The sequence below is a fragment of the Pseudopodoces humilis genome, chromosome 2, assembly GCF_049639895.1.
Source record: "Pseudopodoces humilis isolate 2021_Gansu_Grassland_sample_001 chromosome 2, ASM4963989v1, whole genome shotgun sequence".
Lineage (NCBI taxonomy): Eukaryota > Metazoa > Chordata > Aves > Passeriformes > Paridae > Pseudopodoces > Pseudopodoces humilis.
The window spans coordinates 77425289-77569008 of NC_142201.1; the positions used below are offsets into that span (position 1 = coordinate 77425289).

The 143720-nt window shown below is 41.8% G+C and overlaps 3 protein-coding genes and 1 long non-coding RNA gene across 18 annotated transcripts; 3 read left to right on the top strand and 1 right to left on the bottom strand.

Moving 5' to 3' along the window:
* Positions 1 to 13995: 13995 nt before the first annotated feature.
* Positions 13996 to 77661, top strand: MTMR2 (myotubularin related protein 2). Of its 12 annotated transcripts, none has more exons than XR_015772014.1 (16): positions 13996 to 14105; positions 35624 to 35729; positions 51363 to 51438; positions 54682 to 54776; positions 54954 to 55064; positions 57061 to 57162; positions 57855 to 57938; positions 64734 to 64883; positions 65675 to 65863; positions 67521 to 67706; positions 68564 to 68770; positions 70349 to 70441; positions 71754 to 71867; positions 73274 to 73450; positions 74388 to 75397; positions 77279 to 77661. XR_015772014.1 is itself a non-coding variant. In XM_088052092.1 (16 exons), exons 2-16 carry the CDS (start codon positions 18367 to 18369, stop codon positions 74547 to 74549), a joined length of 1857 nt encoding a protein of 618 aa, XP_087908218.1. In that variant the 5' UTR covers positions 17347 to 17550; positions 18301 to 18366; the 3' UTR covers positions 74550 to 76465. The 12 variants fall into 12 exon arrangements, 11 of the variants coding, with proteins under 11 accessions (XP_014105624.2, XP_087908218.1, XP_087908219.1 ...); XM_088052092.1 differs by lacking the exons at positions 13996 to 14105; positions 77279 to 77661 and adding exons at positions 17347 to 17550; positions 18301 to 18371 and having other exon boundaries at positions 74388 to 76465; XM_088052093.1 differs by lacking the exons at positions 13996 to 14105; positions 77279 to 77661 and adding exons at positions 17347 to 17550; positions 23217 to 23327 and having other exon boundaries at positions 74388 to 76465.
* LOC148184887 (uncharacterized) lies at positions 14183 to 16088 on the top strand. Its single transcript, XR_015772015.1, has 2 exons — positions 14183 to 14265; positions 15666 to 16088. It is a non-coding gene; the product is annotated as an uncharacterized LOC148184887 (long non-coding RNA).
* A 131-nt stretch (positions 77662 to 77792) lies between the features above and the next one.
* On the bottom strand, positions 77793 to 100536 carry CEP57 (centrosomal protein 57). Of its 4 annotated transcripts, none has more exons than XM_014250155.2 (12): positions 100293 to 100534; positions 95762 to 95978; positions 95173 to 95329; positions 92063 to 92242; positions 91591 to 91712; positions 90577 to 90693; positions 86082 to 86159; positions 84822 to 84926; positions 84583 to 84663; positions 83988 to 84232; positions 80429 to 80573; positions 77793 to 79028 (listed from the first exon to the last, which is right to left on the bottom strand). In XM_014250155.2, the coding sequence occupies exons 2-12, from the start codon at positions 95849 to 95851 to the stop codon at positions 78792 to 78794; spliced, it is 1557 nt and encodes a 518-aa protein (XP_014105630.1). In that variant the 5' UTR covers positions 95852 to 95978; positions 100293 to 100534; the 3' UTR covers positions 77793 to 78791. The 4 variants fall into 4 exon arrangements, with proteins under 4 accessions (XP_014105630.1, XP_087908228.1, XP_087908230.1 ...); XM_088052102.1 differs by having other exon boundaries at positions 95762 to 96017; XM_088052104.1 differs by lacking the exon at positions 90577 to 90693 and having other exon boundaries at positions 95762 to 96017; positions 100293 to 100536.
* A 515-nt stretch (positions 100537 to 101051) lies between these two features.
* Positions 101052 to 113615, top strand: FAM76B (family with sequence similarity 76 member B). The gene is made up of 10 exons (XM_005516744.3): positions 101052 to 101156; positions 101260 to 101324; positions 101799 to 101853; positions 103349 to 103504; positions 104421 to 104617; positions 106508 to 106555; positions 106755 to 106835; positions 107507 to 107642; positions 110289 to 110390; positions 111034 to 113615. Exons 1-10 carry the CDS (start codon positions 101052 to 101054, stop codon positions 111121 to 111123), a joined length of 1035 nt encoding a protein of 344 aa, XP_005516801.1. The 3' UTR covers positions 111124 to 113615.
* Positions 113616 to 143720: the final 30105 nt, after the last annotated feature.

Sequence of the window (143720 nt, forward strand, 5' to 3'; positions counted from 1 at the left end):
AGTGCTGCTCCCTCCCACGGCAGCATGGAGGTCTGGCAGCTGCAGGGACTGGGATGACATGGACAGGATTCCTCCTGCCACAATAAAAGTTTCAACCATGGTAAAAGCTTACTTCATCATGATTTTTAAATTAGGCATTCTGGGTCCAGAAAATGTCAGGCAAGCTGAAAAAAGCAGGTTGATTAGGACTTAGAAATTTCATCTTTAAAAAACTAAAAACAAAGCCAAACAAAACCGAACCAAAAAAAATCAAACAAACAATAACAACAAAAAACAAAACCTGCAAAAACAAAACTAAACAAACAAAGCAAAACAAATCCAAGCCAAAACCTAAACAAATAAAGGAAACTCAACCTGACTGCAACATTTGGCGAATTGGCATTTTTATTGCAAGGAGCTCCTTTAGAAGAGCTGAAGCTTAAATGATTGTTTTTCCTGTAATGACCCAGCCTCCTGTGTGAGCACCCAGCAAGCGATGGCCTTTGTGGGTGGACACCTGTGGATCTTCATGTTGCTGGTGTGCTGTGTGCCTGGGTACCAAGGCTGGATGAGCTGCTCCAGCACCCCCAGGACAAGCAGTGGCAGAGGGAGCCTGCTCCTCCCAGAGCAGCAGGGATAAAGCCTCACCTGGCTGCACTGCCGTGTGCCTGGTGAGCTACTCACTCTCCCCAGACTTGTCGTGCATTCCTGTACACGGCTTCAGACAACAAAGATGCTCTATCTACATTTTTTTGGAGGACTGCCTGACACGTTTTCACTCTGGCTGACTGGTCTGCCTTGTTTGACAGGACACAGTTGCTCTGTTTTATCCTTCTTGCCCAGGAACATCGGGAAAAACCCTGTGGTGCTGTTAAGTGTTTGGATGAAATGCTGAGTATAGGTACATCCATGCACTCCTCTTGAAGTCAAGAGATCTGATGGCAAAACCTATCCCTCAATATCAATTTGAGATGAAAGGCAAAGCTCCTGGTTGTTGTGAAAGTCAATGAATATCATGTAAGGGCAGGATTTGTCCTTGATACCATTATGTTGGAGTGTCATGGTGAAAATAAAACCAGGGAATGTGTTCAAATGGCCTTTTGTGCTTACCTGACCTCTAAGTACAACAGGGAAGTTCAAATCTAGAGGCCTAAAATTTTTTAAAAAAACATTAAATTAGTTCCTGAAGCAGTCCTAGAGTACCAGCTACTGAGAAATACTTATTAGAAATTATTGTAGTATTGTTTAAGGATCTGATATGGAAAGCTTCTTCTTGTAGATATGACCTATAGGGTTAATTCCATAATCTGATTTCATGAACAAGTGGGCTCACATAACATACAGGTTAATATATGAGTATAATTTGTATATCAATGGAATTTCCACCACTGAAAGACATCTAACTTTTTCAAGAAAAAACACAGGTGGGGACTCAGTAATTTGGCTGCATCTCTTCAAATTTATTTGAGAAGGAGGCTGATGAGTTTTCCCAAAGTGCAGTTTTTAAAAAAAAGAGATTTCAGGGTGTGCATGCTATATTATTTGATTCCTCAAATTTAGCAATGTCTTTAAGGTAAATACTGAAGGATAACTAAGAATACATGCATTGGACAATATAACCCTTTGAGAATCTACACAACAGCTTTGTCAATGAATGTTTATTCCTTTTTTGAGTTCCTTCTTCTCTTAAGGATTGTGCTTTTGTTCCATGTTACTTCAGCAAGACTTCTAGACAGCATAATGTTATTCATAGTATCTTTATGAATAACCTAACTCTACAGCAAATTAAAATTCGTGTAAGAAACCCCATTGTCCTCTCATTGATTGCCTCAGTGTGAACATGTTAGCCTTGGTCTGTTGGATAACCAGGCTCACAGGATGTCTACAGCAGACGTAGGAACCCCATGTGTGTTTCCAAAAGGCTGATCAAAGCTGCAGGGCTGTGTGCCATCCCTATTCACATGTGAGCTGCAAGTTAACTGCATTAGTACAGCTAAAATCAGGATTTCATGCAAAACACTCCCTGAAAGCCAACTTTTCCCTTCATTTAAGTAACAAATCCACTAACTAAAGAGTTTGCCCATAGTTACATGACATCTTTATGTTATTATAGCCGCATTGGTCTTGATTAATTGTGTGGATCTTACTAGAGTAAAGCCATCACAAGATAATCTTATTCATTAACTTTCCCTCCAATGCCAAAGACTTAATCTAGTGGGTTTCACCATATAAACTACTAGCTTCTGACATACAAATACCAATAGACCATCTGTTTATACTGGGGAGTTTAAAACCTTCTCACAGAAAATATCTAGAGTGCTTTAGAAGGTTACAAAGAGAAGCTTTCAACAGATAAAAAGATAGTGCTATTTAAAGAAGTAAATCATTAAAAAAAGGAATTTAAAAAACTCTTCGTGAAGAACATTTCATTAGTTTCTCAACATTGAATATAGTCTTTTTATAAGTGACTCAAGTGCACAAAACAGCACAAAACCTCAGAAATATTCTTTTGTTACATCTGTCTTTTTAACCCTCAGTAGTGGCCTATTTTGGCTTCCCCTTTTGGTTTTCTTTTTAAAAAAAAATAATTTAGAATTGAGTCTTTTTTATACACTTTACTGTGTCTCCAAAGCCTCCTGCTATTAGATCAGTTTTAGCTTTCAGCAAGTGAGAGCATGCAATAAAGAAAAATCTCCCAATGGCCACCAACACGGCGGCACAGTGTAACTCTGCACTTGGATGACAGATTAGCTCCAGAAATGCTACTTTTTATTAAATTATCTAAGCTTTCATTAGAGAATGCTTTCACCAGGCTTTTACAGCCTTTGATAAAAGGCAAGATTTCTGATAAGGAGCCCAAAGCCCAGCTCGCACGCCTACGTTGATCTAAAGGATGATGTCTGGCCCTCAGATTTTAGCTCGTAGAATAGTGCCACCCTGGTAATATGATGTAGACCAGGCAGAAATAAGCAATTCAAATGAACAGAAGACTAGAAAATATATAGACAAGAATGAAGGTTCTTTAGCCTGAAGAGGAGGAGATTTGAGTGGGAATAGGAAAGAGAGTCTTTGAATGGATAGATCACAGCTGCTGGGGAGAAAAGACTGGGTATTTTCCATAATGATCTCTTCAGGCCAAGAAATCATGGCTTCAGGTTAGATGCCAGGTGGAATTTTTTTAACAGGAAGGATAATATGGGGATGGACTGTCTGAGGAGGTTATGGGGTCCTCAGGACCTACTTAGGCAGCTGTCAGAAATGATACTGGTGTGCTTATCTGTCTTCAGCCAGTGGAACAGACTAAATGTCTTCGTGGGTCCACACAGAAAGGCAGCAAAAATATTGAAAACAAGTGAAAAGTTTTCATGTTGCAGAAGAAAAGGGGAAAAAAATTAAATTGTTTTGTGGGGCTTAAGTCAATGAATGCTTACCAATGCATATGAAGAGCAATGCATCCCAGCCCACTTCCCATCCTGCAAGGCAACTATTCAAATCCCACTCTGCTCCTACACCATAAAAAAACAGCAGGAGGCTTGAGAGAGATAGGTTTGTCCCAACTGTCGTGTCTGCTCCTTCAGATGTTTTCCTGGAGAGTGAAGTTAAAGAAATCTTCTATTTCAGCTCCCTTTCCTGAAGAAAAAGATTTTGATCCTGTGCTTGCACTTTTATGTTAAAGTTACCAGATCAGGCTGGCTAATCACAGGAATGATCAGAAGCTCTAAGAGATACCCGAATCCAGCCCGGAGCATGTCTAAGTTGATGTCTTTGTTCGCTTCACAAAACTAAACAGGAGTACCTTGTGAGAGGATTAGGTATCTGCAATTCAATCCAGATGATTGCTTTATTATGGAAAACCATCCCTCTCCATACCACCCAGAAGGACAGCCACCACAGGAGGACGGGCTCCTGTTCCACCCCAGTTGAAGCTGCAGGCTTTAGAAGCAGAGTTAAAAGAAGACGTACAGCTGCTACAGGAGAGGGACTTAACAGCGTGTGAACGCCATGTGCCTGTAAAGGTATTTAAAGGATTAGAGGAGAATTAAATGTTTGTCTGTCTTTGTTGTTCAGCACAGCTTCAAAGCTGGAAGACAGATATTAAAGAAGATATTTCCCGTCTTTAAATACCGGAAGGAGACTCCTAAAACAATAGCAGGGAAACGCAGGCATGACCTAACAGATTTATACACAAAGATGCTGGATGATTCTTATTGGATGGGTGAAGAGCGTGCTATTCTGCAGTATAAAACAGTGATATAAAGTTCACAGTTTCAAATACTGGTGAACAATCCCTATCATGGACAAAAGAGGTGGCTCTGGATTCCTCTCTGGGAAACAGAAGGCAAGCACCCTGGCTGGTGGTTTCAATTCACCCCTCCACACTGGGCTGTGGGCTTACTGGCCGATAGCAGAGAGGTGCTTCCCATGGCCTCTCCTCAAAGCAGTTCTCTTGGGCATCCAGGGGTGTTCACCAGTTTACCTGCTGTTGTTAAATCTGCCTTGCACCAAGAATCAGAGCTCTTAAGTTCCCCGATCAGAAAACTTTCTCTAAAATCTTTTAGGAGTAAGCAAGTTTGAGACAGAAACACTTGGAGGGATTCTCAGGCCAGCAGGTGCTTTCTGGGGGAAAGCTTCAATTAAGGATTCAAGTAAATTCAGTGCCTTAGCTGGCAAGGGGAGGAATGGAGAGTCTTTCTCAGAGAGGTTATGACATTAAATCAGATTTTTACTGAACTGAGAAAATTGCAGCTCCACAAATAGGGCTAAAGGGATCTTAAGATACCTTGGCATGCTCCTGATGCTGAACTATTCCGCATAGCTTAGGCATCTTCGGGGACATTGGCTAGGCTGTGGCTCACAGTCTGCAGCAGTGGCCCTCAGGCACCAGAGCTCTGCCCAGGGCAGCCACTCTGCTCTGCACTGTGGCTGCACTCTGGCTCCAGGCCCTTCTGTCTCCAGCATCATCCTCTCAAAATACCAAGTCCAATGCTTCTGAAATCATCTTTAGAAGGCAGACCGATGGCTGTTTTCTGCATGAGGGAACATTTTTTCCAACTGCATTTCAGAGTTTTATGGATTATTCTTCCTCACTACTCGTTCTTATTTAATTCATTATAGAAAGGGCAGAGCAAAGGCGAAAACCTCACTCATTATATATTTCTCCTCTCCCGTTCCAGCCTATTTCTCTGAAAGATGTCATCACTGAAACAGTTAATTGGGACTAGTAGCAATTTATATCATACTCAGAGAATAAAGGAAAATTCTTTGTAACAGCAAACCTCATTCTGAGCAAACACAGCCCTGACTTCCTAGGCTGCCCATCACCTTAAACAGCTGCATTATTTGTGACTTCACAGGCCCCACAGTGAAGAAAATAACTTTATTCATCTTCACTGTCATCATAGTATAAATCTGAAGTGTATTTGGGTTTGTGTTAGGTTTAATGAGAGTGGGAATGTGCTCCCTAGAACATTATACAAGTATTTTTACAATGTGCACTGAGCTAACAGTTATTCAGGTTATTGAGCAACATGTTCATGCAGCCAAAGGCTTTATATCTTGTCCATGAAGAATGCTGGAACAGAAAGGGACATTTCTCTCCTTCTTTTCCTTTTTAAAAGTGAATTAATATCTCTTACTGGGGACACTGGTCCATCCTACATTAGGATTACTTAACCCTTGCAATGGACTTTTGTGATCCTTTTCTGTGAAGGGATCAGGCCTCCATTTTTAGGAAGCACGTATTCATACTCTGCACAGGGAATGTCCTTGGGGTAAAAAAGTATCTTTGACTTGGAAATTCCTCTCTGCTTTGGTTGAGATATTGAATGTTAAACCTCTGTTATTTCACTTCTCAGTTTCTCTAAGTTGGAAAGCATGTTGGAAACACTCCAGAATGACTGAAGCATTGAGGGAGCTACTGATGACTTGAGAGGCTACCTAGAACAGAGGCTACATGGCGTTAAAAGAATAAAGTAGGTATTTATTAAAAAGGCCTTCAGAGGACGCACCTTGGGCAGTACAAGAGCTCAGCCAAGGTTACACCCAAGATGGACGACAGATCACACTTTTCACACTTTTATAAGTTTTGGTCCATTTACATTTTGGGGTTAGTTGTCCAGTTTCAGCTTCAGGTTGTGAAGTCTCATCCTTCCAGATTACTCTCTTCAAGTTGCCATTGTCTATGCTTTTTGGGCCTGAAGCTGCAACACTGTTCTTGGTTCTCAGGCTGGAAAAGGATTGTTTTGTCTAACTAAACTATGAAGAGAACTTACTAACACTTTATATGAAGTTCAGAGTTATATACTAATGCAGTACAGAATCTGGAAAACATGAAACCTAAAACTTAAGGCATCACTATGAGGCACATGCTGATGGTTCAAGTCAGGGCTCATTCTGAATTCTTGCTGACTTCAGGCACTGCCAACACCACAAAGCACCTCTGCTCTCTGCAGTTGCTTTTGTAGCAGAGTTTGCCAAAGCAAACATGTCCCAGCCAAAGCATCAGCTTCCAAACTGTCTCTGCTCCCCAGTCACCTGAGCTTGTCTGTCAGCATGCTGAGGATGGGCTGAGCCTGTTGGCAGAGCAGCAGCACATAGTGCACAGAGACACAGCTGAGCTGCCAGAGCAGTTGCAGCTGGGAGATGGTGGAGGACTGTGCTTCATGTCATCTTATCACACCACCCTGGGGCCCCCATGACGGACTGAGGGATGCCATCCCTGAGCAGGGGAAAGAAAAGAACAGTTGCCTTAGGTTTTTTTATTCTCCCTCCACAGCAGTGCCAACATATCCAGCACTAAAACTCACTTCTCATCCTTCTCCTTCCTTGTCAGGGCCAAAAATTCCCCAGCTAAGAAATGAGGACTAGCATCTTCCTTCATACATTCGCCACCAGCAGTTTAAGTCCTTCTCAATCTCCCAAACTGCAGGGACCTGAGGCCCTTGTCCTTAAAGGGCAGGAAAGAGGATACTGGATTGTGCTCCTTCTTACCTTTTGAGCCAAACACATGAGACAGCAATCCTTTTCAAACATCCCAGACCCCAACCATACAGATGTGCACGACAGAATGAGGGTATCAAGACCACCAAAGTCTCTCAGTTACTGTACTGAGGGTTCAGAGGTGACTCTCTGTAGGTAATAGTAGGGTAACTTAGTACACTCACATAAGATAACTAATGCTAATTTTGGCCTTCACAAACTTCAGAATTATATTATTATATATAATATATATTATATTATTATATTTCAGCACTGCATCAGAGCCTTGCTATGCAGGGTAAAAGCAGTTGACATCCAAATGCTGAACTATGACCAGAAGTGGCATATTTGGTGTTGTCTGTGAAGCCTGCACTTATGTGCAGGCATAAAACTGGCTCCTAATTGCACAGTTCCTTTATGCTTACTGCCCCAAACCTTCCCTGCATCCAGACAGAGATGGGATGTCCGAGTGAGATCCCTTTAGGTTATACCGGGAAATTTGAGAACCAGGCATTTCCTAACTTTTGGTACATATGGCATTGCATTCTAAATATTTCTTTCATGCACTACTTTGATGAACACAACACAGATTTATGTATTCATCAATCAAACAGGTGGCAGAATAGATAAAAGCTGACTGCTCTCTTCGCTAAAGCCAGCTTCAAGAGGAGAGCAGTGCTGTTCATGCCTAGGAGAACAGTAACATCAACTAGCATTCTCAGCTTATGTCAAAATTAGAGTCTGAGACCACTTGTAGGACTTTGCAGGCTCCTGCAGTTGTGCACTTCCCTGACTAGCCACTCACTACCACCTTCCTGGGAGAAGCACACACTTGCTCCCCTTTCCAGCAGTCTGGTGCTCCTAGAAGTATTGCACAGCATCCTTATACTGGGTGTGCAATGGTCCTGAAGTCAGAGAAACAACTCCCTAGGTAGGTCCACATTGCTAAAATAAAAAGTGGTCAGGGGGATGCCAGCCATGGAGCCAGGTGGAGAAAATTGGCTGCTGCTCACAACAGAACCAGTTCCTTCTGGAACAGTCTTGTCTCATCTCTGCAATATTTAGCCTGGTTCTCAGCTGGATCCATTAAGGCCCTATGATCTGCCTTTTCCAAATTTTAGTTCCATTGGAAATGGCAAAAAGCTTCTTCTCTCATTGTATCCATGGGCTTAATGAGTCTTCAGTAGCTTCCTGAACATTTTCTACAGCTCACACACTGCAGACAGGTAACTTACACAGAGCAGACAATGAAACAGTCTCAAATACTTAATTTTAAATGCACTTACTGTTAAACTCCTCAGCTCTTTCATCACTAGAGCATAACACCTTGTTGCTTTTAAAAGAAACTATGAGCCTTCCACATAAAAGTTTGATCCATCAAGGTAAATAAAAGAGAAACCAAAAGGAATTAATTTCTACTGTGTTTTATATTCTAGAAGCATCCTTCTCATTTTTCATATCATCTGTAGAACTTACCATCAACATTTTATTGTGTTTCATTAAAACACTACCACAAATGTGCATCTTCCTTAACAGAAAAGGAAGTATAAATGCGATAAAATCAAGTATTCTTAACCATTTCCCTAATCGTAGCTATTAAACATAGCAGCTGCAGATTAAAATCTCACTTGGAGAAGTCTCTGTGCACATAGGCAATATAGACAGCACTATTCCAGACAATGTAGACATAAAATTACTTAATTTAAAATGAATGTTTGCTTGAAAATTGGTGTATAAATCAGGACTGAAAAACACAGATTTGAGATCCAAGAGGTACAGAGACTTTTCTCCTCCATGTGAACCCTTTTCCCCATCTCAAAGTCTGCAAGCGCTGGGACTTCAGACACCCTCCTAATGTCTGACAGTACCAAACCAATTCTTGCCCACTCATCCTTCCTTCCTGCCTCATCACCCTACAGCTTCTGGAAATACATTTATTTCCATCAGTAGGGGTTTAACAAGCACCAGAAAATTCAAATTTAACTCCTGTGAGTAATTCTTTCTTACTTCATGTTGTCAAATTGGAGACCATTACACAGATGCCAAGGAGCTGCTGGAGTGCAACAGCCCAAACCTGTAGACAGCCAGACAGCTGCTGTGATTTATTTAGTCCTTCAGGAGAAAAGATGCTTTATTTGAATTGACACAAAACATTGGTCTGTGTGTTCTGCAGCATGTAGTGGAAGTCCTGCCCCTAGAGCCCAAGGCCTGCAGCTCTCCAGGTGCTGACAACCCTCAGGCTCCCTGTCTGCTCAGCACTACAGCCTTGGACTGCACTGGTACCATCGAACATTGGTAGCTGTAAGCAAACACAGGCTATGGAGCACTGCAATAATGCACAGGCCATCGAGAATTAAAAGCATCAGGCAATTAAAAGCCAGGTGAATTGCCTGACTCCAGCGGACTGTGCACACTGAGCACACACTGGGATGGAACCTGATGGAACTCATTAGCCTGTGGCATATTTAATGCCTGACTGTTCTGTGGGCAGCCATGAGCTGGTGGTGGGAGTGAGGACAAGAAAGCAGTACACAGACAGAGCAGAAGGAAGAACAAAATAGTATGCCCATCAAGAGTGCTTCATAAACAGGTAACAAACTATAGTGTACAGGATTAGGTCCAGGCTGAGTCCAGAGCCCCATGTCTGTATCACCTTGCATCAATATGTGCATGACTGAACAAAAAAAAAACAAGCGGCCAAAAAAAGTGTTAAAGAGTCATTGATCATTAGCTTCTGCTTCTGTCAAATGTGGAAGGGGTGCAAGGCACTGTTGGGCTGCCAACATAGCCAGTAAAGAACCACACTGTGGGTGAGCTGAGGTGACCACTCTGATCAGGTTAACCAGAAGTATAGTAACCTTGGAGACACAGTGACAACTTAAGCGTAGCTGAAAGTCCTAAGTCCGTCTCTTTGCTTTGACTAGTTTCCAACTTCAACAGCAAAGGCATTATGCATCAGCAGGACCAAATCTGTGCATTTACCCTAGGACCATTTTGTAACAGATGTTCATGCAACCACAAGCAGCTCTAGCTCCAAATCACAGCCACAGAGAGTTGTTCTTCATCAACCTCTCTGCCTGTGCCAAAGCTCTTGCTGTTTCTGACCTCATACTTTATCAACTGATGGGGCTTGACAAAAGGAACACATGCCACCTCTAGTGTGATTTGATGATCATAGATCACAGTGGGATCTCACCAGTGACAAACCGCCCTTCCCAAGGTACTGAGAATCTTTTATTGGCTGCCCACTGCCCTTAAGCTGTAGATCAAGAAGACAAGAAAATGTAATAAATCTCAGAACCATTTTAGTGAATCAAAGGAGACACAAAGGTGTCTCTGGCTGTGTGGTTTTCAGAACAATTATGGGACTGAGTCATGCTGCGAATTTTTTGGACTCATTGATGGGGACTAGACTAGAGAAGGCACAATGTGTGAAGCTGCCTTTGCCATGAGCTGCCTAAGAGGGCACAGGAATATATGAGTATAGTGGCAAAAACATGGGAAATCCATAGAGCTGCAGCAAAGAGAGCTAGTTTTAGGATGGATAAGATTTTAGTGTTGGGGTTGGAGCAAAAGGGACAGGATGTTCATTTTCATAAGGGATTAGGACTCTGACTCCCTTATTATTAATAGGCCTTTCAACCATGGGATGAGTTGTGTGATGGGAAGAGAGGGAGGGAGGGGAATGTCTGATGAGCTGTACCATGTAAGCACAGGTTATGATAAAGACTGCAGCAGGGGAGCAAGCTTTCTCAGAGTGGATCGTTTGAGTACACGATCCTGCTTCATGGTCTACCCTTTGATCACTGTAGAAGCATGATTCCTTCTCTGCTCCAGGGACATTTAGTCAAGCAGTCACAGACCACAGCCAAACATCCCCATGAGACCCCTGCAAAAGGTTGTGCCAGGATGTCCAGGATGTGTGACTGTCCCTAGCTTTGGTGAGCCCCACGCTTGCAGTGTGAGACACAACAGATCTGTGCTGGGCTGTGCAGCAGCAAAGCTGAGGAGCTAATCCAGGAACGAGAACATCTGGATTCATAACATCTGGCACATTGATATAGCAGATGTATGGACCACACGTACATGCATAGCTAGAAAGTCCTTAATTCAACAGACACACAGTTTAAATACAATGGATACAAACAGCATCTCACTTTCACCCAGAAGGACTGAAGCAAAAGTCCTACTTCCCCACACTTAATCATGTTTTACATGGTACATAAAATTATCCTCTTTTGTGATGTGCTCACAACAGCTTTGACAGACTCTAAACACCTAAGAAAGCCTGGGGCTATGTATTTTTCACTTTGTATATGCTACAACCACATACAGTTTCAGGAAGTATAGGAGGATGTCTGCTTGTATTTTAATTGGAATTAATTGTTTATACATTTGATTCAAGGAAGTTCCTTGTCATTTGCTCTTTCAGATATCACTCAGCTGTGTCAGCCACATGGCACTAAAGATGAACAGAGATAATTTTACTATTTATCCATGATGTTAATTTTACCATTTCCTGTGTTGAAATCACAAAATGACAGAACATTCCCTCATTAAAAAAAAAAACAAAAAAAACCCCAACGTACCCAAATGATGATACTTGTAAGATAATGGTAGGGGATGTGGCAAGCAAAAGTAGGTTAACAGACTGAACTGCACTTATTTTGCATCAGTTATACAACAGTCTTGTGAATTGTCCTTAATTGGTTTTGGTTATGCCAGGCCTTTATTTAATTCTCCATCACTTTTAAGAGCCCTGAGGTAACACATTTCACAGAGAGAATATTCTGACTGACTTTGAAACTGTGGTATTGTTGAGCAGAAAGACTCACTGAGCAGACTGCTAGTTTCTTTCAGCAGCAGGAGAGATGCAGGAGGTGATTAGCTTTGTTCTCATTTACAAAGCACCAGTGGGAATTTCTAAAGGGTTTCACAGGCCCTGGGGGTAAGGCCAAGAACAAAACAGGGCAGTGAAAAGCAAATAGAGTACTTCATCAATAAACTACTTAGAGATGCCACATCAATAGCAAATTAGGAAGAAAGGAAGGAAGTCTAATACTTTCACACAGCAATGGAGGTTTATATATTGTTTTTATTCCTACTTGACTTTTTTTAAACAACTGCACCTCTATCAAACTAAGCTTAGCAGAGGGAATAGAGGTAATACCAACTCACCACAAGGCTATTTGATAAGATTTGAAAGGGAGACATACACTGCTTTGTGCTAGTTCTACAGCGCTGACCTCTCCCAAGGGTTACTACCACCAGGAACTCCATCCCCGAAAAAGCTGGGAAGAGAGCACACCAGTGGGAAAAGGCTACCAGGAACTGCCTGACTGCTTAGCAAAGATGCTGAAGTGCTGCTGCCCCAGCACCCCCTGCCCACATGTTCCCACAGAGGACACCATCTGCTAGCCAGACACAGGTGTGGATGGAAAGCTAAACAGAAGAGGCAAAGAGACAGTATGACACGAGTACCTTGGTTTTTATTAATAAATTGTGCTTCTGAAATGTTCATTGTCCCTAAGCAGAGGGGAGGAAAAAAGATGAACATTTAAAATAATTTTATAGCTGGAACAGAATCAGCACAGGTCTATGGATCTTTCAATTGCAATGATGTCAAGGCATTTTGTTTGTATTTTAACGCTGCAATAAACCACTAGAAATTAGCTTATTTTTTAAACAAGGATCTCACTTTTAACCATAAACCAGTTTTAATTTTAGGGAAGCCTCCATGAATTTGATTTTCTAGGCTGAAACTCTCTCTTCCCCAAAACTCATCTGCCAATTTGCTCAGAAGATAAAATGAAAAATACAAAAATAAACCCTGCTTCAACAAAGCTGCATTTTCAAGTTTAGCTTCAAACCAGCTTCAAAACCAACCCACATCAACCTTGCTCAACAGCAGCTGATAGAGACTAAAGGAAAGAGTAACAGAGGCAGTTTCACAGCTGGATCATGCAGTATCAGGTGGGGATGCTGCGAACCTGCTTCAGCATCCTGCATGACTTCTGATGACAGGACAAAATGGGAAACAACAAAGAGAAAAACATCAACTAATTTATTCCTTGGAGCATGAAGAGGGATGATGTTTCAGTAACCACTCCACGACCACAGAGTATACAACTGCTTAGAAGATACAGGGTTTATCCAGTTTAAAGGTAGTATTTAAAACAGGAAGGTCCATCTGAATGGATGCTCTTAACATCAGATGCTCTTTACCAACAACCAGGCCTTTCTCAAAGGCCAGCAGCCTCCTAACATATCCCCAGTGGTTCTTTGTTTTCGCCTCCTGAGATTCTTGTCAAAACAGCTAAACGTTTGAGAGACATCTGCATCCTTGATATAGGAAGGTTAAGATGCAGTCCCTCAGTCCTTGTAAGCAATGCCAAGAGCACGTCCCCCCTCCTCGATTGCTTCAAGGACCTGGACGTATCACGGCTCTTCCTGCAGAACACCTGATACCGAACTGCGCCTGCAAATCCTTCCGGACACAGACGGCCATAGATGCATTCGAGCTTTCCGTCGGGTACCCTCACAGAGGATCCCTGCGGCCTTGACTCGTGCGATTGTGACCGGCCACCTTCCAGAGCCCCTGTTCCACCCAGCTCAGCGATGGACTCAGTGAGGATTCTCGAGCAGATAGGGGCAAGTTACAAATGTGAGGGGCACGACTGTTTTAGCTGTGGGTACACAACCTAGTTGGAAAGCCTAACGCAGGTGAGCCGACTTCAACAGGGATGCTTGAGAGAGACCATTTCTTTGCTCTTAGGAACGCCCGCCGTGCTCCGGGGATGGAACCCGGGAGCTGCCACCTTCCCTTGCTTCTCAAGAGGAAAGTAAGGGAGATGGCGGCCCACTCCGCACGCCCACGATCCGAGCCCCGCGCCCACCTGAGGGCTGGCCCTGAGGGCGGCAGCGGCGGCTCGCCCCCCTCGGCGCCCCGCCTCTGCCCGCCCCCCGCGCGGCACGCCGGGCCAGCATGGCCGCTTCCCGCCCCGCCGGGCGCCGGCCGCGGGGCTGAGGGACGTGGGGCCAGCGCCCGCCGCGGGGCCGCCCGGCATGGAGGGCAGCTCCAGCTGCGAGAGCCTCGGCGCCGGGCGGGCGGCGGCGGCGCGGCCGCCCAGCGGCGATTCCCTGTCCAGGTACCGCCCGCCGCAGAGCCATCGCCCCCGCCCGCGGGGCTCGGCTGCCGGGGACCACCGCGGGGCGTGGGGGCAGAGGGAGGGAGCGGGGAGGGGCCGCCAGGGAAAAGGAAACGGAAGGGATGGAGCTGGTGCTGTTTGCTCCCTCCGTGGACAGCAGGTTCCTGCGTTTCCCTGGGGTCGGCTCTCTCCTGCTGGGGTGTCCCTGCGCTGGGGGTGGCTGTGGGGTGACGGAGCAGGAAGGCAGGCGTGGGCTCCGCTCGGCTGCGGCCCTCTCTTTCAGGCCTTTAAGCAGAGCAGGCGATGTTATCTCCGCCAGGCTCCCGGTAAATCCCTGCACAGGCAGGTGCCCTTGGTAGCTGCGTGGAGGGATTTGGGAGATGGGCAGCACAGGGAAGCGTTGCTGGAAGGGCAGGCGCGGCACCCACTTGGCAGCTGCCTTTCAGCACGCTGCCGTGCCCACGCCAGGCCTTGTGCTCCTCGTTTCCTGTGGCGTGTTGAGCGTTTGTGGTTTTGCCACCATGTTTTTTTTCTGAGAGCTTGACTTTGTGGTCTGAATGATTTGTAATGCCACGTGGGTACATTCAAGGTCCATGGAAGCGAAAGGAGACTTTTGTGTTCTTCCCACCCTCCATGAGCTGCCAGTGATATATGAATGTTGTGACTAAAAGCACATCCTGCTTTGGGCCTTGTGTTTGGTGGAGAAGGTTGCAAGTAGGGTAGCCAGGGCAGGTACTGGGAGGGCTTGTGGTATGGGAAGCCCTGGTGTTGTGGTAGAGCCCGGGAGCAGGATATCCTGATGGCTGCTGAAGGTTGTCCTGTCTCGGTCTGGCTGCTCCTGCCATGCCCAGTTTGTAGGATCACAGGATAACTCAGGCTGAGGAGATCTCAGCATCCCTAAGTCCAGCGTCCCGCTCGTACCAGAGACAGCTTTAAGATCAGATCAGGCTGCTTCTGGCTTTTACCCAGTTTGGTCTTGAAAACCTACAGAGGTGAAGTGCACACAGACTCTCTGAACAGCCCTTTTGCATCTCCTGTGTATCTTCCATTGGCACTGGGAGCACAGGGGCTGCTTCTTTGGTCCCCCAAAGCAGTCTCTCCCCAGTCTGTCCACAAAGGCAGGGTGCTCCAGCCCTGCTATCCCAGTGGTGCTCCTCTAGCTCCATAGTGACTTTCCTGTGCTGTGGGGCTAATACCTGGATGCAGTATTCCAGAAATGCTCTACTGAAAGCCGAGTAGAGGGGGATCCTTCCCTGGATCTCCTGGCTCTGCCTCTTCTTAGAGCCCAAGATGCTGGTGGCCACTTTGTTGCCAGCATCTCAGAACTCCCATGCTTGGCTATTACCCAGCTGCTCCTCAGACAGGCAGTGCCCAGGTTTCTTCATTCTTGAGTCCTTCATGACTCCTGACCCACATTTCACCCTTCATCAAATTCTTCTGTTCCCTGCTCTCTGTACTGGTTTCCTTGTGCAGTTCTACCAGTGCCCGCCAGATGCCTGCAGGCTTTTTTCCCCCTTACCTAACTGACCCAATATATTCTTCTTTTTATCTCTGCATCAGCTCAGGCAACTTGGACCCATCTGGAGGTCATTCACTCTAAGAGGCCTATGGACACTAAAGAGAGCTTAACTCAGAAGAGCCAGTGGCTACAAGGAAGCTCCTGCTGAGCCTCTCGGCAGCATGCCCTGCACGAATGGAACCGTGGGGAAATTGAGATGATAAATCTGTTCCTGTTGAGCGTGCACAAGGCTGTGTCCTCCAAGCCCTGCAAAGGCCCAGACTCTTAACAGATTTCTTGGGATGTAAAAAAAAGCTTGTTCAAAAGCTTTCAGAATCTCAAGTCTCTGCTTGAAGATCTAGAACCCATAGAAGAAAGCTATCCAGTTGGGGGAGGGATTTAATGTACTCCAAATAAAATATAGGTGTTTTAAATAGATTAATGTTTTTCATCTGTAATTATTAATAAAAACACCCTCATCTTGAGTTGGTATATGCTGTGAAACTTTTTAACTAAAATGGTTCAAGGTCAGGGCAAAATAATAAAAAAATAAAACTAGGGTCTTGCAATGAGAGATGCCTGGTGACCTTCAGAATGTTTATTATCAGCTTCCCTTACCAATCTAGTGATGCGTATGCACAAATAAATAATTGTCTATGAATTAGACAGTAGATTGATTATCATTGGGTTGTTTTTTTTCATTAAAGCTGTATTGCAATTTGATTTTATACATCAGAATAATTCTCTGAAGCTAACTGGACTATTCGTATGCATTGAAATATACTTATTTTAATTTCTGTGATTGTGATCTAACAGCTAGACCAGCTTCAAGTTGTAACCTATGACACATTTTCACCAAACTATTTTGTTTAAAAAGAAGAAGGTAGCTTTGGGGGTGATGTGAGGAACACAATGAATCATGAGGATACTGTCATCAGTTTTGATAATCCATTTTATTTAAAAGGAGCAAAAACCAAAAAATGACTCAAAGGTCACTCATCCCAGAATCACCATTACCTAGCCATGTGAAGCCTTACTGAGTTGTAGTTACTGAATTGTTTTGTGCAAGATCTAGAAGACTTGGAAAGCTGCTAATACAAAATACATAAAGCAGTCCATTCTTTGGATTCTCTCAGCTCCTGGTTAGAAGTGTTATTATTTCTAGAGGTAGTTAAGATCTAGCTCCTCAAGTAGACGTGCTTGATAGAGTTTACTTATACATAAGGCTACACCTTTGAATAAGTGTCCTGAAGAACATTATAGGTTTGTCTTTTAATAAAGCACATGAGATATGGCAGTCAGGGCATTTGACAGTGAAAGTTGCTTTGATATTTTAGTAGATCCTAGTAATGTGCAATACCTCTGGTTCTTGAGGAAGATGTAGGAATAATTAAACAAATGTTACCTACTTTCTGTCCCAACTAGAAAAACATTTGAAAAACTCTGAGACTTGCAGTGTAATTGTTTGTACAGGGTAAAAAATTGCCAGCTCTCTGTGAAAGTGCCGAGTTAGTTTCAGATGAGCAGGTCACAGCTAATTAACTCAGCTGCCTTCATAGTTGTGCTGAAACAGCTGTTCTGCTTTTCAAGTCTCAGCTGTCTCACCCAGTGCTGGCTTTGTGTGGCACAGGACGGGGTTCTGCAGCTCTCTGTGGTTTCTAAAGGTCAGTACTTAGGCTGGACATTCCCCTTCTGTCCTGTTCTCATGGAAGACACATGACCATGAGCCAGCTACTCATAAAGAGCTGTGGTGGTATTTGACTAGCAGCTTGAAAGAAGTGCATCTGCAGTGTCTGTCCACAAACAACCCGTGAGACAGAAGGCGGCGTGAGGTAAAACACTGATTCAAACACTTGATGAGCTACAGTATGGTTTTGTCCAGAAGAGCAAGCTTTTCTCAATGTTATGGACTGCTTTTATATCTCTAGAATGGCCTGAGAATCCTAGGTGAGTGAGTGATAAACACAGTTCAGCTGTGCTGGTTATTCAGACTTCTTCTAAGACCATTCCTAAAATGAATTTGTGGGTGGGTTTGTTGTATTGTTGTTTTTGCAGATTTGAGGTTGCATACGGACCCTCTGACCTCTGGAATTCAAAGGAACAGCCAACAAAATTCTACCATAATCTTTTCCTTTTGTGAAAGGAAAGCCAGATTGAGTTGTGTGTGACTTTAGCAGAACACATGACTTTAGGGAAAAAAGTGGTGGCAAACTTCATATATTTACTTTACATGAGAAGTGATTAGGCATTTTGTTCATGCACTCTGTGTGGTTATGTTCTGTAGTTTCTGAATGAGCATACATCTCTCTGCATTCCTCAGAAAAAGCTTATCACAGTTCAGTCTGAACAATGCTCCAGTAGGATATCTAAGAGGCTTTCTCTTAGGTCTGCTGAAGATAAATTTGTATTGCCTATGCAAAAGCGTGGAGGTGACTGTACTGTAAAAAATCTGCTCTAGGAGATGTCAGTGATATTTCAACATCAGTATAAAATGAGAGAAAGATAAGGCAGTGGGTAGATGTTTCCCACCAGCTTGACTGTAGCAGTTCTCGATGTTACCGCTTTCTTGGTTCCTTGTTATCACCTTTGTTCTGATGTTTATCATCCACAGAGGTCTGCAGACACGGTGGATCCTATGCAGTGCACTTTTACTGAAGCATATGAGAGCAATCATGCTCCTTGTCTTTATGTTTGCAGGGATAAGTCTGAAAACAGAAACTCGGTGTAAATCAGTGCAGCAAGGTTTGTTGAACCAGTAACTCCATGAGGTATGAACACCCCCCTTGTCTCAAATAAGGCCCTGTCAATACCTGGTCTGATTTAAGGCTATGTTGAAGGAATTCTTTCCCCGTGGGTGAGAGTGATGCTGGAAGGAGTTGGGTCTGTGAGCTGTTGGCTGAGGAGGGCTTTAGCTGTAGCACCACATTGCTACCAGATGTATAAGCTTTGCTGATTGAGTTGTTTTGTGATGAGTCATTGAAGTTAGAGTTTGAAAGGGAATATTTTTGCCAGTTCTGGTGTTCAGTGAAATGCGAGTAGCTGTCATTTTCCTCATGGGTTTTGAGAGCGTTTCTTGCATTTAATTTCATGTAAGTGCAAAGCAAGATTTCTCAAGAGTTGTTACCAGTAAAGACAAGTACTTTGCTGGTTGAGTGTTGATAGTGAACTGGTTTTGCATCTCAGGAAGTTGACACTATGTCTACAACCAATTAGCGACTCCAGATGGGCTCATTGTAATTGATTTTAATAAATTAGTGATAATTTCTAACACTTACTTGCAACTGAAGTCCATTCTGAGATGGGGGTGTTTTTTCTGGAGTACTGTGTATTGTGAAGATAAATAGCAGTTCTTTCTGCCTATAGATGTGCAAAATGAGGAGAATCTTTTTAATAGGGTTTGGGACAGGGAATAATGAAAATAACATTTAGTGTAAAAGACTTTAGTCTTTTACAGCAGTGAAGAGAAACCTTTCACTCTAAAGAATTCACAAATTATTTTTACTAGCAATCTTTGCCATGCACACTTCTGCTCCTGCATTAAGCAGAAACCATTTCTACTTGTCTCAGAGTGCAAGATCTTCAGCTTAAAAGTTTTCCTCTGCCAGGTGCATGCACATCTCTTGGTCCCAGTTCTGACCGTTCAGTGAAATGCTTTTTATTGATGAAAAAAATATTTGGGTTTAAGCATATTTTCCATTTGAGAATGTAAAATACAATTGACACTCACCTGTTCATTGTATTGTAATTAAGACTACACTGGTGTTTAAAAGCCTCACAGGAATTTGCAGTATAGTAGTTCTAACTGCTGTACAGATGGTGATGCTTTCTGTGTTGGAGACAGGGGGACCAGCTATTTAATTGTGCCTAAGCCAGGACTACTCTATTTTTTATAATGCCTGGTGAATAATTTTACTAAGCTCTTGGAAGCGCAGTTGAGTACTGAGACTCCTTGCTGAGAGATTGGGCACAGAGTGAGAAAGTCTGAGGATGAGATGAGAAGCTGGAGACATGAGGCCAGATCTGACGACTGGTGAGGAGTGAGGGTAGGCTCAGAACACGACTCTCTTGAGTCCCATCAAGAGCTGCCTTCTCTGAAGAGAGATGGTAATGCTATGTTGACTAGCAGTCTGTTTGCTAGACAGTGCTGAGTTGTACATGTAGTTCCTTAACTGCAAGCTATTTACAGCATGGGTGCAATTACAGAACCTGAATTTTAGGACTGTGGATGACCGGACAATGTCAAATTATGCAATTCCTATCTGTTGCATGATTGTACTCCTCATAGGTTAACACCTGTCTGGAACATATTTTGCTACCTATTTCTGATCTTTTATCATCTCCCTTCCTTTTCTAATTCTCTTACACCTCGTGTGTGCAGGCAAGAACTGCATTTGGAAAGGTCATAATACCTCTTTAATGGCTCAGCAAATCGATTGTCCACATCTTCTTTTTCATTAATCTTTTCCTGATGACCTGCTTTACTGTCACTGGTTTTTCAGTGTTAAGGGCATCAGCAGTGTAAAAAGAGACCTGATCCATACACCAAAGGGCTTTTGTTGAGTCAGGAGTAGGATTCAGTGATCCTTGTGGGTTCCTTTCAGTTCAGGATATTCGATGTTACCAAAAAGCTTAGTCAAGAAAAACAGACAGGCCTTCATTAGGAATGAAGGAAGAGGTCACCTTGATATATGGGTGTTATGTACAAGTGTAGTCGTAATATAGCACATGAAAAAGTTTCTTTATTTGTCCATAGGAAGCCCATTCCAACATGAGGGAAGTGTGACAGGGAGGGAATGAAGTGCTTTGTAGAGATGACTGGGATAACCCAGGGAAGTGAGAATACAGGAGAGACACTGTCACAGTAATTACCCCATCTTCACTTTTAACTGAAATGACATCTGGCTTTTTTATTGCTCCAGTAACTGGGAGCTAATTGAAGAAAAAAATCAGTGAAAGACTGCAACAAATCAGTGGAACTTTTCAAGTATTTGCTTTTCCCTTTCCTACCATCTGCAGTTACTTTTGCCAGAGAATGTTCTCACTGAGTAACTTTCCAGTGATTTCAAGGTAGCTCTTTTTTTTGTTTCTCTCTTGCTTCTCTGCTACGTGAATTCTTTGCCATTGCTTTTTAAACACTGATATATTTGATGAAGAGAAAGTGTTAGCAGTTTTTGAGTCCACAACCTCTTCAAGATGATTTTGTAGTAATTTTGTTTGCTCTGTACAAATACTCCCACTTTACAGATCTGCCTTCTGTAGTCTTCTGGCCACGGCTCCAGAATCATTAATGCTGGGTCACCCAATGATTCAAATTTGATCTGGGTCAGGTGTGGGTGTGTGATCATATTTCTGCTGAACTATTTGGAAAAAAACAGGAGTTTATAAGGTTTTTTCTTTCTTTGTTCTGGGAAGACTGGCAACACCTGTTTAGAATAAAACAATATTTTTATCTGGATTTATTTACTGTGATGTGGAGACTGCATGTCCAGACAAAGTGTTACATTCAAAACCTTGTTCATGGCCAAAAAGGCAGCACGTTTCTTTAGAGCAAAGAATTTATTCTTAGCATAGTCTAATCATAATTAGTCCAGATGCAATTATTACAGAAAAATAAAGAATAATAATGCAGTTAAAACTGTCATACTTTTAGTTCTTGGTTTCTATCCCTTTTCCTGGTGTTACGTTCACCCTTCTGCTCCACTGGGTTCCAAGGTTGCTGATTTTATTCTGGTAGTAGTAGTGTGTTAGAGCAAATTGTCAACATCTGGAGTCCTTTCCTGGGAGAAGTATGAGGTTCATCATGTTGATATTTTCCTTTTCCTTTTCCTCTTCCTCTTCCTTTTCCTTTCCTCCCTCTTTTCTGTAGGATCCACCTGGGGTCACTTTAGTGTGTTTGCTAAAACAACTTTACACTCCTCTCTTTTTTTCTTTGGTCTGCAGTTCCACATTGTGTCTCAGGTTTTGCTATATGTAGTTGCTTTAATGGGTATTAGATACTATTTCTTTGTTCTCTGAAGTCGGTTTTGTCCAGCTCCAGGTCTGCATTTCTTTGGTTGACCATTGGTGATTTGTTTATGACCATGGTCTCAGGTGCCAAGCCTGTGCCCTGTTTTTTATCCTGCGCTTCTACTCTTCCATGCCACATCCTGTGTCTCCACTTCTCCAGTCCTCTGCTGTGGTACCAGGCTGTTGTATTTCTCTCTACAAAGTTACTACATTAGTGGTAAATATTCTTTGTAGAACAGCTGCTTTTTACAGCTGTCTGTGCAAAGCTGTGGTTGTACCATATACAAACAAAAATAAAACAGAGGGGGATATAGCTACCTGACCAGTTACAGGAATTGTGGTCACACCTAAACCACTTAAACCAAAGCTACAAGCAGGCCAAGAAAAGTAAAGGCAAAGCAAAAGTGACACACCCCTTGAAAATTCACTACAAAGCTTACGGCCTATGAAGAACAATGACAGTACTGAATGACAGGGCTAAAGGTTAACCCAGCTATTTTTATCTGTACAAAATATAACTGCTGGAGTGAATATACCTCTGATCGTTGCTTGGTGTTTTGTGATCAAAGTGTTCGTCGCGTTTTTACCCCGGTACAAAATGAACTGATATATGAATTACTGAGCTGAACCACAGCCTCATTTGTACCTTCTGCCTTTAGTGAAAATAAAGCATTTGTGCTGTTTTTATTGCTGTTTAAATAAATCCTATTGTTGACTTCAGTTGATATCACTGCTCAGTGGTCTTCTCGAAGAGAAAGATTGCACACTTTGGTAGCAGGATTACCTTCATGAATAGATTCAGCTAAATCTGCCCAGGAAAGGGCTAGAGGCTGGGAATGAGTTCAGTGCAGTTGTGAGGTTGAAGGACCTGTCTGCCTGCTGTGGAGAGCAGATGCTGAAGGTAAGGGCAGGTCACTGGGACCTGTAGTACCAGAGATGAACTGCTGTAGTATGACTGTCAAAATCAGTTGATTTAACCAGCAGATGGATACCTTTAACAAATCAAAACTGATCAGCATCTCACTTCTAAGTAGAACTTCTTTGAACAGAATGAAAAATGTGGGATCATCTGCTGATATTTTACCCAAGTTGACTTTTGGAGTAGACTGTTCTTGAACATTAAGCTGTATCTTCCAGTCTTAGAATTGATATCTCTCCCACACTGAAAATGAACCCCCACACCTTATGAGGGAGTACTTCCCCAAGTCTTATTCCTCAAAGGTGAAGCAACATGCTAACAGAGTAGTCATTAAGCACTGGGGTGTGAGGAGGAGGATGTGGGGGGACTATTGGTGGGTGTGTTCAGGATTTGTGCCAGCAGGGCAATCTTGGGCCTTCAGTATTCCCACCTGTTTGGGTACAGCTTCTGCTGATCACTGCTGTCTCCAGCACCACAGAAAGACAGAGTTCACCTTTTTTTGTTAAAACATACTCTGATTCTAGACTCTACATTCTGATTCCATTTTCTACTTCCACCTTTCATACAGAAAAATACAGGCATCCTGCATGAGATTTTTCTCATCTGATTGTATTGATACAGAGTTCTGGTAGTCTCTGGGTTGGTGTTTTTCTTTTTTTTTATTATTTTTTTATTTTTATTTTTGTAGACAATGAGGAAGAATGAGTCATCTTGGTTTCTCCACAGTGACTCTAAGTAGAGCCTACAGTGAGTAATTCAGATGTGACTACCTACACAGAACTCCCTCCCCTTCATTGTGGTAAGGGCAAAGCGAGCATTGAATTTGGGTTGTTCTCAACTCCAAAAAAGGAAGGAGCTATTTCTTAACTCAAAGCATTCCTCTTTTTTACATGTTAACTAAATATATTTGTAACTGAGAAGAGAGCAGAGATTTGTAGTCTGGTTTCCTAAGCCATATTTCTCCATGTATGTGTATATATCTGTGTAGTTTGTCACTAATAATTTTTTTAACATTTAGCCATGCTTGACAGAGGAGTAGAAATAGTAACTTGTGAACAAGTTTTGCATTTAAGCAAAAATGGAGATAGGAAGGAAGGGCACAGCATTTCTTCCTTTACAGAAAAAATTTCATTTATTTTCAACACAAGGGAATGTCTAGATAAGAAGGATGTCATTGAATATGTGCATACTGTTTTGGGCAAGGCTTCTCTCAAGTTGGAAAAACACATTCTATTCTCTCATTTTTGTATTTCCCCTTGCTTTCTCTGGTATCTACAAAAGGTCGTGTTCAGTTAAACACACAGCAAATACAAACTACTCTGCCAGAAGACACAGATCTTCAGGCAACCAGGGTAGGATCTAGTTCAGATTGTTGTACCTCCATGAGAAGTAGGTATCTAAAACCTCTCTACCCTCAGCAGAGTCAATATACTCCACAAGTAATTGATTAGAGGAAAGATAAGGGTCCACTCCAGGAGGGCTAAATAGTTGTCTAAACTCCACTGCCTGGGTTTCCCTTGGCTAAGTAGAAGCAAAGATACCTGTGTTATCCACCAGCCAGAGACAAACTATTCTGACCTCATTGATCCTACTCCTTTTGGAGTGACTTGGTTTTTCTCATACACTGATTTCTGCTTGAGGAAGCAGAAGTGGCAGGAGGAACTGGCTGTGTGTGATCTTAGATGAACCCTCATTTAAGATGAATGAGAACTGATGAAGAGAAAATCCTCAGACGAGCCTGCATAGTTTGTATTCCTCATTTCACTGCAAGGCAGAAGAATCTGAAAGACCTTTGTTTTCGACATGTACCCTAGAAGTTCTTCATGTTGAGATGGAACTTCTTGTGTTTTAGTTTTTGGCCATTGCTCCTCATCCTGTCTCTTGGCACTACCAAAATGAGTCTGGCACTGTCCTCTTGGCACCCACCTTGGAGACACTGATGAGATCCTTTCTCAGTCTTCACTTCTCACACAAGTGCTCTGTCTTTCTGGAAACATCTTGTGTTGTCTAAGGTAGAATTTCTAGAAATAAAGCCCCAAATTATTGAATACTTGTCTGACTTGAGCCTTGAGATTTTGCTAGGGACCAGTTTCATGCAGGAGCTGAATTGCTAACAGAATAAAGGTGTTCCCAGTCTTTTCTTTCTGAGCTGAATGTGGCAGAGCACATGGCTGCGTAGTGTCTGTGTAAGCTTACTTAGCAAGGTGTTACAGTTTTCCTAGGTGATAGAAGACTCTCCACATTGGCTATATTTATTCAGTCTTTCCTCCTTCTTTTGATTTTTCCCATGATGGAACAAGTAATGTCATTGATTAGTAAATCGCTGGTATTTTTAATTCCTGTGGGTGTTAGCTTTATTGGGGCGAGGGGGTTGTGTTTTAAAGAAAATCAGAAAGTTTAACAATATGTGTTAAATTCTAACTAAGGTGTTTCTTAAATAGGAACTTAGGAAGGAAGCTAAAGAAAAACTGAGACAGCACATGAACTGTAACAAGTACAGGTATATTTGGTTAATCTAAACACAACCGGTTCTTAGTATATAACTAGAAATTGAGGCACTGCCAGAGTACAGATCGTTCTTATTTCTGTTCTAAGGTAAGCACTTATATTAATATAATTCTTGTTTCCCTTTCTTTCCTTGACCAAGTTAATAGATTTTTCCTAAAAAATAAAAATTAACATGCAAACAAAAGATTTGATGTTCTGTGTTTCCATGTTTTTAGTTTTTCTTTAATTTCTCTTTGCTCTCCAGTTCTGGGCTAATTTCTGTAATTTGACATAGGAATATCTGAATTTGCATCAAAATCCTGATTGTTTTTTACTTGTATGTCTTTCTCTGGCTTCATAAGTTTTTAAAGGAAGGGTGTCAATGTTTATAAGGTAGATAAAAATACTGATTAACTGCAAGAGTGATTTTGAATTGTATGTAGCATTTCCATAAGATTTCAATAGGCTTTTGTCTTTATTCAAAGTTCTTGTGGAGACAGTTAGATGTTGCCAGCTCTCTTTCTCCTGTGGGATGCAGTGGGAAATCCAGGTTTGGTGTGATGTAGGAGATAGCAGCACCACCCTAGTATCTTAGTTCTCTGCTGCAGGACAGTCCTAATGCCTGGAATCAGCATTTTCCATAGGCAGGGCTAGGAGACAGTGGGTGTTCTTGTAGTACCAGGAGACGCTTCAATTTGTGAATTCCTGTTTCACCAGAGCAGTCATGCAGCATGGAGATTCTCTTGGCTGAGGCAGCTGCCTGGGCTGTCTGGGAGAGGAAGCTGCAGGTCAGGACATGTGCTGGTTCATCACAGCCCAGGAGATCTCTTGCCAGACGTCTTGTCAATCAGCAGTCTCCCTGATGGCTTTCTGTCTGTCCCTTTGCAGCACTGCTTCAGCCATCTGAAGCCTGAGGTGCTGGAATGTCTCCACCTCAGCCATATTTTTTTGACCTAGAAATAGTTTTCTCAGGGCAGGCAAGATCTTCTTCGCTTCCAGTTTAGTCCTGCCCTCTGTAGCATCTAATATTTGAAAAGAAAGGCTCTAGCTTTTTCTGAACAACACCAGAGATGCCAAAAAGCATAGCAAAAACCTACTGTGTAGGAAGGCACAGACAAGAGCAGGTGGGAGCACTGTTCTAGCAGACAATCTTGTTTATGTTGGCAGTAAATAGGATTGTGTTTTGAACCTTTCTTCATCTTATAGTCTTGATTTATGTTCAGTGCTAGAGGCCTATGCTGGTGACAGGAAAATCCTAAGCTTTGGAGCACAGATCCAGATATGTGCACCATCTCTAGGAGGTCTGTCAAGCCTTTCTCCCAAGGCCTAAGGCAGAGCCAGATGGACAGGGCTGCCTTTCCATTGTGTGTCACCTAGGGAAGGTAGGATGTCTGCCTTGCCTGCCGCTCCCTGCCCAAACTCCTAATGCTGCAACTAAAAGTGCTTGTGCTGGGGTGTATTTTGCAATTCAAACATTTCCATTAGGAACTGGAATCAGACCAAAATACTGGATTATCAACCTATTTTCAGAAGGTAGGAACTAACTGCACTCCCTGGATATGGGCTGAAATTAAATTGATGGAGCAGAGTCAAAATGTCAGTTCCCTGCAGAAGTCTAACAACTTGAATTTTTTTTTTCTTCTTTTCTCTTGTAACTGAGCATCATCCCATACCAGCTGGGAGCTTGTTAGAAACTGAACTTCTCTTTTGTTTCTCTCATGAATACAGATCATTTTGTAGTTATTTGTCTTGTGCTGATCAGAGAATATTGGTTCAGGGGGTCTCATAGCTCCTGTCCTTCCTGGTTTTTACCTTTCTGGATTGTTGACTCACAAGAGCATGATACTGTAGGCTCCTTGCTGTTATTAATTACATGACCAATATGCATATTGGTTTGACTTTGGGCGTTGGTCTTTATTCTTGGAATCTTGCAAATATTTTAAACAATCAGCCTATTGTTTAGCAAGTGCTGTACACACACTGTAGGCCTTTTGTGAATTTCAGTTTAAAAAAATAATAAAAGAATGACTAATGGAGCACGAACGGTGCTTGTGACACTGTAGTCCATTGTGTAACTACTGAGACCAAAATTTGCATTCCTAGAAAAGCTTGTTCACAGTCAAAATATAGGACATTCTCTTTATGGCTCATGGGAAAAGATGTACTGTATGTTCAGCTAAGGATGCTACTTGGAAGGATCAACTTTTAAAAAATGTCATTTTCCTCCCTTGGAACACTGAAGTCAGACTGAGACCCAGCTTTGCTTGGCAACAGAAGTGACGTTTTCATTCAGGCAAGTGGTATTGGGGGGGGGGGCTGTTTTAGGTCTATCACATACATGCACCATGATTTGTTTGCTAAAATGGCTTCTCTTTTAGATGATGGTAAATTTTGACATTGACAGCCCTTTTGAATAGCGAGAGTACATTATTATATAATATAAATGTCTGCCTTCTCTGAATGCCAAAGGCAGCCTGGCAGTCTTCCTTCAAAAGCATATTTATTTATGGCTTTTTGTTTTTCCCCTCTGAGGTTGTCACAGGTCAAGCAAAAGTTAAACTGAGATCTTAAAATGTTTAGGAAAATTGTGAGTTCCAGTCAACTCACCTGAAACTAATAGCTCTCTGTCCTGCATGTGCCTAAAAAGATGTTCCTGGGTGCTCAGAGGGCTAAGGCTTCATCTGGTATATGCTATAGGTAGTTTCTAGTGGCATTTGTTGTCTAGGTAGAATTAGTCTGTTTCAAGTTTCTGTTTCGCTGTGAAGAATTAAGATCCAAGCCCTGCTCACTGGAGATACCACTCCTTTGTCTGTCAGTAAAATCTCTTTGGGAAAGGCTTGCCTATCATAATGGGCACACGTGGTGCCAATCACTGTGGGATTCCTGTCCTGGGAGGGGTGGTGTTAAAATGCTGAAACTTAATTTACAGCAGCAGAGCCTGTTCTGGCGCCTCGGCAGAGTGGAGGCCAGCACAGAGTGCCCAGCTCCTGCTGTAAGGCCCTGGTTCTAGCAAGATGCCAAGTGAGCTCTCAAGTGCTGGCTTGTAGAGGGGTGTACAAGGGACTTCTGAGGACCCTTAGGAGTATGTATGTATACACAGATAAGGACTGTGGGGACCACTTAGCCTCAGCACAGATCTGCAGAGAACTGCTGCAAATGGGAGAGTCTGATGTGGGCAACAGCTGCGTGTCCCAGGCCAGTTCAGCCAGTACTGGCTAGGACAGAGTCATATTCATGGGGAACAAGCACCAGTTTGTCGCTCTCTGCTCTGATGTGACCCAGGAGGTTTTTCAGTATTGCCTTTTTCTTCTCTTGAGGAAACAGGAGTGTTGGAAGTATTGAGGAGGGAGTGTTGTCACTCTGAGTTTGGGAAGTGAGCGGGGAGCACTTGATACCTCTGCAGCATTATACTTGTAAGAGAACTGCAAAAGTGCTACAAGTGCTTCCATTCATGGCCCTTCTATAAATTCAAATCAATTTGACCCAGCTCTCTTGGCATCCAAAGCTTCCAAATTAAATTGTATTTGCCACTCGTCATTAATTTGCAGTTTTAGCCTTGATTAATTTTCAGGAATGTACATAATGAGAAACTTTTAAAAAAACAGGAAGAGAGGAAATGGAAATTTGCCCTCTACAGTGTTTTTCTCATTTATGACCTCTGTGTCTGAAACTGTATTGCTCAGTGGTGCATTTTGTCACCTGCTTTTCAAGTCAGTTCAGTGACTATTGAAACAGAATATTCTGTTTGATACAGAAGAAATGGTGTGAGCAGCTCATGCCAATTAGTGTCTGAGTAATTGGCACATCTTTGTGAGCAATGAAGCAGCTGCTTGTTGTACTGACAGGGAAAGAATATTCATAAAGAAGGTTCTGGAAAGGTGGCTTTATCATCACTGACTACTGATTTTGGTTGTGTTATTTATAGGAGTGAGCCAGGTTAATATTTTAAGACATTGGTACAAAAAATAGGTGTCCTCAAGCCCTATGCATGTTCTGCAAATCGAAGCGGGCATACTTTCCAGAGGTGTGTTTCCCTTCTGTTCCATGAATTTTTTTGTGAAGTTCTGGGTGTTAAATTCATCTGCATATTCTTGCTCCTGGATTTAGGAGGGGAACTTTAGGGATAAGAACTTAATAGTATTCTTTTTATGGTCTTTTTTTTGTGTGTGTGTGGTTTGGTTTGGTTTGGTTTTTTGTTTGTTTCTTTTTTAGACAGTATCTTATTTTGAAGCAAGACAAAAGTCTCTTTTTTAACTTTTCAGTCTGAACAAGTGTCATAGAACCTCAGAATGGTTTGGTTTGAAAGGGACCTTAAAGATCATATAGTTATAACCCCCTTGCTATGGGCAGAGACATCTTCCGCTAGAGCAGGTTGCTCAGAGTCTCATCCAACCTGGCCTTGCACACTTCCAGGAATGGGGCATCCACAACTCCTGTGGGCAACCTGTGCCAGTGTCTTGCTACCCTCATGGTACCCAGTCTCTTTCTGTGTAGGATTTACTTGTCCTTGGGAAGGTGTATATAATTTACATTCTTGCTGATCAGGAATATAGTAGAATGACTATATGTATGCTTTATGTTTTTGCTGAACAGAATGAGGCACACTTCTAAGAGCTTGCTCACGAATGACCATTCTCAGTAATTACAGGTTGAGATGGTTTAGCCAGATCACACCTCATATTCATTCTGTGACTTCTAAGATTTTGCCGGAAGTTGTTGCTTGGTTTTAAGTGATACATGAAATTGGTTGTTGTGACTTTTTTCTTGAGTCACACGACTTAAGAGGTTGTATGGAGTGGTCATCCTTTGGCCTGATGTTCACAGAAAGCTTTTCATAGAGATCTAGCAGGACTTTTTCTTTCCCCTGGACTGCGAATACACCAAAGTAAATTGTCCTGGGTTTGGAGTATGAAGAATGTTGTATTCAGTTCCCAACAGCAGGGGTAAAGGTACAGGTAAGAGAGCTCAGACCTGCAGAAATGGTGCATTTATCTGAATCAGGTTAAAGCTTCAGGGCTTCATGGTTTGATTTTAGCAGTTTCTTTGCATCTTTGTGCTTATCTTCTACCAGACTTGGGTTCACTGTCATGCTCAGATCCTCACAAGGTTAAATCACCCTCTTCAGAAGTTTGTACTTATGCTTTCTACTTCCAGGGAAAACTATTGCTTCTCTATGCTAGGAAAGAAAGAACTTCATAGTCAAACTCTTAGTGTAACAATTGCCAAAATAAATGGCAACTGCGAGTTTTCTTTCTCTTCCTCACTTTTCTTATATACCACATGTTTTGCGTTGCAGGGAGATTGTCTTGTGTCATTAATGGCAAATGCCATTTAATAATACTTTTTGAATAGCTTAAGGCTTTATCATCTGTTTCACCTGCAATATTTCCCCTGCATGTTCATAGTTTAACAGGTCAAATTCCTGCATCACAGACACTTCTGTTTGCAGCTTCTTTCTATCTTTGTTGACAGTTCAAGCTCAGCATGCTGGCATACCTTCAATTCTGCTACGGGTGTAGTAATACCTTTCAATTGCCTGAACAGGAACCACCGGAGGGCATCAGTCTGAGTCTGAATTACATTTGAAAACCATCTGGCATATTGTGGGATAGTCCTAATAATAACAATGAACACTTTATCAGGAGTTGAGTCACTGTGTTCAGTTTCCAGTGTAATACTCTTATTAGTTGTATGTATGCATTCCATATAGCCAAAGGGTTACTACTGCGTGGAGACATTGTATAAGACCATTGTACCAACAGCTTGCATTTGGACTCATTTATCTTTCAAAATCTGGCTATAAAGAAAAACATTTGAATAATAAAAATAATTACCAAGATGAAAGACACAGATTGAGTGTTAGTTGCATCCTAGACCTGTTTCCTGCTTTGCCGTGGGGGAGAAATGAGGAGTAAATAGGGATGGAAGTCATGGGAGTAAGGTGCTTTCACTGAAGGTGCTTTTGACCTATTGAAGGGGGTCTCTTTTTGTACTTAACATAGACATCCATCAACAAGGACAATGAGGAACTGCCTGGGCCTAAAGCATGGGGAAGAGAAGAGCTCCAGAAGGTCCTTGGTCTTCCCTGGTTCCTCACAGAAGCTCATGTATTTTCCTTTAGGCAGAGCTCAGAGTATTTTGTGAATCTGAGTATATGTTGTTCCCCAGAACCTTAATGAGATTTGGAGATAATACTGTAATTTTGCACATTTAAATAGTGTTGAACCAGACCTTCAGCTAGCAGTGACTGCCACAGCTCTATTGATTTTTAACCCTGGCTGAGATCTGTCCAAACCTATCTGTGTTCTCAGATGTTTGTCAGGTGTCCCCCAACCCAGCACTTATATGTGCCCATCGTTCCCTGGCCAGCCCTCAGGTCTGCTCTGTGTTGCCTTACTGTTGAAATGCAGCTCTTGGGGGTTTGTCCCTGTGAGAACAGAATGTCCTCCATGGGGTCCTCGGCACATTAAACTGATGCCAGACGTACTCGTCAGGCTGCCAAAAGTACTGCACGAGACAGCTTTAACTTTACGTTGGCAAAAGCCGGGATAATGTGCAGAAGCCGTGACAGAAGCACGAGTAAATGATTTGCCTGAGATGATGCAGAAGGGCTGGTGGCAAAGCATGGAGGGAGCTCTGGTGTCCTCACCCCGAGTTTGCGTGCCGGTCCCAGGATGCTCTCCTGCTCTCCTCCACCCAAAGGCATATGAAACTGTGGTTTGAGGATCTTTGCTGTTGTATTGGCAGCAAAGGGGAGCTAAGATTGACTAAACCACTGAAACTAATAAACTTCTCATGTGCATGCAGGGACATCAGTTTAATCAGTTTGCTAAGCAGTGGAGCTGGAGCTGTGCAGCTGCCTGACAATGATAAGAGGAGGGAGCTGCAAACCAGCGGCCTTTCTGCTGTCTGCTCCTTCTTTCCATGTCAGCTCCCTGGAAATGGCAGATGAGGAGAACAGAGGTAGCAAGCCAAACATATGCAACCTCTGCATACTGTGCTGAGCTGCATAATCCTGGGCTATTGTTCACTGTGTCTGCAGGCATTGCTTCCCAAAAGCTCCCACTGCTGTCACTGGAGGGAAGCTTCACTGCTGGTTTTCAGGAGCACAGGGACATTGGTGTGGGGAGCCTTTGAAAATCCACTTCTAAAATGCAAATGCTTTCCTTCTTTAACAGCCACTTGAAGCCAAGCGTGATCAACAAACACAAAACACTTTCACAGCTCAGACATGCTGTGGATTATGGTTCTCCCCCTTTTCCCTTTTTCTTTTTCCCCTGCATAATGCTGTTTGCCCCTTAGTTTGGCAAAGTGAAATTAATTAACAATTTCATAAAAGTCTTTGGTCTACAATGATTAGATAATCGCTGCTTGTGTATTAAGCAGTCAGTGGGAATGTACCCAGGCAGAGAAGTTATGTCAGGAGAAAAACTGGTGAAATTTTGATCCTTTTGTTAGCATTCTCCCTCCCTGTGAGCTGTTCAGAGCAGGTTGGACAGACAGCTCTTGGGAGCTGTTTGGGTCTAGCGTGTCCTAGCTGTGGGGCAGAGAGACTTGCACACTCCACTAAACCTGTCCAGTCTTTCCAGCTCCATTTTCTGTCTCTAAAGGACGTTAAATTTTTGATGCAAATGCTTCTACCAATAGATTATTGTGATTTTGCAGTTGTTGCTTGGTTGAGTAAGCTGTCCTGTGTGGGGTACAGGGCCAGTTCAGCTGCTGCTGTGCCCTGGCTTAGGTACTTACACCTGTGCTAAAGGATTTGTAAACTCAGCAGAGTTGCTGACCTTTAAAATGCATTTAAATACACAAAAGTGTGGGCCCTGAAAGGGGAGGGAGCTAGAAGGCATGGCTTCTGGAGGCTTGCCCTGAACCTCTGGCTCCCCCGGCTGGAGCCCGTGTGGGAGAAGGCACAGTAGGGACCCAGGGACAGGAGTCAGGCTTGTCACACAATAATCAAGGCATCTACAGTATCTGCTTGCTCTTCATTGGTAACTTTAAGTACCTTTGCGTACCTTAAAGTACACTAAGTACCGTCTCTGTGCTGCTCTGTGGAATGATTGTTTCTTTTTTTTTAACATGATTTTAAAAATCAAGATAATTAAACGGGTGCAAACATGAGGGTGAACACTTGGAAAATGAAGACTGACCATGCAGAAACGAGGCTGAAAGAAGTTTCAAGGGAGCACATAAGAGGTCTGAGCTCGTTTAAGTAATGTAAAAATGTGGTTTAGTGCTAAGCCTAATTTAGCATGCCTGCAGGCTGCTGTGCGCAAAGTGTTCTCAGCCTTCCTCATCATATCCAGATACAGATTCCTTCCCTCTGTGTGCTGCATCTGATGATTTATATAGCCATGTAATGAATCCAATCAGCCTTGTTACCCAACAGAAGACTCTCTTCATGTTTATTAATAGTTTACTGCCCCATCAGATCAGCAGATTGAGCCGTGCATCCCATGATGCCCATCCAGCACAATGGAGATGGCAGCAGTGTGTAGTCTGGGTTAAGAGGAGAGGGGAATGTGAGCAGCCTGACAGCAGCAGCAGACACTTTATATCAATTTTGTTGTAATGTGAAAGTATACACAAATTCAGTGCTTATATGTGGCCTTTTCATTTACAGCAATGGGAGGTTTTCCAGATTCAGTTCTTACTGTTTTAGTGTAAGATAATTTTCTGCCTCAACAGAGCCTGTAGGGTGGCTGTGGCATGAGTTGTATGCACAAGTGCCACTGGCCATCTGGAATTATATGAGTTTACCTGGCAACACCGGAGTAGTTGAGCACATTGGAAGGCTGAGTGATTAGCTGTTGAACCTTTTACAAGTGCATTCAGTGGATCGATTGTGCTAATCGATTGGCACACCAGTGTCATTTATGTTAAATAACTTTTTACTGTTCCTAAAGGCTCCGTTTTGAAGTTTCTACCTCATAGGATGAAAGAGACAGTGCTCTTTAATTCTTGAGCAGACAGGACTAACTCCTAGCAAGAGCCCAATTTTTCTGTAGTCCTTTTTGTTTTTAACACTCCCTGTGCAACACTTTGCCAAACTCCAAAGAATAGAAATAAAAACGGAACATTTTGGCCTTTTGGTGGCTGTTTATCAGCATCAAAATGATTTTCAGACAATTACCAAATCTTCAGGCCCTTTGGAAGCTCAGATGCAGCTATTTCTAGGTTGTCACATGTCTAATTAATATAAGTAGTTATGGTAATACTCCTGCTGGTATTCTGCTTTGGCCAAGGCTAGGCTTCCAAGTCTGATAGCTGATCCTTAGGAGTGTCTTTGCAGCCAGCTAAAGCCTTTCTGGGGTTGGTAAGCTTGTGGGGATTAACTGGCACAGGTTACAGCATTTATCACTGTACAGTGACTTCAGGGAGTAACGTTGTACCACATAGGATCTTTCATTACAGTCATCTGGGGTTTTAAAAGACTTAGTAACAAATGCTAATTTTAAGTAACTAGGGTTCTAGGAGAGGTTGCAGCATAAAAATGCTGTAAAATACAAACTTATTTTAATTGTTTAAAGCTATATTAGGAAAACTGAACAGAAAAGGAAAATTTTTGTTTTCCTTTGTTATTTTGCAAATCGCATTTTATATTACCAGAGACGTATGCTGGGAGAGTCTTTTTAATTCTCCTCAGCTTTGTACGTATCCTTGAAGAAGAAAAGTTGTGTGTGATGAAAAGATTTTTAATTCTGAATTTCTTCCACCACTATACAGCTGCGGTTGGAGCTGTGCTGGCGTGAGTTCAGGAGTCTGTCTGTTTTCATCCCCTTGCAGCACACTAATATCTCCCATCTGAAGGGCTGAAATGGAGGCCCTTAGTTCTGTAGTTTCTGTAATTTAGGATTTGATCCAGTGCTAAGGAAACTTGCCCATCCAACCATCCAGGAGCCAGTCTGACAGTCTCTCTCACCACCTGAGCTGGGACCAAAGCCCCTTTGCAGCTACACGCCCCACACTCACAGGCAGACCAGGTTTCTGTGCCGTCTTGACCCCAGATTTCCCTTAGCAGTCTTAGACACCCTAGTCCTTCAAGTAATTTAATCATGGTACAGTAACTAATTAGCAAAATAGCAGCTTGAGCTGGTGCCTCTGAGGAGGGACCCCAAACAAAGGAAACCCAGGGCTTTTATACCCTGAGAGTCTAAATGCAGGAAGGTCTGGGGTTCACTGGCTCCCGCTGTGTCTCTGAGTGTCACCTGGCCAGGCTGCAGGTCCCCAGGCCCTTCACTGTGCAAAGGGTTGGCAGTTCTGGCCTCTTGGCTCGGGCTCTTGCCACACACAGCTCAACCTGCAGCTCCACTGCAGCTGCTCACCCAGTTTGGGGCACTGAGCGTGTTCCTCAGCACAAACTGGTGGTTGTGTTAATGTTGGCTCAGTCTGAGCTGAGTTTTAGTAATGAGTTGTGTGCACTATGGTAATTCCTGGTAATGGCAAGTAGAACAGGTTCTCTTAAAGCACTGCTGAGGGCTGAGTAACTGAGAGTGGAAAGGGTAGGAATAGTGGAGAATGCCTGATATGACTGTAAGCGTCTCAACTTGTCAGCTTCTGAACTTGCTTGAGCATAGTTTTGATACACTCTGGTGTTTCTCTTTATAGTGCTTCCACATCGCAGTCGGACCATTCCACTCACACCAAATCTGCTTCTGCTTTGTCATCTGACTCCATCTCCACCTCAGCAGACAACTTCTCTCCAGATTTAAGGGTATGTATGTTTTGTCTTAAAAAATAAAAAAATACAAAAATGTGACCTCCTTCAGAGAACATCTTGCTTCAGTGAGTTGGCTATGGTAAAATAATGTCAGCTTTCAGTAATGCCAAAATATATTTAGCCAAATTACTGAAAGCATCCAAAGTCAAACAGGTGAAATTGAAGTTTATTCTCTACCGTATGATGTCCTTCTTTATAAGGTTGTTTCTTGAAATAGCTGACTCTGCAATCCTCACTTGGAGATGAATTTTCAAAGCCACTCCATTTTCTTTTAGGTGCTTTAAGTAAGTGAAATCCTCAACCTGTCAGTTCTATATACTTTTTCTTCCTGTTATGTGTATATATATGTATATGAGGTGTTCTGTCTTGAGAGTTTCTGCTTGTTTTTAAACACTGCGTCCTTGGAAGTACCTTCTTTTAGAGAAAGATTGCAATCTCCAAGCTGATAAAAATAATCTTCTGTCACAATGAATTTCTCTGACATAAAAAGGATCTAAACAGGGCTCTTTTAAGTCTATTAGATTAGTTAATTATAAATTCAGAGTTCTAGTTCGGTGTCACAGGAGTTCTGAAAGCTGTCTGTATGTTCCTCTTATGAAACCAAGGGGTTTGTTGATATATCTTATATTTAAAAAAATAAAGTCCCTGACTATAAAACTTTTGGTACTGGCACATTCTAGTAATAGCTTAAGCAATTCTCAGCTGTGGTTGAGAATCTTTGTAAAACGTAAACATGGTAAAATTGCATAAAAATCTCTGAATACGAAGCTAATTCCTTTGACAACCATGATGATTTTTCATCCTGTGAGTGTTGTCTCAGTCATCCATAATTAATAACAGGGTCCACCTGTTCGTAAGTGACAAGACTATGAATGTTTCTTTCTAAAGGCAGCTTATTAGCCAATTTTAAGCTAAGATTTAGAAATTAATCAGTAGTCTATGTGCATTCTATGATAGTTTGCACCTTTTGCCTGTGGATACAAAAAATTACCTTCTGAACACGCCTGGGTATGGAAATTTGTAATATGTCTCTAGTTTTTCCCCTGTGAAGTCAGGGTGTTCAGTCACTCTAACATACAGAAAATGTCATTTCTAGGCTGAGGCTAAGTGGTTTATTGGTATGATTAAATAAGATTGCAAATTCTGCTAAAGCTCTAGCTGTATAATATTATATATATAATATTATAAAAAAATAAACTCACTTTCTCATATTTTTTTTCTGAAGTTTGCATATGTGGAGTTCCTTTTTCAGTTTTGATGCACAACTCGTCTTCTCGCTACAGTTTTTGTGACACTTGAGGACTACCTTTAGAAGTGGAGGACAAGCCAATATTTCCTTTTTAGAATTGAAGTCGTCTTTCCCTTCTAGTGGTTAAGACGCCTCAACATGTTTTCCTTGCAATCCTGATTGTGTCTTGTGATTATTTCCTCCCTTTTGTCACCTTATCTGTGTGAGCTGTAAGCTGTCTGGGTAAGGATTCCAGCTCTCATCAGTTTGTCTGGTTTCCCATTCAACAGGGCCTCTGTACTCACTAGCAATCAAAAGCAGTGGAATGTTCCACAGAGGAATGTTCAGCTGCATGAGAGATTTTTTTTTCAAGCAGAAGATGCCTATGTGTTCCTGGAGGTCATTAGGAGACCATAATTTCATGCTGTGTTCCAGTAATATGCAGGAGTGATTTCTTCACAGCCTGCCCACTTTTTTTGTTTCTAAGCAATCTAAAGTTCTGCTTTGGTTCGAAAAAATGCTGCTCCTCTTTCATGTTACAGTAGTGTTTCAGGAGAGATGGCAAAGCAGGGGATTACTTATTTGTAATAAAGTCACTGTGGGCTAAGTGTGAGCCCCTGCTTCTGCTGGAAAAAGGCTTTTTGCTCTCCACCTGCATCAACTCTGTGTGAACACGAATTGGGCACATGCCTTCTGTGCTTCACCTAAAGCTTACTCCTGCAGAGGTGCTGTGAGTGGCTGCAGTGCAGCTGTGTGTAGGTGTAAAGCTGGGTCATTCCTTTACACTTGAGTGGATGCTTGTCAGTGGTAGGCAGACCTGGAGCAAATGCATTCCCATGCTCCTACTTGTATTAGAGGATAGGGAGAAAGGGACACTTTCCACTGCTACAGGTTGATTTAATTCTCCTAGAGGAGCTCATGCATTCATCATTTCAGTCCTCATTCCTGAGAGTGTCTTGTGCTGGGGAGCAGTTCTTGGGGGTCAGATGATCTCCTCTCTACCTGTGTATAGCCTCTCATGTTGGTGTTGCCAGTGCAACTGCAGACCCACCATTTGTCCTCTAATCATCACTGTCCGTGCAGGTATGTTACTGTTTGATCCCTGGGCTTCCTCTTGCAGCCTGGTGCCAGCTCCCAAAGGGAACAGTAATTTTGAGTGCTGGTCAGCTAATGCTGATTTCTTTCAGGTCTTAAGTCAAGGACAATGGATGTTCTTTTCCAGGGCTTGTCATTCTTTGTCTGGTTTTTCTCAAATTGACATCTCTGTCTTGTGACAGTTCCATAAGTTTTGAAAGTCAGTTCTGTGAGAGATTTTTTTTAAATTCTTGATTGTTTTTGTTATTTTGTTTGAATTTTCTGAGATGTGGCCTTGCCTTGGATACTGCAGATGAGGCAGTGCCATTGACTGATACAGTGGCACGAGCGTGTTCTCTGCTCTAATGCTTTCCTTACACACGTGAGCACCTTGTGCACCTTTCATTGGCACAAGACAACATGAACTCCCAAGTGTTACCAGGTACTGAGATTTGAGCTAAGCATCTCATTACTGTAGGACAAAAAGAGGTCCCACATTGTTGCTGAAAGAATGTAAGAGAACAAGCCCTGAAGAGGAAACTGATGCATTTTGTGGTAACTCTGTGGTATGGGTGGCAAGTGCCTGGGCTATGCAGTATTCTCACAGGAAGGCGTTGCATCAGTTAGCTTTAAGAGGCTGAAAATAAGCTTTTCAAGATTTTTACATGGATATGCCCGTTATGGGGTTGTGATCTTGTTGTGTGTTTGAACTTTTCCTGCTAGAGTGAATTGCTGCGTGGATTCAGCATCACTCCTACCTCTATTTGGTCTCTGCCTCTGCGTGTGCATTGGCTCAAATTTAGGAATTAAATTTCTGTGACGATGGAAAAACACTTTGTGATAGCTACAATTAGCACTCTCTTTTTCTGTGGGGAATTTTTAGAAGAATAGTAGGCGTCCATTGGGAGGAGGGAACCAGGGGAAGGACCCACCTAATTTCTTGCAGTCTGTGCCTGCAGTTTTCTTTTGGAGTGCAATTAACACTCTGTGTGTGTGCGTGCATGTGGGTAATGAGGTAAATGAGACAACCACTGAGGATTTCTACTGAATGCATGTGCAGTATTTTTCCTAAATCTTTCTCCAAAGTATTTAATAATAACCTTTATGAAGATTAGGGTTTGGGGTTTTTTTTAAATATATATTGAGCATGTCAGTATCTGGAACTGAGATTAAATTACCTTTCCAGTAGAAAGTTTACAGAATTTTCACTTCATAAACTAACTGTAAATAACTTTTGGCTGCTTCAGTTTGTTTCATAGGAAAAAAAAAGAGAGAACAAAAAAAAAGAAAAAAAGTAAAAAAAACAACAAACTCAAACCCCAACAGAAAAACAACAAAGTGCTCTTAGATTCTCTTTCCACCCCCTTCCTGATCTCAAATCCAAAGCTGTTTAGAATTGATTTAGAGTATATACTCTTGAAGGTATTTTTTAGCAAATACACTGCCATATGTTTTAACATAAGTTACAGATCAGGCAAGAACAGTATTGAAGTAGTTGGAAGTGAAAACGGTGCTGGAAATCCATAGATACTTTGTAATTTGGGTTGAGATGTTAAAACCACCTTAAATCCAACTTTGCCAGAGGGATTGGAGTGTATAAATAGCTGTTACAGACCTGGGAAGTTGGTGGTTAATAAAATACAGTGAGTTTCTTGCTTTAATGTTGTGTCGGCAGTATTTTCTCTTGTGCATATGAGATCTGTCTGTGTGTTTTATAGTACTTAAGTCTTCTTGCTGATGCTTTATCTTTTATCAGTAAGGATTTTCATTTTTAGGTAGCTGTTGCTTTATAGGATAATGCCTGAAGTTTTCCATGTTCAAACCTTTGGAGTAGCTCTTATAAAAGGGTTGGATCCTGTTCATTTTCTGTTGAGTAGCAATGGATATGGCCAGCAGAGCCTGCTGACACTTCCTTTAAGAACAGTACCTTTGCCTGAAAATTTGGTTCTGTTTGGTTTTGGATTGGGTTAAACCAAAGGATGAAATCTCATATGTTGTTTTCGTTATATTGTTTCTTGCACCTAGAAAGGAGGAAACCACAGCAGGGCTGTGTGTCACCTGCTTAGCTATGCACCCTTCAGAAAAAGTTGTTTAAATCTTTGTTGTTAGTACTTCTGTGACCACTAAACCATTCTCCCCTTTGAGGGCAACAGTAAGATCCACAATTCTTGATACTCCTCTGAAGTCCAGCAAAAATACTGTACAAGCATATGACCTTCATGACTGTTCCCTGCATAGTGATTTTCCTCTTTAATATATGAGGAATTGGTGAATTTACAGTAGGTTTATGCATGAGATGCAAGAATATTATTGTAGCATTCCCAGTTATTGAAGGTTAGAAATGGGAAGAAACAGAGTGGCTTGTGTAACCTTAATTTGTTATCTATTACATGTATGGTCAGGGACTATAGAAAAGCCCATGTGGTTTATTTTGTAAGATACATAACTGGTGCATGACAAAAGGTGTATGAAGGAGTATTTCCTTCCAAGACAGTAAATGGATACTATTGCTGTCTCCTTAGGTTTCCTGGATTAAATCTGTTTGGGCAAGCCTGCATTCAAGCTAGCCAGCCACAATTCCTTTGCGCTCAATAGAAGGACATAGATCATTTATGCTCTGATCTATCTCAGCTTTAAGGATATGCCCATGTTATGTGAGAATGTCATGGAGTTGAGCTAGAGAAGTACTTGGTGCAGATGTTGGGAACATACTTTGAGGGGCAGCAAGTGATTTCTATGGATCCCAGCTTTAACTGGGTTTGAGTAAAGGTGCAGTTTTATCTGGTTTGACAACCTAATGTGTTTCTCTTCTGACTGTGGAGAGAGTGCAGAGTAATATCTCCAGATGTAAACTTCTAAATTTGAGGTAAATCCTCTCCCTCAGGTGATACTGGGTAGGATTAATTGGAATGCCAGTCACTGACTTTGCCACCTTTGTCTTGCTTTATTCTAGCTTTAGTGCAAAGTAGCTTAGATTAGTTTTGTGTAAAACACGTATATTGTTAGTAGAAAAACATATTGAAAAAAGATGTGATTTCCCCCCCTCCACCCTTTGCTGTAAATCACCAAAACTAGCCTCAGTGAGCTTTTCCATTACTATCTCCCTGCCAATGCAGGAAATGTGTCAGGCTTTGGTTATGTGTAACACATGTTCAACAAGAGCTGGGTTTAGAGAGTGACATAACGTTTTAAACTCTAAGCACTCATTTAAGCAATGTTTTTCAGTTTTGATTTTAAGGGACTTTTCTGTCAGTGGGTAATGCTAGCTTGGAAGCACTAAATCATGACAAAACCTCTGCCTAAGCTTCTCCATGGTAGTTGAAGACTTTCTGCCCTGCCAGTCGGCTCTGTGATAATATATGGAGATAAATATTCCTGTTTTAGACTGACCCTTGACTCTTTGCATAGGACTGCCTGTAAGCAGCCTAGTTCATAGCAAATGCAAAGATGTCTTCCGTGTTGGGGGCTTTCCTTCCTGGTGCACTGGACTGTGACTGGTGTTAAGTTGCAGACTGTATTGCACAAGCCACCACATGGTGAAGGTAATTGACCTGTGGTCACAAAACACTTGGCTAGATGTGAGCTGGTGATGCAGCAGTGAAATTGAATAAACTGTTCTTCTTTTTACTGTCACTGTGTGAAGACTTGACCGTATATCTCTCTGCATCATTGCTCAGTTCCGTTCTCACATGGAGGTGTGCTTCACGTTTTCGTGTGTCTGTACAGGAGTAGAAGCTATGCAGGCAGAAGTGGCCTTTACCTGACCTGCCCATAGTATTTCCAAAGGTCCCTTTGTACACAGGGATGAAGTCCAAGGGCCAAATCCAAGAACAGGCAGTGCTCTTTGTTATCAAAGGTGTCAAACAGAGGGACTTAAAGAGCAGCAGAAGAGAAGTAAGGAAGTCTTACAGGAAAGCATATTTTGACTGTCTTGAAATTCTGATTTTGACCATACAAACTGTGTGTGTGTGCCTGGGGGAAATGGGCTTCCTTTCTTTGGAGCATTAAACTGTTGATGAACAAAGGCACAAAGGACTGGTTCTGGAGAATGAATGATGCTCTTGTCCATAAGCACGGTCATACCAGGACAGCCCTGTCAGTGAGTGGAATTTAGCCCCCTGCCATTGCCACATTTTTTGAGGACTACAGTTTATAGTAAATGCTGCCTATTTCATAAGAATTATAGTATTTTTATGTAAACTACAATATATAGCATATATATGTATTAAAATATCCCAAGAGGTGGCAAATCTTGGTCCCCTCCTTACACCTCTCCCCAGTAAGTCCTTTTCTGCACCTCCCACTTTCAAGGAAACAAACCCACAGAGTAGCCAGCCTCTGGGTTGAAAAATATTGATTTCATGCAAATTAGATAGGGAAAAAAGCCAGATACAGTCAGTTTTGTCTCCTTTACATGGAAATAATACTCCCTAAGTGCTCATCTAGATAGAAAAGAGCAAAGACAGCAAACATCACTAATTTTTCTTATATAGAGGTACCTAAATGCTTGAATATGAAGTAAGGCGCAGTGAAAGAAATCTCTGGAAGTATTTGTGATTGCCATCTATTAGGAATGGAAAGCTAAAGAGAATAAGCAAATGGCCTTCATATGTTCTCAAAAGTATTTTCATCTCTTCCTAATCGACTGCCATATTTCTCCTAGCTACAAAGTGCAAGAATTTTCTTTTTGTTGAGTAAAACCAGGTAAGAGGTAGCTTCCCCCCCTGCCCCCGTTAGATACAGTTTTGTAAACTGAAGGATAGATCAGGCAGGAATGAACAAGCATGGTATTTAAAGGGAGTACATGGATTTGTGATTACATGAAGTGCCTGCCAAGATTTGATTTTCTGTAGATGTTTTTTGCACGGAATGAAACATCTTTGTTCTCCTCTGTATGATTATTTTCTCATTATAAATATATAATTATCTGTATCAAACTCAAAAGTGAAATTCTTAGTAATGAAGGCAGTATTCTGTGACTTATTTTAGTTGGTAGAATTTATAACTAACTCTCTTTTTGGTCAGAGTGTTTTTCTGTCACATAAGACTGTTGATATGAAATTCACTGAACTGGATGAACGGTTTCCTTGAAACTTTTAATCTTCTTTTCACATTTAAGTTGTTGGCTAAACAAAATTCAGAAAAATACAGTCAAGCTAATGTGCTGTCCTAAGTTTTTGAGCAGCTCATGGAGAACAGAGGCGTTGTGGTTTGAGACGTATGTGGAACCCTTGGCAGTGAAGAAGGTTCTGTATTAAAAAATGTTGGACTTGTCTGAATAGATAATATCTGCAACCTTCTGTGCCAGGGAGCGTTGCTGAGTTGAGTCAATGACGACTTTCTGTCAGAGCCTAATGAGAGAATTGTCTTGAGGCACCAAGCCATACAAACTTGAAGAGACAAGCCAGCCATGGTTGAATGAGTGGCCCTCAACAATGTGTTCCTTTGAGCTTCTAAGCTTTGCCTTGTAGTTGTGCAGCGAAGGCCCAGGAGATTCACCAGCCCAGAGAGCCCAGAGAGGCTGTTCTTCGTCACTGGACATTCGGGTCTGAGTGGAGAAGAACATTGTGATAAAAGCAAAGCAGAAAACCCCAGGGAAACTGCATGGTGACTGCTTCCTCCTCAGAGGAGTCCCTCTATATTACCTTGGAGACTGTATTTCTTTTTTTTTAAAATACGATAATCCTCTGCTTCTTTTTAAGGATTTTCAAGACAGTGGTAAGTAAGCAAGTGATTTCTCAAGCACTTTTATGCTTTCTCAAAACCTATAGGGTAGGTAGAGATCAGAGTTTGTGATTAGTTTTTTTAGTTGTGTCAGGAAGGTGTAGTTAAAAGGCAGTTGCAGTGTACTTTGTATGTGATTACTGTCTTTAGAGTAGTGTAATATGTGATCTGTTGTCAGAACATTTTTTGGTAACTGAAGTACTTCTTGTGTTTTTTTTTTATTTCAACCAAGCTAGGAGGCTGCCTTTGGCCAAGTGCTCTCTTAGGAGCTGAATGGGCTTGATGTGGTCTTTGGATAGTATATTTGATTCTTTGTGTACTCTTCTGAAATGATCCATGTGTCCGTGGTGTTTTGTCTTTTCCCCTTTGACCTTTTAATATCCCAAAGGAATAAGACATACAGCATTTCCCTGCAATTAATATCTTGCAGCTCTGAATACCTCTAACATAGTTTTTCAAACCATCTGGTCATAATCCTCAGAAAAGTCCCTGTGCCTCAGTCAGGCAGAGATATTTCTGTTCTTTCCCATAGTCTTTCTGCTGTGGTATTCTTAATGATTCAAAAATAATCAACAAAGTCTATTTCCTTGCTCAGTTTATGTTCCATTGCATTTCCAGCAGGATTCTTAGCACACAAATCTTCTCCAAGTACACTTGAAATAGCTGCAAATGGCAGCTGAAATTCTCCTCAAAGTAATGCAGTGTTTGCAGTCAACTAAGAACGGCTTCTGTTCCATGGTCCTCATGGTTGAGCACTGAAAGGACAGAAGCACCTTAGCAGTAAAATGCTGGGGAAAATGTGCCCTTTTTCCTGTGGTAAGAAATGTTTCATTTAGAGAAGAAACCTATGCACCTGTGAGAAACTGTCCTACGCATAGTCATCTTGTTTCTGCACAGATTTGTGTCAGTTCTGCAGCTTCTGTCAATGTCAGCTGGACAGAATTAGACTTCTGTGTGGATTTTTTTTCTGTCATGAATGGAAAGAGCTTTACTATCTGTTTTGTTTCAGGTATTTTTATACTGTCGTTGGAGTAATGATAAATCTTGATGCACTTGCCGCAGTGGCACTGTCCTTCATTGACTGACTGATGGAAACAGCCATGAAAGAGGGAATAAATGGAGTGGCAGGGAAATTCAGGGGAAGGAATAGGTAAATGTGGTTTGAGACCCCCAAAAAGGCATTTAAAAAAAAAGGCATTTAAAGCAGAGAAGCATTAGTTATGTAAGTGTATATTTTTTGCTATTAATTTACAAAGTTTATAAATTAATCAAGTATGTAAAAGTAGTTGTATGGCTAAGTCATTGCACGAAGGCTGACTTGCCTTATGTATTTTTTTGTGACAGCAGATAAGAGCCAGCTCTGACACAAAAGCTGTTTTTTATACCTCAGCTAAGACAACCTGTCCTACAAGCTTTGGAGTCATGCCTTTTTAAATTAAATCCATGCAGTATTTGTATCCGACTTGAGTCATTCCCTGCTGTCTCTCTGTATGTATATACACAGTGCATTTCTACTTCTCTTAAAAGCATAGGATATGACTGCTCAGTTGTTTGTAGGTGTCCAGGAGACTGCGTTTTGCTATGCTGGCCACAAGGAAGGACCAGAATTGGGCTTTTCCCTTCCAGATCTGCACTGACATTCCTTTACCCTAGTTCTTAGCTTTCAGTTGGAAGAAGGGTACTTATCCTAAAGGTGCATCTCCTAGGTATCCTGCTTTCCACCAACTGGTACAGAGTGCCTAGGGGGACCAGCATAAATGCAGATCTCCAGTTTCAGGTGAAATGGGTATTCCTTCAGCTTACTCACTACCTACCTGCAAAGTGGCAAAAATGGTGGTTGAGGAAGGCATTTAATAATTTTCCATTTCTTGAGACAAAGACATTAAAAAAAAAGGGAGTAAAGGAAAGTTTAGATATGTTGAGTACAACCAGAATATTCCTAGGTAGTCCTTTAAATGAGTAACATCAGAGAGGTATTTTCCTACAGGAGATTAAACCTCTCACTTGGCTGTTGAGTTGCAATTCCATATTTCACACTTGATTTAAAAAGATACATTTTTTTGAACTCTACTCGTTCTCTCTCAGACGTGTTTTTGTAAATGTACAACATGTGCTTTCTTGTCCCTGCAGCATATCTTTCACCTGTAGCTGCTGACCAGTGCATGCTCATGAAGCAGACAAAGACATGCCAAATCCGAGTGCAGGGGCTGCAGAAGGGAGGGCGCTTCTTGCATGTGCAGTGTTTGTCTGTACAGGCAGGTTAGATGTGTTTATGTCAAGGGACCAATTAAGCGACCGCCTTCCTGCTGTAGGAAACATGAAACCAGGACTGCATATCTGGAACAAAAGCAGTTCCCAGCTTGGTGGGCTTGTCTTTTCAGTAGATGGAGCAGACGTGCTTCTGGGGAAAGGAGTAATACAGGAGCAAGGTGTTCATGCTGTCGGGTTGAACATGTCGTACCAGTGCTGTGGCTTTATGCACAAAAGCTCTGTTCAAAATGTGCAAAGTGACTTGGAGTGTGTAGGAGGTTACCAAGGAGAGATTAACTCAGAGGAAAGAAAAAAAAAATACAGAAAGGGTACATTTTAATATTGTCTAAGCCAAAAAAGATTCCTTTTGCTCATTTTTATTGTGATTCTGGGTAGAAGAATCTCTGCAGACTTGGGAAAAATATTACACAACAATTTGGTAACACAAACCTGTCTCCCCTTAAGTTGTGTGAAGCCAAACAATCTGACCTTTGTGGATTTCAGGACTCAAATATTCAGGAGAAAGTAAAAAAAGAATAACTGGCAAATGGCTAGGAGGGACCTCAGGTGCTCTCCTCGTGCATCTTCATTATCAGGAGGCTTGTGCAGTATCCGGGGATAAAATTACTCTCTCCCTGGATGGTTCAAGCTGCTCCCTCTCTCTTGCCCAGGATTTGCTTGCCTTCACTCCTGCAGTCACACCCTAAGCCAGTCCTGGCAAAATGATCCAGGTTATGAAAAACTTCCATTATAAGAGCCATAAAGTGGACTCGGGCATCTTGACTGAACTAGGCAAGGAAGCAATGGCAGCAGTGGCAGGGTGGGTGGGAGGAGGAAGTCCTGGCTTGGCCTCAGTGCAGGATGGGGGTTGTCAGCCAGGCTGTGCAGCATCACTGGTAGGCAAGCACCTCACCAGGCACTACAACAGGAAAACACGGCAGCTGTTTGGTTCACAGTTAAAAAGCAGACCCTGAATTTAGAGTGTCATGTACCCTCTCAGGTTTCTCTGGAACAGTGTTCAGTGGTGCACATACTTTCAAGACCCTGTGCAGAGAGTGTGCTTGCAATTCAACTCTGTAACACCCTGGGTTGGATGCAGCTGCTCAGGATGAGCTGCATGCACAAATTGTGCGGGAACATCATCCAGGAGAGGGATTTTTGTAGCAGCATGCTGGCTGCTGTGTTAGGAGACAGTGTGAGTATATGGTTGGAGACACTTGCCAGAACTGCAATACTCTGAATCACAGCAGTCTTACCTTTTTAGCAGGACTTAAATCTCTTTTCCTGACTCCATACATGCAAGGAAAGGAGATGATTATTTTTTTGCTCATATCTGGAGGTTGCCTCAAAAAACAGCAGCTTCCCTGTCTTGAGGGAAGTAGCTGGGAGGGCATGAGAGAGCGCTGCACCTTCAGCTGGGGCAACTGTGCTGGAGCTTACACAAGGTGGGATCCTGGAGTAGAGAAGTGGTTGTTGAATGTAGCAGTGTGGGTTTGTTCTGCCAAGTCGCTGCTTGAGCAGAGGACAAAGGTAGGTGGTGGCACAAAGTCCTCACACCCTCCAAGCTGAGCCAGGACTTGTGTTTAGATTCTAAGGTACTCCCATTCTCAGAATCTTAGAGAGCTGTTTCATCTAGAGGGAGAGCTGCTGACAGGTGGGATGGATAGATGATGTTACTTAGTAAAAGAATACAGAAATAAAAGCTGTTCTGGTGTGTAACAGGCCTTCATTCCTTCAGAGATTCAGTTTCCAAGCATAACAATTTTGTAGGAAAAAAATAACGAAGACCTTGTTTGACATAGAGTCAAGGCAAAGTATTCTACTAGTTTTTGGTCCTTGTATTGGTTTCTTACAGAAACGGTCTTAGTGATGATTGTGACAGAAAGAGCCGTGTGTGACTCTGTGTCAGTGTGGTCCTATTCCCAAGTAATAATGATTTGCCCAGCTGTAGATATGTTCTTCATTGCAGATTTCTAAGAATTCTTTTTATTGCACTTCCAGTAGGAAATGAATTTAAAGGAAATTAAATTTTTAAAAGAATTTAAAAGGCTAAGGTACATGCAGGTAGCACATTTCAGCTGCAGGCATATGTGGTACCTGCCTCAATAGCATTTATGTATCAGCAGCTGCCGACCCCCCCCTGCAGCCTGGCTGCCGCAGTCGTGTCCCTGGCTCCCTTCCCTGCTTCCTCGCCTTACTGGTGCTCTTAATTTAATTTTGTAAGGTTTGCAGAGGGCTAAATTTGGGCCCAAGAGTGTTATTTTTAGAGTCTTGAAAATAGGCTAATGTACAAAAAAAGATTTTTCTCACAGTTTAATGAACCATTTTTGGATTTTGAGGGGGAGAGAAGGATTGGCAGTAAGATGGAAGGGCTTTTCATGTCATCTCCTTAGTCATATAAAGAGCAAAGGGCCCATTTATGACACTGACGTCATCTCAGAGCTTCATGTGCATTGTCCCATACCATTATTTCTCCTTGATCTGTTTCCAAAACTCCTCTTATCCACCCACTTTTCTTACCTGCTGCTGGCCCCTGTCCTTCAGTGGTGCTGCAGATGTCTTCTGCCTGCTGCCTACCTTTTCAGCCCCACAGATTGCATTTCCCTGAATCAATTTTATGGAGCCATTGATGGAGGTGGGTTTCAGGAAAATGCCTACTGTTCATTTTTTGGTTTCTACCAGGATGAGTTTCAAGTGCCCATGTTCCAACTAGAGGCTCACTGAAAATCTAGTGCTGAGCAGACAGTGCATAGACTGGCACAACAGAGAAGTGTTTGTTCTGGGCTTTCTGACCAGGTCTGTCTCAGCCTTATGGGAAGGATGACTGTTGTCCACGGGATTATGTTCTTGCACCGACTTTGAAATCATCATGGAGTCAGTGCTTTGTTACCTGAGATAGGTACTGTGCTGAAGTCACTTGAAGGGTGGTGAAAATGAGTTTAGTCCTCAAGCCTGTAGCAAAAAAAAAACAAAAACAGAATAATAAGAGGGGAGGCAAGGAGGCTGACCTTGAAGTGCTGTGCTTCCAGGAAGCCAGGTGCCTGCTGCCCTGTGTTGAAGTAAGCATAGGTTTGGATTGCTTACCCTTTCCTCTGATCCTGGAGACATCTCAGAGAACTGTGAGTGAGCAGATGGATTTTATTAGACTTACAAGAGACACTTTTTAAACTGAATAGACTTTCAACCTTGTCTTCAGAGAATAGTGTTGACATGCAGGTCCTTGTCTTTCATACTGCTTGCCTATTCCCTCCTTCTCTCCCCCACTTGCAGGACAGTGTTTAAAGGCCACCTGAGCACTGCCCACCTCTGCCACCTCAGCAGATGTTTGTCATACCGAGTTCTTTCTATGTGTCTTACCTCATATTTGTTTTGGCTTAAGATACAGCCCAGTCCTGCAAATGTTTACAGCTGGACGTGCTCCCGCTGACATCTGCAGGAGAGCGGCGAGTCCAGCTGTTGACCGAAGTGATCCTGGCAGCAGCTGCTGCCCGTGTGGGGTACGGACCTTCTCAAAGAAGCTGTGATCGTGTTCTGAACACAGAGTGTATTTTCACTAATGTCCTTCCAAGATGAAAGGCCAAAAAGATGACCACCACTTATGGGCGAATTAGCCAGAAGCCTCCATCTCATTTATCATAATCCAGATGTTATCCTGCTAATTTCAGAGCTGTTACTCAAGCGCAAAATTGGACACACAGGAGTTGAGAGTGGGTCTACATCACAGGCTTTTGTAAGGGAGGTCCTCAGTCAGGGCTTTGATGGGGTGTATGATCTTTGGCCAGCACAGCTGTGCTGACAAGAAGTCCTCAACATCAATTTCTGCTTGTTATACCAGCAAAACCTTATTTTTACTGATACTGCTGATGTGGGGGAAGAGAACTTTCCCAGCAAGTTGCTGCCACTATGAGTTCTGTCAATGGTGACTTCTTGCTCACCCTGTGGACCCCAGCCCAGCTTCTCTGGCAGCCTCTGTGGTAAGACATGATCTAAGTGGGTGCAGTTGTGAGGTTTCTGTTAGGAAGCTGGGACTGTACTTGCTTTTATTATTAATTTTTTTTTCCCTAAGAGTCTTTTGAATGCATTTTTAAAAATGTACATCTTGTTCTCAAGGCTTTGATCTTGTTAATCTTTTCATCTATGCATCAATCTGTTGTGTGAAAATGCTGGAATGTGCTCTTATTGTGGCAAGGGCTTTCTTTGGGTTTGTTTCCAATTTTTTTTGCATAGTTTAGGGAATTTTTCTTCCCTGAGGCTCTCCCTCTGGCTTGATCCTACATGAAAGTTGACCACAGACATGTCAGGTTCTAGAATGCCACATTAGGCTGTGTCTTTGAATTTTCTTTGCAGGGATTTCCTGATACCAAATTGAAACAATTACTTTTCTCTTTCCTTGCTTTATAATAAAGAAAAATATTTTAGGTGAGCCTGCACATTCAGCTGTGAGCAGCAGTGAGCTCCCTCTGCCTGTCTTCATCAGGTAGGCACATGCCAACCTTGAACTCAAGTTCATGCTACAGCATGAGGCAGAGTCTGGACTAACTTAACTGCTCTGTCTGTCTGTTTTAAGAGGTTGAGCAAACTGTACTGCTGAGGTTGTGGTCATTTGTCCAGTTTGAGGCATGGACATGATTAAATCTATCTGCGTTTGGTCACATAGACATAACTTCAATCTTGATCACTTCTCTCCTAGGTCTTACAGGTTTAGACCTCAGGTTATGCTTTCCTAGTTACAGCCATGCTTTCCTAGAATGTCCATCTGCCCCTGATAGCAGCTGTTCCTGTGAAAACCCTTGTGTAAATGCAATCACAGGTCTGAGAAGTCATGGCCTGTGATATAACATGAACCCAAAGAAAAGTGAAGAATGGGTCATTTGGCAGCCAAAAAGATAAAATCAAAACTGTATCTCCTATATATGCCTGTCAAAATGGTACCTTTGTATCTGAGTCAGGTCAGGACTTTTGCAGTTGTGGGACCCTCACTGGGCACAGTGGAGTGACCTGGGTGTCCTCTTCAACTTTCCTCAGTGTTAAGTAGAAATTGCTCTGCTGAATAGTTGGTGTCATTGTGGTAATTGCTGAGCACTTCAACTGGGAAAGGAACTGATTCCTTTGGCTCTGTCCATACTTGTGAGAGAATTTGACTTGTGAAGGTGGCCTGGGCAAGAGAAGGTTGGAGCGTGAAAGTGTGCTGCCGAAGCACAGAGCCTGGTGTTGACCTCTGAAGAGACCCTAGGCAGTACTTGAAGGTCTTTGAATATTTGTTGTTCTTGGCACTGATGACCTCTAAGTGTAAACTTCTTGTTTTATGAGAACATAATGAATTTCTGTTTGTACTTGTATCTTTTGCGTAGGTCCTGAGGGAGGCTAATAAATTGGCTGAAATGGAAGAGCCACCTTTGCTGCCTGGGGAAACCATTAAAGACATGGGTATGTGAAGAGGAAATTCCTTGTTGTTTGCTGACAAACAGTAGAGTATCCTTAGAGCAAAATATCTTGGTGGTTACTGATCAACAATGGCAAATTGCAGATGTTTTGGGAACCATGATCAGGTTGTTTCATTAGTTGAGCTACTGCACATCACATGGGCCAAGGTAACTGTGTCTTCTTTCAGCACACAGCAAGTACAAAGCAATTTAAGGCTCTTACCATGAATGATGGGGTGAATTGTACCACTCTTCATTTGCTGCCTCATGAGAGGATGTGGATCAACTGTTTCAGTTTGTCCTTGCCACAGGGTAACTTCCTAGGCTGACACAGCACAATTATGTGTCAAATCTCTTGTCATGGGCTCTAAGAAAGGATACAGTGCTTTTGCAGGGAATTTACTGTGATGTGGGATGGTTTTTTTTTTTCTTTTTTCATCCAGACCATCTGACGTGCATCAGATTTGCTGATGCTCTCCATTCTGAAGGCTTGAGTAAGCCTCTTGATTAATTTTCTGTGAAAGATTTTGCATTTGCTTTTTTAACGTGTTGCCTTCCTCTTAAGATGACAAGGAAGAGTGCAACTTCAGTCTTAAACATAAAAAATCAAAAAATGAGAATTGAAAACACTTCAAAAAAAATGCACTCATCAACAACAATATAAAAACAAGCAAGAAAACCTTCAAACAGCCCACCTCAATGATTAATCTTTTTCTCAACCTCTTTCCTAAGGACTTTGAACTCGTACTCCAACCATACACTGCAGATTGATATCTAACTCACTCCACAGATATAATTAGCTCTGACAGTGAGGCAGTATTTTGAAGGGTTCCCAGGGAATGGTTTAAGAGATCAGAGTTACCAGTGTTTTATCTGTTGGCAAATGGTGTGATGAGCCATGTAAATCTATAAGACTGTGTGGTTTTTGGAGTAGCCCAGACAGCAGCTGCCAGTTCCACCAAGAAGCTAAAGGCAGCAAAAAAGTAATCTTTGTTATTCATCAGCAATAATTGTTTCCTGTTAAGAGTGCGAAGAAAGGCAAATGTAATCCTCCTTGTATTTTACAGGGAAGGGAAGAAAAATATTTTCAGCCAACCCAATAATCTAGGGTAAGATTGGCCTGTAAAAGACAGGAATTCCATTCCACAAGCAGGGGAATTAGTAAATGTGGCTTCCAGTTTCTTTCTCCCATATGTATTCTCTTATACATACCGAAGGCTGAGTTCATTAGGCTTTCCCATGGTGATAGCACCACCACAACCTCTCTATTATACCTGGCATTCATTCTCACAAACAGTGAAGCACTTTAATGCCTTGGAGATGCCTGTTTATCAAGTAGAGACTGCTGAAATCATACAAGCTGTGGCAGGGTTAAGGTCAGACAAGCCATGTGTGTAGGTACGTTTGTACATGCGCAGTGTAATTAAGTAAAATTATTTCCTTAGGAAACCAGGCTAATAAAATGCAAATGTGAAAGGTGGTGTGGCTTACAAGCTGGCAAGGCCAGTGTTTGAGATCGTGCCTGGGGTTCCTTACCTGGAAAACATTTTTCTAGCACCTTTCCTCTTTACCCAGAAATCCTGTTCCTTTTCAGATGTAAATGCACGCTTTTCTTATTAGTGGATTTTGCTGGGGTTTTTTTAAGCATTTCAAAATTACATTTTGAGTAATGAGAACTCCGGTGGAAAAACTAGGCAGGCTGCCTTCACCCTTGTTATGCTTCCTGAGTCTGCTTTCAAACCTCTGTCAAACTAGTCTTTGAAAAGAAGTGATTAATAATTGGACACTAATGAAACACTTGGTTTAATTAGAAATGGCTATAAGCATTTTGTATTTAATTGTCCTTCAAACAAATACATGTAAATTTATGTAAGTAAATAAATAATGGAATTACTAGCATGTTTTTTATAGATATGTATATTTTATTTCTTTTTAACCAGATATTGCGTGCTACATATTTTGCTGCAAATTAGTCACTTCTAATATTTTAAGGATCTTTCTCCACATCCAGATCTCAAGAGTCAATGAAGACAATGCAGAAGCAGAGCTGACTTGAGGATGATTTAGTTATATGAATTGCCAGTGCCCTGGAATAAGGCAGACTTCTTCTCTTTCCCCCTCTGGGCTAAATCTCATGGGGTAAAGCTGGAAGAAATTTAGATTCCCGTTCTGGCCCCCAGTAGCCTCACACCTCTTGTTCATGGTGGCTGTCTTCTGGGTGGGAGGCGAGCTGTCCTTCTGACACAGCCCTTGCAAAATGGGTCCCCTAGGGCTTAGAGGCTTGAGGTTATTAAGATTATCCAGGGAGTTTTTTCATGGATCTGGTAGCTCTGGCCAGTGTGTCTCCTCTGTGTTTTTGAGGGGTGTCGTAACTTCTTGGTGATATTGTAAACCATTGCCTCGACACAGCCAGACAACTGCTTCAGTGGCAGAAGACGTGATAGAGGTAGGGAGGCAGCAACTTAAATCTTGGCATTTTTAATTGATATAAAACAGAAGGGCAGTTAGGAGAGGTGTTTGCTGTGGAAAGCCAGCAGCACCTCTTGCCTTTTGCTGGAATAAGTGAGAAACATTTGAGGCCTTTTAAGAAGGGGACTGTTTTGAGTCACCGTCACTCAGGCTCAAAAATAATTGAATTGTGCAGAGTAACTTGATCGCTGACTTCAGACCTAAGATCACTGGCAGCTGGGTGATTCATGGCTCCTGCAAATCACTGTAGCTCTGCTGGCTTTTAGCATGAGGCCCTTCATCCAAGGGCTGACTTCATGTGTAAAGGTGGACAGAAAGACCCAAGCATCCTAAAAATCACATGTATGAGAGCTGCCTTCTCCTGCTCCTGTTGGCACAAACCATCTTGGGCACAATCCTTAGCTTTTACACAGATTGTTGTCAGCTTCAAATGTGTGCATCCAGGCAGGAGTGCTCTCCTCTTTTCATGCATGATGTTCTCAGCTACTGGCAGCAAGAGCAAACAGTTTGCACCAAACACTGGCCTGTTGACAGGGGTAGTAGTTTTGTGCAAATTTAGGATTCTGGGTGATGGTACTGTCTCTATCCAAGCTCTTACCTTCACCACAGAACTGAAACTTGCAAGTTAGCTCTAGGCTCTAGGCTAGAACCACAGATTAAGCTTGTTTTGTTTTCATGATCTGCAAGGTAGAGCCCACAATAATTGTTGCTGGCATAATTTTTCTCCCATAAATTAACTGTGAAATTAACAGCTACTTTTTTTTTTTTTTTTCTTAAGCTAAGGATGTTACTTACATCTGCCCCTTCACTGGAGCAATCAGAGGAACCCTTACTGTTACCAATTATAGACTGTATTTTAAAAGCATGGAACGGGTAAGCTTATGAAATAATCTGCTTTTGCTACCTTTTCAATCTTTAGAGTTAGGTGTAGTTTGAGAGTATTTTTGTGTGAAGTGTGGCAATATGTTTTTCAATATAGACATAAGGGAGCGGGAGCTGGGGATTTTTCCCCCTCCCCTTTTTAAACTCACAAATTTCAACTGTCTACAGGACCCTCCTTTTGTCCTAGATGCATCTTTAGGTGTAATCAACAGAGTGGAGAAAATTGGAGGTGCTTCCAGTCGCGGTGAAAATTCATACGGGCTGGAGATTGTATGCAAGGTAAAATTTTATCTGTGTTTTACAACAGGGGAAGGGGAACATGTATTTTTAAAGGTTTTCTCTGTAGTACTGTAGGAAGTTCTGCAAAATGTTTCAGTCAGTATGACTTCACAGGTGTCAAAAAACATGATTTTAGAAGTAATTTTCAGTATTCTCCAGCTCCACTCATTTGAGAAGAGGTCCAAACCTTTTTTCAGGCTTTGTGCCTGAATGGAAGTATAGGCTCAGCTCTCATGGTTGCCCACCAGACTTATCCTAGATAGACTCCAGTTACTGTGGAATTCAGTAGACCTTTCACTCATTTGCATTTCAACAGCAAGAAAGGGGCACGTTTTCCCCCCTAAATCATTAGCTCATGTCCACCTGCTGCTGTGCTTTGCCATGAGGGGCTGGTAAGTAGCCTTCAGTCCTCGTCAGGGCTGTTCTTTCATTTCTTTCAAGGCAGTACATATTTCACATGTGCCTCTCAAGAGCCCTTGGAATAACTGGAAATACAGACTGCAGTAAAAATTAACAATTTGCCTCCTCATGTCTGCTTAACTACAGACCCACAAAGCAGATAAAGCCACCATCTCATCTCCTAAATCCATATTTCCAGACAGCATGGCTGTTCTGATTCCCTCAGTGACCACATCGGAAGAGCTGGATTCAGAGCCTTGTAGGTCTTGAGCTGCTTAGAAGCTTGTCAGAGCCCCTCAATGCTAAAAGGATGCCACTTGCTGGATAAGAGCAGATGGAGGAATGAAAAGGAATACCAAACTGCTCTGGTCACTGCTGTGATTTAGAGGCACCAGGAAGCTAAGCAGACTGTCAAGCTGTGGGTGTGCTGAGTCAAGACCAGTTACTGCAATCTGTACCAAATCATCCAGCTGCTCCTATATCCATGGCAGTCATAATCCACCCTGGCTAACACAGGGTGGGGTGCTTGTGCTGGCAAGCTAATTTGTTCCCCGTTTTGATCTGGATTCCTAGTCCTCAGCCATTTTGTGTGTAAGCACACTTGGTCAGGTTTGGAGTGAACTGTATTATTTCCCTGTATGGCAAACTCAGGCACAAACAGTAGCAGGGGTGTTTTGGCCCTTTATAGCATATTTATATATGTCAATTTGCTTCACCAGGATACGCACACAGCAGCAACAGAGTGGTACAGATACATCTTATACATCCTGAAAAGTTCTCTCTCTGAGACAAGTCATGTAATCCCTGTGAGGAAGAAAAGTGTTCAGCTGTTTATCTCATTTTCTGACTTGCTCTACCATCTTCATGTACTTGAACTTGATAGCTCGTTTCCTGTTGATGGGTGTTAGACTCTTTACAGGAAGAATTATAGTTGCAGGCTTGGGTAGAAAAACTTAGAGATGCTTTATTTACTTTCCAAATTTGGTTTTGGAGATGACAATGGAAAGGAGGTCCTGAATGACCGCTTTCTGTCTACACTCTGCTGCTGCTGCACAAACTGGAGGAGTTCTTGGTTTCAAGACATCCTCTTGAGTGCTCTCTGAGAGGTGGAAGCTTTAAAGGGAGATGGTATTGGATGCTTTGCACCCAACTGGCTGTTCTTGGGCCCCCTACTTGCAGTAGCTCTGTGGAGCCTTTGTTAGGCCATCCCCTCCAGTGGTTTTATGGCACTGCTTGGTGTGAGAGTTCAGTGAGAGCCAAGGAGGTCTGTCTCAAAAAGTCCTGCTGGTCAAACAGCTTCTTCCTGAGCAGGGCACTCCTCAAGACTTCCAGCAGGTGAAGAACTTCATGTGAAGGCAAGATGCTGTGGTCAGGCACAGGTGTGCCCTCCCTTGGGTGCGCTGATGTTGTTGGAGGCTGTAGAAAACCCCTGAACCAAGCCCAGTGTTGCAGTACAACATTGTTCAAAGTACAGTATTAAATCAGTGCTAGAAAGAGATTGTCATGTGACCCCATTTTGAATTCTCGCATTTGGATTTCTTGGATTTTGAAGTGGTTCAGAAATTTGTAACTTGATTTCTCTCTTTTTTCCCCCTAGGATATTCGAAACTTGCGGTTTGCTCATAAGCCTGAAGGGAGAACTAGACGATCCATATTTGAGAACCTAATGAAATATGCTTTTCCAGTTTCAAATAATCTGGTAAGTGTTTTCTCTTCAGCATTTGCCAACAGACACGGAGTAGCAGTAAACTGTTTTGTTCTGTCCCATCTACCTAATACAGTACTCACGTGGGGTGCATTTTCTTGAAGGATGTGAAGTGCTGGTTTTCGAATCTGTTTTAAACTTAATTCTGTAGGAGTTTAGATCATATAGGAAACAGGAAAAGTCTGTTACAGGGCCTTCCTTCATGCATGGGGAATGACTTACTGATAAAGCCTTGTAACAGAGGGAAAGTAGTCAAATCACAGTGACATCTGTCAGAGGTTTACAGCTAATGGTGACTGCACTGTCCCAAATCTGGAATGCAGCCCCCCTGTTCTCTAATGTTATGACACTGCAATTGTTGTTTCAAATGCTGGCTGAAAGGATCTGGTTGTTAATCTGTAAGAGTATTCTTGCCTAAGTAGTTTTTTCTTTTCTCTTTGATAAAAAACTCCTTTTGTCCATGAAGTGCTAGGTAATAGGCAAGCAAGATCAGGGACATATTGGAAAGTATATTGCTGTACTAATTACCTGCTACAGTGAGAGTGTTAATCTTTTCTATAAAGCCTTGAAATAAAAGTGATGCAGTGGGGAAAAAGAAGGGTCAGTCATGAATTACTATTGGACATATCAAACATCCTGCAAATGGGCTCTGAGTGGGCTCTTAATGGTAATTTTCTTTCTTTCAGCCACTTTTTGCCTTTGAGTACAAAGAGGTTTTCCCAGAAAATGGATGGAAAGTGTATGACCCAATTTGGGAGTACAGAAGACAGGTGGGTATTGTGCAAGATCCCTCCTCATCCTCTACTCTTCAGGAACAAGGGTCTATGCAGTAATATAATTACAGGTTACATGGAACAGAGAATGATTCTGCTGACAAATGCCATGCAGGCTTAGTTAGGATGTTGATCTCCAGACTGCAGTGCTTGTTGACAGCAGTACAGCTTTAGAGATAGAGGCATCCACTGATGGACATTAGCTCAGGTGGCAGAGAGCTGACTTCAGGCTCTGGTAGAAAAAACTAATGCTCTGGCTTGGTGATCAGGTGCTGCTGACAGTGAGGAATGGATGTTTCATGTACAGGCATCCCATTGTTGAATTTCACACTTCAGTGCCTGCTTGTGTTAGTTTTAATTCTTTCCAAGTTCTCCTGTCTTAAACAGCAACTTGGGGGGAAAAAATTAAGTGTAGAATGCCTTCACTATCTTAGGTGTGGTTTCTCATCATAGGGATCAACCTAGAGAGAGAGTACTGTGATTTACCGTAGTTTAGAACACACAGTTGTAGTGTGTCCAGAGTAGACTGATCAAAGGTATTAATGATTATGAAGTGACAGGCTGTCGATTAGGAATACTGTGGTAAAAAGGACACTTGAGTAGTCCTCTCTGGAGTGAAAGATGGGAGAATTTTTGATTTTTATAATGAAATCACACTATTATTTTACAATGAAATTCTCATGTAGAAGAAGGAGCGAATTATTTGGCGGCAGGTTTGCCCTGGACGTAAGCTTCTGTCTCTTCCAGATCCATCAGAGTAAAACCAATTTTCCGTTGTAAAATTAAGAAATTTTAAGCCATGCAATTTAAAGATTTATTTGGGTCTTTCTCATCAAGTTAAACAAAACCAGACCTCTGTCCCAGCCTAGTTGTTCGTCGATTCCTGGAACCCAAAACCTAAGGATTCATTTTTCTAGCTCTAGTCTTCTTGCCTTCTAAATTGGTAATCTAGGCCTGTCATTAACAGATGGGAGAGAGCGCTTCACTGTTGGGGGTGATTTGTTCTCTCCTAAAATAGCTGCCAAAGATAGATCACTGGCTTCTAGGCTGCTAATGGGAAGTGAGATGTATCTTACTGTATCTTGCTGTATGCTGATTTCATTGCAAAGAAGTGTATGTTTTGCAGTGAGATGCCACAATCTAAACTCCTGGCTGATACAAACTCTAATTGTTTGTAATCACTTCGTGTCTAAGGTCAACTTGACCATAAGATCAGATAATGCAGCAATTACTGCTTTGTTTTTTTACCTTCTTCTTGGTGGTTATTTTATTGGAAGATCTGCTTGTAGAGAAGGATTTGCAGCCCAAGCTATTTGAGCAAGATGCTTCTTTTTAGGGCTGAGAATTTTGGAGTAACAGCTAAAGAATACCTGTGCTATCAAAATAATCTCTACTGGAAAACACAGCATTCACTCAGCCAAGCATGTCAAAACAGGTGAAGTACAAAAGACATTTTTACAGCACCTGGAAAGAAGAAAGGGTGACCTTAGATAATTTCAATGTAGATTATTCCACTTTATAAATCCTGGCATGTTGTTTTTTATGGTAGAAGCTTTTCTGTTCATATTAGTTTTTACTGTGATTTGGTGCACCTCAAATGCGTCAGGAATTTGGTTACATGGTGAAAGGATACATGTGTTAGCATGCCTGTGATTTGCAGCTCTTCGTGGCCTTTCTGTAAAGCAAATGGGTGTAAAACATGACACAGCTGAGGGATTGCTGCAGTGTGTACTTGTGCTGTGGCCTGCTTTTGTGTTGTTTGTGAGTGAGAAGGACAAACTTGTCTGATGGCCTCTGTGTCAAGAAGCCAAACTAATGTCCACATGCTGAAGCCCACGGTCATTTCCTTACGTTGGTAGCTGCAAAAGAGAATCCAAACCAGGATTTTTTGCAGCCGCAGCCTTTCTGAGTTTTACCTATGATAGGCCACGGTCACTACCATTCCAGATCACACAATCCATCTGTTCCAGTTCCTTATCTCCAACAATGACCAACACCAGCTGCTGAAGAAGAGGAAAACCATACTGCAGTAGATGTTTATGTTGTGATCTGGCCAGGAGGAGAATTTCATCCCTTTTGGTAGATTGATTTAGGTCCTGCAGGCTGATGCTTTATGTTCCCTCCAAAACTTTTAGGTATTTCAGTCTGTTTATTTAATTCCAACATTTGTAACTATGGATGTTCAATTTATCTGTGTGAATGTCATAGCCTTTTTTCTTAATCCAACCAGGTTCTGCTAAAGCAATAACAAATACTACAGTAAATCAGGATTATGTCTTGAAATGGCAGCAGGGATTCGTTAACAGTGAAACAAAACTGGCATCATCAAATCAGATAATGGGATTACCTGTCTCTGACTCTATGAATTGTGATCAGAAATAGAAAAGCAGGACATATGCACTGTCAGCAGGACCTTCTGGAATTGGTTTAAAAACTGTTAGAGAAGAGCTGGCCTAGGGTATCAGCAGCCCAGCAAGGTGGCCAGGCATTAACCTTGTGTATCTTAGGCCAGGTCAGTCTTTTCCCTGTGGGAGCAGGGGCACCATGGAGAGGGGGAGTAGAGCAAAAGTAAACTCCAGCTACCAGACATCCAGAAAAGACTTTTAAACCAAGATCCATGGTAAGATCTATGCCCATACTGGTAGACATGGCAAGCGTGAGTGTGGTATTAATTATTTATTATTTTTTTTATAATGACAAATAGGAGTATATTGAGATGATAGCAGTTGTAGCAATTAGGAAAGATGCTCAGTAACTCCTAACTTCCCTGTTAGCATTCTTGGGAAGAATGGAAATATGTAACTTATTAAAAATCTGTGATTGTGTAAAACTATGGGGAGTAATAAACAACCTGTAGAGAACAAAAGGAACTCAGAGAGGTTTGAGATTTAGTTGGTAAATGGAATCACATGTGGCAAATGAAATTTAAAACTGAAATTGCTCCCTGATTTTTATTACACATGGGCTGGCAGAATATAAAACAGAATTGTAAAGTGAATAAGACTCACTTGAAACCAAAAGTCCTTAAGATGCCTTTGGAGTAACTTAAAACTTTATTTTCCTTAATAAGATAGGGAGCATTTGGAAAATATTACAAGAGGTTGTGAAGTTGTGTGATGTTTCCCTACAAAAGTAATTCTTGTCTAATATCCTTTGCTCTGGTCATATCTACTGGGGAGCCACAGTGTAGGGCTGTGGTTGCTGCTTTCAGAGAAGACATGTAGAAACTAAAAACTCAGAAGAACTGGCCTGTTTTGAGGATGAAAGTGCCCAGCATTAGTGTACAAGCAGAGTGGGAAAGGTAGAGTTGATAACATCATCCTCCAGAGAATTGTTGGGTGTATCTTAGGGGAGCAAAGTGAGGATTGAACTGTTAAATGTTGCATGGTTTAACTGAGGTCCTGCTTATGCTGGGTGTGTCTCCACTGCAGAACGGATCACAGCTCTGGTGCTGAGCGGGCACAGCCTGGGCTCAGTAAATGGCAGAGGGACCAGCTTGGCTCTGCAGCTCTGTTGTGGGTTGCCTGCTGCAGATCAAGGTGCACTTACGTATCTAATCTCAGAGTGCAGCTGCTTGATCCCATAGAGAGGTGTGACTGCATGTAGGGAAATTTTCTTTTTTCCTATCAGTGAAGGATCCCCATGTGCTTAACCTTAACCATGTGCTTTGCAAGGTGGTGGTGTCGGTGCTGTGCTGGTGTGGCATCAACAGTTTTTCCCTGCAAACAAAGAAACTCTGTCTTCTACAGTGTCAAGCATAAATCAAATGATAACCAAACCCAAGTCATTACAGTAAGGCATGAATGTCTTTCTAGAGGGAAACCCAGTCCAGGTTGTGTGTGGAGAGGACACAAAGGCTATGTCTCTGTGGTTAGATGATACAGTTGTAAGGAGTGTTCCTAAGCACAGGGGCAAGTTTCAGGTATACCTAAATACTGTTACCATTCATCTTATAAGTGAGTGTGTTTGAGCATCTTTAGCCACTCACAGAGGTACTGTGATGCAAGTCAAGGATCACCAGTGGCAGTTTGGAAAAAATAACCTGTTTGGAGGAAAAATGAGTTTATTAGTACAGATGTGAAATGCATTGGTTCAGTGGGGCTTAGTGAGAACAGTCATGGGTATATTTAACTTATGACTATACCTGTGGCTTTGCTGCTTTCCTCATTTTGCCCTTATATCTCATATGCATAGGCAGCCACCAGAGATATGAATTCCCCTATAATCAGTGGCTGCTAGCAGCATTAATTTATCTGAAGACACACCTGTGCAGAAGTCTCTGGTCACTAATATGGCCATGCCATGTGCCCTGGCAGCTTCAGGATGATCACAACCCTGCTTTTAGAGAGGCATGCCTGAGCTCCTCCTGCAGGTGCACAGGCAGGCAGCACAGAGAGCCACTCCTTAGCCTGCAGAGGCTTTTTGAGTTACATCTGTAACAGTTTGGTTTCATTGTAGGCTTTGGGTGCTTACAACTTACCGGGAAGTAGTGAAACGCAGCTTAGATGAGGAAATACCAGTGTGCTTTATATCACGTTTAGGTTTTTCTATTGATTCCAGCTGGAGAAAGGGCAAATGTGAAGGAGCACGAATAAATGCAGAAGCTACACTGCATTATGGCAAACATCCAGGGAAGATGCAAATTCAGCTTCTCTTCTAGCCCGCTTGGCTTATTTCTGTTTGTTTCCAGTCCTTAGAGAAAGTCACGATCCAAATCCAAAGCGTTCTGGGTGGTGCTGTGATTCAAGGCTTCTGGGCCAGGGAAAAGCAGACATTCCCCATGAGTCAAAAGAAATTTGAATGCTGACACACAGCATCTTTTCTTTCTTTGGGGGCTTGTCATGGGTTTTTCTGGTCTGGACTATTGCAGAGCAAAGATTTCTTTCAAATTTGTTAGTGTGGCAGCTGAAAGACTTAGAGCTTTGGAGAGCTTTAGAGAACTTAGAGCTCAGTTCTGGCCCAGGCAGTGTGTTCTGAAGCGACACTACCCAGCATTCTGAAGAGGGTGCTTTGCAGTGCCCACTCCTTCGTCTTCTCCATGAGCATTGGTAGAGTTGCTGGGTAAAATGAAAAGGAGCCTTTCTTCCATGTAGCTGCTTGCTAGCTCCCATTTCTCTTGCCAAGACTGTGCTGACAGCTTAATTTTCATTCAGATTTTGGGGAGGTGAAATTTTCAGGAATTGCTTATGGATCCATTGCATGTGCTTATTAGGACAGGACTGAGAACTAATTTGCCATTAGTCCACTTCCAGGCACTAAACACATTGGTCACTGGCAAGAGTCTAGCTATTCCCTGGCTGGCAGCAGAGCTCGTGGGCCCAGCAGATTCCATCCTTGCTGTGTACAGCAGGTAGACCTCTGAGCATGTTTTCCCCATCAGTGAGCTTGAACTGTGAGTACACACTGCTTGATGTCTGGTTCTGCCAATTCTTTGGCTTCAGATAGTGCCAAAAATAGCTTTCCTTCAGGCTTTTGGGGTGATCCTTATAACATTTCCTTCCCAGGGAGGGCCGAAGGACAGCAGTGGTTCACAAAGCAGGGTGTGTGACTGATATTAGACAGAAGGTCTGGCCTCCCCTCAGATTTCTAACCATGACCTCTTTTGACAGCGTGACTCACCACTGGGATGGGGAACCGGCTGCAGTGTGTGTGGGTCAGCTGTAATTATCACAGCTCGTCTGACTGGTGTTGGATGTGTCGTTTATTTCCTGTGGGAGCTGCGACAGTGGCAATCAGTGTCCCACCACCCTCTTTGAAAATGAAGCAGTGTTTATTAGAACAGAGAAGTGTATTGTGTAAAGAGTTGATGTTCCCCTAAAGCACACTCGGTGTTTCACAGCCTGGCCATGTTTGCTGCAGCAGATGTGTCTTCCCCACAGAGATGCTTTGTGTCAGTGCTCACCCCTCCTGCAGCAGGGGTCTGTTTAAATTTCTCCTTGCAGGCAGCTGCATCAGCCACTCCCTGTTGGTCTGTTCTCTCCCAGCATGAGCCAAACCATGTCTGCAGGTTGTTAGGGTCATCCCCATTGTGCTTCAGGTGTTACTTGGAGATGGTTGTCTAGGAAGCTGTTGAGTGGCTTCCCCATCACAGCATGCTGAGCTCTATGATCATGTGTATGATGTGTGGAGATTCCCTGCTCTCCCAGCCTAAGTCCTTAGTACAACCAGAGAGCTTAGTGTGATGGAAACAAGAGAGTTACTCACCACACACAGTCATGGAAGCAGAGACATACAATTGTTAAATTTTAGGTGTCTTTAGAGGTTTGTACAGTTGTGCCACAAACACTGAACTAAGCCCAAATTAGGCTGATTATTTGGGATGTTTTACTGCCTGTTTTCCCTTCTCCCCCTCCCCTCTATTCTATCTGATAACTCCACTTTGTATCCCCAGTTTTCACCCAACACATTTGAGCTAAGTGCCATAAGGGGAGTGAGTTGGTCACCCATTCTATCCTGCACCTGGCTCTCTGTAAGCCCCTGATGAGATCAGGAGGTATCTTAAAGATGGGCTCAGGGGGAGCACCTGTGTTGCTACATCTGTAGCCTCCACAGTTACTTTGCTGTTGGTGACCCTGCCTGAAGCCCAGTTTCCCTGCTCTTCAGTGACTTGAGCAAAGCATCCACCTCTCTGGGGAGACACATGAAATGCAAGTTACCAAGATAATGCCTTCCCAGGTGCCAGCCCTAAATGTCTTTCATTAACAAAAGTTGCCTTGAATTTCAGGTCTGGGGATTTGTCTTGTGCTGGGGTCTCAGAGCAACTCATTTGCTAACCTGCAGTTTCCTCTTTAGGGAATTCCCAATGAAAGCTGGAGGCTGACCAAGATTAACGAGCGCTATGAGCTGTGTGATACATACCCTGCCATTCTAGCTGTGCCTGTAAACATTCCCGACGAGGAATTAAAGAGAGTGGCATCATTCAGATCTAGAGGACGCATACCAGTGAGTGGGACAGAAGAAGCCACTTTGATGTGGTTTTGTTGCACATACCTTTGGGCAATAAGTAATACCAAGATCGGGCTGAGTGGATTCCAGGGAGCAAATATATGGTCAGCAGATAATAAAAGTGACAACAACATGTTTGAGGACATAGAAAACAGTATCTGCTGAAACAACTGTTGTGAAAGAGATGTAGACTAAACCAAAACTAGAAGATAAGATAATTTAGTACAATTCAGACCAAATCTCAATTCAGTTCCCGGGAAACACAAGGCAACCCTGTTTGGCTGTTTACAATTGTCTGGCTTTACAATACTCTGACTTTCAGGACAGAGAAATATGTAGTGATAGTCTTGATGACAGCACTTATTTAATGAAATTAAGACAAAGCACATTGTTATGATGATTATTTAAGGGGTAACTGGAAAGGTTCTGGTTTATTCCTCAGGTCTATAGAAAATTCAGTCTGTTCCTAAAATGCTTTTACATGGTGTAAGATAAATAAGGCATGGCCCACATACTGACTCACACAACAGCCAGAAAAACAATCTGCATCATATTTAAAAGTCGGACTTAAACAATTTGATCACCTTTTGTTTGCTCAAACTTTGGGAATGCCACCGGAATGAATAAGGACAAAAGAGTTCTTTCTTTCATTCAGTTGTGATTTAATAGTATCCAGCCTTCTGGAACCCACTGATACAGGATTCCAGAGCAAGCCATTACAGGTAGTTCACTTCACTGGTTTAATGAATCCCATTTTTCCTTTATTTATTTCCCATTTGTTTCCAAAGGTCTTGTCCTGGATTCACCCAGAAAGTCAAGCAACAATCACTCGCTGTAGCCAGCCCATGGTGGGAGTGAGTGGCAAGCGGAGCAAGGAAGATGAAAAGTACCTTCAAGCCATCATGGATTCTAATGCCCAGTCCCATAAAATCTTCATATTTGATGCAAGGCCTAGTGTGAATGCTGTAGCAAATAAGGTTGGGTACTTTTTTCTCTGTCTAAAACTGGGAAAGTAATAATTTAGAGCACATTTCTCACCACCATTTCATATTATTTTTAAGGATCACAAAAGGGTTTTCCACTGCAGAAGAAGTCTGCATGCAATTAAATTATTCTCTAGATAGACTTAAACCTGTGCTGGTAGCTGTAACATGTCAGTGTGACTGCTAAAGTTCCATTATAGTAATTTACAATGGGAAATGAGATTGGAAGTGGGACAAAAAAATTAAAGTAGTACTGAGGTCAGACTCTAGCACCCTGGACCTTGTGTATTACCATTTTTCAATTCACATGGTTGAAAGACTGCTTCCTGTAAGAGGGCTCAGAGCCCTGTCAAACCTGACCTTAAATGTTTCCAAGAATGTGGCATCTAGCACTGCTCTGGAAAACCTGCTCCAGTGTTTTACCACCCTCATTGTGAAAAATCTCTTTTTCTAGTCTGAACCTACCCTCTATTACTTCCAAACCATTATCCCTTGTCCTATCACAACAGGCCCAACTAAAATATCTGTCCCCATCTTTCTTACAAGCCTCCTTTAAGTACTGGAAGGTTGCTATAAGGTCTCTCCAGGTCCTTCCCTACTCAGCCTTTCCTTACAGGAGAGGTGCTCCAGACATGGCATCCCATCTTTCAGCAGTGTCAGCTGTACCACTCAGCTTGGTGTCATCTGCACACCTGATGAGGGTTCACTTGATCCCTCTGTTTGTGTCACCAATGAAGACATTAAATAGCACTAGTCCCAATATGGACTCCTCAGGGACACCACTTGTCACTGCTTGGACACTGAGCAATTGGCTGCTGTCCTCTGTCTGTGACTATCCAACTTCTATCCATCCAACTGTCTGCCCATCATCTCCAGTCTAGAGAGAAGGATGTTGTGAGGAACTGTGTCAAAGGCTTTGCAGGAGTCTAGGTAGATGACACCCATAGCCCTTCCCTTGTCTGCTACTGTAGTCTCTCCATCCTAGAAGGCCACTGGGCTGCTCAGGTAGGATTTGCCCTTGGTGAAGCCCTACTGGCTATCCTGAATCACCTCCCTGTCCTCCATGTGCCCTAGCACATCTTCTAGAAGGATCTGTTCCATGATCCTGCCATGCACAGATGTGAGGCTGACAGGTCAGTAGTTCACAGGGTCCATCATTCTACCCTTCTAAAAATTGTGTTCCATGCCATCACTTCAAGCGTTTTTTAATGGTGGAGCTGCTTTGTTGCAGTTAAGATTTTTTTTTTTTTTTTTTTAAATCTGCCTTTCCCACTACTTAGGAAAGGCAATTAGTGTGTGGGTTATCCTCCTCTGTAATAGTATGGTAAATTTTTAAATGATAGATTAGCGAATGTAATGAGTTAACAGCTTGAATGGGGATAAATTATAATTATAGAGGAAAAAAATGCTTGTAATGTGATATTCTTTGGTAAAAATTATAGCATTCATTAGGTATTGCAGAAGAGACACAAAGTGTGTGCCTGTACATGTTTGCTCCCAGCTGTAAGATAAAGCCAATGGGTTTTGCCTGCTTTAGATAGCCCAGCCACTGTGATATTTTGTCAGCTGCTACTTTCTCAGGACAAATGACTGGGATAAAGTACAAAATATGGTTTTGCTTAATGATTTGTATGTGAATTTTGTTCTTCAGGCTAAAGGAGGGGGCTATGAGAGCGAGGATGCCTACCAGAATGCAGAATTAGTGTTCCTGGATATTCACAATATTCATGTTATGAGAGAGTCGCTGAGAAAACTGAAAGAAATTGTGTATCCCAATATCGAGGAGACTCACTGGCTGTCTAATTTAGAGTCAACTCACTGGCTAGAGCATATCAAGGTATGCATGTCTGCGTCCACTGCATGTGGCTGAGCAACCACAAGTCCTTATCAGTCTGGGAAAGATTTCCAGAGCTAACTCCAGGATTCTCAATTCCTTGTAAATTTGAAGACTTAGAATTTGTTTTCCATTTATAAGCTATTAAAACCATAGTTTCTTGGAGTGAGGAATCTTAAGGAGATGAGAAGAGGGAGAAGAGAGGGGTCTGAGATACTGAAAGATGGTGTTTTGGAAGTGAAGGATGTTCCTGGGTGATGTGTAGCTCTGAAAGCCCTGCTTAGAGCTCAGGAGTCACAGAGTTTCCAAGTTCTTGACTCCGCTCCTTGACATCCTGGCATTATTGCTGGTCCAGACGAGCAAACACTGGGAGTTTGGGGTCCTATCAGCCTTTCAGGAATCCAAGCAGAGTCAGAATAAGGAGGCAGAATGTTTTGGCTTCTCAAGATACTGGTTTTCAAATAATGTTCTTTCTGTTCTAAAAATGTCCGGCTTACATTGTTGCTCTGCTTATGCAGACAGGGGCAGATCTGCTCCTGGGACAGGTGCAGGGTGATGGCCATTCCTATCAGACACAAAATGCTCCTGCATGTAAATCTTGACTTGTCCAAGGACTGAGCTTTATGCAAGGGCTCTTCTAGAGTTATGCCTACACTACAGTTTAGATGTGTCGTCATCTTGCTGGAACAGAAAATGTGTTCACCAGTTTGCTGTCCTAGTTATAAAGTAGTTGGAACTGATTTACCACTCTCCTTGAGGCAAGCAAAGCCCTTGGTTTGTCCTGTGCTGTCACTAGCCATTTTTCATTTATAGTTTCTCTTCCAAAGAGATTTTGTAATTTGTTTTTTCCCTTGTCCTAGCTCATTCTTGCTGGAGCCCTTCGGATTGCTGACAAAGTGGAATCGGGGAAGACATCTGTGGTTGTACACTGCAGTGATGGCTGGGACCGGACAGCCCAGCTCACCTCTCTTGCCCTGCTCATGTTGGATGGCTACTACCGAACAATCAGGGGCTTTGAAGTGCTCGTGGAGAAGGAGTGGCTGAGCTTTGGCCACAGATTTCAGCTGGTGAGTCACTAGCCCATGGAAGGCACTGAACAGCAAGTTATTGTCCCTCTTGAAGGATTTCAGAGGAGTTTAACATTTCCTGTGAGAAGTTTCCTGGCTGAACTCACAGAAGAGAAGTGAATGCTGATGTTACTGTTTTCTACCTATAGTTCTATTAATCTCTTAACTTCCTTGGGGCTGTATTGATTAGTTACAATGAACAGGTGGTATTTAAATGTCTCAGGTGTCTGACTGTTAATGCCATGTTCCCATGTTTAGGCTTAAACTAGCAGTGTGCTTTAGGTTCAGTGCTGGCATTTCTGCTGGGAGCAGGTAGTGACCACTGGGGTATTTTTTGTCTTTCTTTCCAGTTCAGTCCATTTTCTCAGACTGCATGGGCACCATCATCTAAGAAGTGCTTTGGTATTGAAGAGGCTGGGGAATTTGTTTATAGCCTTGACCTCACATTTTCTTCAGGCACAACACTTCATTTTTGGAGAGGCTTCTAATTATTTAGGTGAAAGAGGAGCAGTTTGAGCCTGAACCGAGAGTAGTTTGTGGCTGTGCCCTTGCAGTTGGCAGAGAGGCAGCTTTGTGGGCTTGTGACACAGCAGTTTGTTATGGTTTGCACTGATGGGAATTGAGAGAGCCTTTCAGTCGTATCCTTTCAGTCTTTGTTCCTATTGTGTTTTGCTCATCGCTGTTCTCTAGTGGTTGTTAATTCTGCAAGGGCTAGAACAACGTCTGTGTACAGCACTTGTAGTGGTGGGCTGCACTGTCAAATGCTCTGAGGAAGGTGGGGAAACTGAGGCACTAAAGCAACTAAAGTTCTGCTGCAGCAAAACTTGTTACCTGGTGTTTGAACAACGAGTGTTTTAGCTACTTCACTATCTAGACATGGAAGATACTGACAGCGATTTCCTTTGGTGAGGGGAGAACAGTGTTAGGGATCTCTGGTACTTGTTCCTGTTCTATCTTTATGCAGTACTTGGGGCTCCTGGATAATATATAACCATTAATGAACTCTGCTAGTTCTGAGGAGTCGTGCCTCACATGTGCTGGCCACACAGCACGGTCAGGGTTGGAGGCCTGCTTCTGAGAATACTGTCATTGCTGCCTCTCTGGAGGTGGCAGGAGATGGGCTGTGCTGGTGTTTGTACAGCTCTTGGAAGCCGCGAGGTGTTGCGTGACGGTTATCGCCGCATGCCGTGCCTGTAGGTAGTGTTTGCATCTAGCACCCTCTACTACTGAAGTAGCCAGGACAACAGCTGCAGCTGAAGCAAAAAGCATTCTCAATTTTTTTCCTTCTGAACTTTAGTTATTAACTGAAATCGGTGCCAGCATAGCATCTGGAGCCTCTACTCAAACAACTCTTGTTTTAACTTAGCATGAAAATATCCCCATAAAGAATTTTCACTTCAAAGACAAGGAGAGTAGCTGTCCTTTACTCCTTTACCCACTGATACAGACAAAACAATATCAGGATTAATTTGAAGTTTTTTAAAGCCATTGGTAAAGGTTTAGCTGACTGAGAGCAGACCCCAGCAGTTTCCCCATGAAGCCCTGCGACTCCTCGTGTTCTTTGTCCTGCTGTTTCAGAGAGTTGGCCACGGGGACAAGAATCACGCGGATGCGGATCGCTCTCCCGTCTTCCTGCAGTTCATCGACTGTGTCTGGCAAATGACAAGACAGGTAAACTGCTGGGTGGCACCCTTGTCCACAGAGCCAGTGCACTGAGACATGGCACAGCGTCTGCACACAGAAATGATTTCCAAGCTGACCTGTGCAGGCTCTCCCTCCTGGGCTTGTATTCTTGCTTTGATTCTGGCAGCAGGCTTTTTGGGAGTCTGTTTAGCAAAGAGCCCAAAAGCACTTGCTAATGTAAGTCCCTTGCATGGTAGTTGCAACGGATCCCTGTTGCCTCTGCTCAAGCTGATCCTATAACCTGCTCCTTTTTAATTTCTTCTGAAGGCAAACATACTGTTCCCTGTTCATTATGTGAGGTACAGAGCTGAGTGCCTCACTTCAGACCAGGCATGGCAGAGGTACAGTCCAGAAGAGATCCCCTATGTCTGGGAGGTTTTTCCCCAGGCACATGGAACCTGGAAGGTTTTTTGTATCTTGTGTGGCACCAATGTCAGCTGTGGTCAGGCAGTTTACTGCAAAAAAGCTGAAAGAGAAGGATGCCACTATATATGACACTGTACCACATCCATGCATAGAGAAGAGGAGGCTTTACCATCATCAAAAGTCACTTTCATTGTGGTCTCTTTGGATTGCTCCTACAGCTGGGCATCCTGACTTGCAGCTGGTGAGACCAGATGTAACAACTGGGGCAGCCTGGGAAGAGGAAGGTGGTTGTGAGGGAGGAAGGCCTCCTGCTCTCCTCTCCATCACCCCTGCATGTCTTTGCAGTTCACTGCATTTATTCTTATTGACGCTTTGTGGGCTTCAGTTGTCCCTGTCTCAGGTCAGGTTGTTTCTGCACAGAACTCAGCAGCAAACATGGCCTGTGCCCATAGACCTTTTGCTCCTGCTGACCTCTGTCACAAGGTGCCTCTGCTGTTCCCTCGGGGATGTGCTGTGTTAGGCATCCAGGTTTTTTTCTATTTGGCCCTGGGAAATTTCCACTTTTTGAATGTATTTATTTCTCATGTGCCTTTTGTTCACAGTCCAGCTTCATGGCTTGTCATGAGGGGCAGGCATAGCAGAGCAAGCTTCAATTTGAAGCAGCACTGAGTGTCTATAAACATAGTGCGCTAACCCCTCAGACCTCTGGCTTTTGCTCAAAATTCCTCTCTGCACATGCAAAGCAGCTTTCCAAGAGGGAAACTCTTGCTCCTGGAAGGAGCAAGTATGACCCTGAATATCCAGCCATGCAGGGAACAGGGACAGATCTTGTTCTACAAGTCAAGAGGCCAGCTCCTTAGCAAGACCACAGCATGGGAGAAAGTTTATTTTCCTGTTTTAAAATCCCAATCTAATTTTCTATTTCTGTCTAAAGTTTCCTACAGCATTTGAGTTCAATGAGTACTTCCTGATCACCATCCTGGATCACCTGTACAGCTGTTTGTTTGGGACCTTCCTGTGCAGCAGTGAGCAGCAGAGAGTGAAGGAGGTAAGACAGCTTCTCTCTGAAGTAGAAGCCTGTTCCTGACTGCTTTAGCTGGTCAGATATTGCTACAGAAGCTGGTTCCTCGCTCAGAGATAGTTACAGATGTGAGTCTTGGAAATGCTGAGCCCCCTTCTCAACAGTTGGGACTTGGGAGATTTTCCTTTTTTGCATAAACTGCTGTTCATGGAAACTGGAGGCTTCATGTTTCAGAGCAACACCATCTCCCTTCTGGACACTCTGGCTACTTCCAGCTAGTCAGTAGTGGTTGAATGGCTCCTGGTGTCTCCCAGGTAGTGGAAACACAGTTTTGCTTTGAATTCCAGTTTACTGTAACCATCTCTGTGGGAACTGGTACTTTTTTGTGCCCTTTCTTTGAAGTGGTCCCTTTAGGGTGCTTTTAACTACCCCATGTGTGCTGTCACTCTGCACACACAGGTTACAGCGAGTAACTGGTCTTTATGTGTGTTCTTGCTGTGCTTGCATCTTCCTGGGAGAAGACAACTCTCCTACTATGATTAAGGACGTGCCTCTCTATCCTGCCACAAGCCAGCTCTGCCCTGCTGTCTGGACAAGGTTTGTTTGCCCAGGGAGGAGTGTAGAGATGTGTACCATCCAGACCCAGTCTGGAATTAGAAGGAAAACTGTGGCACTCATTCTGTCTCACCTATCTGATGATGAAGCATTCTGTCACCAAAGGCTGCAGCCTCACAGCACAGAGGTACACAAGGGCAGTGCTGTGTGAACCTGATGTGATTACATTTGCTAGAACATCAGTTAAAAATAGTCATAAGAACTAGCTGGAGGATATAGCATTTTACTATAGTGAAATCAGTGTCCCTGTTTCTCTAGAGTCCACAGTGATTGAATAATTGTCATTTCCAGGGAAGAAAACCTGCATGCTGTTTGCATGTGGGTTTGGTTTTTTTTTAAAGGCCTCAGCCTAGTGAAGTACTTAATCGAGAAAGTACTTCAGCACTGGTTTCAGTGGGAGTATTCACAGGCATAATTATTCCACTAGATCAGGGCCTAAGTCAAATGTTTTCTTTTCTTCCTTTGCAATTAAATAGTCCAGCAAGTCCTCCAGGAGCACTTCAGAGAAGTGAAGTTTAACTGAAGCACTGGGAGTTCACATGCCAGTGTCCCCTCACTGTAGCAATGGTGATTCCTGGTCTGTGTTGACAGCTGGGTGGACCAGAGGGGTTGTTCCATGCCAGGGCATGTGTGCCTGCCTGCATCCATGTGCATTGAGTACAATAACCACATCAAAAGAACAGTTTTGGGAGGTTTTTTTAAGCTACAAAAAACAACCAGCTCCATTATTAATCACAGGCATGTGTCTGTGCTGCTATAGTTTGTAGATATAGTTTGTAGATGGCAAATAAAGCCTCCTCCACCTGTTCCCTTTACAGAGCCTTCCAAAAAAGACTGTATCACTTTGGTCTTACATCAACAGCCAACTGGAAGACTTTACTAACCCCTTGTACGTGAGCTACTCCAACCACGTCCTGTATCCCGTGGCCAGCATGCGCCACCTCGAGCTGTGGGTTGGCTACTACATCCGCTGGAACCCCAGGATGAAGCCTCAGGTATGCCTCTTCCTACTCCTGCTTCTCTCTCTGCCAGTACCAATACTGTTACTCCACAGGTCAAGACCTTTAGGTAATGCACAAGCTTATGCTGCCACTGCTTAAATCTGAAAACAAACACCTCAATTCAAATGGCAGCAAGAGCAAGCACCACCTAGAGCTGCCAGTGCAGGTACCCAGCTGGACATCACCACCTTGTGAAATCTGCAGGAGCTGAGGATTCTCAGCAATCTGGGAAATTTCTCACTTAGAATGTGGGAAAAAATGATCTGAATTCTCTTTACAAATGATCTTAAAACCACTAAGACTTCTCTGGATGTGGGGTTCTAGATAGGAATCTCGGGGCTGTATTTAAATTACTGGTGATGGGAACCTGCTGCTTGTTTTGGCTGCCTGAGGCACAGGAGTCTGACCCCAGCCAGCAGGGAAGCTGGCTTGTCCAGGGCAGGCACCTGAGACAAGTAGTCTGAGCATGACCCTGAGCGCTGACATCACTTTTTAGTAGGGACAAAAATTCCCAATTGCCTCAGTGCCTGTCTGCAGGTAACAGTTTTGCAGATCTGCGGCGTTAGAGACAGGAACAAACACTTGGCAGTACTGACTGTTAAACAGTCAGAACTGTGTGAAAATATCTAGAAAAATCTGGCTGGGCTTTTTTCCTCCCAAGCCCCTGAAATTGTCTAGGCTGAGATACCATGGCCAGTATCCCCCAGAAATGTCAGAGATCAGAGTTTGGCAACTGCTGTCTTTCAAAACAGACTTTGTTTAGCCACCATTGCACTGTGCATGTTGGATCCAAGTGAGCAGCCCAGAGCCAGAGCAACCACTCAGTCACCTCCTTTCCCCATAGCTGTCTGTAAGGTCAGCAACAGTATTGTGCTTCAGGCTTCCACTTCCATGCTGCCCCCCCAGTGCTCAGCTACACATTTCCTTGCAGGAACCTGTTCACAATCGCTACAAGGAGCTTCTGGCCAAGCGGGCTGAGCTGCAGAAGAAGGTGGAGGAGCTGCAGAGAGAAATCACCAACCGTTCCACCTCATCCTCGGAGCGAGCCGGCTCTCCCGCACAGTGCGTCGCGCCCGTACAGACAGTTGTATAATAGACTTTTTTTTTTTTTGCTGACTACCTTCCCAGAACTATGGGAGGCAACTTTTCTGAAACCTCCTGGATTTCCAGCATGGTGCCTGGGAGATGCCAACCTATTTATTTATTTCTCTCCAGGGTAATTTATTAGTACTGTAGCACTAGAGAAAGCTTAAAGCAAAAACCAACACAGACAAGGCCCCCTATGCAATTATCCTTCTCAGTGGCTAGCTTATAATACAAGCCAATTGCACTTACCATCTGTAAGAAGCCTGGAGCTTGCTCTTTGTTCACTGATGTGTTGGAAATCACTTGGCTTGAAAGAGTCCGTGCACAAGCATGAAGTACCCTGGGGGAAAAACATCTGCTCAGAAGTTTGAAAGGCCAAACCTGACTTTGTATTGGAGCCTCAGATGCAGCTGTGCCATCCACACCCTCCTGCACAGCAGAGTGAATGAGGGCATTTGCCAGCACACCTGGAAACAAGCAACAGCAGTGTCTGAAACAAGTCATTCCCTTCACCTCAACCTAGGTCATAGGAAGCCATGTAAGCAATGCCTTATTTAAAGAAAGGGCAGCTTCTCCCAATAAAACACTGCGGTAGAGGAACAACAATACAGGACTTGACTTTGTAGGACTTTTACTTCCATCTCTGCAACTTTAGAATCTCACTTATGGTTTACAGTGGGTGTGCCAGGATGCAACTTAAGCACCTTTATTTCAGAGGGGGGAGCAGAGTGTGCCTCCTCTGGGCTTTCCATAGCTCCTCTGGCCTCCAGTGCCTCATAGTCATCAGGGCAAAAGGTAGTGGAATACCAAGGGGCACGTGTGAACTGCTGGGATCAGCCATTACATTTTGCTTGGGTAAGCATAATTAGCAATTTTAATGCTTCTGTGCAGGGTTATAGTGGTGTACTTATGATATTTCAGCTTTCTGCTAACTAATGGAAGCAACTGCATCAACCAAAGACGCCTTTCTGCCTGCATTGAAACTGCTGCTTTAGGTTTTTCTGGCAGACTGAACAGCTTAGCCATTTTCTACACCCTACCTTTTTCCTCATAGTCTGCTTCAAGAACTGTGTCACTCAAACTCAAGCTGAAATTCAATTTTAATACAAAAATTTACTGTAGGAGATACACACTTGGTGAAACCATGACTGCCCCCCTGCTCTTCCAAACAGGTAAGCACAGGGTTGCCGAAGAGGGGTCTTAGAGCAAAGGTAGGAAATGTGCAAGATCTTCAGGCTGCTTCTCTACCTCTCTGCTGAGGAGAAGGGGTGCTGCTTGGTGTGGGTTCCTGTGTTGCTCTTTTAGGAACAGATCCCAGACTGCGGTCACCTGTTTAATATACCTGTCAGCTGCTATTCCTCTAGAGAAGGATTTTTGGAGGGAGCATAAGAGTAGACCCATTTCCACCTAAGAAACAACCTTTCAAAAGCCACATTCCTTCTAAGGCAGTTAGCAGTCATTTCCTCCTGCAGTCTCCACTTCTGCCTGCTCTACTGCTGCAATCACCACACTGTGCTTACAGAGAAATCCACAGCCACCTTCCAACAGGATGAGTAACAGGCTACACAGCATCACCACGTTTGGTATAGGGTGGCCTGACACATTATGGTTCAATAGTGCAAAGAATCCACACAAAATACTTTCTAAGGACTTGGATTTGCTTTGAGGTTAAAGGGCAGGTCTGCTCTTATGTACAATCGCTATATAAGATGGTTTAAAGCATTATTCTATATTAGCAAACTGACTGTGTGTGTATATTTTGTTTCTTGATGAAGGCTGTTTGGTTTCCTTAACACTAATAAAAACAGATAAATGGATGAAGTTCCTGTACTCATATTTTCAACTATGTGGTTTTCCAAAGTGCTTGCAGGGCATGCAGACGTTAAATAAATAGCACTGCAAGTTCAGTGTGTGAAATCTGAATATCTCTCATTCTTCTGCAGAGGGCCTTTCAAGTTGCTAATGTTGAAACTCTGAAGCCTAGAATGACAGAAAACAAAGATTCATCTTTGGACAAGTTTCATTTATCCTGTACAGACCAGTATTAATACAGATACAGTGCTTAGCTGCTCAGTATATAAAAACAGAATCACAGAATCAAACGAAAGTTTGAGTTGGAAGGGAGCTTTAAGGATCATCCAGTTTCAACCCCCCCCCCCCATTGGCAGGGACACCTTTGACTGGATCAGGTTGCTCAAAGCCCCATTGAAGCTGGCCTTGAACACTTCCAGGGGTGGGGCATCCTGAGCTTCTCTGGGAAAGCTGTACCAGTTTCTCACCACCCTCACAGTAAAGAATTTCTTCCTGATAGCTAATCTAAACCTGCCCTCTCCCTGCCATTCTCCCTTCTCATATCACTACATGCTCTCTTCCAGCTCTCTTAATAACCCTTTCAGGTGCTAGAAGGTCACCCCAGAGCCTCATCCTCTCCATGCTAAACAACCCCAACTCTCATAGAAGCTACTGTCTAATGCACTGTGAAGTGCAGATTTTTTTTTAATTGTGAAAGTATTTTGCCCAAAGTATTCTGAAATATGTTCATGACTAAAACAGACTTCCACAATTTCTGCACCTTACAGTGCATTGGCAACACAGTAACTTCTCTGTAAAAGAAAGACATTTTTGCATGGAACTTATGCCTAAATTCACTGGGATGATTTGTGATCAACTCAGTGGCTGCTCCCTGATGCTCAGTGGGCTTAATTCTAACTTGTACACTTCATTCATTCGCTGCAGGGAGCATGGATGGAGCCTAAAGTACTCCTAAGCCCTCCAACAGTCAAGGAGCTGCAAGAGGACAGCCTGAGGTCATGCTGAAATTAACCCATCTTTGAGCAAGCTTATCTCCAAAGCTCCTTCCCAGGCAAAATGAGAGTGTAAGTTTCAGCTACTGATTTTTCAGGACCCCTGGCATTAACTGCTCTTTAAGTGGTTACTCCCACCACAGCTGGTTAGTAGCATCTAACAGCAGCTAACACCCTATGTGCCTTTGGTGCAAGGAGACAAGCTGGGTGGATCATCTGCAGGCAACAAACTCAACCCCCTTGTGCCTGTGTTGACCCTGCAGAGTCCCCTGCCTGTTCAGCAACAGGCAAGGGTGGACTGCTCTGACTCTACCCATACCTGCAGCTCTCATTCACCACCCTGACCAGGGAGAAGCCACCCTGCCATGAAAAGCCCACTGGCTGTGGCACAGTGCTGCAGCAAGCACCCAGCTAACATAGAGGAAGTGCAGCTTTCCCACAATGCATTCATCAGGCAAGTCGGCTTTATTATTTTTCAACTGTATATACAGGTAATCTGGGTCTTCTATACATTCCATTAATAGGAAGTTCTATAAATTATTAACATAATAAATAACATTTAATCAGCTGTGCAAGTCAGAGCACAAACTTAATTGCACTACTACCAAAGTTGATATCTCATCAAAGCACATACTTCAAGTTAAAAGCAAGACGCCAGGACCAAATGGCACAATTGAGGCACTTGCAGTTTAAAAGACAGTTTCTCTCACTCCTTTACCACTCAAAGCTGTCAGCTAGAAACAACAGGGTATTATCCCCTATCCTAGAGCTTTTTGCTAAAGCAGGATTTCTGTAGAAAAATTTCACTTGATCATTAAGCAACATAATTCATAAATTACTTTGCTCCCTTTCTGAGTACTCAAACATCCACTGCCACTGATGCTGACTAATGCAACACAGCAGAACAGGAACCAGGGACACCTTTTGAAGGGAACCCCACAGAACACCTTTGAAAGAGTTTACCTGTTCTCCCTCAGACCCTCCCAGAGATGGAGTCAGTGCAGCTGCACACAGAACAGAACTGACAAAAGCCCTCAACACCCAGGGCTGCAGCACTGTTTTCACACAAGATGCATCCTGAGAGGCCTCCTGGATCAACAGCATGAAACGGCACATCACACACACACACACCAACCCACGCAAATGTGCGGTGCTCGGTGTGCTGGAACAACACAGAAGGACAGCTGGAACCATAACACAGGGAACTGGGGGAGCCCTGTTGTTAAGGTTCACTGTCCTTGTACCTTGAAAATGGAATGTGATTTAAGCTAGACCATAATATATACAACCAAATGCAGGGATGGAGAGCCAAGAGCCTGTAAGCCTGTATTTCAAAAGTGCAGTTATCATATAGTAGTCTCTTCCACACAGCAAGAAAGGCAGCTGCTTTAGATCCAGAATGTAAGTTTGGCCATGATGGTTCAAGAACATCTCCTGCAAAAAAGTCAGTAGTCCCAGCTGATATCATCTTTCTGTAGTGAAGTCTGTATGCTCTGCATGTCTCTCAGCAACTGAAGATTTTTCCGACTCTTTTCTCCAGGCTTCACTTTGATGGGACCTGCATTCTTCCCTTTTGTGGTTACTGTAGTTGTTACTTTAACCTCACTGACTGGGAACCTGCTGTCTTTTATTTGTTTAGCAGGAGTCTTTCTGGACTTGCATTCTCTCTTAAGTCTCTCTAGCTGAAAGAGAAGCCCAAAGAAAAACATTAAGAAGTGATCTTGTTTCAGTTTTATGTCCAGCAATTCTTCCAATCAACTGAAATATCCCACAACTTACCTTGCCCAGGTAAGCAAATGGTCGTTTCCAAGTCACACTGAACAATAAATACTTTATTTTCCTTACAAAGCATCATTATATTTGTATCTTTAGAGCTGTGTTTAGCTTACAGTGATCTACCACCTCTCTAAAAACTGAGTAGTTCATTATGGGGGAACACTGCCATCAGGAATGTAACATAAAAAGATGCAGAGAAAAAAGTTGATTTATCACTGTTACCATCCAGTGATTAAAAAAGAAAACAAAGCAGTTTTTTTTTTTACATACATACTAGTAATTTTAATAGCTAGTCACTGTCAGATGTAGCTCCAAAAGAGTACCAGAGCTCTGCTGGGGTGAAAAGGTGGTATCCACACCCAGCTCTGTAAAATCAAAGCATGTGAGTCTCAGTACTGCCCAGCAAAGACTGAATGGGGAACTGGACAGTCAGATCCAGACACATTCTCTCTTCTTCATATCTTCTCTCACCCAAACCACAACATGGATGGCTTCTATAGCTCCCCTCTCTGCAGGTGGGGGTGCACCCTCCTCCTAGCTGACAGTATGAAGCAGTTTTTCTAAATCCCAGATCCTAAAACTTTTGCCAATAGCACATGCAGCATCATTACTGCTGGGAACTACAGCACATCTGCTTCTCTGTCAGGAATCAGCAGTTCCTCTGAAGATAATCGAAAGTGAATAATACTTCTAACAGCAAGCATTTCACAGGTCCATTCTGAGTGTCAGGTCTCAGCATATTTTGTGTATAAGCTACATCAGGTGAGGGTGAATCATTATTCATATGAACTGAACCAGATTAAACACATGGGGTTAAGCTCTTTGAAAGAAATTCACTCAAATTAATGAAGACAAAAGAAAATGGGGAATCAGTTTTACAGATTTGAATGAAAAGGCTACACTATCCAAAACATTCTGAAAGTTGTAAAACAGGCGAAACACGTATTTTGAGTCTTAAAAAAATGCAAATCAAAACATAAATATGTTCTTTACTCCAAGTAAAGGAAAACTGTTCAACAATGTTCAAGGGACAAGAGGAGTGTAAAATGCAATGTGAGAACAGATGTGAAAGCTCTGTCCAGGACAGGTTGAATGAGTGAGCACAACGGTGACAGGTTTCTGCAAAAATACTGGGGTACATGGAGGTATGCAGACTAACTTTGGGATGTCAAAGGTGGAATTAGACAATGCTACTCTAGTTACTTCTGCTTTATGCAATTGCTGCTAGATTAGGATATAGCATAAAAAAAACCCTGCTTAAGTCAGCAACTCTACATGAGCATGAACACAGGCAAAAGAAACTCACCTGCAAACGATGCCTCCGAACTTTGCTGATTTGGTCTGCCTTTGCTTCCATCTTTCCCACCAGTGCCTCCAGTTCCCTCTCCAGATCTTCCCTCACTGCAACAGTTGGGGCTTCCTGGATGAGCTTTGACAGCTGCTGGTGATCACTAGCACACAATTCAGACAGAACAAGACTTGCATCAGGCTCCATTGGTTTCTACATCTTGTATCCAGTTCAGAAATAACACTTCTAGGTAACCACAGCATCAGCAGCCAGACATGTTCAACACACCATAACAAACCTGTAAGAACTGTTTTGCTAGTTTGCAGCATTGTTACAGTAGCACATCATGGTGGCAGGCTGCTGCAACACTGAGGCTCAATAATCTAAGTAGCTTCCAACTTCAAAATGCATATTCAAAATGACCAAATAACCCCTTGAGAGCTTAATCTCAGAACTCATTCAGTTAATATTTTGTGTATCTGTACTTACTGCAGCTGTGCAGTACAGTAACAATTCATGTTCTGTTAACCAGGACAAGCAAAGCTGTCCTTTAATGGACTTGTCCAGGATTTGTCCACATCCTGCTTTTGACTAGGATAGTTTTCATTTTTAGAAGCTGTTACATTGCTGCATTTTGGATTCAGTACAAAAATAATGTTGATAACACTGATGTTTTCATTGTTGCTGAGCAGTACTTACCCTAAGCCAAGGGTTTTTCAGTGACTCCTGCTATGCTAGTGAGCAGGGGCACAAGAAACTGGGACAGGGATATATTTGGGATAGCTGACTCAAACCAGCCAAAGGGATATTCCATACCATAGAACATCATGCCCAGTATATAAACTAGGGGGAGTCAGCCATGAGGAGACAATTACTGCTGGGGACAGGCCTTGGTCAGCAGCTGGTGAAAAACTGTACTGCGCATCACATGCTTGGATTTTATTTCTCTCCCTTTTTCATTACATTTTACTTTATTTATGTTACTAACCTGTCCTTGTTCCAGCCCATGGGTTTTTCCTTTTCCCGATTTCCCTCCCCATCCCACCAGAGCAGAGGGGCAGGAAAGCAGCTGCACAGTACTGAGCTGCCAGCTGGGGTTAAACCAAGACAGGATTTTTTGGCACCCAACGTGCCGTGAGGGATTAATGACAGGTCTGGCCAGAGCGTGTGAAGACAAATTTTTTCTAGGCATCATTGTACTGGTTTAATGGCGGGTCGCAATGCTGGTTTATGTTGCCACGGATTCCCTGGCCATGAAATTCCTGGGGGGAACGGGTGTCCTCCGCGCGCTGCGGGAGCCATCTACTGGGGAACCGCTGTAATTACACCTTTCTCCTTCCCTGCTCGGCCAGCCAGCCTAGCGAGCACGTACACAGCTCCCCCTTCTTCTCCAGGCCGGTTACAATAGCCTTTGAGAACCCGCAATATCCCACGGGAGTTAAAACCAGCGTGGTCCCAGTGCTGGGATCCAGCGTGGTGCTGAATGGGGTTCGGGTCAGGGGAGGATTTGTGTCAGGGGGCAGTGAGCAAGCAGCTGCGTGGGACTGAGGTGCTGGTGAAACCACAAAAGAGTAAGCTACCTTCTGCACAAAAGAAAGGTTATAGAGGGTACACACCACAGGAAATCCCGAGTTTCACCTATGGGACCACAGGGAGAACGTGAAGTGGGATGGAAAACCTACACCTCAACCCTAGAGGCACAGGTAAGTGAGTTGTAGGAAAAAAGCAAGCACAAATAGGAATTCTTCCAGGGAAGTTGCTGCTTAAGTCTTTAGTGGGCAGTTCTCAGACAGAGTGTCAGGGCTGATCTTATTCCTGCTCCTATGGAAAGGAATTCTAATTATTATTTACAGAAAATGGAAAATCCTAGGACCAATATTAGAGGAGCCCTGTCTTCAGCCAGGTGCAGGAGAGGGACAATCAGGTTTACTGGACTGTGTGGATCAGATGGCCTGGGCACATTGGCCCCTGGGAGAACAAAGCTTCAGCAGACCCTGGTGTACAGTGGTGTACCCTAATGCCATCAAGTTGTACAGGGGCAGAACCCATTTATATTTCTGAAGTGATGCCAGGACACAGGGGCATCCCAATAGCTGATGGTCTTGGAGGCTGAAACCAGCCTGACAAAATGACTGACAAAAGCACCCCACTGGGAGTGGCCCAGAGGCTCTGTGCACCCTTGGCACAGACTGTCTCAGGCAAGGGCATTTTAAGGACTCAAAAGGCTACTGGTGGGCTTTCCACACAGCTGCCTTGGAGACAAAGGAAATGAAATATCTGTCTACCCTGCCTTGCCTCTCAGACGACCCTTCCTGTGTGGGGCTGCTGAAGGTCAAAGAACAAGAATGACTGAATTATTTGGGTTGGAAGGGACCTTAAAAATCATTGAGTTCCAAACTCCCTACCATAGGCAGGGACCTTTTAAAGTCTCATCCAACCTGGCCTTGAATGTTTCCAGGAATGGGCATCCACACCTTCCCTGGGTAACCTGTTCCAGTGCCTCACCATCCTCACAGTAAAGTATTTCTTCCTCATATCTAATCTAGGTCTGCCCTCTCTCAGTTTAAAGTCATTACCCCTCATGCAAACATTACACACCCTTGTAGAAAGCCCCTCTGCAGCTCTCTTGTAGCCTCCTTTGAGCCCTGAAAGGCCACAATGAGGTCTCCCTGCAGCCTTCTCTTCTCCAAGCTGAACAGCCCCCACTCTCAGCCTGTCTTCAAAGGAGAGGTGCTCCAGCCCTCTGATTGTCCTTGTTGGCCTCCTCTGGACTCACTCAAGAAGGCCCATATCCTTATGTTGGGACCCCAGAGCTGGACACAGCCCTACAGGTGGGGTCTTAGCAGAGCAGAGGGGCAGAATCCCCTCCCTGGCCCTGCTGCCCACGCTGCTGTGGATGCAGCCCAGGACAGGATTGGCTTTCTGAGCTGTGAGTGCACATGGCTGGCTCATGTCCAGCTTCTCATCCACCCACATCCCCAAGTCACTTCAGCCATTCAGCTATCCACCCACCAGTTCTTCTTGCACAGGAAGACTGTTATGACAGCTGAGTCTAAAGTCATGGACTAAATTAACTCAATGGACTAGTAATGGGATAGTCCTTAGACTACAGGAATTATATTTTGTGTGTACCTACATCAAAAGATTGGAAAGGTGATGGTGGTTAACTGGGACACATTGGAAAGTGTGGGGCTTGGGCAGGACATAAATGGTACAGTAGAAGGGGTGAATACTGCCCATCCCAACATGGGGGAAGGATGGGTGCAGGGATGTGTGAATGGCAGCAGGGTCCTGTGCTGGCTGGGTCCACACCACAACAGTTCACTGCACTGGGGCCATGACCAGACTTCTCCCTTACCTCTTCTGAAATTAATACTGCTGCACATAAGCACAGGTCTGGTGTTCAGACTGTTTAGCAGAGCCTCTAACTGTAAGGAAAACTGACAGCCTCTGCAGTCAGGAAGACAAAGATTACATTCTAGAGATTTCCTAAACTAAGAACTTTCTCAAGTTCAAAGCAACAAGGCTTTGAAACAGCTGCATTCATAATCTGCAGAAGAAAATATACCACACTCACAAACTCATCTGTCCAAATTCATCTTGTAAAGTCAGCAACACTTCTGAGAGTTCTTCCTGAGATGAGGATGAGTCCATTGGCAGGGGTGGCCTTCTGCTTTTGCTGGCAGGATGGCCAATACTGGTGGGTTTTGCTAGTGGAGTATCGTTTACCACATGTCTGTTGCACAAAGCTTTTGTGTGATGTTTCATCAGGTGTAGCACGTGTTGCACATTGGCAGCAACTGAATGACTGGGACTGGTAGACTGAAAGGAAAAGAGACTTCTTTTAAATGGCATTATCAACAACTCAATAATACTGAAGAGCATTTAAAAACAGTGCCACTTTTGTTTTGCTGACAAGAATGTAATTTTTGTTTGAATTAATATGCTCTAACAAGAACATCTTGTCAAGCAGCATAGTACAGGCCCATTTTTGGAAATACTAACTCAGCTAGTTGTCAATATGCACCAACAAATATTTCAAAGACAGTCTGTATGAAAAGTGTTGAAGAAAATTAAATTATCTGACCACTGGGTGTCAGGAGTGCACCAAGACAAAGTCCCTTAAGGAGCTGCAGCTACTGAGCTCTAAGCCTTGGAATTAATCAGCTCACCTTCCCAGCCACAAAGGGTACATCACCCAGACACAATCTGTAATGGGGCTGCACAGTGGGATGTCTTACACGAGAGCATTTCTGGAAAGAAAGAAGAGACAAGTATTCAGCAAAAATTATACTACAGCAAACCCACTTTCCCTTTACTTTGTAGTAAAAGGGGAAACCTGCTCCCTAATCACATGCACACAACCTTACTTAACTTCTCAGTAACTGCCCTTCTCTTCCCCACATCTTACCTTTTCTGGCTGCTTAGCTTTTTTCCTGGGTTGTCTTGCTTTTGGAGAAAGCAGTGGTGATGCTGCTTGAATCAGTAGTCTGTTAGTTTCCAGGCCTGTCTGAAGCTACAATTGAGGGAATACGGGGAGTTACTGAAATTATATTAATAAATAGTCAGACAGTACAAGTGGAGAACTGCAAGAATTTTTAAAACACAGGCTCTCCAGAAGCAAGGGCTGTAAATTTTTAGGGTATTTTTGCAGTCCAAGGTCAACTTAAACATTAAATACTTCCTCTGTTAGCATTACTCATCAGTAATCCTAGTAAATTAGAGAATTAGCCTTAGTCCATTTGTCCCATGCAGGCAAGTGCCAAAACATCAGCTGTGCTTTACACTTGGCAAGGTACTGGGGAGATAAAGCCACCCAACCATGATCAATTGATCCCATGACATAGAGTTACCAGGCAACTACTCCTTCTGTTCTATTGAATTTGACAGTAAAAAAACCTACAGCCAACCAACCAACCACAATAAAAAACTAACCACCAAGCCATCTATTGAAAGAGCTAAGGTCAGAACTTCCTGTCAACAGTGAGAATCCTAACACACTTTGCTGTTCAAGAGGAATATATGGCATGGCTTTAGAAATCATGTCCTGAAGTAGCATTCACAGCACAATTTTTCATTATTATTTTCATTATTAATTTGATTATTAGAGACACCACTTTCCCCATCACACCAAATTCATGGCAAAGGTTAGTGTTAGAGCCTAACACATTACCTCTATAATTCTCCAGCATACAATGAATGCTTAATGAACACCACACTTTCAGGTTAGAGGACCAGCCAGCATCCTTAAGGGCTCATAATTAAGAGCATGTTGCCTCTTTTTTGCTTCCTTCTACAATATTTTAATTATGATTATGAATAAGGGAGCCCATTCGTTGACTTTGATATATTGAGAGGTTCCCATGCATACTCAATTATGGATTAGTCTGAATTGCTACTCCTCTTTTCCAACTTCTAGTAAAGAAATCAAAGCTTCAATGCACATGTGGTGATAGAAGAAAGTTTCCAAAAAGCTCAGAGAACTTCAGAACATTTGGTACCTCAGGCAGGAGGAGAAACAAAAAAGAAAAAAAAAAAAAGACTAAAACCAGGATTTCACTATTCTGTGAGGCACATGGGGGCATTTTCAGTAAGCTTAGCTGAAAATTTGATAAAAAGGAAGAGCTAATTACAATGCATACCAGTACAAAATAAATTTCCTGTTGGTTACCTCAGCTGCTTTTTCCTGAACAAGCTTCCTTGCATGTTCTTCCTCATGAAGCTTCTGTTCCAGCTCTTTCATTTTTTTCTAGTCGAAGTTGAACAAAAATAATAGCATTACTAACAAAATATTCTTTTTTCCTCCTGATGCCTACAATACTAAGAGCTTGCACAAAACTGAGTTCATTTTACAACTTAAGGATAAATGAAGACTTGAGTATTAGAATGATTGCTGATGCTTCACCTGTATAGGCATAAATACAGCAGTCAAAAGCTTATGCTTAACATTTAAACTGAATTTTCTATTCTTACTTTCACAACTGGTATCTGAAGTTAAGTCACAGCCAAACACACACAGAGCAATACACAGGGCTTTCTCTTCAATTGTAAAAACACCCGAGACAGTAGGTTGCTTTGTGTACATTCTCCTCCAAGATTCTGTACTACAAAAGAGCTAACAAAGACACGTCATTGTAGTGCAAGTGAAGACTTGCTTTATTTAAACCACTAATGGTATTTTTGCTAAAACCTGTAACTTACACTCTTACAAGGAAAGAATTTTTGAACATCTAGCCACCTTCCTAATAAAGAAGAGGGAGGAAAGGCTGTATGATGCCCCTGAGATACCTTTAAATAAAACTGAAGTCATTTCATCTTCTTATCACAAAAGCATGTAAGAACACTTTTGAAACTCTTTTTCAAAAGAAAAGAAAAAAACACATCTCTTTGCAAACCTCCAACAAGATGAAAACATTGTTTAAACAAGATACACTGAAATTCCCAATGCGGAAGTTATCAAATAACTTTCTGGATTTATACAGCAGTGAAAAAATAATTCAGAGCTCCAGTAACCAAAACAATTTCCCTTCTCTTCCCCCAAAGACTGATAATTTATAGAGACACTAATCAAACTTAAGGCAGAAAAGCATGCTATACAGAGTGACAGCTGTATTTGTACACTTGCTTGTTTATAAACCCACTACATTGAAGTAATAAATATTTTAGTTCTGCTTTACTTAAGCATTAACTGCAAGAATAATGTAAGCAGCTGTTATGCAAAGGTGTTGAAAGGCCAAAGCCTGGATAAACACTGGGGACAAAGGCACTATAATAAAGGAACCAACTTTTTCTTTTGAATGAAAGAATCATTCTGATGATTTTTTTTTTCATTCAAAACAAAGGCATTCCAAGTTACTTAAAATCATCTTCTGCCCTTTACAGTTATTGATGCAACTCTTGATATCCATGTGGTCAGTCTCAAGGATCTTTTATTAACCTCTTAAGTCTGACAGAATTTTTAGTATGAAAATATTGAGGAAAATATTCTGTTTAAACTAAAGATTGACATGGAGCCGGGCCAAGGCTTTTATTCTAAAATGAATGAGGATTCCCTCAGCTACCTTTTCAGCTGCAGCATGCAGCTCAAACTATACAGCAAGAATATATCTTACTGTAGCATCTGTGACAGACCCTGTTAGAAATTATTTTCCCAACCTAGCTTCCCTAAATAATTTCTTTTTTCTTTTTTATAGAAGAAGGTATTATGCATATTACTGGATTGTCCCTAACAGAGAGGCCACAAAGCCAAGCCAAGAGACCCTGGCCAGCAGTGCTGCCCATCATGTAAGACAGCACTGCAAGCTGCAGCAAGCCAACTGCAGGTCAACACCGGGCTGCCTGAACATCCACTCCATCACCAGGAGCTGCTGCAAAAAACTTTAACGACAAATTAGAAATAAAATATTTCATTGTAATATTTTTGACCTCTTTTTTTATCAGAAAATTAATTTCATGCAACCACCTAGTCATAGAATCTCAGACTCACAGGATGGTTTAAGCTGAAAGGGACCTTTAAAAGGTCACCTAAGTCCAAGGGATACTTTCCACTAAACCAGGTGATTGCTCAGAGCCTTGTCCAAACCCATCTTGAATGTTTCCAGGAACAGGGCATCTCCCACCTCTGTGGACAATCTGTTCCAGTGTTTTGCCCAACCCACAGAACTGGGGGGTGGTTTTAAGTATCACGGTTAGCATTAAGATCAATTACTACCAACTACAGTTGTTGAAAATGTCATCCACACACATATTCAAATTCTGGTCACCTGGCTAAACAGAAGACCACAGCCTAAACTGCACTTTTAGGGAACAGCCATGTTTCTGTACTCCATCTTCAGACACAGACATGTTCAGATCTTCTCAGTTAACTGAACAGAGAATGCACTGCAGGCCTACAGTTGAAATAAAGATGCCTCCAAAGCACTTCCAAAGGGTAAGTGCTCCACATAAATAGGAATCTCAGCATTTCTTTTTCACAGCCACTCCTGACATTAGCAAATTACTTGAAGACAGTAATTATAGGGCCAATTAGTGGCTCTGGGGAGATTAAATGCTCTCAGTAAGACCCACACGCAACTTGAGCTCTGTCAGTGTCTGAACTCAGAGGCAGATAGATACATCACTGCTCACTCATGAGCCATCACCTCACCACTTTCCATCCATTTCAGCACATCATGTACGAAGCAGTCTCTTATTTCTTGCTTCAAATTCAACTCGAAAATGTTCCTACAATCTCACCACAACTACAGCAGAGATCAAAGAGGGAACAGATGCAATGCTTCTGAGTAGAGTGCAGTCACTCTTTGAAGATATTGCAGTAACACCTATCATATAAATGCTCACATAGGAACATAGCCTATAACCACAGAGTCAAGCAGACCTGTCAGCCAGAAAATGGCTCATGACTACATACTGATCATAAGGAAAATGACTTATCATAGCTAAATCCAGATTTATTTCAGGTCCTACAATTGCTTCAAAACTGTGTGAATTTAACACCCAATTCCTCCAAAACATATTTAATTGTGACAGCTACTAAATCCTAAAGAATCAAAGGCCTCTGGTTTGATCCAGAAAAGAACACAAAAGAACCATAAGGCTGAAATTGTTTTCACTAGCCAGGCACAAAAAGGCAAACAACCCAGTCTCACCAAACTTCAGCTACTACGAGTGAAAAACTTGGTAAAAGCCTTTCAGAGGGAATGCCAATTGCTGAACAGGTTATTTCAAGTCTAACCCAAGGAAACTACTGCTACTTTCAGAGTACAAGACCCAGGAGACTCCTATTTCTCCTTCCAAGTGTTTGGCCTAAGTAAACAATGCAACCACTTGTACTCCACAACTGCAGCTCACCACAACAAGGTGTCAAGATCTTAAAAAGCTTGTTACAGCTGCTTTGGCTCAGGGACTCCCAATAATAGTTGTAGCAGTTAAATGTCCTGCAGCAAGCCAAGCACTAAAGATTTACTACCAAACATCTCCTTATGTACTTCTGGAGAAACACCATCGACTTCACCACTTGAGGTAAGAGGTGGTAAGTAGGGTGACAAGCCTGTATTTTGATAGAATCCAGAGTTGTCATCCACAATACCACAATATAATCATGTACTATCTGGTCTTTTTGGGGGAACAGGAAAGAAATTCACAGAAGGAATTCTCTCCCTGGTTAAGCTCTCTGCAGTTTCCAGGCTTGGGAGACTTGTGGTCTCTCTTACAGCAGCAGAGAGAGGTATGTGGATGGGACATCAGTGGGTACACAGATGTATGGGGTTTAAGGCACTGGTAGCCATGGGGCTACAGGGGTGGCTTCTCTGAGGAGCTGCCAGAAACTTCCCCATGGCAACAGAACCAATGTCAATGGAGCCAATGCTAGCTGGCTCCAAGACAGACTCACCACTGGCCAAGGCTGAGCACAACAGCAATGGTGGAAGCACCTCTGGGATTACAGACTTAAGGAGGGGAAAAAAACTGCTGGGGAACTGCAGCCAGAAGTGAGGAGTGACAATATTTGAAAGCAGAAGCCTTGCAGACCCTAAGGTCAACAAGGGAAGAGGAGGAGATATTCCAGATGCCAGAGCAGAGATTCCCCTTGCAGCCCATGCTGAGACTGAGTTTAATTTCTCACCATAAAATTACAAAAATTATAAAAATGCAAGGGTGAACCCACCACAACAGAATATGACAAAACACAGTCACGTTGAGTTTGTAGAAGTCCAATTCAAATAGAGTCCTGAAAAGGCAGAAACCCACAGGGAGTCACCCAGTGCTAGAGGCCTTGCAACACAAAGCTCCAGAAGTCTGTACACAAAATAACTAGTAATAATTATCTTTCTTAATAAGGAAGGCTAAAAGGAAAAAAATACATCAAATTCATACAAGTCCAGATAAATCTGGATACTAACAGAAAATAACTGTTAGCATAATAAACTGTTAAGGCATAATAAAACTCCAACTCCTGCACTGTACAGTGACCCAAAGCCTACCTGGACATGTAGACTTTCAGTAATAACTTCCAGTTTTCACAACACCTCAGTTTAAAATGAAGTTTAGTTGCTGTCTTACTCTAAAGCACAAAGTTTTGCAAAGCTCTGCTACTGCCATACAGCTATAAAGTGCAGTTTACAATAAACAAGACAAATCGGATACAGTATCCAAGACAAATGACAGACCTCTGCTATGGACTGCATCATAGTTAGTCTGCTATACTCTTTTTCCAGTATATCCAGCTTTTCCAATTTCGACTGAACATGAGACTGGTCAAGAAGCCGATCTCTCTCCAAGGAGCCCTTGAAGGGAGAGGTGAAAAGGAAAATAATTATAAACACAAGAAAACAAGACCATCTATTGTAAAACCTGCGTCTGGAGCACAAAGGAGGCCCATAAACAAAAGGGACCAAAGGAACTATGACTTCCTCTGTGCAATTTTAGATGCTACCACAATTAGGGAACAAACTGCACCACTGGTCCACCAACATAGGGAAACCACACATTTAACCAGATCTGAAAGAGGACTGTGCAGTCTTCTCCTTCCTCCCAGCACAACACAGAAAAAAAAAAAAAAAAGCAGAAATTAGAAATAGCTTTATTGATTTTTTTTTTCAGTAAATATTTAACAGACTGAAACAGAATAGCCACAGAGACCAATGAACAAACAGCTCCAGACAACCCATATGCCTATAAAAAAAAGTTCAAGTTCATTTTAGATTAGGCCAAATCCCAGTCACTGATGGTGGGAAATAGAAATTTTACTGCTCTTTCTACAGAAACAGTATTTTAGCCCTCTTGCTCTTACTAGCAAGAGTAGTGCTAGTAAAGAAAATTATCAAGGACCTGAAGACTGTAAACACAAAAGGGAGGTTTTTTCCCAGTGGTACACAGGTATAACACTGGAAGATAAGGATGAGCTACTGCAGTAAGCCAATCATGCAGAAGCAAACAATTCATATTAATACCAGAGCCTGCTACTGCCTTAGAAACAGGTGCACCAAAGAAAATACCAGGTTTGTGAGAAGACTGGGAAATTTAAGTAGGGAAGCTATCCATAGCTAAGTATACACCATCCAGCTGAAGTAGACATCCATACTTAAAAGTATTAAAATGACACTATGAAAACTAACTATGAAAAATCATGACATAATTAATGACTTTTATGATTTAACCATAAGATAGTTTTGGGAACACACCTGTTTCTCCAAGAGATGCGACTTCTCATTTTCTGCATGCTGGATCATTTTTCTCATGTAGTCCAGCTGTTTCTCTAGAAGGCTGCATCGAGACACAGCAGCTGCCAGCTGAGAAGACAATTCTGAAGATAACAGAAGGCAAAAAGTAGATATCATGCATTACTTGTTCCTGGGATTTTGTTGGGTTTTTTTGTTTTGGTTTTTTTTTTTGGTTGTTGTTTTCAGGACAGTTTCAAAGCAAACAAGAAAAGGACCTATGTAAGAAACTGACGTATTATGCCTAATGAACTTTTGTATGCATAAACATCCCTAAAATGAAGAATACCTTAAAATTATTTCTTTGTAGCACCCCATGCCATTACAAATTAAAAGATGCTTAACAAAGTAAGTTAAAATTGGTTTATGCATTGATAGGAATCGAGTTTCATCCACATCAATGTTCTATAGTATTTATAGATGGTTTGCAAACAACCTTGATTTTTCTTTGACACTTCAGTCTTGTCATGCTCTTCCTGTTGCATTTGTTCAGTCAGTACTTTTTTATAGTCTGCTGTTTCCCTGCTGAGGTGTTTTACATTTTCCTCTGCCTGAAACCGTTCCAACTCCAGTCGATGAATTTTTTCCTGGAGATTCTTCAGAGCAGAAAATATTGCTGCAATTGAACAAGCACCTTTTGTTAGATACCATTAAATCACCACTTCAAGACAACACTGAACTTGAAATGTTATTATAAAAGCATGTTATGTAAGAAGGTCAGAGTGTTCCGTACCAGCATCCAACAGTCCTTCCAGGAATTAAGACCTGTTTCCCTTTAAACCATAACTGATTCTAAAACTAATCTCAAACAAAGAGATGCCCTTAGTGCACACTCTTCACCTGACACCTTTGGGCAAGATACAACTATTTCCCAGAACAAGGCCTATAAATATTGTGTTGATTAAGAACAAACAGTGCATCCTCTGACCCTTTATGAAAAGGAAATGAAGACTCATCACTAGATAGTTAAAACAGTGCCAATTTGCCATATTAGTATTATTCCTACAAGTACACAACACAATGTTCCCACAAATGGCCATAGAGCATAGTAAAGGTTAACTCTGAGAAGAGCTATATATGTGCTTATTTACAAGTGGACTTCTTTTTTATTCTATTGGTTCTGTACTTGTGTTCCACTCCTCCATCTAAAAACATACATCTCCTTTGTGCTGAACCATTTTCCCCTTCAGCTGCATTCCTAGCTTTAGCAGTTACTGAACAAAGCCTTTCTATATTCTTCACCACAAAAAGAAAAGCAGTTGTAATAGAACTCACATCACCTTGCAATCAGACCATCTGCTGGTAATCTGATGTATTACATCTCTTAGCTGAGCCGTTTAATTCTGTGAAGGGAACCATAACCATAAGCCCTTTCCCCTATACAGTGCTGCTGAAGTTAGATGTAAGAACACCTGTACACACAGCTCAAATAGCAGACTAATCTGCAAGGTCACATTAGCCCACTCCTTTGTGCTTAAACCCATTCCAGAATAAAAATTCATCAAATCTTGAAATTAATAACAGCACAGGAGAGTATTACATCAATGCAAACCTGCTATGTACATAAGAAACAGCAACAGCAGTAACAGTTAACAGAAAGTTATTGATAATTTGGTCCTATTTGCGATATCAGTATCGCCAATTGCACCCTCTATTTACATTACTGTTCCTAGGATTCAGCTGAAATGGGCATAGCTGAAACAATAAACAGATTTGTTACTATTATTGTTAAAAGCTACATTGAAATCTCTGTATATGCACACAATAAGGACTAACAAGAACAGCAGTGAAGCAACTCAAGGAGTGAACAAAGGTGAAACCCAACAGGCCAAGTATAATTCAGTCATTCCTGTTAGCATTAAAAGCCAACTGTACATGCTAGCACACATATACCACGCAAAGACATTAAACCCACAATAAACAGATTTTACTATACTCAATTTCAGCATTTTTCAATAAGATTTATTTCATATGGGGAATGGGAGGAGCAATAAGGACCCTCAAGAACAATCAAATCAATTTTGCCATTTAAAATTAATTCTCATATCCTTAAATTTACTAAAATATACACTCCAGAACATTTTTGCATTTTTAAAAGCTATGCAAAAAAAGAAGCATACTGGATCATCCATGTGTTGGATTCAATTTTCAGTACATAATCACATACATTTGCACATCATTTAAACATTTTTTGAAAATAAAAACATTTGATAGTTTTTAGAAAGGGGTATAATTTATTCGACTGTCTTCCACCAGCCATCCTTATTTCAGAGTTGGCAGAGTCGCCATTAGAAAAAAAATTGCCAAGTGAAAACTTGGAAATCAAAACTTTATTGCTAATGAAACATGAAGCACACTCCAGAAAAATACATTTGCATCAGTAATTCATAAGGAAGCTCTTTCCTGCACATGCAATTCTTCATCTGTAAAGACTGTTTTAGTTTTGTGACAACAGCACTCTCAAAACATATGGCCTTGAGAGTACATACTGCATTTTAAATAGCACTGCAAGAACTGAGATTTCATCTTTTAGGTCATTAACACACAAGACCCTAGTAACTCAGATATTAATTGTGTTATTGGAACAGGGACTTGAGGCTATCATCCTGATTTTTTACTTAGTTTGGGTAATATTAGGATTCATCCTAAACATTTCTCACTTTTCTCCATATAAGGAAAAAATATCAAGTAGTTCATACCCTTAAGCCTCTGTAACACTCCAGTCTTAAAGGGAGCATTTCTGCAGTGACCCTGAGCCAAACAGCTCTTAAAAGGATCGGTCCTGCTCTGGCCTCCCAACTCCTCATGATGCAACCTATATGTACCCCAAGGCAGCTCTGGAGTAAGTCTCACTACATGACAAGCTAATTCACTAAAACAACAGAAAACTAACCAAGAATAGATTTTTTGTTCATGTCCAGTCATACAAGATCAATCTGTTTACATAGAGATGAACATCAGGACCAGAGTGGGAAAGGAGGGAGAAGGAACAGCCTAGAAACAAGAAGAATAAATGGGATTAAAACTGCCTTCCTTTTTGGTGTTGTGAGTTCTCAGTTCAGCACTTTGCTGAAACCTTCCCTATATCCCTTAAGTCTTCACTGATAAAATAAATACTCACAACACACCCTTCATCCATGACAAGCCTTCCAATTTTAACAGGACCAAACCTCCTCCTTTGCTCCAAACCATTCTGGGGACTAAAGTCTCCTTATTTCTAAGTCAGCTATCAACTCAGGAGGGGAAAGGCTGAAGGAGAGGAAGACTGAAGAAGGGACAAAGAAAACATGTCAGTACAATTTCACAAAGTACTCAGACAATTTTACAATTCTCTACTACCGAAAAGGAGCATCTTTCCCCATCTGTAAGATGGCTTTTATCTTCAGGTGCTCTTTGGAAAGAGAAGTGCCAAGGACCTACAAAACAGGTGAGCTGGACATCACTGGGATTTGATATAAGGATAAAAAGACTGCAACCTTCATAGATGTGGAAGTATTTTACCACAATTTGGAAACACGTAAGAAAATAACTTTGCTGAACTATTACCTCTGCTGTTGCTTTCAGGATATGGAATTACTGGTTTCCATGGGGAACACTGCAAATCTGAATTAATAAAAGGCTTGTGCTTTGGATATTCTATAAATGAAGCCGAAGAAAGTCCATCTGTGGCTGATGTAGAGTTAAGAGTTTTGTGCAGATCATCCTGAAAACAAAACAAAACTGTTATTCAGCACATTTGTTTCTTTGTCATAAAAAGAAAAATGAAGAAAAGTAAGATTCTATCAGATGATGTGTAGAAGTACTGCTACAGGAAACTCATATCTCCAAAGTTTCCTTCTTTATAGCCTTAGGATGTGTCATTTTTACATCCAACTCCCCCTCCACTAAAAACAGTAGCAAACAGAAGAATGTCTTTCCCATAGTAGTTTCTGATCTACACTTTTGCTTTCCATTTACTTGTACTGTCTACTACTTACTGGGAGAAGGCAACCCACAAATCAGTTGAAAAACAACCACCTTCTTAATTACTGGCTATATTTACTGCACAAGACACTGCACTACGGTGGCAAAACCTGATAAGGCACACCCAGAACCGTGGTTCCACATCCCCGCTCTAACACGAGAGCTCACTTACTGCACATGGGGCACAGGATACACTGCAGCTGGGAAGGTGAGGTGAGAGTCCCAATCCCTCTAACTCCACTCGCTTCAATTCATCCTCCATATCTTTCCACTAGTAGATGGAGAAGTAGAACTTCACAAGACATATCCAGGTAACTTTATGCTACACCTGATTAGTGGTGTCAACACAGGAAAACCAGCAGATCACAGCCAGGAAAGTACTTCTCCCTCTAAGCAGAAACATGCTCTTAAATCAGCTTCAGACCACTCTGAAAAATAAGGCTATAGACATCAGGGATTTCCCAGAAGTCTGCACAAATTTTGCAAACACCTGCTGTGCTTCGGATGTTGCAATGACACGAAAGGACCACCTTGCTGGGAAGATGCTCCTCTAAATAAAGGAGCCTTGGCAGAACACAGTGTTTATGGTTTCAACCCAAAAACCTCTCTACCTGGCCTAAGCTTTACAACCTGTATATATGTGTTAAATGAAGTGTTTATTTTTAACTTCTCTTAACTGCACACATTACTAAACATTTCAGTGACAGAATCTGAAGGCAACCTAAGAGAGATGGGCTGCAGGCAGATGCAAAACTCCTACAGCTTTCCCCTTCATCAGTAAGTCAAATGAGCAATTGCTGATCTTGGCAGGGTGTTTTTATGCTTTTGCAAATACCAGTCATTGGGAGCATATCATGACCAAAATTAAAATACACAAAGTATTAAGTATCTCATAGCAAATTACACAACAGCCCATAATCCATTACAAGGAGCCAAATATGGGGAAAAAAAATTAAGAATTTTTTAAAGTTATTTAAAGCCCATATACAACTGATTTCCTCTTATTAATAAAGTGATTCATTGTGGGCAAGAAAATTAGGATCCTAACTACTCTGAATGTATCAACTGGTGTTTCTAAGCACAGTTTGATGACTGCTTTGCAGTCTGCCTTTATAACATTCTCCTACAGAACATAATGGCTTTTCTCAAAATAACTGCACTTGCACACGCATTTGCTACCACAGAAAGAGAATCCCTAATTAAGAGTATTTTAATAAAATTATTTCGAACAGGTGTTTTATGCATAAACACACTGTTTTACACTCAGCAGCCTCACAAGCCTAACCAGAACATAAGAATCCATCTGATCAAAAGCCTATTAGGTGCTAACATCAAAAATACCATCAGTTTTACAGGATATGGCATTGATGAGCATAGAATACCGAAAACAAACGATGGAGTAAAAATGAGCCAAGCGAAACACAGCACTTCTGCAGCAGGCAGTTCAGGAACAGCAGCAACACAAGCCTCAAATAATAATAACCCAACCAGTAACTACTGATTCAAATATCAATATCCTGTCTGCTATGATTCAAACCAGAGGTACCCCATGAAAGTCAAAAGAAAAAGGGGAATCAGTTTGAAACTGAAGTAGGGCTGACAGCATCACAATCCTTCTAGATGTCACTCTCATCTTTTATGTCTTTACAGGTAAAGCCTCGTCTGAGAATTAAATGTAACTGCATAAAAACACCAAAGTAAAGGAATTCTTCTGTTTGTTTTTACTGACATTAGTAACATTCTTCTAGCTAATAGCAGACTAACTGAAAGAAAAGGCTGGTGTACTCAAAACCCTGGAGCACCAAAGTCACAAGAAGCAAAGCAAATTGAGGCTTTTGACTAGTTACACATCTTCTAAATTCCACCTGGATTCAGGGAATAGGCATTAATTTGAATAGTTAATTATACTAATTTGAATAGTGTAATAGTCAGTACAGATACCTGCTTCAAATAACTACTGAAAAATATTGTGCTGGTATAGCATCTATTACACAGGCAATCGATCTTTTATCAGTTTAAGTAATAATTTGCTATCATATATATTTTTCTTACCTATTTTTAAGCAAAAGAGTGGCTTGTATTCAGTTTCATAAGTAGTGACTTGAAATAATTTGAATGCATTGGGAAAGTTTATGAAACAGGATCAAGGAATTTCCCATCATAAAGTTCAAAAATCACAGCAATTCTCTGCTCTTCTTCCCTAGCTCTCAAGTCATTAAAAATCATTTAAGTTTGTTCCTGCTCTTGGAAAGTCTCACAGAGAATATCATGTTCTGATGCTCAGGAAATTTGTGAAAAATAAAAAAAATCAGGGAACTCTATATATTTGTTCTGCATCTCAGCTAGGTCATGCTTGCTGCATCTCCTCTCCTTCAGGGTACTCCTCATAGTCCTTCCTTCTGTAAGCCGCACTAAAGCCTCGGAGCAGTACATGAAGAAGCTTAACAGTCCCACAAGGAGGCAAGTGCAACCTGTTACATAACAGTGAGCTGAGCACATTTTATCTCCACGGGTCTGAGAACACTGCCTTCCAAAATTCACAGCTTTCACCACTGCGTATCAGCTGCCTACTCAAGCATACAAAAGGGAATGTTAAAAACACAGACCAGGGATAACACATTACCAACAAGCAGGGACCTCCTAAAGGCTGTACAGAGCAGGGAAAAAAAAGGCACAAACTCACACAGAAGGTTTTTTTAAAAAGGGATTAAATTAGAATGGGTGCTATTACAAGTTCTCATCCGGCTGCTCACAACCAGAAAAGAAAGAAAAAAACACTGATACCTGGTAATGTTTTAAGTGACACACAGAAGTCTTTGCACTTCATTTAAAAAAAAAAAGTAGAAAAAAAGTAAGCTCAGGAAAATTATATAGGGAATGAGGAAAAAAAATCCAAAATAATGAGATACTGAATGTAGTGATTATAAGGTATCCAGGTACCCAGTTATTCAAACTTTCATAGCCATTTTGGAGGGACAATCTCCATTAGGAGCCTTCCCTCCCTCATTACTGCAGTATTAGGAAAGTGGGGAAGGAAGGACAGCCCCTATCACCCACAGGCCAAGTGCTGGCTGTGCCTCCCTGATATAGACTGAGTCAAGAGCACTCTACAATTCAATAACATCTCTAGTTAAAAGCAGACATAAAAAAAAGGTAACTTAGTTAAGCAATTACATCAAAGTGGGAGAAAAAAATGTTGGCACAATACAGTAATTTTTGTCAGCTATCTGCCATAGAGTGCTAGATGTATTAAAAGCAACTACTTTCAAAGTTCAGAAAAATATAAAGTCAGGGCTTGTTTCTTTTTTTGAATATGTACAGAAAGTCTACAGTGGGGAACTTTTTCCCCAAAAAAGTTTTGTTTGGCTAACTAAATTGATTAAACAACCTACATATACCTACTGAAGACTCTTTTAAGTCTTCTTCTCCAGGCATGCTAGAAACAATTCCAGTCAGGAAAGAGATAGGAACCCTCGAATTCCTCTTGCTGGCCCAGCTGTAAGCATGGGAGCACACTGCAGGGCAAGAGACTCACAAGAGAGAACCCCACGATGGGTGCTCACCACCCAGGCAAGTGAGACCCCAAACTACAAATCCTCACAAGAGTGGTCTCGCACTTTGTTCTGACCATGATGCTGCAGCCTTTTCACCATCTCTGCTCCTCCGAAGCACGGGTAAAACACAGCTTCTCAGACGAAAAAAAAAGCCAAAACAAGGAAAAGAAACGAAAAAGACAACTAATTCCAGGAAGCTACAAACATCGCGGCAAAACTTCAAACAAGAACCCCAGCTGGGAATCTGTTTGAGGTGTCGACCTGGTGGAGGCAGCCACAGTGCACAGAGCTCAGCACAGGCTCCCTCCTCGTGTCACCTGTCACCAGCTGTGCCACGCGTCCCGCTGCTCCCCTGCACCGCGCCTTGGGAAACTCTGCTCCCCGGCGTGGAGGTGGTTCCCTGTCCCAATCCGCCAGCTGCTCCCACACAGGCCTAAGGGCACAGGTATCTACTAAAGCTAAACCTCAGCTGAAGGGAACGTTTCCATCTGACAAAGAGGAACAACCAGACGCAGAATCCACCGCCAGCTGTGGCCGGCACCTCCGGGCCTGCCGTGCTCGCCCGGCTGCCCCAGCACTGCACAGAGCGGGTTTGAGCTGCCCGCGAACAGGTGTTTCCAAAGTCACGGCCCCGGGCTACTGCTGAGAACAAACCAAATTCAACAATTTATTCCCACTCACTTACAAACAGGATCTCCAGACACTGCTATGGGCACAGCAAGAGGGCTCCTATCAATAGCAGAGTACCTTTTTTTCCTGCCGCTTTAGAAAACGTGTGCAAAAGCATCATAAGTTTATGCATATATATATATATATATATATACATAGATGTATACACACACACATATATATATATACATAAGTATATATACATACACATACGTGCATACGCACACATAAACACCTATATACATGTGTAGATATACATGGCATGCATATATAATACATATAACATATATATGCAATATACATATAAAACACATATATACATCACTTAACAGACAAGCCAGCTTCCACAGCCTGTACGGCTCCCAGCACGCTGGGGGCAGGTAAGCCGCCAGCCCCGCACTGCCGGGCCGCTACCCCCGGGATTTCACAAGCCTGCCACCCGTCCCGCCCCCCACCGCGGGGCCGCTCTCCGAGCCTCACCGTGTGCTGATGGCCGCCCTCCGCCGTCGCCATGTCGGCCGCACGGGAGCCCGCGCTAGCCCATGTCGCTTTAAGGCACGCCACCCGCGAGGCGGCTGGCTTGACTGCTATCCCAGCCTGCCAATGAGAAGGAAGGATCGGCTGTAAGTCCCGCCCCGTCTCCCTCTCGGTATTGAATGACACAGTAGATGCCCAATAAGAGAGAGGGCGCCGCTCGCCCAATCGAGAAGGACGGGCGGGAGGCGGGCCCCTGAAGGCAGGCGCGCGGGCGGGGGGGCGGCGCGTGGGCACGCGCGGAAGGAGGAGGGAGGAGGAGGCCGGCCTTTGTCAGAGGGAGCCCCCGCCCCCGGGCCAATCGCAGAGCGGGGGCGCCGCCGCCGCCCGGCGCAGGGCAGGGCGCCCGCGGCGGGATGGGCGCCGCCGGGGCCGGCGGGGGCGGCGATTGGGCGGCGGCGTTCGAAGGCAGGTTTGGCGCGGGGCGGCGATTGGCTGCGCGGGCGCAGCGCGAGCCCGGGCCCGGGGCGGAGGGAGGGAGGGAAGGGCGGGGGGCGCGCGCGGGGTGACGCCGCTGCCGCCGACACAAGGGGGACGCGGGCGGGCGGCGCGCGGGGCCCAGGGCGGCACCGGCGGGAGCGGCACCGGGGCGGCGGCGGGGGCGGCTCCTCCTCCTCCTCGGCGGCCCCGGCGGCCGCTCCGTCCCTCGCCCCGGCGGCACCTCCCCATTCCCCTCCCTCGGCCCGCCCGTGTCACCCCCGCCGGATGGCGGCGGCGGGCGCGGCGGCCGCCCCGGCGCTTTATGCCTGCACCAAGTGCAATCAGCGGTACCCGTTCGAGGAGCTCTCCCAGGGCCAGCAGCTGTGCAAGGTGCGGCGGGGCGGCCCCGGCCGGGGCTGTTGGCGGGGCGGCGGGGGGGGGCGGAGCGCGGGCCGGGGCTCGGCCGGGCAGTAACGCGGCGCTTCCCCCGCAGGAGTGCCGCATCGCCCACCCCATCGTGAAGTGCACCTACTGCCGCTCCGAGTTCCAGCAGGAGAGGTACGGCCAACGTCTGCTCGGGGGCGAGCGCGTTTGCGGGAGCTGGGCCTGGCTGGTCCGGAGAAGAGCAGGCTGAGAGGCGATCTCATCAATGCGTATAAATATCTCCAAGGGAGGCGGGTGCCAAGAGGATGGTGCCAGGCTCTTTTCGGTGTTGCTCTGGGACAAGATGAGAAGCCGTGGCGATAAACTAAAACACAGGAAGTTTCACCTCCACATGAAGAACTTACTTACACTGAGGGTGGCAGAGCACTGGATCAGGCTGTGCAGGGGGTCTCCCTCTTCGGAGAGGTTCAGAATCCACCTGTGCACGTTCCTGTGTCACCTGCTCAAGGCCTTGGCAGGGAGATTGGCCTGGAGGTCCCTTCCAACCCAACTCTTCTTTGATTCTGTTTGCAAGTAATTGCGTGGGGAAAGAATGTCAAAGTGTCTTTTTGTCACCTAATTCAATGTTATGCCATTTTATCTCTTTAGCAAAACCAACACAATATGCAAGAAATGTGCCCAAAACGTGAAGCAGTTCGGAACGGTGAGTAGTTACTTGGTTCTTAAGGCTGAAGTTGAGCTTATTTGTGCTTCAAACTGAAAACAAAGTTCTCTTGTAACTAATCTTCTTTTGAGAAAAAAAAAACAAACCCACGCTATAGATTACCATCCAGAAAGGTGATGGAAAAGACTGACATCTCTTGATTTCTTCTGTGGGTTACCATTTCTTTTCCCAAATTGAAATCTCTTTGGATTATATATAGCTTAACAGTTAAGAATAATTTCAGTATAGCTATTTGTAACAAAGCAGCATTAATTCATGCCAAGCATGTTAAGTTGTTCCCTGCATATTCTCATAAGCATGTGCTTCATGTCAGGAAGACCATTAGCTCTCGTTGTTCTTAACAAGTGGTAAATGTGAAAATCTAGTAATACCACATACTTTATATTATGTGAGTCTTAAAAAATGCATGTTAATCGTGTTAAGCTAATAAGTACAGAAGATTCTGAGTGTTATCTACATTCATGTTACTTTGCGTTTTCCCATATTGAATTTTAGCTTCAGTTCTGCTGGAAAAATGAATTTTTCTATTATGTGAATGCACACATTGTATCTGAGCCGCCCTGCAGGTACAAGTTTTTAGGAGGTATCAAGATAATCTTGTTGTGAAACAAAAAGGCATAACTTCCCTATACTTGACAAAAACCATATTAGTTGAAATTCAACTTACTTGAGAAACGTAATAGCTGTTGGTATGTAGTCAGGCACTTTGTGAATGTGTATGTAAACTGAACAAAGAAATGCTTTCAAAAGCTTAAAATGCAGCAAAATGAATTGCAGGACTGAGCCAGCAACAATTTTATCAGTAGTTCATCAAAAAACAGAACTGCACTGAAGATAACCAGCCAATTCTAACCTATGAAAACTGACATCAATTTTATTTTGTAGCACTGGGTTAGTCTAGTTGAGCATATGATATAAAAATTGATAACCTGACCAGATAGATCTGAACTTGGTTTTTGTTTGGTGGTGGAGCTTTCTTTGTTTAAGTTTCCTGCAGAATTGCAGGAATTAGGATACTAATCTTGGAACTGTAGGGTTATTGAATCTCTGAGCTGTGCAAAGGAGAGGGATGCCATCAGAAATTTCCTGTCCAAAAAAATAAATTGCTTGGTTACTCTTTTTTTAAATTTCCCTAAGTAACTTCTTAAGTAATGTAATGAAACTGAGAGAAAATGTCAACATATTTATAAAATAAAAAGCAGTAGTTGTAGAGGTTAGTAACCAGATAGTTGTGTGTGTTTCTTTTATTGTGTCTGGGTTTTCATGGAAAGTCCAGGCTGGTTTTAACCCCTGAGGAAGCACAATTTTAGAGGAAAAGTTTAATACTGAAGATAAAAGTGTTAGGAAAAAGGTTCTTTATGGTAGATAATTTTAAGCTCTACTAGTTTCAATGCATCATTGTGTGAATTGAAATACCTGTCCTCATTACTGAAAATACAAATGTATTGACTTCAGTTCAACCTATTTTTTTCAGCCCAAGCCTTGTCAATATTGTAACATTATTGCAGCATTTATTGGCACAAAATGCCAGCGTTGCACCAACTCAGAGAAGAAGTATGGCCCGCCTCAGACCTGTGAGCAGTGCAAACAGCAATGTGCTTTTGACCGAAAAGAGGAGGGAAGAAGGAAGGTAGGCTTTGTTTCACATCTCTCATGGCTTAGGCTGACAACAGTGTTCATCCTTCAGAAGAGAAAGATTAACAGGAATGTATCTTAGGTTCTCTCATACTAGAATAAAGTTGCTGATCTGTGCTTTACAATATTTGAATTAAATTTTGTAACTTGCAAGTGTTGTTTTAGCTACTGAGCTAACTTTTACTTAAATCACTCTTTCTAAAAATAGGCATAAGTGTTAGCTGACAATTGTAGCTGGGGAACAGAAGCTAAGCAGATTAACAGTTCCTCATGTTTTGATATTTATTTTACTTTTATTTTCCTTTGGATTTTATGTATGTTCATAACTTGAATCTGTCACTTTGTCTCTTCTTATTTGCCTGCCTTGCCTTTAAGTAGAGCACCAGAGAGGTAGACTGCTCTGAGCAGCCCTTTGTTTTTTGTTTTGTGAAATAGCTTTGGTGAGTGCCACTTTCTCATTCCAGAAGGTGCTGAGAAAATGACCTCAAAAACCTCTTGACTGAACCCAAGAATAATGCTGTTTTTACAGAAGAATTTACTTGGTACAAGTAACACATTGGCTGGACGTCTTGATTCTGCCTGCAGTATCATAGGCTGAGAGAGGGCATATGATGTCTATCCTAAAAAAGACTATTCCTTTTAAAAAGTTATTATTATTTCTGTGATGTAGAGCAGGTCCAAAAGTTGCTAGGACTCTTTGTAGCCTAATTTGAAATGAAAAGTGGAATAAGATTCACTTTACTAAAAAAAAACTTGCACATATTGGATATACAATAGCAATGTTTCATAGCAAAGATGTCTGTTTTTCCCAAAGATAGTGGATGAAGCGAAACAAAATATCCTTGCAAATATTGAGTATATCACTCTAGTGCAATGTACTTGGAAATAAAACCTGAATTATTTCTCAAAAGGTTGATGGAAAGTTGTTGTGTTGGCTCTGCACACTGTCCTACAAGAGGGTGCTACAGAAGACAAAAGAACAGAGGAAGAGTCTGGGATCTTCACATTCTAACTCCTCATCCTCATCTCTTACTGAGAAAGACCAGCATCATTCAAAACACCACCACCATCACCACCATCATCATCGTCACAGCAGCAGTCATCATAAGTAAGTATTTAAAAAATCGAAATAGTTGTTGGTAGCTCTTCATCTTCTGTGTTCTGTTTGTACTGAGTAAGAAAAACTGTTTAAAACATGGTGTCAAAAGCAGTAGCAGAGCATTGTTCTTCATGATCTGTCAAAATCCTTGGATTCTTAGAGTTTGAGTGAAGGCGGTTCATAAAAAAAAAAAAGGAATTCTTGGTGCTTGTCAAACTAGTTGATGTTATAAATTGTAACAAGTCTAGGAAAAAGGCTCTAGGAATGGCTACAGAAACCAGTTACTGAAGGGTAAACTTGTATTTGTGTTTCTAAGCAGCAACTGCTGTGTGGTGCCTGCTATTTTACATGCATTTGCCAAAGGTGTGTATTAGCAGTGAGAATCCTCCTCCTGACTTGCTTCACTCTGACTTACTTGTACAAATACAGTTAAGAGGAGAAGCAGAAACAGGAGTGTGGGATTACCTTCAGTCTAGGACCAGGTTGTACCTCTTGGCTAGTTTTTATAATCAAGTCTCACTGGAGTAGGCAGTTTGGGAGTGGCTGTGATACAGACATGGGGGTGTAAGACTGTTGGTTCAGTTAACTCTGTCACTTTAATAACATTTCACATAGTTTTGTCCCATTTTCTGCAACTTTTCTCAACACATCATCTCTGGCCATGGTATAAACCAACCTTAATGTACATACCAATTTATTTAGTCATAAACCCCAGAATTCATTTGGGATTTTGTGCTGCTATAATAGTAGCCATGATTCTTATTCTCACTGATAGATTTGTGGCAGCATAACTTCAGAACTACTTATTGTTTATGTTTGATAGTAAATGCTAGGTCTGCAATGGTTATGTCCCTGATCCCAGACACACAGACACTTTCCTTCTAAACTTCACATTTCCAATGCTTATGATTTTTCATCTTGTCTGAAATTTGCCTAAGTGTGACTTAAAGATAGAAGCAAAATAAGATTAAATTACATTGGCAATAATTAGTAAAAGAGAAAGGCCCATACGTCCACTTTAAAAAAGAGTCTTAGGAATTCTTGGAAAAAAATTATTCTTGTCATGCATACAGTTATTGTACTGTTCCTGTTCTTTCAAGTCTCTGCTGAAAATTGAATTACAGAAAGTTAAATCTAATTTAATGCATTTGGCACAGGTACAGTAAGGATGAAATAAAAAAAAATTAGCTCTTTGCTACAGAACAGAGCATCTCATATACTCAAGAGTTATAATACAGATACAGATCACAATGTTCCTGGTTTTCCACCTTTTCTTTTTCTGTAGACTGCCATGGGTCCATTGTCTCTTTTTCCCTGTTCATTTCAGTTATTGTTAAGATCAGACAATAGAGACAATGAGGTAGAAATACAAACTATTCCACTCAGTGCAATCTTCTACATTCCACCATTCCTATATCAGTATTCTTTATTAGTTCCTTTTGAAATGATTGAAAGCAAGAGGTTAGGCCTGAGCAGCAGTTATTTTCAGGGATCCAAAACTTAACTTTACTCTTACGGCACCAAATGAGCACCACTTCAGGCAGTGTTCATATGGCAGTATGGAGAGCTGCTTTAGACCATCTTGCTGAGTACAAGATTAGCAAGACAAAGTTCACAAAAATTTGGAGGTATCAGTAAAATAGTTTGGCCATCAGTCTCGAGGTCTACCCCTTGTGACTTGTAATAGTGTAGATATTTAGCCAAGAAATACTTTTTTACCATCCTGATATACTGAAGCATGGTCAGGAACTTCAGTATCCAACTGAAAATTCATAAATGCTCACTGTATTAGGAAGAAAAAAGGGGAGAAGGGTTTTTCTCAAGTACAGATACCATTCACATAAACTTATAAATAATGGCATGTTTGATCAGTTACCGTGTACATTTTACATATTTCAGAATCAGCAATCTAAGTCCAGAACAAGATCAGGGACTGTGGAAACAGAGGTAAATATGATATTATTTATTAATTTTCTCTTAATTTATCTTGCAGTTTTCATTTAAAGAATTTCTTTTTTCTTGCATTTCTGGCTAGTCTCTAGCATTCCACCTAGGAGCATGAGTTAGTTTTTTTACATGTACCAAATGGTGATATTAGAGAGTTGCATAGTATGAGGCTTTAGGTTTACATTTTGTTTGATTTCAGCCATAAATCCTCTGCAGCTATTCAGAATGAAACTCCAAAGAAAAAGCCCAAACTGGAATCCAAGCCATCAAATGGAGATAGGTAAAGTTACATTTTTGTAAAGCTGAGCCATTTCAACCAAAGAGAGCACTGATTTGTGGCCAGTTGCCCTTCTGTGTTTGTCTGAAGAATGAGGGATGTAAAACTTGTGTCCTGCCAGATGGATTATTGGGTGGCATCTGAGTGCTGTCAGTCAATTAAGTTACTTTGTTAGCAGAAACCTAGCACTATTTCCCTGCTTTTAATATGTTTGGGGCAAAATTAAACAAAGCTTATGTATAAAGTAACAGTTATCAACACAATGGTGTTCCCTTACGTCAGGAATTGTGTTATCAGTTAGATGCAGGGTAGAACCTGCTGCTTTAAGCTGACCCAGTATCTAGAGAATTCTTTTGAATCTTAATGTGGGAGACTGAATCTTTATTCTGTCTCTGGCCAAATGGTCAGAATAAAAGTTAAAAGTGGCTGCTTCAGTCAAAAGGTATTTGTCCCCCTCAAAGCTAATACTGAATTATATTTCTGCAGGTGTATGTAATGTGTGCCATTAGTAAGGTAATTTGCCAGTTGCATCAATTTCTGTCAGGTACATACTTTTTTTGCATTAGTCCTTAAGGATGTTTATGGAATTATTAATTATTGAATTTGATTTTTTTTTTAAAGTGTTTTTCTTTTTTCTTTTGATGCTGTAAATAACTATTGTTTTTCATTTTTAGTAGCTCTATAAATCAATCTGCAGACAGTGGAGGAACTGACAACTTTGTCCTCATAAGTCAGCTGAAAGAAGAAGTAATGTCACTTAAACGTCTTCTGCAGCAAAGAGATCAGACTATTTTAGAGAAAGATAAAAAGGTAAAAATTACACCTGCTTAATAAGAACTTTATAATTTTGTTTCCTGTTTTGTAGTCTCCTAAAAATGTCAAAATAATAAGAGAAAACAAAAGTCTGATACAATTGTTTTATATAGCAACTAATCAGATCTTAACATTTAAAGGAAGGGTTTTGGACTCTTGTATCATGAATATATTTTGGCTCTAAGTCGAAGAGTATTTCATCTTAACTCTCTTCAGCCACGAAGAAGTTAGCCTGTTACTCAGGCTGCGTGCCACAGGTCATGGATAAAGTGCCAGACAGTGGTTTGTGTGTTTTACATTCTCTTAACTAAATCATGGCAAATAGTAGTAACCATTCTGAGCTTAGCATATTTTTTATTTAGTTTTAAACTAAAGCAACTCTAGCCATAGTAAGTCAGTGTCCAAATTTACATTTGAAATGTATGAAAATTAAGTGGTTTGTTTTTAAAGGATTGGTAAGAATGTGTACTGTGGGTTGTCAAGTCTTTGTGGTTAGTCAAAGACTAGAAGAAGAGCTTGGATTAAGTGGCTATCAGTCAACAAAAGTTAAGTGAAATCATCCAGCCCAAGTGACTGCAGCAAAACTCTTACAGAATATTCATCCTTCAAACAAACTAATGACTAACAAGAAAAGAGAAATAACAACAAATACACACTTTGATTTGCATTTACTTTATTTCTCTGCCATCTGGATAATTAGATGCTTTTAGGACACTGTAACAGTGGCTCCAGAGTGTCTCTTCAGGATTGAGTAGGTTATGGAATTGTATTCCAATCAAATTTATTATATTTTCAAGTAAAATTTTGATTGTGGATGGTGGCCTACCAAACGTTGATGGCTAAGAAACATTCATACTGGAAGGAAAATGCCTCCGCTTTTAAACCGCAGTTCAGAATCTTCATTTCCACACATAGTTGTGTTTTGTAAAGGATATTGAACCCATTTTCATCTATGTCATCTATGTTAAAATATACCTAGTGTTAGAAGTACTTGCTATTTCAAGCCTTTAAGTGTTTAATGTGAAAGAGCTGAACAGTCTGTCATGGATTCTCTTTAGGTATTTGCTTCAAAGGATGGACATTAGGCCCTGATCTCTCTCTTATAGAGGCAGGAGTAGACCATGAGTCAGTAGGAAATTCACTTATCTTTTTATTTTTAGTCTACTGGGAAAAGCTAACAAAAGTGGTAGGTAAGGAATGTCACCTACTTCTGCATAATCACTGCAGTGACTTGTTTTGTGCTGTTTCTATAGGAGAGCATCTAGTGTTTTTAATATCTCCACTTCTAAAACTATTTGACTTTAGACTTCTTCAAACCTAGTCTCCTTCAGGCATGAAGTCCTCACTTGCAGAATGGCACTTGCTTTTTCAGCTGCTGCAGGGAGGAGAAAAGCTGAACACATTATACAGTGTTTGCATAGTTGGAAAAATTACAACAAATGAACATACTGCAGATTTTCTTTTAACTGTGAGATCGTAAATTTGAAGACATATACTGGGTGAAAAGCCTGAGCCATACCTGTGGGAGATTCCTGTTAAGGTCCTTTGAAGGGACAGCATTTGAACAATTTTGAATTGTTGTGTGTGAGCTCCAAAAGTAAAACCTCTGAATTGTATGGCATAGGAACAAAACCTGCTCAGTACACCAGCTTTACAGATAATACTCATTCATCACTTTCTGTTATGAGTCAGGTTATCAGCCATGTTGTTATCAGTGCTTATTGTTTGCAGTACTAGCCTTGTTTGTCTTTCTGCACAAAAATGGTAGTGAGAAACCGAAACATTACTGTGGGGCCCTGAGACTTCATTATTAGGAGAGGACCACAGGTTACTGAATGTTCACAGGTAGCATGTTTGCTCATCTGGTTGCATACTTTACTGTGATGCAACACTACCAGTATTTTTTTTTTTTATGTTTAGTGTGACAGATGTGGGTTTGCACTGGATGCCCTGTGCAGACCCACAGCCATAAGTGCATGCTTTGAGCAGCAGTGTGTGTTCAGTGAGTTATGTACCATTATAACAACACACCTGCACTTGACCATTTGATTGACTGTTTTTCTGAGCAATATCTGTTTCACTACATGTGATTTGAAACATACTGAGGTTGGCAATAGCAGTCTTGGTAGTCACTTTAGGAGGGTATGCTCTGGTTTGTTATAGCAGGCATCTTTGGCAGCAAAGAGGCTTCATCTCCTAATAAATCTGGAATGTATACATTGTATGTATTTATCCTTCTGCTTAGGAGGAAATGTAGCAGAAAAGAACACAAAATAATCTTCTTTTATTGTCTTTGTGAGGAAGATTTTTGGGTGTTACCATACCATATAACTGAGAGATGCAACTGAAGATTGTGATAAGCATCTCACAGCTGAAAGAGCAGCAAACATTATAAATCACCAGTCTGGTATTTGAATATTTTTTTTGTTGAGGTTTAGCCTTTTTTATACGAAATCCTGAGCAAATAAAATAGGTATACAGATTTTCAAACTGCTTCTCAAGTCCTGAGCTGTCAATACTGCAACAGTAAATAAATACAGTGTTTCCTGAGATTCCTGAGCCTTCGCTAAATATTTCATATATTGACTAGAAGATGTATCCTGTTGCAGTTCAAGGAATCTTCATAGGATCTGTGTTTTTCAGTTGACAGAATTGAAGGCAGACTTCCAGTACCAAGAGTCTAACTTGAGGACAAAGATGAACAGTATGGAGAAAGCTCACAAGGAAACTGTGGAACAGTTGCAGGTGCGTAATTGCTTATCAATACTTAGGAAACACTTCAGATGGAATCATATATTCAGGCTGCTCACTCAGCTTGTTCGTTCAGGATTGTTCACTCCAGTACAGTAATACCAAGCTCATGAGTGGTCATTGCTATGCTTAACTTCAGATACATTGTACAGCAGTTCTGCAGTCAACAGTCTCCGTATGAGTTAAACTCACTCTTTTAATTTTAAAAGGTAAAACCTTACCTCACATGATTTCTCAAAGTTTATTTTTTGTGTCTGTTCTCTGACAATTTATCAGTTGTCGTTGGGCTATGGGTCTGATTTAAGGACTCAGCATTAACACATTGACAGCTAGATGTCTTTTGTTAAAGCATGCTTTATTGGGAAGAAAGTCTGAATTGACAGTTGCCTTATAAATCATAGACTGAACAGACACTTGGTGCAATAGTGGGTATACTAAATTTTGCAGTATAGGGAATGTGGTTACTTTCCCTGTTGAAGAAGAATATGCATATCAAAAAACATATACAGATCTTTGAAAAGTGATCATTACATTCTCTGAATGTTCTTAGCATGTCCATTTTGAGAATTTGTTCATAAATGCAAAGTGCATGACACTTGTATGTCAGTAACTCATGCTTTTTTAATCTGTATTGCAGGCCAAAAACAGAGAACTGCTCAAACAGGTCGCAGCATTGTCAAAGGGTAAAAAGTTTGATAAAAGTGGGAGTATCCTCACATCTCCTTGAGGAACTGGTTCTTCGTGAGGTTTGCTACTCAATGTACATTTGAGTAATTCTGTGAAGCCCTTAAAATCCTGTGTAGTGGAAGAAATATTTTTGCACACCAGATTAGTTGGCATGTTTCCTACATGTTTTTATAATTAATATGCAGCATTTTTTTAGTTACTGTTCAGATGAAATACTTCAACTGGCTTGAAGAATGTTTTTATTTTTTTGATATTGGAAACCTTTTGCCAGCAATAGTATTAAACATTTGCATAGAGAACATAGCAGTGCTCTCTCTGAAAGGACAACATGCAATAACTAGGTGTACTTTTTACAAAGTAGCAACTAAGTCTTTTAAACTACACTGATGTCAGCCAAAAGTTTATGAATCTGCAGTGACACTGAACACTGGTTTCTGGTAACTGTTCTTTTACTTTGTATGAAAATATAAATTTGGAATGGAAATCATGGTGCTCTCAAGTGGAACTAAAAAGAGGCATATATGTACGTGTAAATACAACTGTAATGGTTATATTCTTAGTTATAACAAGTAATTAGTGTTTTACCTTCTTGTGATAGGGACTGACTGAAAGATTATCTATTGTACAGTAACAGAGGCAGTGTGGTTTTTGTAAGATTTACTGTAGACTTTTCTTGCAAGTGCCTTTCTCCAACTGTTTATTTATAGGAATGTTGGTATTTTGTACATAAGGTTTTTATGTTTTAAAATCATGTTTAATAAATGTTTTATGTAAATATAAATGTGTGTACAGAGGAATCTGAAACAAAGATCAACGTGGCTAGTGCAGTGCTCGAGGCAGCATTAAGAGCTGGCTAGCTGATTGATGGACAGTGAGTATTGGCTTTATATAACCTTTGTGGCTCATGTCTGTGAGGTGTAGAATTTTATTAGTGCTGCTTATGCCAAACACTTCCTGAACAAAAAAAAAAAAAAAAAAAAGAAGTTTTTTTGCCACACTGGAGTTTTGTGGTTTGTTTATACATTTTTCCCATTTGGCACAGCACTAATTTTAATTCCATAGCAGACATTGTACCTCCAATGTTACATCCTTAGCTAGTGATACACACTCAAAGTTTTAAATGCATTTACTTCCCCTTGTCTGATTTAATATACTTGGTTGTAACTTATGATGATTCTTCTTAATGAATTGCAAGATTCACATCTCCCACTGAAGATACACAATGAGAAAAGAGTAGCCAAAATTAATGGTCTTGAAATTAATTAAGGGAATGGATGTGGTGTCATAGGGTGGGTTTTAATGTTTTGGGTGGATTTTCATTCTAAATTACATCAGTTTAAGTTTAGCTCTACTAATGGACATGAGTCATATTCAGAAATTTCTATTATACAATATTTTAGTATACCCCAAGGTATGTGTTCAGGAAGGTAAATTATGAATCAGTATAAAAGGAAGTAGACTTACTTGGGTAAAGGTTTAAGTCAGCTCTGGATACTGACTGGTAACAGGGTATCTGTTGATATTTCAACAAGCTTAATTGTGTAGAAACAGCTACACCTTTTTAATTAAAGAACAAAAGTCTATAGACCCTTGTCTGTTCACCTAGCTACTGAACTATGAACACCTTTTCAATAGTTCAAATGAGTTCCAGCAGCTACAGACTACTGAAAAATATGAAAAACTTGAGATACCTTGTTTCATATTGTATATGTGTATTTTTATACCCTAAAATCAACTTTTTAAGTTTATAAAAGCTCCTCTTTAAACATATTAAACTAGGGTGGAGAATACTGCTATCTTTGAGGTTATTATTAATTTTTTTTAGTATACAAATTTGTGATTTTTATTAATTCAGAGTTAGTATTTGGGTCAATTTTTTTTTCCAGTTTGATGGTGACCCATATTCATTGAAATGAGTTTTAAAATACAGAAATGAATAGCAAAATTAAATGTTTGAATTATGATTACTTAATGTTATCAGTTCAAGCTGCAGTCAGGACATTTTAAAGAAACAAACAGAAGTTCTGTATTAGAAGTAATTGACTTTATAAATCCCAGTCAGAAGAATTTTTAGGGGTTTCACAGTGTTTAGTTCTGATTAAATACCTGTGGGTTTTCTTACATAATCTCATTTTTAACATTAATTTTTTAAAAGTTCTTAACTAGCCAACTAAATCCCAGTCCTGAGAATCGTGTCCTGGAGCTGTAGATTGTTGACAGAATAAACTGATGTTCTTTAAACGTGGATCTGCGAGGAGATTGTTGTACTGTATTGTGCTTTTTAGCCTGTTTCCAGATGTTGATTAGCATTGACCAGTAATGGCCATTTTGGCTCAAGTTATTTATGTACTTTAAACCTGTGAATATCGCGGGCCCCTTTTAGATAGTTTGTCCAAATCCACATTCTGCAGTGAAGCTGTTCAGCTGTCCACATGTATAGATTATTGAAATACTGTACTGGCGCACATCTGACCGTTGGCATTTTGTACCTTTTCTAAATCAAATGTTTCACAATAAAATCTTGTCAAAACATTCATCTGTCCTTTAAAAATTATTCAAAAATCCTTATTTTGTGTTAATCTTTCATGCTGCATCACTCACTAAAAGTCTGTGGCCAAAAAATGGGCAGAATTTAATATTTCAATTTCTGTTAAGATTAGCCACCTTGGGCTGTCTACAGATTGTAACAAGCTAGAGCTACAGATTATTTTGTGTCATAAAAATATTTTTGTTTTCTACAGCAGAATTATAAATACATAGAAATATTTCCCTGGAAAATGGAGAAGAAAACCACATGAAGTGACATTGATAATTTCTTTGTTCCCTTTCTTGTGGCAGGAGGAGTTAGGTGCCCCCACACCAGCATCCAGCTGGCTGTCAGTCACGGTGGCTCCTAGTGTTTAGAGCACTGCTGCTGCACATTGTAAATCTCATTTTATATTTTTCTCAGCAACTGATCTTCGTCATTCTACAATCCAAAAGAATACTTCTCATTCAACAATTAAAGTCCAAAATGGGGAAAAAAACCCCAAACCAACCAAAAACCTCAACTACAACAAGAGAGTCAGATTCTGTATCTGTCTGGTCAAGACAATTACTGAGTAGGGGAGAATCTTTGATTTTGAGCATGTCAAGACTGCTGATTCTTTGTGTTAGGTATAGTAATGAACAATATGCTATTCTAATACTGGATTGTTCTTGGACTCATTTGAATGCAAACTTGCAACAGCAGCTTTGAAGCCATTTATTTTTAAAGCTGAGAGCAAGTCAAAAGCAGGTGTGGTGTACTTATTTTAGGTGTGGCTTCCATGTGACACGTGCAAAATTTGTGTATAACTGGCCATGTAACTGATTGACCCCTGAACAGAGATTTGGATCATTTGAAGCAAACTTCCTTAAAGAAGATTTAAATGGTTATAACCTGTGTATAGGCATTCAGGCAGTTCTTAATGGTCTACTAGTACCTTCAAAAGTACAGAATCCACACTGATTTTTATGAAAACACTGATGATTATGATTATAAACTATATATTTTGAAATGGAGTAAAAGCTTTCCATGTAATTTTTATTCATTCAAATGATTACTAAAAATATTGGTACTGCAATAGAAGATATATTTTCTGATATATTATGTGCAATTGCTTTATTTCTCCTCATGGAAGAGGTACTGATGTATGAAATTACTTCTGTTGAATCCCACAGAAGAAGTAGGGGGTATCAGACAAGGGGATTATTGTTTGTGGTGCTCTTGGAGAAAGGAGGGGAATGGAGGTGTCAGGGCTAATGAGGAAGAGAGACCTCTGAGATACCAGTGTTACTTGTTTATGCAATGTACTGAATCATACAGCTGGGTTTTTTAAGAGATACATATTTTCTATATCTAAAATGCAGCATTGCTTATGGGAGATTTTTGGATTTGTTGGGGTTTGTTTACAGCAATACTAGAGTCCAGATTTTAGAAATGAACAGAACAAACCACTTGATTAAATTGAAATACAAGTTGTATTGTACGAGATGTACAATGTAACATCTGCCTTATAACCGTGTAAGTTGGAAAAAACAGGTAAAACTGCAACAGACCACTGCATACCATAAGCCCAGCTCGCAATGGTGCGAGTTTCACTGTGAGTCCAAGTGACTATCTTCCCTGTTCTTATACATTAGACAGAAATTGCCCCTGAAGGTATGTCGCTCAGCAGCACATGAATCATTGACATTTTCCCTTGCTTTAACCTAAACACAAAACAAGTCTGGATTTGTCTGTTTGCCTTTGAAAATGTTCATTGTAGTAAGCTAGCACTGTTCTAACTGACTTTGTTGCTTCTGGTAATTTCTCTTCAGTATATGTCCTGATGGGTAAAGTTAATTTTGCATTTTGGCTGAAGGAGATTTAAGTGCCGTGGATGCTGATATGCTAGGCAAGCCAGGGGAAAATAGAGATTTGTTTGTGATGTGTCCATTTTCCTTCTGCTGAGGGTTTCTGGCTTTGGAGTACTTGGGTAAGTACATTAATTTTTAATTGTCAATTGGAAAACAGGCATTCCAGCTTCCGGATAATACTGAAGGCTAAAGTTAAAACTAATTTAATTAATTTAGTTAAATAATTAAATTATTTATTCTTATTAATTTTAATAGTAATTTTAATTAAATAAATTAATTTAATTTAATTAACTTTAACTTAAAGTTAAACCTGCATCACCTTTGCATACAAAAGGTCAGTATTGGAGGTGTAAGCAGAAGACTACTTTTATAGGGTCTTCTTTTGACTGCAAAAGGTTTGTGGACAAACAAAAATAGATTGGACTAACAAATAGGTGAGAGTTTAGATCCAGGCAATCTTATTATGGGTTGGATCAGAGGAATGTAATGTATTCCTCCTATGGCTTCTGTGGGTATTAGAATTTGCAAATTGATTTTTCCCAAATTGATTTTTACCTCCTGTTGTAACACCTCTCCCACTTTCTCAGTACTTTAGAGCAATTTATTTTGAACTGAGTGCTGAAAACCCTAAGAAGTTTTCCCTTATTTGAATCAACAGATAAATGTGTTTTATTTTATTTCAATAAAAGGTGTAGAGCATTCACATTTTGTCCTTCATCAAGTGCATCAACTCATGTCTTCAGTTTTACTTCGAGAGGTTCCTTGGGAAACTTTTCACAACCTTCCAAAAAGGGGAAGGAAGAGCTTTAAAGCTGTTTTTGCTTCAATAACTTAAACCACTGCTGAAAGGCAAACACATTAATTCAAGCCGACTCCACCGAAGCAGTCTAGTAGTGCTCATACAACCTGTTGCAGTGCTGTAGTTGCAGAGCATGTTACAAAACACAACCAGAAACAATAATTTCAATCATTCCTTCAAGATCTATAAGGATTTGTTTGCTGGTCACTTACCTGACAGGTACAATAAAGTTACTATAGGCAAAAAGCCTTTATCATACAATCATGGAGTTCAAGTTGCGAAAGATCATGGAGATCCAACCATTAACCCAGCCAAGTCCACCCCCAATCCATGTCCCTAAGTACAAAATCTACACAGGGATGGTAATTCCACTACTTGCCTGGGTAACCTGCTCCAATGCTTGACAACCCTTTCCATGAGGAAATGTTTCTTAATACTCAATATAAGCCTCCAACTGCACTGGGGAGGTTATCTCCTTTTGTCCTTGTTATCTGGGAGACTGACTCTCACCTCACTATAACCTCCTTTCAGGTGGTTGTTGAGAGCAATATTTCCCTGCCAATCCTTCTTATCTCTAGGCTAAACATCCCCAGGTCCCTCAGCCATTTCTCACCAGACTTGTGCCCCAGAGCCTTCCCCAGCTCCGCTGCCCTTCTCTGGACACGCTCCAGCCCCTCAATGTCTTTCTTGCACTGAGGGGCCCAGAACTGAGCACAGCATTTGAGGTGTGGCCTCAGCAGTGCCGAGTGCAGGGGGACGGTCACTGCCCTGCTCCTGCTGGCCACACCACTGCTGATCCAGGCCAGGGTGCCATCGGCCTTCTTGGCCACCTGGGCACATCCTGCATTGTGTTCATTTGCTGTTGTCCAGCATTCCCACTCTTCAGCTGTGATCCAAGTGTCGGACCCAGCACCTGGCCATGTTGAACCTTGTATAATTGGCTTCAACCCATCAATCCAGTCTGTTCGGCTCCCTCTGCGAACCCTTCCTACCCTCCAGCAGATCAACAATCATACTCAGTGTCACCTGCAAGCTGACTGAGGGCACCCAATCTCTTTCCCTAAACCACTGATAAAGACATTAAACAGGAGTGGCCCCAATACTGATCCCTGGGGAACCCCACTTGTGACTGGCTGCCAGCTGGATGTAAGTGCATTCATCACCACCCTCTGAATTTGGGTATCCAGCCATATATTTATCCAGTGAGCAGTGAACCTGTCCAAGCCACAGGTGACCAGCTTGACCAGGAGAACACTGTGGGAAATGGTGTCAAAGGCTTTACTAAAGTCCATATTATTATATATATAACATATAACATAGACAATATCCACACTATTTCCCTATCTACCAAGTAGGTCAGGATACAAGATCAGGCTGGTCAAGCAAGACCTGCCTTTCCCAAATCCATGCTTGTTGGGCCTGATCCCCTGGTTGTCTGCACGTGCCATGTGATGCACACAGGATGATCTGCTCCATGACCTTCCCCATCACTGAGGTACATTTCATGTTCACTGTGCACAAGACAGCCTCCAGCTATCTTATAATATCTGCAACAGTGGAGTGAGCACTTGCTACCTCCTCTTACTGCAATGGAATGATGCTATTTTGCATAAAGAACAAATTGCCTTGTAAGATGCATTTGAAGGTTATTTCTTCATTCTTTCATTGAAGATACTTCAGTCTTTCTCCAGTGATAATTATGCTCCAGTTTGTAGGGTTTGATTAGTACAGTGGTTTTTTTCTCTTAGTTTGCTCTAAATGTAGTGATATATAAAGATTTTTTTAATGCAAGCACACTTTTGGATCATGTTTATCAAAACTAGTGGAATGCATCCCTTCCCTTACTTCCTGATGCTAAATATATTAAGGGAAAATAGAGCTAAATAGGAAGGCTGCCTACCTAAGATTAGCCACTAGATGCTGCTTAAACCCCACAGTGTATGGTTCTGCTTTCTGTGCAGCAGCCAGCACGCACAGTGGATAGCTGTTCCTGTTCAAATACAACACTGAGGCTAAAATGAGAATATCCTAAATGCTGAATATAGTACTTCGGAATGCTTTTTTCTACGTGTGCAGTGGAACAAGTTGTCCAGCTGGTGGTAAAGTCTCCATCCATGGAGATACTCAAAAGCTACCTAGTCCTTGGCATCTAGTGGCCCTGCTTGAGCAGCAGGCACCGGACCAGATGACCTCCAGAGGATACTCCCAGCCTCAACTGTCCTGTAACTCTGAAACCTAAACAGGACAATAATTATTTTTTTTTCCTTTATCTATTAAAATAAAATATTTTTTAATGAAAAAAGTAGGTAAGCAATGATTTGATGTGTTCAGTTTTTCCCTCACAGTGTTCAGTTCATTTGAATAGAACAAAAAAAAGGCCCAAGATTTTTTGTAATAGCCATTCACCTGCTAGACAGAGTGCTGCACTAGGGAAACATATCAGATTATATGTATGTTTGTTACATAAACATCAAGATAGTTTGCTGAGCTTGTAAAAGAAATAGCTTTGCATGAAGAAGCATTTCTAAAAACTATTTTTGGTAGCAAATTCCAAGTAAACAGAGTAATGAGAAGTAACTTCCCATCTATTTCTTTCCTGTTAATCTGTTGCCAGCATGATATAATTCTTGTACTATGCAAAGTTATAAGCAAGTCTGTTTTAAAATAGTAAAGTTCCCAAGAGTACTTATCTTGCTGTCCATATCTCTAAAGCCCTTTTGCATTATTTTGTTTTGTGTTGAGCAACAGCATTCTAAGTTTGGTGTGAAGCACGTAGGACCTCAAGAATATGTGAAGTGCTCCTTTCCCTTTATCCATAGATACATATTACCTTTTGTCAAATGGCTATGGTTGGAGTACAATAGTAGATGACATTCAGTCTGTATCCCCGCTTGTCTGTGAAGTCCCAAGCACTCTACTTCTAAAACAACTTCTGTTTTCTTAAAACTAGGTTTGGATGTATATCAAAATCCTAAGTCACAAGTCAGAAGAGCAGTATTTTGGAACTGTTGGGGTTTATTATGTATTTTTTCCACTATTTTTATATTATATATTTTTACTTTAATAGTTCAGTTGAAAAAGCAAACTCACAGTACAGAGTAGCTCTTCACATCTTTCCTTGTGTCAGGAGAATATTCCTCCACTTGAATGAGGAATGTAACTTTCTTTTTGGCTTGCTCTCATGAGGACGTGCATTTATTTTCCTGAAAAGTATCATTGCAACAACTCGCTGAATGTTGTTCCTGAGGCATACAGAAATCATAGCAAAAGTAAGATACCATCCTAATCTGTTCATAATTCTGTCATAGTTAACATTTTGAGTAAACTAGGTGATAGTGTGGGAAAAAAAATTAGCAACTGATAAAATTTTAAAAAGCAGTACATATGAATTTTATGGTGATTCAGAATACACTCATAAACTTGCTTCTACTGTCAAGACTGCTATCAGGCTGATAAACATGCTTTATCTTATAAAGACAAAAAAATGAGTATGTTTTAGAAAACAGAACAAAAACATGCTTTTCATTCTTCCACTATAGTTTGGAACACAGATATTGATATATTATTTACTGAAATAGAATCGAGCTTATAAAAAGAGTAATTTATGTAGTCTAAAAATTTCTCTGCTTCTTCAGTAGAACATGAAAGATTTTTTTTGGTAGTTGACAGAAAATAATTTCTCAAGAGGTAAGTTTTCTTTTTAAACCCACTGGAATTTCCCTCTAGCCTAACTTCTGTTTCTTAAATCTTACTAGTGTTGTAACCGTAGTTGCATTTTCTGGCAAAAAGGTCCATAAATTGATCAATTTTATCACAATTTCTGTGATGGTTTTTCTTCATTAATGCATTCATTAGCTTAGGATTTAAAGACTGTGACTCTGCCCTCAAGGGTCAGTGTATTCAAAGATTCTCCTAGCACTTTTATTCAATTATGTCACTTTGCTGCTAATTAGCACCATTGACTTTTCCTCTTCACAGTAAGATTTGTTCTTCCAGGAGTCAATAAGTTAGTCACCGTACATCTGGGTGTGGGAAGGGGGGAAATGAAAGAGGAGCATCAGCTCCTTAATGTAAAATACATTTCCAGCTGTTGTTCTAGGGCTATTGTTTACCAAGAGTAAAAATCCACAGTTTTTGGGTGCTCGCACTAGTGAAAGAGCTGTTCTGGCCCACCCTGGAGTGACTATTCTCCAGTTCATCCCACGCACTGGGATGGCTGAGGTCCAGCCCATGTCCACCTACAGCCGTTCTCCAAGAGGCTGGCAGAGGTTGTGCTCATCAAGCCACCACGCGTTACCTCGTAGTGGGGCATAGGTCTTCATGACTGACGGCGCTGCACACCCCAAAAAGCCCAACACGGTGCTTCAGCAGGGCTCTGCTCTCCTAAACAAGAGAGAGGGAGCTGGAATTGCTTGGGTGCTCATCCTGCCCAGAGGATTTTCTCTCTCTGTCCCTTTGAAGGTGTGCTGCCAGCCTCACAACAACCAGTACTGATGGCCAGTCAGAAGATGAAGCCCTGAGAGGGAAAATATATGAGGCTCATTGGAGAAGGAAGAGGCAATGCAGATGGTGGACCCCTGAGGGGTAGACCAGAATTTGCTCAAATTGCACCTCTGTTAGCTTCTTTAACATCAAGCTGAGATGTTTTCAATGATCAGCTCCACCAGAATAAACATCTCTGTCACTTTGGGCCATTCACACTGCCCACAAGGGGGACAGTCAATCTATGGGCTTCCCATCAAGTCACCAGAGAGCAATTTAGAGTAAAAAAAAAAATTAGTTTAATTTCTGCCCTCTGGATGAGCCTATTTTACATCATTGTATATGGGTCTTAACTTCCTAACAGAGGAAGTGTGAATGCTCTTAGAGTAACTTTTCCTAAAGAGGCCTCTGTTTCACTTATTTCTTAGGGTTTTGCTGCACATGCAAATTCTGGGCAGAGTATGCTAATGTATATTACCTCCTGTGTCCAAGTGGGAAATGCTTGTTTCTTTTCATTTTCCCAGACTTTCAAGATGCAATTGCACTCATTGATGCAATTCTGAGGCTTAAAGGCAGAATTCTATGCCCTGCTGACCATAAAATAATGTTGCTAAACAGACCTTAGAGGGGAAAATAAAGAAGAAATGAGTAGCTCTAATTTATATAAATTATATATATCATCGATATAAAATATAATTATGTATAATCTACTATAATATTATACAATACAATGTACTGTATAATATTTTTTATTGAGAATATAAATATTTTTTCATATCTATATAAAATACCTTGTTATTTGTCTTTTCTCTTGACTAAAGCTGGTGGGATTAGTAACGTGGGTCCTAGCCATGCCTTCTATCCTTTTATAAACTTATTTTCTTTTAAAATCAGGATATCTCCATTCAGCCCACCTTGGATCAGTTGGTAGACACAGTAGGATTGTTCTTTGGTTTAAAACATAAATAGGTGGAATAGGGAGTGGTTTGTGGTTTGGTTTTGAAGTTGTTGTTTTGGGTTTTATTTTGTAAATAGCCCTTTTCCAAATGCAAACCTGTCATCCAGTGCCAGGTCCCTGTTCCTTCACATGGGTGGGAAGGGACTGCGACTTGTTTATTTCCCTGACCTCTCCAACAAACCTCCTATTTATGACAGTTCCCACTCAGCACTTCCAAAGCAATCCCTTGATAAGCCTCTCCAGGACACCTCCATCTCCAGTAAGGGTGAAAATTGGCAAATACTGCTAGGGCTGATATTTCAACACATCAGCGACTGCTTAGGTGAAGTGGCAAATGCACGTGTATAGTTTATCTAATAGAATGAACACCCCTCAGATTAACATTTTACAGTCTGTAGCAGCCCAAACCAATCTCAGAACTGTAGTATGGCAAAAAATCAACAAGGCAACCCCAAAATGGAGGAGAAAATGCAGGCTAACCACTCTGGCACATGTAGTAAAGAGATTTCATTTACTAAGTGCTCTAAGCATGGCTGTGTCACAGGTAATTCACACTTTTCTTTTTAATGGGGCTTTTACTGGATGTATCATACTGTTTCCCACTTGGTCTATTCTCCTTCCCTCTGCACACTTTCCATGGTTGCATTAACTTGTTTTCAATCTAAGAAACAGAAGTGAGCAACTTTTTGTTGCTGATCTGCAGCTGCTGAGTGTGATGCTGTGGTCCTAAATAACACAAATTCAGAAGCACAGTATTTGCTAGTAGCCAAGCTTGGTACTTAAGAGCATTTCTGCTTTCTGCTCTGCGATACAAAACATCATATGTGTTCTGCAGTAGTAGCATATTTCCAGCCATCTGTAATTGCCTCCTACTTGCATATGCTTAGTCACTGCATACAAACACACACCTTCTGCTGAACTTCAGTAAAACTCATTATGTTTTTAGCCATATGGTATTCTACAAAGGCTCTTTTTGACAATACTAGAACTCAGTAATCCTAAATTACTGAGGAGGAAAAAAATTAACCAAATCATTATTGTAAGTATTTACTTTATCATGTGATCCAGTGACTTTTTGACAGAACTTTTGTTGTCATCACTTTTGCCAAGTAAATGGAGACATATTAGTATGAAAAACAAATAACAATTTTATTACTGTTAGAGCTAAAATAACATCACAGGAATACTCTAAACCAACACAATAACCCTTTTACTTCCCCAGTGTTTTCTAATGTGTCTTAAATGACCTTTCACACTATTGGTAAGTTAATATTTATCAAAATCAAGGAGTACTCAAAGGTGTTATTAACCCTCCCCTTGTTTCACCAGCTGGAACCCAAATTGGTTGTCTGTTGTTACCTTGTCTCTGAGTCTGGGATGGAGCTAAATGACAGGTTGGTGTACTTTGGGAAACCTATGTCTCCTGAAGAGATGGCTTCCTGGAATTCCAACCAACACTTAGAGGTCGGCAGTCTTATTCTGAAGCAGTCATGAAATGAGGATGATGTCAGTCTTCTAACAAAAATCGGTTGTATTTGGGGAGGGAGAACATGTCTTGGAAGGTTGTCTTACTTCCTGCCAAGACAGGATTCCAGAAGAGGAACCAAATACTTATAGCCAAGGTATTTTTTCCTTAATCACAACTATCTGGAATGCCAGAGTAGTGAAAAATGTCAGGCTGCAGACCATCTTATAGATTTAAGGATCTTTTCTCTCTCACAGTTTGATAGCATAAAGCTTTTTAAAAGAACGTTCTTTCACCCTAAGTTACTTTTTCATCATTTCCATGTTTTTTCCAACCTATGCCATTTTATAATAGCTGAACTAATCCTGACATTTCAGTCTGTGTTGCTGCATAAGCTCTTCCAGTCCCATTCCTGTAGGGCTGAGATTGCAGAAGGCTGAAGTGCAGCTACACAGTCAGAACTGCTGTCCTGGGGTATCCAGAGAGGACATCATGAGATCATTGCTGTGTAATCTTGCTCCTCTTTCCTACTTCTGGCAATAGAATAAGTAGCCAAGTCCACAATTAGTTCTGTCAAAGAATGCAAAGAGGCTTAGTAACCTGATTAAGAATTTATAGCACCTGTTCATGACAAAGAGGAGATCTATTGCTGCTTGTTGTTCCTGTTTGATCTGCATCCTGGTTTTGTGAGAAAGATGCAGCTTGTTGCCAATATCCAAAATGAACTGGCAGACTTCTCCGGGAAAGCACCATGCATCCTTCTAGAGGAGGAATACTATTGCATGCCACGTCTTGCAGGCTGAACTAAATTCCATGGAAAAAAATAAATCCCTGTCAAAATACAAACACTTCACAAGACAGAATTTTAGAAGCTGTGTTCATAGAGTCGCTTGGGTTGGAGGGACCTTAAAGATCATCTAGCTCCAGATCCATGTCGTGGGCAGGGAGGGACACCTTTGTCTAGACCAGACTGCTCAAAGCCCCATCCATGCTTTATGCACCAAGAGGGTTTGCCAGGCAGAAGTATGTGGCCCTGATGCCTGGGGAACAGCAGCTGTAATTCAGTGGCTGGTGAGGCTGGCTGGCTGCAGTGTGTCAGAGCTGGTGCTGGAGAAAGGAACCTGGGAGCATCCTGGGCTGGGTGAGTGGGGAGATCAGCTCAACCCCCATCCATAGTGCAAATCTGGATCTGTTTGTTCTTTCAACGAACTCTCCAGCTTTGCTTCATTTCTCTATCCAGTAAAATAGCTCTGCTCTCTGAAAATACCTTAAACAACATTAGATGGTCAAACACAAAACTGTTGGGGAGCACTGAAGCACTTAACTGGATAAATGGAGAATGTTGTAGTTAAGACTTTATGTTGGTATTTATATAAAACACAGTAATTATGTTGTGAATTGATTAAAATACAAGTCCTTCAGGAAGAACAAAAGCAAAACATCTTGTCTCTACACTGGGGCTGTAAAAATAATTCTTAAGATGAAAAGTAATAAATGCCTTTTATAAAGTGACAATATAATCAGATGGATAAAACAATTAACTCTTTTGATAAATTATCAATGGACAAAGCAATCCTAAGGGAAAAGAAGCATTAATTAATGGAGAAATTAATGCCATGCATGACAGCAGAGGGAGTTTCATCTTATCCTTCTCTAGGTTTGTATTCAGGAATTGCACCTCATTTGGCTGTGGATATTAATTTTGATTTTGCTTTCACACAGTGAAACTAGAAAAGCACAAGGATAAGACAAAGAGAACAGAAAGTATTGAAAAAAAAAGCTCCAGTAACTACAGATACTTTAGTAAAATACCAGTCCCTATACTTGATACTACATGGACTGAGAAGCATAGGAAGGAAAATAAATAGATCTCAGTAAATATCTGACATTAGATGCTGGAAATCTGATAAAAGAAGGAAATTAGAGAGGTTTTTAAAACATGGCTAACTACCTGCTGAATGCTGGTTATTAGACACATACTTAATTTCTTTGTATAAAATCTAAAATATTTCGAATAAGATTTGAGCTTGATACTGCATCACTTTTTGGGGAGATGGATGGCTTTTCTGGTTCCTCTGCCAGCCTTCTTGGGACTTCACCTCTGCTCTTAGTTTCCCATTTACAGATGGAATTCAGATTACTTTTTTCCCATGCTCTTTTTGTCTTCCTTGACTGTTTAGACTAGAGATGTTCACACTTTTTCACGTTCTCTTTTTTCCTTTTGGTTTTCTCCTGTTCATTGTGGAGAGTAAGAGTAGGATGCTTATCCCCACCTCTCCCAGGGTGGATTGTGGAGAAGATGTTTCCAAAAGGCCTCTAGGAGCAGGATAGTAGGTGCAGGCCGAAGGGTCCTATGGAAGCAGGATTATGGCTGTGGGAAGGATCAATAGTTACAAAGGAGCTAGGGCAGAAAGAAGAGAAGCAGCAGAAGGAATCTTGTGTTTTCCAGCATGTGTCAGTGTCTCCATAGGAGTGAGGGGGATTGAGGGTCTCCCGGTCTCCTTTCTGCACAGATTTCTCAATGCACCTCTGTCCTGCAGCCTCACTTCTGCCCTTCCCAGTGTCTCCCACCCTGGCTTTGGTTGATCTGAATGACTTTTCTTCAAACACATAGTTGGCCCACCTTTGCCTGCTTATCAAATTATAGCCCTGAATGATTAGAGTTTACTGCAGAGATGACTAACATCATGCCCTGGAGTCTATGACATAGGTAAGATTTTCATGTATAGAAGACATTTCCTGTTCTTATTATCTGTGTATGTGTAAATGTTGGTCTTATATGAAATGGTGGTGGTGTAGTAAGATTAGGTCTGGAATCTGCTTCGTGTCCCACTGGGTAAGGGCAAGCTAACTTCAAATGAAATGGACTTTCTTTGTGCCAGTCCTCTGTGGTCTTCTTGAGTTAGCTGGTGTCTATCCTTCCCTTGCCTGTGAGCACTGCACAACAGATCTGCTATCAGCCCTGATTTCCTGATTCCAAAGCAGTCATTTAAGTTAACAACTGATATATTGCAAGGGATAAGCTGTGCACATAAGCTGTGTGCATAAGATGTGTCCATCTCTAGAAGTAGGTCAACATGATCAGAAGAAAATGGAGGCACCAACATTTCTTTCCTTTAAAGTGTTTATCATCTGCTTTTCCCTATTTCATCATATTTTACCATTCTTTGCAAAGCAGTTATTTGGCATTTCTTTATATTTACAAGTGTGCAGAGTTGATTTTGCTTGGGTGTCAATGTTTTGAGTCTGTGCTGCCGTTTACATTAAGTCTATCTATGCCAATACCACTAATGGCTCATAGTTTCCAGCATTGCAGTGACTACTCTCAGGATGCTCTTTCTTTCCCCAGATAAACCAAGGATTTGCATGTTTCTATGCCTCCTGAGCACTTGAAGCTGTTACGTACAGCCTGGAAAATTGCAGATTATTTTCATTTCAGAGACTGAGATAAAAGTCAGGGAAAATATTCCAAACCTACCAAAATGTGCATGAAACCTAGAGTCATAGAATACTCTGAGTTGGAAGGGGCCCACAAGGATCATCAAGTCAAACACCAGCCTCTGGCCCAGAAGCTTATTTGAAAAACAGCTCTAAATTAACTCAGCACTCTTTTTCTTGCCCCAAATAGCCTATTTCTGCTTCTAGTCACTAGGGTAGGCACAGGAGGCTAAATTCAGCCATTATGAGGCTTTTCCATTATTTATGTCTGACTCAAGTCTTCAAAACAAACTGGCCTTTCCTCAGAGGCAAATTTTACCCAGCAAGAGTCACCATCTTGTCCCACAGTACTCACACAACCAGGTCCCAGTAACAATATTTATAAAGTCTTCCACCTCTAACATAATAGTTTGGTCTCCACATTCTCCTGGGCTGGTTTTTGCTCCCCTACTCCTTTATCTGTCCTCTGCTGAGTAGGCAGCCTTAGACACTTCAGTGCCTGAGACACTCTGTGCACCTGGCAGTTCTGATGGATGGTTTTGGAAAATGGTGGCCTCCCAAGCCTTTTCCAGATGTTGCTGTTTTGCCTGGTAAGTGTTATTGCTTAGGCCTCCCAGGCGTTTGCTGTTCAGTTTTGGCAAAGCAAGGTTCATGCTTCTTTGTCCCTTTTATTTTCAATTGTTCTCTGAAATTTTCTAATTCCATTTGATACAGAGCTCAACTTTCCTGCATATCATGTAATTGTTTTTAATCATGTTAGTGTGAATGGAAGTTACAGCAGTTTCTATTGCAGAACTTTGAGTCATGCATGTGTTTTTCAGTATTTAGTTTATTGTTCTTTTTTTTGTTTCCTGCTTTTCTTAAACTTGAAATCTGATCTTAAATCTTCCAAAATCTTTTCTTCTCCAGGATAATAGATTTTGCAATTAGTCATTAAATTACCAACATAATGCTTACTGGAACTGTGTGGAAATGATGTTTTGCTATTTGAGTGTTCTCCTTGTAGGTATCTGAAAGGTATGCTGATCTCATTTATACTTGCTTAAATTGTTTAAATACAGAAAAACTATGCTGAAGACAGAGGAGACACTCTTCTCTTAAATTCATGTGTTTAGAATAAGAATGAGCCCACCTTGTTTTAACTTTAGTCTTCTTTTTTGGGAGTGGAAGTCACTTTCCTGTACAGTGATGATTAATAATTCATGCATCCCAAAACAGAAAATGCATTTGAACAAAAGCAGTCCTCTCTCTATTATTTTTTAGAGGTGATAATTTGTTTCAAATTTATTTGTTTCTCATAATGCATCTCTGCTATGGGAACCATAATAGAACTTCGTTACTGCAAAATAGCACGATTAGATGCTGATATTTATTGAGTACTTTGTTTGCATATGAAAAATATCTGACTTGCACTACAGATCTGTACATGCTGAACTTTGTGTGGAAAATGATGTTTGTTTTCTTGGAAAAGTACATTGTTATTAAAGCCATTTTAGAGCTAATTGTTGTCTTCCTGACACTCCTATCAGAAAGTTCAGAAGAATCTTCCAATCACTGCCTTATCTCTGTTATCTTTAGCCTTCAGGTTTCATGGAACTACAGTCCTTTAAGTGTTTTTAAAAGTCTGTGCCTGTCTTTTTTTGGAAAAACACTTCAAACACTCTTGTGATAATAGCATAGCAGGGCAGGCTCATAGGCTAAAGAATCAGGTTTGAACCACAGGTAGAAGAACAGAATAAACACATGTACATTGAAAGCATCCCTGCATATGGAAATGGCTCAAAATGCCTCTTCATACATGTTCACAAATGGTGTGGAGATGATTATACTGATGAGGTGAGCTGTGGAGGAGGATGGAGGCAGAGTGCTGTCAACCACTGCTGGTATGACAGCATGTTATGGATGTTTACAGCAAGTCAAATCAGAAGGGTTGCATGTAGTTAATTGTTTATAGGTCTTTACTCTTCCACTCTGTGTTGCTTAAAGCTTCTACCAATGTTGTACTTCTGCTTCAGCCATGCCTCTCATCTTCCTACAGCAACCATCCTTTATGGTTTGCCAGTGGTATCAGCCTTGACATGTCATTTGTCCTCATTTCCCAGAAATCACCTTTGCCTGTTCCTACACTTTTTCTATCCATGTGGCCTCTGCCTGTTTTTCATGGATGTCCTTCCATGGTTATGGGCTGAGTACAAAGCTGTGGATAGGTTTTGACTAGTAAAATAATGTTCTTTTTTATTTAAATTCATGCTTCTTTGCATCACTTAGACTGTTTATTTTCTGAAGCAGGAGAAGTTACCATATAATTTCAAGTTTGCTTTTCCTTTTCTCAGTCCTACCCTTCCTTGTCTGTGGGCCAGACCTCTGGAAGCAGTCACTGTGCAATGCAGAGTTCCCAGTTCAGCAAAGCGCTTGGCCGTATGATTAACTTAAAGCATCTACTTAAGACATGCACTTATGTGCTTTGATGATTGCCTTGCCAATTTCTGTGTCCTGCTGGGAAAAGTTACAACAATAACGTGCCAAGAATTTGACTATTAGACAGTAGTTAATGACTGGAATACCAACCTGGAACATTCGCTTTTCCAAATAAACTTTTGCTATACCTTCTCTTTTTTTTGCATGGAATTTCATAACAAGGAAATTTAAGTGATTATGAACTGCTGTACTTAGCTATGCTAGCTAATAATCGTGTGACAGATCTCTATTTAATTGCAAAGGAATAAACTGTAGAGAAAGACAATCAAGGATGGAGCAATAACAAAGTGAGATGACTTTCCCAGTTTGATTGACATCACTCCAGCATAGTCAGTGCCAAACCTGTGTAACTGAGGAGAAATAACATTATTTAGAATTTTGGAGTCCAAGCTGAACAAATGTGCAGTTTTTGTTCCAGCAAAGACTTTTAGAATGCAAGTATTTCCATCAGAAGATACTGCAGGAAAAGAGAGAAATTAATTTTATCCACTTGCTTACAGAGAGGAAGAAAGGGAGATGAAATTTCCATTTTTCCCTGTGTATGGGTTACCTGTGGGGCTAAGTTGGTGGGGGTGTTGTGCTCTTGATGAAAAGCTGGATCCTCACTCAAGCTCTGCTCCTGCTAAATTCACACTTGCATGAGAATACTGTTGATGCTTCCTCCCTTTTTCCCATGAACCAGCCCACAGAAGAAAACAATGATAAAGAACAGGTGCCTGTTCTTTATCTGATTTTTCAGTCTGGACTGGCTGCTACTTGTCACTGTTGTGGGACAAGGGAGAAGTCAGAGCCAGCTGGGCCCTGTGAAGAACCTCGTGCCACAGCTGTTTCTGGGACCATTCCTCTAGCTCAGACTACATGTTCCAGTGCCCTGCAGAGGAACATGGATATTTTTGTCTTTCACTGACCTTTGCTCCAACAACCAATGGTCTAAATGAACAGAATATGCAAAGTGCTCATCCTAAGATGATATTCTCCCCAGTGCACGGGAAAGAAATCAACAAAAGGAAAGTAGTGCAGTGTCACTGAGAATATTATCCTCCCCAGAATATCAGATGGAAAACAGAATCCCCTGGGCATACAAACTAAGGCAAGCAAGTGCAAACTTCAAATGCAGGAGAAAAAAAGGAATTATTATCATGACAGAGTTGAATCCTAGCAAGCGGTGATTTCTTAGAGCAATATATGGTGGTGTGATACGAGTGGTCACAGTACCAGTACCACATTTACAGAAGAAAATGTGTATCTTGGTGTTGTGCCTGCAGACCCTAAAAGGAATCTGTGGACAAGAAATAAACCACTGGATGTCTGGATTTTATTGCCTAGGAAGCCTCAGTTTTCTTTAAGGGTCTTGAAATTTTATTTTTGTAGAAAATGCGAGGAAATCAGGTGCAAAAGGTCTTGCAACAGAGGTCACTAAGCAGCTTTCAGTCACAGCAATGGTGAAAAGGGTGTGCAAGAGAAGATTAAATTGCAAAATTCAGCAAAGGTACACAATTTGGCATTAAATCTAGGGAAAATGTATTTTTAAAAATTCTTTGGTACGAGAGCGCTAATTCTGAGAGGTCCTCTGAGGTGACATTCAACCTCCTCCATACTGTGTATAGATTTAGGAGTGCTGGGGAGGTCTGTATCAGAAATTGGCGTGGTGATTCACTTGAGTCGGAAAACTGTGTACTTTTCTTTTTTCAGGATGCACAGAGCACCCCACTGCTACAGTCTCTCTCCAGACCACTGACCCAATACAGGCCCTCCCAAAAACATGATGTAGTTCAGTTTCCCAGGGTGGATCAGAAAAAAATCTGAAAGGTCTGAAAAATTGAGTATGATAATGAGTTGGGGCCAAGGCAAGATAACCAATCTGCATCCCCTGATTGACCTGGTTTGACTCTGGACATCTGAAGGTTCCCTTCCAGGTGCTGCCTGTTGTGATGAAGATTTATCCTCCTGTATAGCAAGCCCTCCAGAGAACATCTTTTCTTAACTTTTAATATGGCTCTTTCTGAAAGACCTGGTCAGGGCACCTGCTGATGCAAAGGGCAGCAGCAGAAGACCCAGGAAATTTTACAAGATGTGGCTTTTTGGGATATGTTGCTTGCAGGTGGCTGGCAAGATGTGAATCCAAGATGTGAACCCTGAAACCTAACCTAGGTTTCTCAGAAGTTTGCTCAATAAATGAGAGAGAAATCAGAATAGCAGGATGAATGCTGGCAGAAACACGGCTGGGCTGCCTGAAAAGCAACCTGGCCAGCAGGTCAAGGGAGGGGATTCTCCTCCTCTGCTCTGGTAACACCCCACCTGGAGTGTTGTGTCCTGATCTGGGGCCCCCAGCAGAAGAAGGATGTGGACCTGTTGCAGTGAATCCAGAGGAGGTCACAGAGTTGATCAGAGGGCTGAAGCACCTCTCCTGTGAGGACAGGCTGAGAGAGTTGGGGTTGTTCAACCTGGAGAATGGAAGACCCCAGGGGGACACAAATTGGGCCCTTTCAATACTTAAGGATGGCCTATAAGAAAGATAGGGATCAAGGAGAGTATTTTCACTCTCTGATTACAAAATTTGTCTGCAGGAAGAGTAGGGAGCAGGGTTTTCATTCCCTGGAGATCAGTGATGCTTTGGTGCCGTGTTTCAGTGCAGGTATTCTGCTGTATCTCAGAAACTTGGTTTTGCCCATTTATCTGATTCTCCTATATTATGATTTGGGATGAGAAATTTGCTTTCGCCTCAGATTTTCAGAGACTCAGGGGAGAAGAGTTGCCTTCCTCTATAGCATGAGGTATTGTTTACTTAGAAGAGCTGGCCTGATTTTTATGTAACATACCCCAAACAAAACTTTGGAGGGACACATCATTCGTTTCTCCTGCTGCCTCACTCTGGCCAACATCACCTAAGGACTAAAATTTGGTGGCCATGGCTTGCTCCATGGCCTGCAGTGTGGCTTGTAGCATGGAGCAGACAGCATCTGTGATTGATGTGATTGTCTGGGTGTGATTACACCCATGCATGAGCCCTCACAGGGAGCTGAGCTCCATCACAGGCTGCAGGAATGATCCATTCACAGGCTACACAAGAAATCTGTGCTGCTGCCACTTCTCCCCTATCTCCATAGCTTCTTCTTGCCCAGGTAGACAGCAGCCTGTCCCTCGGTATTACAAAGCTCACACTGCAAACCTGAGTGAACAAAATAAATATTTCCTAGGGAACAGATCTCTCTGGAAAGTTTCTGACAGAGAAATATGAAGGTAAAATCTTGGAGTCATGCCTTTACTGACAAATAATCTTGACTGCTGACAGTAACTGTGTAAATCTACTTAAATTAGAGAACGGTGAAGCATCTTTATTTTTCTCTATTTCATAACAGAACATTTAGGCACAACCCCCCATAATTTCCAAGTGAGTCACTGGAACAGAGCAGCTTTCAAAGGAACCACCATGAAGTTTGCAGCATGTGAAAGCAGACAAAAATGAGATAAGGGTGAGGCATTTTATGCTCATAACGCAGTTAAGCACCTCAGCTTAGTCAGCTCGTGTTCATGTTGTGTTCATGTGGGAGACAATAAAACATAGTGCAGTTTTATGAATTGAATGAAACAGGAGGCTTTAGAACTGTACACAGGCTCTAGGCCTCTTAGCTCATAACTTTATTGCCTTAAAAATATTTCTTCTTAAAAGTACACAGTTATTAGCTGGCTTTGTCAAAACATACGTTACCAGTCTGCACAAATTTAAGACGAAAACATTGGTAATTTTTTACAGTTTGAATGTGAATAAGTGTGGCAAAAACTTTATCCTTGTACTTTTTGTATCAAAATTGTACATCTCCTTAAAACAAATCATCTAATTACTCCAATGAAGATTTATACCACAATATATAATAATAATAAAAAAAATAAATAGAGCTGTTTGCCATGTTTTAGCCTGCAACTTAGATTTGGTAGTTTTACCTTGCCTTTTAAATCTTATAATCTTTACAGCAGGACAAGATACCTAAACACACTTTGAATGCCAACCTGTGTGAGACCAGATCCAAATCTCACTTAAATTAGAGTGAGCAATTTCAATAACTTTGGTGTTCTAGGAAGGAGGCCCTCACACTAAGAATATGATGCTCAAGCTATTTAATCTTGCATGTCTTTATAGAGATAAGGGGATGATCAGAAACAAGGAGTCTTACTCAGGCTAGTGCTGGCACCAGCTCTGTGGGTGCCCTGAGAAAGCCACAGTCTCAGTGCCTACCTGCCAGAAAGAGCAGGGGCTGCAGGAAATGCTGAAAAGGCTCTGATGAAGGATGTTAACAGCATCATCCACCTCTTGATTGCTACTGAAAGCGTAACTGTATCCTTACTTTGGTTAGTCTGATTGCTGTTTTTTGAAGAATGTCATGTGAGCAGAGTAAAAGAAGCCTTTTGAAATGTCCAAACCAAACCAGAGCCTCACTACCATGAAATGAGACAACTGCAAAAATTATCCATGTCAAGGTCAACAAATAGGGTGTCCTGTCTCTTTTGTTCGTCTTCTCCCTTGCTTCTGTACCTACAGGTCCGAGCATCACCCTGTAAGGAGCTAAATCAGATTCTTTACCCACCCCAAAAAATCCACTACTCTTGGTTGGATTAGCTCTCTACCAGTTTCCTGAGCTGGTTTAGCTCACAGGGGATTTGTATGAATGCTCAGAAAAAAAAGAGATGGGATTGTGGGATTGGAGGTATGAACTGTGGAGCACATCAGTTTACCTCCAGAGACAGAAGGAAAGACTCATGCTTGAAGACTCCTCTTTTTCCAGCTGTATTGATTAGTCTTGATACGAGCTCATGCCTCTCCCTACAAACTTGTGTATTTTATCCTTGGACCATCACAACTGCAATATTACTACTCAATAACACACACAGTGATCCCTTCAGTCATTAAAGGAAAACCCCAGGAGCCATCCTGGACTGAATAACCTCTGTGAAGCCCTCTGGAAAGGCTAGTTATTACGTGGAGTGGACAATAAAGGGAAATGAGGTTTATGTTTGCTTATCCAAAAGGCCAGGGAGAGTTCATAGCTTATTCTTTGCACAGATAAGCTAGACCTAATGTAAACATTCCTCACTGGAAGGTATCTGCTGTTTGTTTTCCTAACTTTAACCATGTGGCTAGCAAAAGCAGAATAAATTAAATAAAAGACAGACATTTTAATAATAAAAAAGCAAGTGTCTTTGAAAACTCATGTTACTGTTCCCTGAAAAAAAAAAGTTAAAATTGTCTGTTGTACTCAGTGCATGAAACATGATGTGCATGTGCTGATGTGACTGCAAACCTTTCTTGCAAGTGAAAATTGATGAGATTTCAAGCCTATCCCAACAGATATTCTTCATTACACTAGAGCAGAGTTAAAACACAGCTCAATGTCCTTTATTTGGACAATACTGAAGTTATAATGGGTTTTCAATGAAAGTAATAGATATTTGTCCATAGGGGAGCTGGAGGATTGGAGGGAAATGTTCTACTGCTTTCCAGTTCTGCCATAGAAAATGCAAAAATCCCTGATGAATATAAATTAGCATAGCATGTCTTAAAAATCTCACCCACTACCCATCTGTATCTCTAGGTTCATAAATATTTGAGGAAAAAAACCTCTCTGTCCTCTCTGACAAAGATGTTTACAGATTATTTCAAATCAACTTGTGATTAATTAGTTTTCTCTTCACTTCTCTTCAAATGTTAGTAAACTTAACAATTTATATCACCAAAGTCTCAAGTCTCCATAGTCTGTTGTCCAACTCTGCTTGAGTATTTGAGAGCTAACAAAAGCGTGGGTTTTTACAAATAATCCCCTTTGATAAAACTCTCCACTCCCAAGAATAAAACTTAAATTTCTCTTTTTTCATCTTTTCTTTCAAAAATTGTAGCATGTTGTAGAAGAGTTGGAAACACAGGGCTGGATGAGGGAACACAGAAGACTGGCCCCAGAATGAAGACCTGGCTGTTGGGGCTGCTCTGATGCCACAATGTGCTGATATTTGTGATAGCTGCCGTTCCTATGGCAACGTGACAGCATGATTTACTGCAGCAACAGGGAAAGCAAAGGCAAAGCTTTTGTTTAACTTCAATGCCATGAGCTATTTGTTGATATTGGGGAGGAGGGGGGGAAGAAGTCCTATGGCTTCCAGTTAAGCACATTACTAACATGACAAATATAAAGAGAGGTCAATAAAGGGGACCATGGCGCTCAGATCTCCCTTCTGTGCTCCAGGAGCTTGCACACACGTGCCGACACTGGCACTCAATTCCCTACAGTCAGAGCATAGCCACAGTGCCCATCCATCAGCCCAGGTCACTGAGCAGAGCCAGGGGCAGCTGCTGGCTCAGGCTTCACACTGGGCTGGCTCTCTGGGCACTGGCTGCGCACTGAAGGTCGGATGAGCCACCGGTCCAGGGGGCTTCGGAAGTATGTCAGCAGAGGAGTGCCGGGGAGCACCAGTGAGCAGGAGGAACAGCAAAATTCTCAGGAAGTCCAATAACAAACTTTATAGCATTTAGGTAGAACAAGGTCCTTGGCAAATTTTAAAATGCAGCCATTTTGGTTAGAAATGCAACAAGAGGGAGGGAGGGAGGGAGTGGAAAGGTACATGGTCCCCACCCGTGGAGCACATGGCCAGACTGCATTGGTTGAAATGATGGTTTTGATCCATCAGGAATCCATTCCCTTTCCCTAGACAGAAAAACAAAACAAATTCCAGACCTCCAAGCTCTGGGGGTCAAGGCCCCTATGCTATCTTGGTTCTTCCAGCCTACCAAGGTTGAGAGCAACTCTTCAAGATACATTTTCATGGACAAAGTACAGCTAGTGCCAAGTCTTGATCCATTGGGGTGGAGGAAACCCACAAAACACAAAGTCTGGTGTCTTCATATTATGTTCAGGCTCACTGGGAACGCCCAGTCACCTCCTCCAGAGAGTTTTACACTGGATGATGTAGTGCTGTGGATCACAGGACACTTCAGGAGTGTTTGACACCTTAGAAGACACCACAGCTGCCTGTTACGTATAGTTGAGTCAATTTTGGCCCACCAGAAGGGATGAACACCTTCAGGCTGAATGTCCTGGCACTTCTTTGGAGGGGACTTTTCAAGGATGAGCCACTTGTGTAAGGACTTCAGCTTCAGCATGATAAAAAACACTACCTCACTTTGTAAGATTTGCCTCTCCTCAGCCTCTTCCCTTATCTTTGTCAACATCCAGCTGTAGCTTCTGATGTTGGGTGTGCACCCCTCTGCACCTGTGTGGTTTCTTTGCTCATCATTAGCAAAGCACCCTGCTGATTGTTTGAGCCATTAACCATTAACAATCTAGTCTCTCACAATATCTGAGGCTTTAATCATTTTTTTTCTGAGTAAACAACATGTATATCAGCAATAAATAGCATTTTTGGAATGACAGAAAACTTGGGAATAATTATAGGGAAGAACTTTCCTTTTTACCTTTCTACCTTGCAATTACTGAAGAGTGTTTATCTATTCTTCTTTTAATCTGCACCAGTTTTTATTCCGCAAGACCCTTTGGTGGTGTGTGCTGCCAGAGTGCATTTGTAAAACAAAATTAGCAAAGAGGATACAGATGTTGCTTTCCATTCTCTTTTTAGCCATACAAATTATAAACAATGTCTCTTTATATTAAGATATACTTTTCCATCTCATATTGGTTTTAGAGCCGATTCTTTCAGTATGTTTTCTGCTTGGAGCAGCCTGTTCTTGTTTAAATATCCCCACAACTGTACTCCATCTGAAAACAATGTTGCTTTCACATTCAGAGCACATATCTCAAATCCATATGTATATTACTGAACTGCTGTGAGGACAGAAGAATTAATAACATTGTACAGGGTCACAAGAAATGAACAGCACATTTCTCATTAAAGTCTACCCTGAGTCATCAAGTGTACTTTGGCTTGTGTACAATGAGGTAACAGGTAGCAGCCCCTAGAGCAAAAGTGCCTTCACTGCTGTGACCTTATATTTTTCATGTTAATGGAGAGTCCAAGAGCTGTTGGTGATGGAGGTTGAGTTGTTTTTTGCTAACACTTTATTTCAAAGAATTCTCTTCTACTGGAATACATGGTATTCAAAAGCCTTAATACAGATTTCATAGCACCAAGATTTTAAACTTTTTTACCTGTCCAAGATCAAAAGAAATTATCCATATTTCTGGTATCATCTTTTATAATACGGATACGGCATTCTGAATTCTGTCAAATTTTGATTTGGTTGACTGTGGCTGATCTGCAGATAAGAAAATGTATTTAAGGTGAGTGCTTTTTTTCCTTAAAAAAAACCTGATAACTAGTTCACATTGGCTTTAATTAAATACATACTCCCACCAAAAATATGTTTTAAGACAAATATATTATTTTAAAACAATCTGTGTTAAGATCATTCCTCTCAGCTTCTGAGCAGACATCAACAGATTACAGCACAACAGTGTGTGCACATGGGGGAAGGGGTGCTATAATTGCCCCAAACTGGAAGAAGTTTATCATGAAACTGTGAACAGCTGTTGTTAAGACTCATTCTGAGCAGAAGAATGCACCTCCTGATGCTTCTGTTCATTCAGAACATTTCTGTGCCACATGGGGTCCATCACACTGTTTTGCCTATGCGCTGCATGGCTAATAAGACAGAGCAAGCTTTATATTGAACAGTGAGATGTCTTGAGTCAGCATGTTATATGCAATAAAAAATTATGGACTTGAGTGGAGAAAATTAATTTAGGATACTACAGATTGCCAATAAATATTTTCTTCAACGGTGACCATCATAAAAAAAAATTATCGTCCTGATTGATCATTTGCTTCTTGGTTGTTGTTGTTGTTGTTTTAATCTGGGGAACAGGATATTATTTGGGGCTTTGACATGTTATATAGTAGGACTTGAACTGGATTTTCTTAGACTTCTTGGGGGAATTAAATTGCATTTTGGGTTTTTACTGAGGGCATCAGGCTGTAACAGACTGGGAGTCCAGTCTCATGTTTGGGAAACTGAAGAGATTGATTGAGAATAGGCTGGAGGCAAAAAATAATCTTCTTGATGGACTGTGATGGATTTATCTGTGTTATCAATGTTGAAGTTATTGCAACTGAAAAACCAGCAACCATGAATAATTTTGGACAAAAGTTTAATTTTGCCTTTCCACTTGTAAGCAGCATACTTCACTTGTAAAACTGCAGAAAACACTTTAAAGGAGATCAACCTGAGAGTACTTTCAGCTTCATTTTTTGAAGTACAAGGCTTTTTTTCTCTGCATGCCCTATGATTTCTCTCCAAGTTTGGCAAGACAAAGACCCAAAGCAGGCATTTTATAACCAGCTGCCTCTTCCTAGTCCAGCTGGAAAGCACCTTCACCTCTGCCTTTCTATTTTTTTTATTGCTGATATATTTTGTCTCATTATGTCTCCTGAAAATAATTAGAGAGTCGTCAAATGGCAGCCCTTCCAGTTTGTGTTGGAGCTGGACTCTGGTGAAAGGTCAAACCATTTACAATCATCCCCTCTCACATACAGCTCTCCTTTAAAACAGACCTCAACAAATAATCCAATGCAGGTAAGACATTTGCAGCTGGCTTATATGAAGGAGCATTCATTACATGTGTGTGTGTGAGTGTATATAGGTCTCTTTATGAGGAGAGAACTGGAGCTGGAAGAGGTCCAGTTGGTGCCTTGTCCATCTTGTCATGGCTTAGTCAGTTCTTTCTCCTGGGGTCTTCATCCTGTCCCTCTTTTACTTCATTTCAATCTCGAAGCCTTATGCTTCTCCTGCTCGCTATCATGCGATCCCCTCACTTCCACTGCCAACCTTTGGATGACATGTGCTGTGCCTCAGAATCACCTATCCTTCCACATCCACTCTCTAGAAAGCTGCAGTGACTGGCTCCCACACCAACATCTATCCTGCAGCCATCTGGAGACAGGAGAGAGATGGCACCAGCCACAGCTCTCTGGAAGCAATGGATTGGTAGACAAGGGTACTGAAAGCAGTGGAATGGCACAGGGCTTGCAAACACTTCATCACAGCACAGCGTGAGGTACTGCTCTCCTTTGTAAAGACTGGCATTTGTCACTTGCTTAGAACAGTTTATCAAATAACCAGCAGCTGAGCTTTTCTCATTGCATAGCTCAGACCAATGTCATGGCCAGTCTTTCATTGCCCCTTACATTTTTTAGCATTAGGAGTTAGCAACTAAAAGGTTGAGCTCTAATATACAAATATGGGACCAAAGAAATATGTTCAATGCCTGCCTCTGTGCAGATTTCCATCAAGCCTTTTTAAGGAGGTAAGTGTCCAGGTCCTTAACATTTTTTCATGTTTTGTTCAGTAGCTGGGATAAAACCTGCAATCCTACTGAGGCTTCAGCATTGACTTCAGCACAGAGAGGATTTAATTTTTTGTGCGTCTAAACCACAGCTGAACATCTGGAAAATAGGGGACTTTTCATTCCTATTTTGGTTTTTAGATCATCAACTATTCAAGGCATTTTCTTACTAACTAATACAACAAAAACTTGCCCCAACTCAGCCGACAAGGCAGGAGATTGTTATTAATGCTACTTCTGACAGCCTTGCAAAGAGAACACTTAACACTTTAGGTAATGAAGAGGTGACAACAGGTGGGTATTTCAACTTGCTCCACGCTGAAATTTTCAAAAACTGTAGGAGAATCATTCCCTAAATACTCATTTTGTTTAGCAAGTGTATTGGAAGGATAAGAGCAAAATCTGACCTGTCTGTGTGGTCATACAGGCACACACACACACACACAGACGTGCGTGCCTTGGAATCTGTTTGCAGTACCATAATGAAGCAACCTCCTGGAGCTGAGCTCTCCTGAAATCCTCAGGGGAAATACTGACTCTGCCCTTTCCAATCTGCTGAAATGAAACATTTCATTTTGAGTCTGACTCAGTGAAAAGACTGATAGCAGCTGTACTGAAGAGCCTGCCTTTTGAATAAACACTGACTTGCTTATCCAAAAGGCAGTAAAATCACCTTTGGTTTGATGGATTCAGCTGCAACATTGAGTAATGAGTTGAAAAATAACACTGCACAGACCTGTCAAGGCACCTCTGCATGATCAGGCTCAGCATTACACAAGTTGACAGCAGTCTATGGTGGGAAGTTACTCACTGACAAACTTTTTCAAACCAAGTCAGCTCCTGGCTCATGTAATACAAGTTACAATTGTCTCCCTTAATCCCCTCTGAGAATGGTTTATCTGTAAACCATTGGGAGATCTTCTTGAGCTTTTTCAGCTTTGATCTCCACATTATGACAGCTGTGACCTGGGCTATGTGGATACTGTGGCTTACGGGGGTGCAGACGTGCTCAGCACAGCCCATCTGTCCTGGCTGGGAGATGCTGCTTGAGGTTCAGGGACAGTGCTGAGCTTGCTGCTGTAGTAGCACCCAGCGTGGGCTGAGGCCACTCCAACCACACCATGTGCACAGTGGTGGTACTTCAAACAACACTTGACACTTATTTTTGACTTACTCTTCTCTCCAGTGGTAAATGTGGTGACTGGCTGCCTCTCTCTACAGCCAAAACCAGCAAGCCCAGAAGCAGGACAGCATTTGCACATCTCTCATACACCTACATGAAATGCTGCTATTGGGGTGCTGCAGTTCACATGAATAGGTGAGCTACCTGCTGCTGCTGCTGTGTTGCGGGATAAGATTAACACAAAGCCCTTCTGGGCTCTGGGCAGTGCTGGATCCTGCTGGCATGTGCTGAGACTGCTGAGCTGGGACAGTCCAGCTCAGGGAGGGGCCAATGCTCTCAGAGCTGCCAGAGCATCAGGAAGCTGTGGCTGTGTTTCCAGCAGCTGCATGCAGCCGGGGACAGACATTGCTGGGCTGTGCCCCTCTGGTCACCATCCCCATCCTCTCTCTGCTCCTCTGGCTGGGTGCTGCAGGATGGTGCCATGCTGGGAAGGGCACTGCCCTCTCCCTCACCATTGCCTGTGGACCCTGGCTGGCCTGTCCTCTACTGTCAAGGTGCAGTTTGGTGGAAACACTCTGCCACTTCCTTTTTTAAAACACAGGACTGTTCATTATGAAGCTGCCAAGCAGGTGTGGGTGAAAAGCAATGCTGTGCTGTAGACATGACTGCAGCATGCACCAGGGCTCCTGGCAACACGCCCTGGCATGTGTCCTGACCAGAGGAGCAAAGCAAACAGGGACTTGGAGAACGGCTTGTGAGCCTGCCTGTGAACTGACACCCTTTTCCAACTGCAGAAAAAGATGTAAAGACCAGAAAGTCGACTCAATAAAAAAGTATTGCCTCTGTCTATAAAACATGCCTTGTCTAGGTCCTTAAACTATCAAGGCTACACCCATATTATCAATAAATGCACCTGTATTTCACTGCATAGACATTTTATATAAACCCCTTTTTATTTTGTGAGAGTTTCCTCCCTGCAATATGAGAAAAGTAATTCAAAACAGAATCAGGAATAATGGGATACAGTCTCTGCAGAAAAGGCAAGGTGACCCTTTATAGAATCTTTAAAACCTCAGAAAATTAGGCATTTATTTTGCCTCGTGAGGACTGAAGCCCTGAGGACTTGATCCCTAATACAGATAACACACATGAGAAGTGTGAACATGACTTAAATTGATGATGGCACTCCACATTAGACAGTGCTGAAACATGTTAGGGCCCTGTGCACTTGTAATTTATAGAAGTTTATGTGATGATTCTTGTCTGCTATACACAGGTATGGAGATTCTAAATGTGTTACACATGTTACAGATCGTATCATACGTAGATGCAAGCCATTGCTGCAGGTAACCTATTGATCTGTTAGACTGTAAAAAACCACCAGTAGCAGCTCATCAGAAGTGAACATAACATCAAGGGTGACCCAGCTTGCCCTTTGTGCTTACCTACTTGTTTTTGAGGGGGAGTTTAATTTTCACTTGGCTTTACTGCTGTGTCCCAAAAATACCCCCACTATCTGTGTGCAGTCACACAGAGCTAGTCTGCAGGGCTGCAGCTCTTGGACTCTCCTTTCCTGAGAAATCCCACCTCTCTCCAGTCCATTGCTCGTCTGCATCCTTGAGTTCCTTCTTAGTTAGTCCTGGTCTGGTCCCAGCATCCTGGGTCACCTCTCCTCAGCAGGATGTGCCCTACGTGCCAGATGCGGGAGCTCTGGGTTCAAAACCTCCAGGCATTCTAGAGTTTACATCTCCTGCTTCCTGGAGGTGTTTTGTAATGCATGCTGTGGAAAAACGCCTGTCTCCATAGTCTCATGGACTACAGGAATTGAAGATGCTCAGCCTCATCAAGAAATCTGAAGAAAGGTGAGATTTCAGAGACAACCCACTACTTAGCAGTGCTGCTTGCCTGAATCTTTGTTCAGTGTGTCAGCTCTCATTTGGAGTTGCTGAACTTTAGTATCTCCCTCTCATGTATGGGTAAGAGACATGATTATACATCTGTGTACTGGGGTGCCTGTATCAGCTCTAGACATCCCCTGTGTGCTTAAAGCTTTAATGCCTCCATAAGCTTTTACCTTGAATGACTTTTACATGAAGGTCAAACAGAGATCTATCCCCAGTCCCAGCTCCCTCCCCATCAGCCTCTCTCCTCACTAAATAGAGAACTCAGGACAATATTCTGTATTTCCTTGGGATCCTCTTAAACACCGGTGACCTCTTCCCTGGAGCCCAGCTAAAGCATCTCAGTGGTTGCCACATGAGCACAGTACAGTCCAGCTTCTGAAGCTAGCCCTGCCTCAGGTGAGGCCAGAATATCTCCCATGGTCCCTACCAAGCTGCATTTTTCCCTTTGATCAATGAAAAAATGCCTATAGGCTGATTTAGTTGCAGAAATGATGGTGGAGAAACACTGTGACCTGCACTGTAATGTCAAAGCAAAGCCCAGATAAAAGTTCATCTGTGCTTCTGAGATTAAGATCCAAGTTCTTTTTTTATTGCTACAAAACCCAAGAGCACTGTCAGACAAATCCTGCTACGTAGGATATTGATATTATCACTGACAATAACATTACAAGGGCATGACTGATAAGGAAATGCCCAACTTCCACTCAACTATTGATTGCCATTTATTTATTCTGGCCGTGCCAGTATATTTGGAATAACTCGGTTTCTCTGGTTACCTGGTAGACAATAAAACCTCCAGCACTTTATTTTCTTTACTTTTAAAGTATTTGCAATCAAAACCTGCAGAAAGCAAAACAGCCTTCACAGCTGTTAGGAGATTTGCACATGCAAAGTTTGAAAAATAAATGTTTTGCAAAGTGCCCTTTACGTCCCAGATGTAGGCTGAGGGAAGGGGTAGGATCAGCACCAAGTTTAACTTGTCCTGCCTCCTCCCTGGGAAATACCTGTCAGGGACTTGCACACGTGTAGTAATGTACGTCTAATGTACGCCCATTCACATACCCCTGTTTGTCAAAGTTGCAGCAAGGTGACAGGGGAGATGTCATCTCTCCAGCCATTCCAAGGTTCAGAGATTAACAACCACACCTCAAAACACCATCTGCTCATGAGCCAGGCAGCTGGGCAGGACCCTGGAGCATGCCTTCATATGTGGTCAGCATGCAACTCTGACTTTTGATCACAGATGCCTGCCTGGTTTTGACAGCAC

Coding starts and splice junctions, on each gene's coding strand:
- FAM76B (XM_005516744.3), top strand. CDS start 101,052: ATGGCGGCGGCGGGCGCGGCGGCCGCCCCGGCGCTTTATGCCTGCACC. Junction 106,556..106,754: donor CAGGGACTGTGGAAACAGAG/GTAAATATGATA, acceptor GTTTGATTTCAG/CCATAAATCCTCTGCAGCTA. Junction 107,643..110,288: donor TTTTAGAGAAAGATAAAAAG/GTAAAAATTACA, acceptor TGTGTTTTTCAG/TTGACAGAATTGAAGGCAGA.
- MTMR2 (XM_014250149.2), top strand. CDS start 14,023: ATGGAGGGCAGCTCCAGCTGCGAGAGCCTCGGCGCCGGGCGGGCGGCG. Junction 57,163..57,854: donor TTCCAGTTTCAAATAATCTG/GTAAGTGTTTTC, acceptor TCTTTCTTTCAG/CCACTTTTTGCCTTTGAGTA. Junction 70,442..71,753: donor TCTGGCAAATGACAAGACAG/GTAAACTGCTGG, acceptor TTCTGTCTAAAG/TTTCCTACAGCATTTGAGTT.
- CEP57 (XM_014250155.2), bottom strand. CDS start 95,851: ATGGAGGATGAATTGAAGCGAGTGGAGTTAGAGGGATTGGGACTCTCA. Junction 90,694..91,590: donor CGCATCTCTTGGAGAAACAG/GTGTGTTCCCAA, acceptor TCTCCCTTCAAG/GGCTCCTTGGAGAGAGATCG. Junction 84,233..84,582: donor TACCCTTTGTGGCTGGGAAG/GTGAGCTGATTA, acceptor TTTTCCTTTCAG/TCTACCAGTCCCAGTCATTC.